This window comes from Myotis myotis, unplaced genomic scaffold (genome assembly GCF_014108235.1).
Source record: "Myotis myotis isolate mMyoMyo1 unplaced genomic scaffold, mMyoMyo1.p scaffold_m19_p_1, whole genome shotgun sequence".
Lineage (NCBI taxonomy): Eukaryota > Metazoa > Chordata > Mammalia > Chiroptera > Vespertilionidae > Myotis > Myotis myotis.
In genome coordinates this window covers 68635596-68751726 of record NW_023416313.1, presented here as the reverse complement: position 1 = coordinate 68751726, position 116131 = coordinate 68635596, and the positions used below count along the sequence as shown (strand labels likewise).

At 41.5% G+C, this 116131-nt stretch overlaps 4 protein-coding genes and 1 non-coding gene across 6 annotated transcripts; 4 read left to right on the top strand and 1 right to left on the bottom strand.

The window, feature by feature from the left end:
• The first annotated feature begins 29869 nt into the window (after positions 1-29869).
• Positions 29870-49213, top strand: LOC118671709 (alcohol dehydrogenase 6-like). The gene is made up of 9 exons (XM_036340399.1): positions 29870-29994; positions 31897-31998; positions 34424-34556; positions 41830-41917; positions 42036-42252; positions 43375-43635; positions 44870-45005; positions 47304-47442; positions 48093-49213. Exons 1-9 carry the CDS (start codon positions 29977-29979, stop codon positions 48115-48117), a joined length of 1119 nt encoding a protein of 372 aa, XP_036196292.1. The 5' UTR covers positions 29870-29976; the 3' UTR covers positions 48118-49213.
• A 2714-nt stretch (positions 49214-51927) lies between these two features.
• Positions 51928-76527, top strand: LOC118671696 (all-trans-retinol dehydrogenase [NAD(+)] ADH4-like). Of its 2 annotated transcripts, XM_036340388.1 has the most exons (9): positions 51928-52052; positions 53842-53943; positions 55022-55163; positions 56594-56681; positions 62979-63210; positions 66727-66987; positions 73000-73135; positions 73612-73750; positions 76087-76526. In XM_036340388.1, the coding sequence occupies exons 1-9, from the start codon at positions 52035-52037 to the stop codon at positions 76109-76111; spliced, it is 1143 nt and encodes a 380-aa protein (XP_036196281.1). In that variant the 5' UTR covers positions 51928-52034; the 3' UTR covers positions 76112-76526. The 2 variants fall into 2 exon arrangements, with proteins under 2 accessions (XP_036196281.1, XP_036196275.1); XM_036340382.1 differs by lacking the exon at positions 51928-52052 and having other exon boundaries at positions 53821-53943; positions 76087-76527.
• A 4205-nt stretch (positions 76528-80732) lies between these two features.
• Positions 80733-85369, bottom strand: LOC118661537 (jun dimerization protein 2-like). The gene is made up of 4 exons (XM_036320028.1): positions 85360-85369; positions 81654-81687; positions 81376-81621; positions 80733-80943 (listed from the first exon to the last, which is right to left on the bottom strand). Exons 1-4 carry the CDS (start codon positions 85367-85369, stop codon positions 80733-80735), a joined length of 501 nt encoding a protein of 166 aa, XP_036175921.1.
• Positions 85370-88570: 3201 nt separating this feature from the next.
• On the top strand, positions 88571-108589 carry LOC118671694 (all-trans-retinol dehydrogenase [NAD(+)] ADH4-like). Its single transcript, XM_036340369.1, has 9 exons — positions 88571-88701; positions 90343-90444; positions 92450-92591; positions 93705-93792; positions 97672-97903; positions 100831-101091; positions 104996-105131; positions 105589-105727; positions 108032-108589. Exons 1-9 carry the CDS (start codon positions 88684-88686, stop codon positions 108054-108056), a joined length of 1143 nt encoding a protein of 380 aa, XP_036196262.1. The 5' UTR covers positions 88571-88683; the 3' UTR covers positions 108057-108589.
• Positions 97126-97232, top strand: LOC118661149. Its single transcript, XR_004969162.1, has one exon. It is a non-coding gene; the product is annotated as a U6 spliceosomal RNA (small nuclear RNA).
• Positions 108590-116131: the final 7542 nt, after the last annotated feature.

Here is a 116131-nt window from a genome sequence, read left to right as displayed (position 1 = left end):
GGGTGACATTGGTTAATAAAATTATATAGGTCTCAAGCATACAATTCTATGATATTGGCACATTGTGTGCCCACCATCCAAAATCAAATCTTCTTCCATCACCATATATTTGACCCCCTGTACCTTTTACAATAACCTATCCCTAAACGCCTACCCTTTGGTAACCACCATACCGTTGTCTTTATCTATGAGTTTTTGCTTGTTTGTTCCTTTGGTGCTTTTAGTTTTGTGTCCCACATATGAGTGAAATCATATGGTTCTTAACTTTTTCTGTCTGACTTAGCATGATATTCTCAAGATCCATCAAACTAAAAAGTTTCTGCACAGCAAAAGAAACCACCAACACAACAGAGAGGCAGCCAACCGAATAGGGGAAGATATTTGCAAGCAACAGTTCTGAAAAGAGGTTAATAATAAAAGAGGTTATATATATTTATATAAGGAACTTATACAACTCAACACCAAACAAACAATGCAATTAAGAATGGGCAAAGGACCAGAACAGACACTTTTTCCAAGAAGACATAAAAATGATCTGACATATTTTAACAGGATCCTTCTGTCTGTTGGTTGAGAATGGAGAGCACATGGGAGTGTAAGAAGTGAATTAGGAAACTTAAAACACATGAGAGTTGGAGACTGTGACAACTCTGATGCCAGTTTTATGGAAACTCAGAGAGGAGAAACAAATGTTAATTGGAATCTTCAAAGAGAAGCAGCTGGAGGGGTTGTGAAGAAACAGGGAGCTCTATCTCTGTAAAAAGGAAAGGGAGGAGAGATGAGAAGCCAGCAGAGAGGAAGGCAGCACAAGTACTACTTCGACATGTTGTGACAATCTCTGCCACACAAGAAGTGTCTGCTTTGTGACAGGCCCTCTGCTCAGCACTTTGCACTCATAATCTTTAATAGCCCACAAGGTATTATTAACATTTCAAAAATGAAGGCATTCAGACTCAGTATGGTTAGCTAGTTATTGGAAAAAATACAAAATAGAAGGACCTATTCAGTTCCCTTATAGCTAGGAAATCATTACAATGCTTTATGGAAAAAAATTAAACCTATGATAAATTAAAATTGCATAATATTTTGCTTATTTCTAGATGCATATTTATTTGAAACAGCAGGAGGCCTCACAGGACATGGTCTTTGCTAGACTCCAAAGGCAGTGCTGAGATGTTTTGCTGTCTTTGCAACTTCTCGGCTTGGTCAGAGTCAAGAAATCGTTGATGAAATTGGGCCATTTACTCTGGACAGGAAGAGACTGGGATGAAAGTGAGGAGATAGCTTACTCTCTGAAGAAGGGCAGGCACATGGAAAAAAGATCAGACCCATTTTCTAGGGGCTCTGCGGCAGGAGTGAGAGAGAGGCAGTTCAGCTGGACTGATGAGCAACTTCCCTAGGCTGGCTGGTGAGCAGTGGAACACGCTTGGGTAGCCTTGGGCTGCAGATTGTATAATTCCAGCAGAAATTAAATCACAGTCAAGAGAGAAGTTCAACACCAGATGGGAGGGGTGGTCCCAGGAGTTGACTTCTACAGCTTTTCCAATTGACATTTAGAACCTTCTGGCTGTTGGTGGAGGCACATAGTTCCCTGACCTTTTCACCGCAAGCAGCAGAGAACAGACCCTTCTGTTCTAAAGCTCAATAATGGAAACACCAGCTGCTGGAAAGGCGGTCTCCCACGGAAAGGAGAAGAAGAAACAGCACTAGGAAGGAAGAGCTCGTGGTTCCTCTCTCTGTTCCTATTTTTGAATCAACCAGCTGTGCATCTTTATTCTCCACACTCCTCACCTATAAAATCAGGAGGTTCAATTTGAAGAAATTTAAGGCCATTTCTAGCTTTCATGACCTATCGTTCTCTCATGTTTTTTTTTTAAAGTAGCTGCCTTCGGCTCACTATATATTATCACTTCAGCTTTCCTTCTCATAAAAACCTGTGCATTCCAGTGTTGCGGGGTTTGGTTTATTGTCTATTGGTTGGGTAATCCCTCAGCCTTTGTATGTAAAAACTGAAGAGCTCCATGTTTTGCATGCAAAAGATGCCACAGAGGAGGCTTGGGATTAGTGGGATGTGATTTGGGGGTATCAGGGGACATAGTAATGAGAGAATAAGAGTGACAGATTTTTTTAAAACATAAATCAAGTTCACAAAGAGACTTTCATGTGCACAGCAATAGTGAGAACTGACTCCGTGCAGACATGCAGTCCTGTCAGGATCGATTTCTGTTTTTCCTCTCACACAGCACCTGGGAAGGCTTTGATTAAGCTCACAGGATGTGCATGAGAACAATTTTACTACTGGCGACTCAACCTGGAGTCAAACCTGGAGTTCAGGACACAATTTTATTCAAGAAGCTATGAAACCACACGCTCTGTAGGTGAAGAGCTAAAGATGAAAGTACCTTCTGTGGCTGGCAGTTAGACAGACATGAACAGAGCAATGACCATAGGCCAGGTGCAGAAGGTCACCAGGGTGAATGCCCTGGGTGCCTAGCAACGAAAATAGGCAAAACTGGGAAAACAAGGACCTTACCCCCAAGGTAGCCTTTTCTCCCCTGGTATCTTGTGGCCCCTGATCTTTCATATCACTGCTCATGAGGTTCGGACCTTCCCCTGACCTTTCCTCCCTTGGAATGTCTCTAGTCATGCGATAGACACCCTTCACGGAGGAACAAGGGGCCAAAGAGTGGCCTCATGAGACTTCTATTTTGGCCCTTTGCCTGACCACTCCCTTAAGCATTAATCCTTAGGGATAACATCGAGGCCTCAGTTGCGTTTCAACTCTAGTCCCAGAAAAGCAGCAAAGCCAGACAAACGATGCAATGGTTGACATCAGGACCAACCAACTGCATTGACCCTCTGCTCAGTGGAGACCATGACTCTGAAAGGACACACCTGGAAATCTGATGGCTATTCTATTGAGATCCTCCCCTGGGACCTCTCCTAAGATCCCTGCCCTTAAAAGCCCTGAGGAGGAAGGACTCAGCATACTCTTCCTTTGGGAGTTATGTTTGTGCATTTTCTCATCCCCCATTCCTTCCCACCCTAGGCCTGTTACCTTTACCATTCTCTCTCCTAAGCTCCAAGGGCCCTTCTTTTGACTCTGTAACTTGTTTTCTGAGCCCATGTGTTTTACCACTCACTTCTCCTACCTCAGTGACTTTCTAAATAAACTTACTTTTATAGTTTGAGTCTTGGCCCTGAATTCTTTCCTATCCAGAACTCAAGTACTGAGGTTGCTGAACCAAGATGCAATCTGACCCCACTGGTCTAACACCTCCGTCCTTCCCTTCTCCTTCTCAGAGCTCCTCATGATGTCTCTGTGGTTCTCTTTAGTCTCTTGGTGGAACCACTGTCTGACTCTGACCATAATGATCCAGAGTCCACTGATGCCTGATTGTCCTCTCTAACTTTATTGTGTCCCACCATCATCCTGGCAGAGAGATGGGACATGGGGTTATGCCCATTTTATAGACAGGACACTTATTGTCACCCTTTAGGAAAATGATCACTTGGACCTTTCCTCTTTTCTTTTTGGACCCTTCAAAGGGTAGGCACAAGTGGGTTTCTACTGTCCTTTCTGACCCATCCATCCCCCCAAATTCTGTGCACAGAAACCTCAGTGTTGCTAATGACAGAAGCTCAAATCTAGGCTGATGGGATTTCAGACAAGACTACACTCCAGACCACACTTATGAAATAACCCCAGGCAAATCCTGAGGACTCTTACTGGCAGGTGAAATGGGAACTGTACTAACCTGCCAGGCCAGCTTCTCATTCTGGTGTTCCCAGGCCTTTTGTCAGGTAGCCTCTAGGACTACAAGTGAGGGGATAATGGGTTACCCCATGGGCCTGGCAGCCAAGAGCAAGGTATTATGAAGACTCCTTGTATAAATGTTTATGATTTGGAAGATTCTAAATCCCTCTACTTCATGACTCCAGGGAGAAACTTGTGGGGGTGGGAGGAGATGACCTGTCATACCTAAAAACCTTTTCCCCTTGCTGTATATTCTCCAGCCATATAGTGTGAGATGTGTGGGATGGGACAAGGAATAACTCACAGATGACTAGGGCAGAGACACTTTGAAATGTTTATTCACCCAAAAAGGTTTCTTTAGGGCTGTGTACTACATGGGTTATATCCCAAGTGTATAAATAAACAAGACAGCCATGTGACCTTTAGGACTTGACCTACCATTACTGTTAGTGCAACTGGACATCTGGTAGGCAGTGAATGGGTAAAATAAGCTGGAGTGATAAATACATTGCACCAGGTTCATGCGCTAAAATGAGGAATCACTCTCATTTAACTCCCTAGAGATTGAAAGCACCATGTTCTCCCACCTTCCCCTGCATCAATTCCCAGGGCTGCATAGGTCAACACTCACTTCATTCACTTGACATTGCAGAAATACTGAGACACTCTCCAGCACACAGCCCCAGTAGGTAGTCGTCCTCTTTCCCCATTGTTACACAAGGACATCAAAGTCAGAGCACCAAAAACTCAAAGGACAATAGAAAGGGTTCTTCTCCTTGACAGGAAGTTGTATGCATATTGCATGCCCATCCCTCTGTTTTCAGAAGGACCTACCCACAATCACACCCAATCACCACCTTATCCCCAAGAAACTCCTTACTTAGCCAAGCCCATGTTCCCAGCTAGGAAAAAGAGATCAGCTCTTTCATTTTACACAAGTCCATACAAAAAAGAAAAACCAAAAGGTCCAATTTAGATTTCTGTCATCCCCTTTTTGCCATGTGGTCGGTGCTGAAGCCAGAAAGGGCCTGAGGCACCTACATCCAGGTACAATGAGCAGGTACTGCTTTCCCACCGTGACCAAGACAAAGGCACCTCTCTGGCTCTCCTGAGACCAGTGCCAAGTCCACTACAGCCACTTTGGGATACTCCTTTCACTACCCCCAAATTCAGCATGACTCCTGTTCTGCACAAGGTTTTCTTAAATTATTGCCCAGCCCACACTCAGCCTCAGGGAAGGCCTTTCTTCCAAAGGATCTCCAGTGGCAGGCTTTGTTCCTCACTTGGGGAATGCTTGTTAAAATTGAACAATGTGTGTCTTCAAGATTTCAACCATATTTCTGAACTTTGAGTTAATGAAAGATGAGCTAATTATACACAGATTGACCACTAATAGTATGAGGCTAGTAATGAAAATACTTATGTTCTTAATTCTCCCTAAAACTGGATTGTTGATGCAAAGTTCAACAGAAAAACCACCCAATAGTAGATCTGAAACAGATTATAAACTCAATATGTCACTTAACATTGAGCCTGTAATAGCTGCAGCACTCTGATAACTGAATGTGGTTTTTACATCTTCCCAGGATCTGAAAAGTGTCTTCCATAAAAGAGTTATCCTGAAGCAGATACTCAAAGTATTGCCATGAACACATAAAATTCCAACCTTTGTTTTTAACGAGCAAGGTTTTTTCATTCTCATCTCTCAGAGAGAAAAATTTGCATGAAACGAGAAGACAGATCCAGCTATCTAACCAATAGTGGGGTGACTTGAGAAGTTGGGTATCCAGATGTTTAGAGACCCATGTATTTTCAGAGATTAGTGGGTCACTATGATAGAGAAAATGGATCTTCTTGTTCCAGGACAAAACACCAATCTCCTTTGAAGCAGTGCATTATTTTATAGATCTGAAAAAATCAATTTATATGTGAATACATAGCACATTCATATAAAAGGAGACCTGGTGGTCACAAGTCAATTATAAGTTTCATATTGGTTTAAACTCTGCTACAGGATACTGGTCTATCAAATTTCAAGACGTGCTCCACTGGTTCTTGATCCTAGAGGTCCTGAAGCTCTGAAAAGTAAGTAACAAAGAAAAAGACAGAGTTGGATAGCAAACAAGAATGAGTCTTTTTCTTGATAAGACTGCAGAGGAGAGTTAAATGGTCAAATTACTTTTTCTTTTGGTTGGGTTATATACAAATTCCATGTGGTAACCACAGAATTTATGCTGCCATCAGAAGCTGGGTGGCAATGTGTGGATTTGATTAATAATAATTTATTTAAAAATATGTTTGGTAGACACATTTCCTCAAAACCTGAAGTTCATGTCAGGGTTGTAATAATGAAAGGGGAATTGGTAAAGATACATAGGTAATACAAAGGAGACTTACGGTCGACCAGTCTTTGGTTAGTGAATACTTTTAAGGACAATTCTGAGTCACTTTTGGATTAGCCTGTTATCTCAAAACTAGAGGCCTGTTGCATGAAAAGATTCATGCAGTAGGCCTTCCCTTCTCCTGGCTGCCTGCACCAGTTTTCCTTCGGCACCAGGGACCCAGGCCTTCACTCCGGCCAGAGCCGCCTTCAAAGCCTTCGCTGCTCTGGCCGGAGCCGCCCTCAGTCTTCACTCTGCCGCTTTGCACCTACATATGCAAATTAACCACCATCTTTGTTGGCGGTTAATTTGCATATCTTGCTGATTAGCCGATGGGAAGCGTAGCGAAGGTATGGTCAATTACCCTGTTTGTCTATTATTAGATAGGATAAAGTTGATCCTGCTTCGTCCATTCATGTATTGATGGAGACTTAGGTTGCTTCCATATCTTGGCTATGGTAAATAATGCTGCGATGAACCTAGTGGGCATATGTCTTGAATGTGTCAGGGGTGAGGAGTGATGACATTTTGCACAAAAGAAAATTCAAATATAACTATACTTGGCTCACAGCATACAGGAATTCACAAAGGTGGAGTGACTCTTAAAGAATGAAGTTTCACCTACTTAAGTAAATTCAAGAAATGTGTGTGTATGTGGACCTGTGTAGTTCAGACTCGTGTTGGGCTATATTTCAAAGGGAACCTTTTGTTTACTAATATTATGGAGAGCCAGGCAAAAGCACTGTGCTAGGTATGGGGAGAATGAGGCATGTCCTGTGCTTGTGATACTCTGCCTGCCCTCAGACCCATTCTCTGCCCTGCTCTTGCCCTCGAGGGCTGATCCCCCAGCAAATACTTGGCCTCCCCAGCTTCTGGATTCTGACTGGGGGGAATCAACGAGTCACCAGCAGAAGGTCAGAGGGCAGCAGGAGAGAGAGGTCAGGGTGTTTCTCCCCGTCTTCCTCATCGCCTGCCCTGACATGGCAGTCACTGTTTCTTCTGCCCGTGGCCATGGCTCCTGTCAGGCAGCCCCTCTGCTATGGCTCCAGCTCCTGATACATTCTGGTAACTCTTTCTTGACCTTGACCTTGAGACCTAGGGACAATCACAGTTTCCCACTGCAGTGAGACCTCAGATATTTTGTCACTGCTGTTGGAGTGACTAACTGCTGACACCGCTAAAAAGCCCTTAATTAAACTTTCCTCAACTAAACTCTCATTTGAAGAAGTCTACTGTTCTCTGTTAGGATCCTGCCTCATGTAGGCCCTGCCCTCATTTTGTTCACCAGGCAAGTCAAGAAGCTGTGAGATGAACTGTGATGAAAATCCTAGGTTCTGGCCTACTGGGTTAGAAGTTCACCAACATAAGGAACAACAGGAAGAATATAAAGTAGAAGTTATAACAACCACCAAAGCAAATACTTACAGGTCACTGAACTAAACCATTCTTTTGGCCTACGTTTATTTATTTAGAACTATTACAGGTAAAGACTGGTGTAGGGGAATTGGAGAATTTAACATGGGAGAATGAGTTCAATTCAGTGGAATTGAAAACTAATAAAAGTAAATTAAGAATTAGCAGGAGTCACTGTAGGGTTGTAAATACTCTCCAATAATCCCTCAGTCCATGAAGTGGGTTGTCAGCTAGAGGCTGATTTACATACTGAGTAACAGAGCATTTCCTCTACATTTTCTCTCCTTCCTAAAGCATTTCTGGGTCGAGCAGGACAAAAGTGGGGGGATGTACCCTGAGTAGAGTGCACAGCTGGCTCCACACTGCAAGGTTAGGTGTCTCCCTCAACCACAAAAATTTCAACGGTGGCTTCATTTTCCTCAACTCTACTGGGAACAGGAAACAAACAAGGCAGCAGGAAAAGTGCCCCAAGGTGCATGCTGCAGGGAGCAGGTATTACTGACTCTCCTGCTGCCTTCACTATGAACTGGCTCATGACGCTTTGGCCTAGCTAGATACTGCCACCTGCCGTCCTTTCTAAGTCCTGAAGAGGAACCCAGTCCTCCTGGATCAAGAGCCTTTCATTTATGCATTTACTTCAGAAACACTATTGGACATCTACTCTTGGTAGCCTCTCTGCCAGCAGCTGGAGATAAAGGACCTGACTCATGAAGGAACAATCACGTATGCAGAATACTACAGTGTAACCTGCCCCACACAATGGCAGCATGATGCCAGGGTACTGAGAGAGGAGAGGGCACTGAGGTCAGATGAGTAGTCTTCTGGGGAATAAGACTAAAGTAAATCCTAATGGATAGGCAGGGATTTGCTAAGACAAGGGGACATGACGGGAGAATATTCTAGGAAGAGGAATAACAAAAGAGAAAGCAAGGAAGAGAATGAGACCCCAGAATGGTGGGTGCAGGGGGAAGGCAAGACAATAGTGTTACCTGGCCAGTGTGCCTTTGAATGGTTTTTCAGTTGAGTGACATGGTCAGTTTTGCCTTCAAGATGCCTCAGCTGCAGGTCTGTGAGGGGGTAAGTTTTAGGGGAATAGAACAAGAGTGGGGGACATGGAATTTCCCAAAATTCTCTTGCAATTTCCTTGGATGAAGTTAATAGGATAACAAAACTTCTCTTTAAGTACTGGAAATTTTCCCCCAAAAAAGAGAAAACAAAGTTAGTCACACAGGCTGTTTTTGGTGAGTAAACTTAAATTTAAAAACTCAGGCCCCTGGTTGATTTTGCTCAGTGGTTAGGGCCTCGGCCTGAAGACCAAAAGGGCACGGGTTTGATTCCTGGCCAAGGGCACATATCCTGGTTTCAGGTGCAATTCCCGGCCCTGGTTAGAGCGTGTGCCAGAAGTAACTAGTTGATGTTTCTTTTCTCTCTCTCTCTCTCTCTCTCTCTCTCTCTCTCTCTCTCTCTCTCTCTTCCACTAAATCAATGGAAAAAAATATCCTTGGGTGAGGATTAAAATTTTTTTTTTTCACTTAGCAAATCTAAATAAGAGGAATGTTATGAGCCTCAAAGTGTTACGAAGCTTATCTCCAATGAATGTTGAAGTACTTAAGTCCATGGTATTTAGATCCTGAATCCTGTCTGGGTTTTTAGGGCAAACAAGGCAGTGAAAGACAAATCCTCTTCTTCTTAAGGGAAATGGGACAATAAGGAAGATTCTTCCTCTGATGGAAAGGAGGAGACCGCAGCAACAAACCTGACCCCTGAGCACAGAGTGCACCTGTGCTTGGCAGGAATCCATCCTTTCAGGGGTGGCCCAGGTCTCTCACTCCCACATGAGCAGGGGCCCAGGCAGAGCTGGTCCACAGTGCACAGGGCATGCCCTGTCCACCCTACACACCCTGTTCATGCTGGCATCGTGAGGTGTCTGGCTCTGAGGCCTGAGGTGAGAGAATGGGATACCAGGAAGTTGGTGCTGCTTTCTACTTTGCTCTCAAAGGGCTTTTCTGCATTTTAAATAACAGAAATAAAGAGCAGTGAATTGGGGCATTCTTGTGGATGGGCTTTGAGGATTTGGGTGAGCCAGTCCAAGACATGCTACAATAGGCAGGGGCATGTACTAGATGCTTTTCGCAGAATTGGGGCAGGAGAAGAGGGAACAGGCCAGGGGAGAACATGCTAGCAGGGAAGAGGGAGAGAATTGATCGATTCATATTTAGAAGGGAAGACCAAGAGGCCTTGATGACTCACTAGATGTGGAGGCTGGTGCAGGGGAAGGAATCCAATGTGATGCTCAGCTTTCCAGTTTGAGTAGATGGTGGGGCCACAAACTAAAATGGAGAACCCAGGAGGCAGACCAGCTCTGGCGGCAATGAAGGGTTCAGTTCGGTCATGTTAGTGTGAGTCACCTATGGAGCCTCCAAGGGTTATATTCCCAGTAGTCGGAGAGTTCACGTGTATGTGTAAGGTCAAAATGCCGAACTATTCTTACGGCAAAGTAGTAGAGCAGAACTTTTGTGGAAATTTTGAAAATGCAAAAATGTGCTTGGTTGAAGATAGACTTCACATTAGCAGTCTCCTGAGAAGGTGAGGAGATATCAGGCAATGATTAGCTGTTTCCCTTTTAGGGACTATTTCTACAAGCATTGCCTGACCTCCTCCATGCATGTCCTCAGTCTGGTAGCCATGGGCTAACTGAGCCTCTGATATAAACCTAGGAAGTTGCCCAGTTTCCCCATTTTACCCTTTCTACAATTAGAGGCAATAATTTGGGTAAAATGAGAGGTTTCCCATGGTTTAATCACTTTAAAAAGCAACTGTAGGAAATAGGTGAGAATATTCTTTTCAGAATATGGAATATTTGACCTTTTTTAAAATCACAGATGTTATAATGGTATGTGTGGGGCTTGGGGTTTTTTTTAGATTTCAGACGGACAACAGTGCAAATTAGATTAGAATTCCACCATATCAAGCATCCTAGAAGCAGCTAAGGCGGAAACAGGGCCTTCTCTTGTGCTAGGGTTGAGGTCCTAAAACCCAGGCCTCTCTCTCTTTCTCTCTTTCTCTCTTTCTCTCTTATTTGGTCCTCAATCAAGCTGACTCATGTGAGAGTTTCTCTTGATTTCAGCCAACCACTTCCTCGGACCTCGGTGGCTTCCTCTTGAGAGTATATTTCTATGATTCTCATTTGCCAGAATGAAAACTCTAGCAAAGGTCTTCAATTTTGCAAAACTAAGCACCTTTTATTCCTAGGGAGACACTCCTCAGATTTCTTTCCCAAAGTAAAGAGAAGCCAAGCTTATGAATATCTTAAGATCCTCCATTCTAATCAGAACCTTTGAAAATTAGAGCTAGCTGGGACCTCAGGAAATAGGTACTGAGAGTTTTAAACAGAAGCTTGCCAAATCAGGGCACCACATCATGCTTTTGACTAAAGTTGTAATCCATAATCAGAACCCAATATTTGCACTTTATGGGGGATTTTTTGTAGAAAACTTTGTTTAACAAAAGGCTTTGTTGAATGAATAGTACTACATTTGGGGCATGCCAAGTAGTTATGTAAGCATATGATTCTTTGCCAAAATTTGCACTGAAATTGATAAAATGCTAGCAAAGTTAGAACACTGTTTTTTTCCACATGTGCAATTGCAAACTCAAGTAAACATTATTTCTCATTAAAATGTTGACTAGAATTTTAAGTGACAGTATTATTCATTCAGAGTAGAAAAAATAAATTAAATCTGAAATTAAATGTTGTACTAGCAAGAAGAGCAGTTTCCAAGAACATGTCATGCTGCATCAGTCAATTCTTTGGCTAACATGATGATGCATCTCATGTGCTGGACACCTAACATAGCCAGGAATATTCAATCCTCTTAATTCAATTATGAAATCATCCAAGAATACATGCATTGTGTCCATTGGGCACACTGGGTTCTACTTGGTACTGTTTTTAAGAGAGAACTTGGAGCAGAGTCCCTATCTTCTGAAACGTCACATGTAGAATGGGTTGAACTCTCTGGGAAGCATCGGTCACTTCTCTGTAGCCTGTGGGGCGACTGACAATGTCAGAGAGAAACAAAAAGAACCATGGAACCTAAGTCTGGTTGCCTGGGGTAATGGGATTTTCACTTTCCTCCCTGAAGGGAATCTAACTCTATGAGGAACAAAATGATGGTTAAGTATATGTGCACTAAGGAGGTAAATTCTATAAACAAGTCTATGAGGCCGCAGTTAGCTAGTTGTTACCGAGGAGTACGCAGAATCCTAGTAAAGAGAAGTGAGAAACAAGAAAGGAAATGCTGGTGGAAGGAACTTCTGCAGACTGGAGTTGAGGTTGCAGGGAAGGAGCCTTCCTGGGAAAGCTCTACAGTGTTTTTCTTCCTCTGGGTGGCAATCATCTCATATCGGTTTTGGTGATAACCAAGCATGTTCTTTTCTGGACGAGTGTCTGAGCAAGCTGACCACTGAGAGAAATAAACATACAAAAATGTCCATAAGAAAGTAGCACTCTTCGGTTTCATGAAACTAAACAATTGTATTAGCATTTTGAGGCAAATATGCTGGCCTTTTTACAATTCCCAGTAGGAGATGGTCAGCTTTTCCAAATTACTGGCCTTTGGGCATGTGGCTCCTTCAACTGGGAGAATCTTGCCCCTCTCTTCACGGGTCTGCTCCAGCTCATCCTTCCGACGTGAGCTTGAATTGACCTCCGTATGGCTTTCCAAGTCACCTTAGAGAAAGATGAAACTTAGGTGGTTCCATGGTGTAATGGTTAGCACTCTGGACTCTGAAAGATGAAACTCCTTCCCTTTCTTCTTTCTTCTCTAACAATATTAGGACCTTGGGCCTTTCCCCATATAACACATCACACATTTAAGTGATATATATTTATTTACTTTCTTATAAATGGCTCTCTTACAACACGATGTGCTGCATTAAGGCAGAGACCATGTCAGTTTGATTCACTGTGAGCTACGTGTTTACCTAACTCAGAGCCTGGTACAAGGTAGAAGCGGGGAGAAAATGTAGAATGAATGAATAACCTTCAAACATCATTTAAGAGATTAAATTCTAGGTTATTTTTCAACAAGGTGAATATTTCGTTTAACATTCCTCTAGCTATTTCTTGCTCATTTATCCTTTGACTTAATATCCAAGAACTCAGTTTGACATTGCTTCATGGCTTCATTGACTAGGAATGAAAAATACACAAAAAGCATCAATTTCTTGATCTTTCCTTAGAATTAGTGCTTGCAGATGATTTGAAAAACTGTTTGTAGGCAGGTTTCCCTGGCAAGATGCTTGAAGTTCTTTCTGTTCAGTATTTGGCCATGACAAGCTCAGAGATGAGAAATGATTCCACAAAGTTTCACAATAAATATTAAATATATAAAATTGTGACATGTGTAACATTTATAAAAACAAGATTTATAGGAAGCTCTAGAAATAAAGTGAAATTCATTTCAAAAACTGTGATCTCAGAATATTAATGATAATTCCTTCTTAGATTTATTTCTTTTCATGTAATTTTATGTAATGCTATCTAATGAAAGGCTAATGTGCAAATTGTCCCCTCAACCGGGAGTTCCACCAGAGGAGTTCAACCAGGGGGCGGGGCCAACTGGCCAACCACCTGCAGCCCCTCCCCTCGGTCGGCTTCACCCCCAATCAGCCACCCCACCCTGATTGTCGGCGGGGCCAGCCTTCCAATCCCCCATGTCCCCTCCCCCAGCCAGCCTGGACCAATTGGCCATGATTGGGGCAGGCCGGCCAGACCCCATCGGTGCACAAATTCATACACCAGGCCTCTAGTATTTATATATAGCTTTAGATATCCTTAATATTTTTTGAAATTTGAGATAAAAAAGTAAACATTAAATTGTCTTTCACATTTTTCCAGTTAAAAATGCTTTGGATGGGAGGATGGGGAAGGCACAGTTTTTTCCTTCATTAATTAGTTCCTAGTCTCCTTCCAATAGACATTGCTAATGAATGAGAGAAATGTCTTGAAATGGTTCTGAGGTAAAGATTGTATATATGTTATATATTTTTATATATACTAGAGGTCTGGTACACGAAATTCATGCAGTGGGGGGGGGGGGGGGTCCCTCAGGTAGGCCTGGGCCCTCTCACAGTCAGGGAGCCCAACGATGGATCGCCCCACAGAGGGAAGCCCTGCCCACCCGCTGCAGCCTGTCATTCGGTGGCCTGAGCCTCCCTCTTTGAGGTGATCCTGGGGCAATGGCCGGGCCCCCAACCAATCACATCGCATCTGCTTTGGCTGGCCTGGCACCATTGGACGACCATGCTTGACCTGTCATTCCACTGTTTGGTCATTCAGTCAGTTTGCACATTATGCTTTTATTATTATAGACTAGAGGCCCGGTGCACAAAAAGTTGTGCACTCGGGGGGTGGGGGGTGTCCCTCAGCCCAGCCTGTGCCCTCTCGCAGTCTGGGACCCCTCGGGAGATAACGACCTGCTGGCTTAGGCCTGCTCCCGGGTGGCAGAGGGCAGGCCCAATCCCTAGGTGCAGCCCCTGGTTGGGCTCAGAGCAGGGCCAATTGGGGAGTTGGGGCGCCGCCCCCTGTCATGCACAGAGCAGGATGGATTGGGAGGTTGCAATGTCACGCTCAGGGTAGGGCCGATTGGGGGGTTGGGGCACTGCCCCCTGTCACACTCAAGGCAGGGTCGATGGGGAGGTTTTGGTGCCACCCCCTGTCACGCACAGAGCAGGGCCAATCAGGGGGTTGGGGCGCTGCCCCCTGTCACACACAGAGCAGGGCCTATCAGGGGGTTGGGGAGCTCCCCCCCCCTGTCACGCACAGAGCAGGGCCCATCATGGGTTTGGGGAGCTCCCCCCTGTCATGCACAGAGCAGGGCCCATCAGGGGGTTGGGGAGCTCCCCCCTGTCGCGCACAGAGTAGGGCCGATAGGGGAGTTGGCACACCGCCCCCTGTCACACACAGAGCAGGGCCGATCAGGGGGTTGGGGCGCCGCCACTCTCACACTCAGGGCAGGGCCGATGGGGAGGTTATGGCTCTACCCCATCACACACAGAGCAGGGCCCGTGGGGGCTGCGGGGGTGGGTTGGGGCACTGCCCTCTATCACCCACAGAGCAGGGCCAATCAGGGGGTTGGGGCGCCTTCCCCTGTCACGAACAGAGCAGGGTGGATAGGGAGGTTGTGGCCCCACCCCCTGTCACACACAGAGCCACAGGGCGATCAGGGGGTTTGGGCGCTGCCCCTGTCACGCTGATATCGGTGCCGGGAGGACTCGTAGCTCCGCTGATCCTGGTGCTGGGAGGCATATTACCCTTTTACTATATAGAATAGAGAGGCCTGGTGCATGGGTGGGGGCTGGCTGGTTTGCCCTAAAGGGTGTCCTGGATCAGGGTGGGGATCCCCACTGGGGTGCCTGGCCAGCCTGGGTGAGGGGCTGAGGGCTGTTTTCAGGCTGGGACTGAAGCTCCCAAGTGCTCCTTTTTTTCTTTTTCTTTTTTATTCTGGGCCAGCTTTAGCTCTGAGGCTCCAGCTCTTAGGCCTCGGCTGCTGAAAGCAGGTATCTGGTTTGTTTAGGTTCTATAATCGAAACTCTGTATCAATTCCAGCTCTGAGATCCCGGCTCGCTGAAAGCAGGTTTCTGGGGTTTTGTTTAGCTTCTATATTTGTTTTTTTTTTTTTCAAATTAAATCTTTATTGTTCAGATTATTACATTTGTTCCTCTTTTTTTCCCCCCATAACTCCCCTCCTCCCAGTTCCCGCCCCACCCTCCGCCCTCAGTCCCCACCCACTGTCCTCTTCCATAGGTGCACGATTTTTGTCCAGTCTCTTTCCGCATCTCCCACACCCCTTTCCCCCCCAGGAATAGTCAGTCCATTCCCTTTCTATGTCCCTGATTCTATTATAATCAACAGTTCATTCTGTTCATCAGATTATTTATTCACTTGATTCTTAGATTCACTTGTTGATAGATGCATATTTGTTGTTCATAATTTGTATCTTTACCTTTTTCTTCCTCTTCCTCTTCTTAAAGGATACCTTTCAGCATTTCATATAATACTAGTTTGGTGGTGATGAACTCCTTTAGCTTTTCCTTATCTGTGAAGCTCTTTATCTGACCTTCAATTCTGAATGATAGCTTTGCTGGATAAAGTAATCTTGGTTGTAGGTTCTTGGTACTCATCACTTTGAATATTTCTTGCCATTCCCTTCTGGCCTGCAAAGTTTCTGTTGAGAAATCAGCTGACAGTCGTATGGGTATTCCCTTGTAGGTAACTGAGTTTCTTTCTCTTGCTGTTTTTAAGATTCTCTCTTTATCTTTTGCTCTTGGCATTTTAATTATGATGTGTCTTGGTGTGGTCCTCTTTGGATTCCTTTTGTTTGGGGTTCTCCGCGCTTCTTGGACCTGTAAGTCCATTTCTTTCACCAGGTGGGGGAAGTTTTCTGTCATTATTTCTTCAAATAGGTTTTCAATATCTTGCTCTCTCTCATCTTCTGGCACCCCTATAATTCTGATGTTGGTACGCTTGAAGCTGTCCCAGAGGCTCCTTACACTATCCTCGCATTTTTGGATTCTTTTTTCATTTTGCTTTTCCGGTTGGGTGTTTTTTGCTTCCTCGCATTTCAAATCATTGACTTGACTCTTGCGCTCCTCTGGTCTGCTGTCGGGAGTCTGTATAATATTCGTTATTTCAGTCCGTGTATGCTTAATTTCTAGTTGGTTCCCCAATATAAGATCGAGGGTCTCATTAGTTTTCTTGTAGATCTCATTAAGTTTATCGGCGGCTTCTAAACAGTTCTTGAGAGACCTTAAAAGTGTGGTTCTGAACTCTATATCTTCCATTGACAATTTTGTCCTGTTTCTTTGTCTCCGCATTTTGTTATGCTTCCTTGGTGCACCCCCTAGTGGTCTTTGTTCGCAGTCTTATAGTTAAATCTTGATTGTTGTAGCTAATTCCAGGGAGGGTTTGACCTCCAGGCCAAGTGGCTATGAGAATCAGCTGTGTCAGCAGTGAGAGAACTTCTGTCCTCTAGGGAGGTGCTAATCTAGCCTTTGCCTGAGGCTATCCGGCAAATGCCTGTGTGCAGGGCTTGGGCGGGGCCGGTCGAACAGGATCAACAGGGTGGGCCGGAGAGAGCAGTTATGGCGGCTCTCAGTCCTGTCCCCAGGGGCTCTGCCTCTCTGAGTCCCAGCACCCGCTGCAAAGCTCGGAGAGAAAGCTGCACTCGCTCTGACCGAAGCCAGACAGTCCCGCTTCTCCCGTTTGAGTCTGGGTCCCTAAAGACTCGCCCGGATCTGGAGCTCAGATTCTGCGACTCCCTCCCGATTGAAAACGCCAACCGCGCCCTCCGCCGCCAGCCCGCTCCGCGCACTCCGCACCTCAGAATTTGACTTCAACACTGCGCCTCCTCTGAGTGTCCATATGCGTTTCTCTTTCCTCCTAGTTGTAGGACTTCCACTCAGCCAGCATTCCTGTGGTTCTGGGTGATGTCCCTTCCGTTTTTTGGTTTCACTTTTGAAGTAGTTGTTCAAAGCAGCAAGCTCCGGCGTTAACCTATGCCGCCATCTTGGTTCTCCCCTAGCTTCTATATTTGTTACAATGTTTTTTAAACTGCAAGCTCAGAGGCCAGCAAGGCAGGCGAGGAACGTTGGTTTCCTCCATCACTGAAGCAAGCAAGCCTCATGTTAGTTTCAAGCTGCCTGGCTACCTGCCGCCATCTTGGCTGGCAGTTAATTTGCATATTGCCCTGATTAGCCAATGGGAAGGGTAGCGGTCGTACGCCAATTACCATGTTTCTCTTTTATTAGTGTAGATAATGCCATACATTTTTATAAACTGTGACTATAAGTGCTTTGAAGGTTACCATAGTTAAACTTAGCTGATGATAAAGTTTTTTCATAAAGGAATTCCATATACTTTTCAAGTATTTCAGCTTCTTTTCTTTCTTTTCTCCTCCCCCAAACCTAGATCAAGCCTAGATCAACAAGCTGATGAAAGGAAAACTTTTACCCCTGGGTTCAAGCCACCTTTCATTGGTAAATATTTATTGTGCAAAATGGCTCACAATTACCTGGATATTTTGCAATCTACCCAGGCAGGACTGCCCATGCTATATTACATCCTTATATTGAAACCCCGTTTCTGCTATGCTTAGCTTGCTTGTTTTTCTTATAAAGTATTTTATTTTTTCAGGTACTTAAATACTTTATCCATAGCCAATAAACGTTCAATAACAAAATGAAATTGACTCTTCAAACAAAAGATATCACCACAAAACATTTTGTAAAATATTCAAACTTCATTAAGAATTTTTAGTATATTATATATAGATAAAGATAGATAGTAATGCTAGTGCCGTTGTAGCAAATTAAAAACATTTTTTTGTTAAAGGAAGTCATTATTAAGTAAACAGGGACTTAAAGACTTACAATTCTACTTTATTGAACTGAACATTAGGATACATATTACAATGTGATTCTAGCTGCAATTTTACATGTATCTTTAAGTAGTATTATTATAAGGCATCTTTTCTGCAGTATTAATATGCTGGGCAATAGCCTCCTGCACCCTGATAGTGTGTTGTTCCAGGTCCACCTAATTACATAATGATGATTCTAAACGTTAATCATTGGAATGGGCCCTTCAAGTTCCCCTCTTTCCTAATCTAATCAGCCTGCACATGCAATTAGCCAATTTTTAAACCGAATTCAAGTTAATTTATAACAAGGATTTTTTAAAAATATTTACAATTGAATCCAAAAAAGAATGCTTACAAATGGTGCTAAAGACCATTCTCAATTCATGTTACTGAATGTATAATATTCAGTAAAGTGAATATTTCTTTTTTTTTTTTAATTAAATCTTTATTGTTCAGATTATTACATTTGTTCCTCTTTTTTTCCCCCCATAACTCCCCTCCTCCCAGCTCCCGCCCCACCCTCCGCCCTCAGTCCCCACCCACTGTCCTCTTCCATAGGTGCACGATTTTTGTCCAGTCTCTTCCCGCATCTCCCACACCCCTTTCCCCCCCAAGAATAGTCAGTCCATTCCCTTTCTATGTCCCTGATTCTATTATGATCACCAGATTATTTATTCACTTGATTCTTAGATTCACTTGTTGATAGATGCATATTTGTTGTTCATAATTTGTATCTTTACCTTTTTTTTTCTTCTTCCTCTTCTCAAAGGATACCTTTCAGCATTTCATATAATACTGGTTTGGTGGTGATGAACTCCTTTAGCTTTTCCTTATCTGTGAAGCTCTTTATCTGACCTTCCGTTCTGAATGATAGCTTTGCTGGATAAAGTAATCTTGGTTGTAGGTTCTTGGTACTCATCACTTTGAATATTTCTTGCCATTCCCTTCTGGCCTGCAAAGTTTCTGTTGAGAAATCAGCTGACAGTCGTATGGGTATTCCCTTGTAGGTAACTGGGTTTCTTTCTCTTGCTGCTTTTAAGATTCTCTCTTTATCTTTTGCTCTTGGCATTTTAATTATGATGTGTCTTGGTGTGGTCCTCTTTGGATTCCTTTTGTTTGGGGTTCTCTGCGCTTCCTGGACCTGTAGGTCTATTTCTTTCACCAGGTGGGGGAAGTTTTCTGTCATTATTTCTTTAAATAGGTTTTCAATATCTTGCTCTCTCTCATCCTCTGGCACCCCTATAATTCTGATGTTGGTGCGCTTGAAGCTGTCCCAGAGGCTCCTCACACTATCTTCATATTTTCGGATTCTTTTTTCATTTTGCTTTTCCAGTTGGGTGTTTTTTGCTTCTTCGCATTTCGAATCTTTGACTTGATTCTTGCGCTCCTCTGGTCTGCTGTTGGGTGTCTGTATAATATTCTTTATTTCAGTCAGTGTATGCTTAATTTCTAGTTGGTTCTTTATCACAACATCGAGGGTCTCATTAGATTTCTTGAGGATCTCACTACATTTATCGGCGGTCTCACCAGTCTTTTCGAGGGCCTTACTAAGTTTATCGGCAGCTTCTAGACAGTTCTTAAGAGACCTTAAAAGTGTGGTTCTGAACTCAATATCCTCCATTGACAGTTTTGTCCTGTTTCTTTGTCTCCGCATTTTTTATGCTTTCTTGGTGCACCCCCTAGTGGTCTTTGTCCGCAGTCTTGTTGCCTTTAAGCCTTGATTGATGTCGGCAATACCGGGGTGATTTGACCTCCAGGCTAACTGGCTATGAGAGTCTGCTGTGTCTGTAGTGGGAGGGCTTCTGTGCTGGATCTCTAGGGCAGTGCTAATCTAGCCTTTGCCTGAGGCTATCCGGCAAATGGCGCTGCGCAGGGCTTGGGCGGGGCGGGTCCCCGGGGATCTACAGGGCGGGCGGAACAAGCAGTTATGGCGACTCTCAGTTCCTTCCCCAGGGGCTCTGCCTCTCAGAGCCCCAGCAATGGCTGCAAATCTCGGAGAGAAAGCTGCCTTCGAGTTCTGACCGAAGCCAGACAGTCCCGTTTCTCCCGTTTGAGTCTCGGTCCCCAGAGACTCGCCCGGATCTGGAGCTCAGAGTCTGAAACTCCCTCCCGATTGAAAACAACAACCGCGCCTTCCGCCGCCAGCCCGCTCCGCGCGCGCACACTCCGCACCTGAGTATTTCACTTCAGCACTGTGCCTCCTCTGAGTCTGGGTATGATATTCTCTTTCCTCCTAGTTGTAGAATTTCCACTCAGCCAGCCTTCCCGTGGTTCTGGGTGATGTCCGTTCTGTCCTTTAGTTATATCTCTGAAGTGGTTGTTTGAGGCAGCGATCTCCGGCGTTAACCTATGCCGCCATCTTGGTTTCTCAGTAAAGTGAATATTTCTTTAGGAAATACACATGGCATCTTTCCATGCTAAATCTGCTCTGAGAGGTAGCAGCTGGTTAAAATTCTTTTTTAAAAATCTCTATTCCAACTTAAAAATACAAGCATGTTTTTTTCAAAATATATCATTACAGCCTTGGAAAATGTAAATTTTAAATGTTAATATTGTTGACCCATCCCCCTGCTAATTCCCATGTGCTCATCAGACGCTTAATATGTATTTCGTAAGGACTGCATGTCTTCACCAAGTCCTCGGCTGCTTATCTGTCTGCAGCAGACCCACGACTCACAGAGGGGAGAGTAGAAGGGAAGCCAGGTTTCCATCACACAGCACAGACTCCCGCCACTTAGAACGTCAGGACAGTTCAGATGCTGAAATGTAACATGATCATCTTTAGTGATTTGTGCCCATACCTTCCAAACAAGAACAGTTTAAGCAATTACCCTTCCTATCTGTTATAGGAAACGTAGGTAAACTCTGTTGTTGGAAATCCTTCCCGGCCTGAGGTCCACACTAGTGAATTTCCTCTGAAATCAACTCTGTGTAGAAAAACCAAGGCCCAGACGATTTTTAAAAATTGGTTAATATAAACAATGATATACTAAGTCTATGAAGAAGAAATCAGTTATATCAATCTTGCTAGGTTAATTACGGTCATGCACTGCAAAAAAATGATGTTTTGGTCAATGAGAGACCACATAGCCACAGTGGTCCCATAAAATTGTAATGGACCTGAATTTTCTGAAGAAATGAAAGAGTGTGGTTCCGGAGGAATTTTTTGCTTCTCTGACAGAAGCAATGTCTGTGGGACTTGGCAATAGGTTCTCTCTCACTCACAGCACCTCAATGTTTTTAAATTTATTGATTTGAGAGAGAGATCAATTTGCTGTTCCACTTATTTATGCACTCATTGGTTGATTCTCATATGTGTGGGGATCGAGCCCACAACCTTGGCATATCAGGATGACACTCTAACCAACTGAGCTACCTGGTGAGGGCACAGTACCTCAATTCTGAGTGCACAAATTAAATCCGAATGAGCCACTGACCTGTTTCAGCACAGAGGAGCCTGCCTCTTTAGCGCTATGTATTCAGATCTCGCCTGATGGTTGTCAGGATACACTGCTGTAGATTCTTTGTTAAGGACCTAAGATCCTGTAGAAGGACACAGATCCATGGAGATACCTTAACAAGAATTAAGTGCCACTTTAGTAAAAGCTTTCTGTGCTAGTGTGGAGCCAACCTGTCCCTGTACTTTGGAAATATTTTCAAGTTGTAATGATGTGAAGCATATGTAAATGTCATTTCTTCTATCAATTCAATGCAGAGAGAGCCCTTTGTGGGGTCAATGGAACCAAAAACAAATTTCCAAAGTCAAAATATTGAGTTCTCAGTTGTATACCCCTTCCATGTTAAACAGCCTCTTTTTTAATGAATGGCACAAAGTTCCTTAATCTGACCACTGCTTCGCCATGCAATAGCCAAAATGACATTGCCATGACTCCCTTGTGTCCCTTTATCTCTCCATGGGAGTTCTAGGGGAATGAATAGATTTGTAGGAGTGGACAGAGGATATCAGGTGGGATGTCATAAGCACAGGAAAATCAAATAGAGGAATGTGGAAGAAGTTTTATTCCACCATTCACCCCCTCCTGACAGGCACTGTTACAGTGACCTACACCTGACCCAGTTTCTCCTGGGTAATTCCTACCACTCCAGCCCACATCCCTGTGCATGGAGCAGCGTTGACAGCTTCCATGTCCTATTGCTCACCCTGTCAGAGAAGCAGGGGGAGGGCAGTAGGGCAGTGTTTGTAAAGCCCCCAGGAGTAGACAGTGATGCCCTGGGCCTTCACAGTCACTCACCATCACTCACTGACTCACCCAGAGCAACTTCCAGTCCTGCAAGTTACATTCATGATGAGGGCCGTAGGCAGGTGAACCATTTAGTATCCTTTATACTATACTTTTACTGCACCTTTTCTAAGTTTAGATACATAACTACTTACCATTGTGTTACCACAGCCTACAGTATTCAGGACAGTGACATGCTGTAGAGGTTGGCTATACCATCCAGGTTTGTGTAAGTGCACTCTATAATGTCCGAACAAGGACACATTGTTAAGTAACACATGACTGTAGTTAGAAATAAAATATGGGGATAATTTGTGACACCAAAAACATGAAAGGGGGAAAGGGAGAGGTCGGAACTGGCAAAGGAAGATCAGACACACTCAAAAGAAAAAAACTACAGTATATAACGCAACTTCATTTTTTATAAACCTATTGGTAACCACACAGGGAAATCCCCAAACCAGGACATATAGCTTTTAAAAAAGAGGAAACAGAGGAAAGGCATGGAATACCACCAAACAAACACAACAGACAGAAACATAAAAGCGAAGAACAAACGGAGGTACAGAGCTACCAGAAAACAAAAGATAAAATGGCTACAGGAAATGCTTATACATCAATAATTACCCTCAATGTAAATGGTCTGAATTCACCAATAAAGAGGCACAGAGTAGCAGAGTGGATCAAAAAACAAGACTCAACTGTATGCTGCCTACAAGACACACATCTAAGCTGCAAAGACAAAGGTAGATATAAAGTAAAAGGGCAGAAAATGATTCTCCGAGCAAATAACATCCACAGAAAAAGAGGTGTAACCATACTTATATCTGACAACATAGATTTCAAGCTAACAAAGATAACAAGAGACAAAGATGGACATTTGATAATGATAAAGGGAACACTACATCAAGAGAACATAACACTTCTTAATATATATGCGCCCAAACAGGGAGTGCCAAAATACATAAAATGACTACTCACAGAACTAAAGGGAGAAACAGATCAAAACACAATCATAGTTGGGGACTTTAATACTCCAGTGGCAGCTCTAGACAGATCAACCAAGCAGAAAATCAATAAAGAACTATCACCTTAAATGAAACACTAGACCAAATAGACATTATTGACATTTACAGAACCTTTCATCCCAGAACATCAGATTATACATTCTCCTCCAGTGCATATGGAATATTCTCAATGATAGGCCATATGTTGGGTCATAACATTAGCATCAATAAATTCAAGAAGATTGAAATTATACCAAGCATATTGTCTAACCACGATGCCTTGAAATTAAAAATCAACTGCAAAAAGGAATTAAAGAAACCTACAACTACGTGGAGAATAAACAACATACTACTAGAAAATGACAATGTCAAAGAAGAAATAAAAGATGAGATCAAAAGATATATAGAGCCTGGCTGGCGTGGCTCAGTGGTTGAGTATTGACCTCTGAACCATGAGGTCACTGTTTGATTCCCGGTCAGGGCACATGCACCGGTTACAGGCTTGATCCCCGGTGTGAGGCGTGCAGGAGGCAGCCGATCAATGATTCTCTCTCATCATTGATGTTTCTATCTCTCTCTCCCTCTCCCTTCCTCTCTGAAATGAATAAAAATATTTTTTAAAAAGATATAGAGAGACAAATGAGAATGACAATACAACATATTAAAACTTCTAGGGTCGCCCTAACCAGTTTGGCTCAGTGGATAGAGCATTGGCCTGCAGACTGAAGGGTCCCAGGTTCGATTCCGGTTAAGGGCATGTACCTTGGTTGCAGGCACATCCCCAATAAGGAGTGTGCAGGAGGCCGCTGATCAATGTTTCTCTCTCATCAATATTTCTAACCCTCTATCCCTCTCCCTTCCCCTCTGTTAAAAAATCAATAAAATATATATATTTTTAAAAACTTCTAGGGTGCAGCAAAAGTGGTAATAAGAGGGAAATTTACCACTGGGGGTCAGTGGTGAGGATGGTAAAACACTTCCTGTACTGCTTGGATCATAATCAGTAGCAAACAGCATTATTATTAACTAGGTTCCCATTGGCAACCAAAGGTTCAGATTTTTAAATATTTAAAATGTAGCCACTTGGGACAAAATGACCTGGAGTCCAGGCTTAAGAAATAAACTGTTTTTGCAGAAATCAACTGTGCAGTCCCAGAACCTCCCCTAAACGCTTGGGGCTAAGACTCCCCTGCCCTGCAGGTGCCTCCAGAAATTCAGGTGGAGCCAAGGGGCACAGTATGATCCACACGTGTGTTTGCCCAGGACCAAGGGGGTCCCAGGACGCAGGAAGTCGGTGCTTAACCCAGGAGAGTCCCAGGCAATGGGGACTGTCACCCTGTGCACACTCGGCACCACCTCGCGTCCCTGAGTGTGTGCGCTCCACGGGGTCCTGTCCGCCTCAGAGTGTCAGCCCTCCTCTCACAGCCCTGACCCTTCACCCTCAGTGACAGCTTCTGTCATGGACCCCGACCAGGACTCTGCTCACCCCAGGCCCAGAGGACAGCAGGGAGGACAGGGTCACTGCACTCAGGAGAACTGGGTGAAATATCTGCTCCAGCCGCGACTGCTAAGTGCCGGGGCAACACACTCAATGCTCTGAGCGTCCGGGGCGAGGAAACCACACCTGCTCCGAGGCTGTGGAGCCTCAGTGCGGCCGTGTGTGTGGAAGTGCTCATCACACCGTCAAACACTCAGGAAATGACAGTAAGGATAACGCTGAGACCGAGCCAGTAAGAAAAGGGCCTTGGCGTGCACAGGGAAAGGACCCTGGTTTATTGCTGAATCATTCTTAATAGCAGAAACAGCTAAGCAACTGTAACACTGAGCAGCACGCAACTGCTAGTCACCTGGGATCACCATGAGCGGGAACAACTTTTGCTCAGCCAACGCCAAACATTCAGGGTGAGGCTTCATCCTGGCCTTTGTTCCTCAGGTTTCCTCTCCAGCAGGCAGCTCAGGCGGTGGCAGGCTGGGGCCCGCTTTGACCCTTGACTCTGCCAAGCCCTGTGAGGGGCCTGGCTGGAAAGAGGGGCGGGTGGGGTTCCCGCAGCTCTGCCCTCACAGGAGAGGATTTGCCCTCACAGGAGAGGATTTGGCTAAATCCTTTCAGGACGCTGTGCCAGCTCGCAGAACTGCTGTGTGGGATGGTGCTGGGCAGGCTCAGAAAACGCTCTTCTGGGGCACCTGCCCGGAAAGATGCACAGATTTCATAACGGGGGGCTCCGCCTCTGCTCCCCCGAACTCCCATCCTCTCAGCTCTCCCACTGAGTGCGGCTGGGGCGCTCCCATCCAAGGAGACCAGGAATCCTGGGCAAATATGAACCCTAGTTGTCAGTTCCCCTCATGACCTCCCTTAAAAAGAAGCCCACGGAGGAATCCGTGTGCCAGGAATCTGGCTGAGAACGAGAGGAAAATGGGTCAGGACACCAGGGCCCGGCCACTCTTCACCACAGGGAGGGGCAGGGGCTGGTCCTGGCAGAGAAGCTCAGCCACAGATGTCCCAGCAGCGGGAGGGCAGCCTGGCAAGAGCTGGAGGCAGAGGCCTGGGAGGCAGGCAGGCTCCGGAGGGCACTGCGTGCGCAGCTAGTTCAGTGATGTGCCCTCTGTTGGCATCCATTTCCAGGGCTCCCGCAGGCTTCTCCGTAAACATGCAGCAGGGCTCCAGAAGTGGCTGCAGACAGTCCCCCGCAGAGTCCCCCGCGGAGCCAGCGGGAACCGGGAGCCCGCAGAGGTCCCAGGGCTGCAGAGCGGGGCTCAGGGCAGGCCTGTGAGGGGCCCACCGCCCCCACACCATCCCAGCTCCCGGGGCCTGGCCGCCACCTGTTCTGTATAAGCCTCTGGGAAGAAGGGCCCCTGTGGGAGGGGGAACTGCCGTGTGTTTCACAGAAGTAGAAACATGAGTGAACTCTTAAGGCTATTTGATCTTAGTCTAAAGAAGAATTTTCCAGTGTTAAATGAGTTAACTTACAAAGTTTTTGAGCTGCTTATCACTAAAAGGGCAGAACCACCCGCAGGTAAGAGTGCAGGGCAAACTCCTGCCTTGCTGGGGAGGGGAGAACAGCCTTAGTATCATCTCAGACGGGAGCATGAGAACTGATCATGGGAAATGTGGGCGCCAGCAGAGACAGCACATGCCTGGGCTTGAGCCTGGGGAGGGCACTGTGAATTCCTTCCTTTGCTCCATGCACTGCTGTGTCTGCTCTAAAATGGGAAGCCAAGCTGGGCCCACATATCTCAGCAGGTAAAGTGCAGAGTCCGTGGGTCTGTCTTCTAAAACAATCATGTAACGTTAACCTTGAAACGTAGGCATGTTTGCAAGGAGAGGTGAGGAAAGTGAAAGAGGGGAAGATGAGAAACAAACTTCACTGTATAAGAACCACCACACTAACTTCCCAGCCGTTTCTTCCACCTTCCTGAGCCGTGAAAGCGTCTCCTGCTGCAATGGGAATGCTGCTGTCACAGTGAGTCAGCTGTTTCTGTGGGTGCTGCCCCACCAGCGCTCAATGGTGTGTTACATTACCTTGAGGTGGGTAGGGAGCAGATCCAGGAGAACGCTGAGTCCCAGCTACATGGGATTCTGAAATATGATGAGGTGTCTTGGGTCTAGAAATGTCTCTGCAGGTTAAAGAACTTAATTTTATGAGTATGCCCAAGTTTGCGTGGATCCTGAAGGCTGAGTCACATGAATCACACTCATGAAAATTTGATAAACTAGATACCAATTTAATAATTTATAATTTATTAATTTTTAATGTCTGGCACTATAACTGAACAGATTCTACACAGGGAACATGATGGACAGATGTAATATTCAAAATATTTACCAGCCTGAAAGGCATGGGCACCAGCTGATGAGATGGACCCACAATCCATTACAACAGATGCCAGCTGGTTCGCTATTTCAGGTCCTGTTAGGAGGATGTTAGCCCTGGAAAGGGGAGTAAGAGTTAATGTTTGAGTAACCCCACTACCTTCCAGAGACTAACATAGTATTCTAAAACTAACTGTAGTGAATGTACAAAAAAAAAAAATTGAATTACCATTCAATTTAAATGGGTGACTTGCACAGTAGGTGAATTATACCACAATAAAGCTGTTTTAAAAAGACAGAGATTGGCAGAGTGTATTTAAGAACCCGACTCAATGTATGTTGTCTTTGAGAAATTCACTGTGTATATAGGCAAGTTAAAAGAAAAGAGATGAAAAATATATCATACAAACATTAGTCAAAAGAAAGCAGGAGTGGCTATGTTAATATCAGAAAAAAAGTGTACTGCAGAGAAAATAAAGTTATCAGAGACAAAGGGGAACATTATACAGGGTGGGGAAATGGTAGGTTTATAGTTGTGAGTATGCAAAACACAGAGCTTATTCTTGTATTATTACTTATTAATTGTATTATTTTCCATATGAACAACTGTAAACCTACTTTTGCACTACCCTGTATAATGTTAAAAGGGCAATCTACCTAAAAGAGATGACAATCGTAAATGTGTATGCACCAGGGCTGCAAACTTCTGGGGAAAAATCTGATGGGACTAAAAGAAAAAAAATAGACAAATGCACAGTTTTAGTTAATGGCTTTAATATCCCTTTTGAAAAATTGAAAGAGGAATTAGAAAGAAAGAAGTTCAAAGAATAGAAGAACTCACAATACTGTCAACCAAAGGGACCTAAGGGATATTTCTGAACACTCCACCCAAAGGCAGCAGAATACACATTCATTTCCAGCGCCCACAATACATATCCCAAGATATCCTGAGCCATGAAACAAATCTCAACATCTGTAAAAGAACCTAAATCATACAGAGTGTCATCTGACCACAATGGAATCGAACTAGAAACCAATAACAGAAATTGAACTAGAAATCAGTAACAAATAAAAGGAAAAGCTCTAAACACTTGGAAAATGAACAACACACAAATCATCTATAGTTCAAAGAAGAAGACTCGAGGAAAAATTTTAAAAATACGTTGAACTGAATGAAAGTGAAAAAAACATCTTGACATTTGTGTGACGCAGCTTAAAGCTGCACTGAAGCCAATATTTGTAGCACTAGATGTTTACATCAGGATAGAGGGAAAGTTGCAAATCAATAAACCATGCTCAAACTGCATGATCTCAGAAATAAGAGTCAAAACAACCAGAAGGAAGAAAAGAAAATAATAGCAGAAATCAAAGGAATTAAAAAGAGAGAAAAAATCAATGAAATAGAACTGGTTCTTTGAAAAGATCAATAAGATTAACAAATCTCTGGCAAAACAAAGAAAAACAGAAAGAAGAGAAAAATCACCACTATCAGGAGTAAAACAGTGAGTAGCACTACTACACTGCAGACATAAAAGAATAATAAGGGAATACTATTAACAACCCTACACACATAAGTGTAACAACAGGGATGAAATGGACTAATTCCTCAAAACTCACAAACTACCACAACTTACCAAATGAGAATTGATCATTTATATAGCCCTATAAATATTAAGATAATAGATTCATATTTTAAAACATCCCCCACCCCCCAAAAAAGAAAACCTGTAGATCCAGATGGTTTTACTGGAGAATTTAAAGAATTAACACCAATTCTGCACCATATCTTCCAGAAAATAGAAGACAAGGGACCAATTTTATGAAATTAGTATAAATGTGACACCAAAATCAAAGACAGTGCAAAGAACGAAAAATAACACCAACAACTCTCAAGAATACAGACACAGAAATCATTAGCTAAACATTAGCCAAATGAATCTGGCAAAATATAAAAGGAACTATACACCAAGTGGGATTTGTTCCAGGTGTGTAAGGCTGGTTCAACATTTGGAAATTAATCAGTATGAACCACCATATCAACACCCTAAGAAGAAAAATCATATGACCCATAAAAAGCAGTTGACCCAGAAAGAGCATTTATTCTTCTCTTTCCTTTTAGCTAAAACCTGCCCACTGGTGTTGCCTTTCATTGGAAATATATTTCCTTGTCCTCATCGTTCACCGGGATCCGGGTCTTGGTCAGGACTCTCTTAGTTCATTCACATAAAGAGATTTTCTCAAATCCCAATCCTGATTGTGAGGCTCCTTAAGCAAACTGGTTTCACTTTATCTGAGTAACCAGCTGGGCATAAGACATGAGGAGCTGATGCTAAACTACTAGATAAAACGGTCTAGTAGCATCCTAATTCCTCAACAATGGGACACACATTTGGAAAATAAAAAGGATTACTCAAGGTTAGAGACACAAATGATCATATCCATGTTTGAGAAATAAGATAAAAATAAGATATACACTCTATTAGAAATTTTAAACTTGTACATTTAAAAGACCAAATTTAAAACTCAACAGAGTACATATTAACACTAATGATTATTAGAAGGTTTAGTCCAAATTTTTTTAAAAATCATTGCTTAAATATATGTTGTATGAAGCCTCTCAAACCCCAACCCAATTATTCTTGTATTATCAGTCTTTGTCTTCAAATTAGTTTTGCAATACTAATTATATATTATTGAAAGAGAAAATACTTTGCACCATTCCACTTTTCACTTTCACTGAGCTAAGCCTGTTTCTGATAAGAACTAGGACAATCTGAGTTTCAGGCATATCAATGACAAGATTATACAAAAAACGCAGGACCCAGCCTCTTGATCAACCAATGACCTGTGTACTCTTGGACTTTCCACAGTGGAAGTTGTAACCAGAATCTCCCTTTCCCAATATACTCATTTGTGGCAAGAAGACCACGAAGAAGGTCAGCATGAGTACTACAGGGAAAGTAAGTACAGCTTTCTTTATGTCATGTCACAGTTGCGTCCATTTGTGTGCTTGTCTATTTAACACCTCATCCCCCAACTAGTCTCTGTACTCCTACAGGTGAGACACTGTCTTAATCTTAGTTCCTCTCCTCCTTTCCCTTTGCTTTTACTCCCTGCATGTGTTTTGCCTTTCCTTGGTGTTTTCAGTCCTTCCATAAGCAATATATCAAGCCCCATATGAACTTTCCAGAGTTGAAGACACATCCCCTCCTTCAAAGATCTCATGGAGAGACAGAGTATTATAAAAGAATAATTATAAGAGTGCACAAGTGTTTTCTACAGCAACACCCTGGAGAACTTGTTGCTGGTGCCTCACCTTCCCCTCCGCCTCCCCCCCCCCCCCCCACCGTCCCCCCCCCCCTCCCGCGCCCCCGCCCCAGAGTAACTCAGTCAGTAAGTTTGGGGGTAGGACCCAATAATTTGCAAATATTGCTGCTGCTGGTCTGGGACTACACCTTCAGTACCACTACTTTACAATAATACCCTGCTTTGTTAAAACAGCAGGGGGAGACAGGTAAAATAATTATCCTCTAAAAATGAACTGCCTTATACTACTAAAAACAAACAGAGTGTGCAAGGGTAGCAAAAGAGAGAGAGGAAGTGCTCCTAAGCTGGCTAGACTTTCCACAGGAGGGGACACTTAGCATCAAGGTGAAACATAGGAGAAAGAAAAATAACCCCTTTGAGAATCTCCAAAATATTTTTTGTGCCAGGAGGGTAACGTCAGAGGCAGGAAGTGACCAGAAATAAGGCTGGAGAGATGGATAGGGAGAAGCTCATGGAGAGTCTGACAGACCATGTCAACAGATCCTGATAAACTATTGGTAGCCATAACATTTTTAGGTAGGGGATTAGCATGGTCAGGATTATAGTTCAAATGGCAATGATATAAAGGGTGGATTTGAGGGTGATGAACCCAAGTCAGGTAAAAGGCAAAGTAAAGACCTGGACCACACAGTATCAGGAGAACTGGAAAAGAGCAGACAGATTCCAGAAAGTTTTAGATTTAGATAAAAATTAAGGCTACTTCCCAGGTTTCTTTCTTGGGTGAGTGAATAGGTTACATGGCCACACATTGGAATAGAGAGTGCAGAGGGAGGAGCAGATTATAGGTAATGTCCACCACTGGCAGCAAGGGGTGGGGACAAGAGAAAGAAATAATGATGTGTTCATATTTTAACATGTTGAGTTTAAGATACCTGAGGACATTCAAATAGCAAATGAATAAATGAGTCTGGAGCTTAAAGATGTCTGTCCATAAATACAAGCTGTCAAAGTCATCTACATAAAGGTGGTGGTAGAATCTACAAAAATAGATGAGACCACATAGGAAGAGAATTTATAGTGAGAACAGTGGTAAGCTGAAATCAGAAAAAGAACTACCTTGCCACCAACAACTTCTCCAACCTCAATTTGCCTGTGACCATCACCATTTGATGAAGTGCCACAACTAGATGTTCTCCATTCCCTGCTCCATAACACACCCCTCCACCCCAAAACTGACTCTCTCCCACACCTAGGATCACAAATAACTCCCATACTGCAATGCCATTCCTACCCTGAGATAGCCACTGGACAGCTTCAAGATCAAAAGTATGGCATCTATCCTCTTGATTGTGCAGCACTATATAAATATAGTTAGTATTGCAAAACTAATTTGAATGAAGAGACCGATAGTACAAGAAAAGTTGAACTGAGGTCCAAGAGGCTACACACAGAATATATTTAAGCAATGACTTTTTTTTTTTTTTTGCTTGACTGTGGAAGACCTAAGTGTATTAAACCTTCTAATAATCATTACTATAGAATCCATCTCCCAAGCCTAAAGCGTTTCCCTTTCTACCCCATGTTCCCTTCCCCAGGTGATCAAGTGCAGAGCAGCCATACTCTGGAAGGCTGGTGCACCATTTTCCATTGAGGAGGTAGAAGTGGCCCCACCAAAGGCAAAGGAAGTTCGCATAAAGGTAAAAAGAAAAAATACACATTTCCACACCAAAAATCAGACCTGTTCACTGCCAGTTATACATTATTTTCACAATGTTAAATTCAGAAAGAAAACTACAAAATCTTCTATTTCTTTTTCATTAAACATTTCCATCTGTCTTTAAGTCCAACCAGAGAAAAGGTTAGGGAGGTATGGCATAGGCTAACTGCCCAAAGGATATTTATTCACAGCTGCAGTACTAAGTACTACTTAAAAGAAGTTTCTACCACTGACCATATTTTAATCTGTACTTTCATATTTGTTTATGACATTCTTCATGATATTTAAGTTATCTTGAAATCTGATATATGAAAAAATGTGTTTGATTATAGATAAATCAAGTCTAAACCCTGGGAGGTCAGATTAGGAATACCTGTTATTTTAAAAATGAAAAGATTTTAATCCACTGAGGTGTAATGACTGGTTACAGAGCTAAGTAGAGTAAAAACACAGATGTCAACAACTTTCCTCAACATTGGTTACACATTTGGAAGCACTTGGGAGCTTTGAAAAATGCTGATAACTGGGTCCCACCCCCGGACATTCAGATTTTGTGATTTAATCAGTTTGGGGTGCAGTCTGGTCATGAGAGTCTTTACATTTCCACCAGGAGCCACCAGACCAGAACATTGTCCACCTGAGTTCATTGTTATTATGTAATTTTAATTTGATGAAGAAGTACTGTTTGTAATGGACTACAAAGAGGCAGTCCTTTTCTTTGTCACCTGTGCAATCCATGCCCCTTCTCAGAGTCTTCTCAGGCCTGCGTCCATGCAGAGTGCACAGGAGGCCACATGGCCCACTCACTCCTACCCACAGGGTCACCACTTACACAGCCAGATTTAGACCCGGACTCAAAGGTATACAACCATTATTTGACAAGCTACAAATATGAATCTCTCACCCATGAATTTGAACAAGATACAGAGACTGAGTAAAGCAGGAGATAGTAGGCACTGAAGAGGCTAGAAGGACTCAGGACTGATTGCCATCTTTTACCATATACATAAGCGTGAGAAATAAGAAATAAGAAAAAGCCCGTCTTCAGAAAGTAGTATGCCCATGTTGAATCAGAGTGTAGATCTGAAGACAAAGTCTGCTTGATGGATTCTAGATCCGTGAGGCCTAACTGCACTTCCACAGTTGGATTGTAAGCAATTTTACGGTATTCTTCCAGTAATCCCCCTTTTACATGAGCAAATTTCAATAGATTTCAATTCTTGATGAGTGTGTGTGTGTGTGTGTGTGTGTGTGTGTGTGTGTGTGTGTGCATGCAACCAACCTCACACCAATTTAGAGGTGAAGAAACTGACACTCATTAAGAATAATTTATCCCAATATGCACCCCTATGTTCATAGCAGCACAATTCACCATAGCTAAGATCTGGAAACAGCCTAAGTGCCCATCAGTAGATGAATGGATTAGAAAACTGTGGTACATCTACACGATGGAATACTATGCTGCTCTAAAAAGGAAGGAACTCTTACCATTTGCAAAGGCATGGATGGAACTGGAGAGCATTATGCTAAGTGAAATAAGCCAGTCAATGAAGGAAAAATACCACATGATCTCACTCATTCTTGGATAATAGAGACCATTATAAACTTTTGAACAATAATAGATACAGAGGCAGAGCTGCCTTAAACAGATTGTCAAACTGCAGCGGGAAGGCCGGGGAGGGTTGGGGGGCAGGAGGTAGGGGGGTAAGAGATCAACCAAGGGACTTGTATGCATGCATATAAGCATAACCAATGGACATAAGACACTGGGGGATAGGGGAGGCTAGGGGACTGTCTAGGGCGGGGGAGAAAAAATGGACACATATGTAATACCCTTTGTACTACTTTAAGCAATATAAAAAAAAAATAAAAAGAATAATTTATCCCAGGTCACACAGCTAAGAAGGGCATAGCCAGGATTTCAGCCTTTCTGGACCACTGCTCCAGAGTGCCTCCGTTTTAAACTGTCTGGCTGATTTAAACCAAAAAAGTGGGATTATGACTTGTACCAATAACACAACTATAATAGAAGATAGTATCTTTTTCCTTCCTGTGTTCCAATTCCTTCATTTTGATCATTGCTCTTTTTCCTCCACACTCGCACCCCAACTCTCCAATGAAGGACAAAGTAAGATATTTGATGTCACACTGTGGTTTTACAACTGTCTCTTACTGAACCCATACTGACCTCCCCAGTAAGTTTTAAAAACATCATTTTGATTCTGAAATTACCTAATAAAAAATATTGCATTGCTTTAAACAAATTAACACAATAAAATTATTAGAAATAAAACTAAGAAATATGCAGCATATCAACCTAGAAAAAAAGATTTAAAACATTAACAAGTCTAAAACACCTTTATCTGAGACAGAAAAAATTATATTACTCTTTGCCTTCCATACAGATCACGGCCACGGGGCTCTGTGGTACAGAGATTAAAATGTTGGAGAATCAAATGAAGTATCCCATCATTTTGGGCCATGAAGGGGCTGGAATCGTTGAGAGTGTGGGAGAAGGAGTGAGCACTGTGAAAACAGGTATGAACTGGCTTGGTACCTGGAGTTAGGAAATAGCAGCAACTTGGAACTTACATCAGGGAAATATGAGATCAAGTGACATAAAAGGAGAAATGTTGACCATCTGCTAGAAAAATAATAATTATGTTATAGAAAAATACTAATTGTATATATCCTTTGCATTTATATTTTGATACTAATAAGGACAAGAACTAAAATGCACTGAAACAGAACCTGAAAGTATAAATTAGACAAAATTGTACAAAAAGAAGTGAAGTGTTAAGTAATTTATTTAAATGAAGCATATGATAAATAGTCAAACAGTGGAACCAAATAGAGAAAGAACTCAGAACTGGATCAAATATATACATAGGAGTAAAATGCGGAATTAGGTCTGGCTTTTAAATTTAAGGAGGAAAACATGATTATTCAATAAATGACATTGAAACAACTTGATAGCCTTCGGGGGAGGCGGAAAATTGCATTGCTATTGCATTTTTATATTAAAAAAATAATGCTATATGAATCCTAGAATTAAATGTGGGAAAAAAACTAAAATAACATTGTATCATTTCAGAGAAGAGAAGGAAAGTTTAATTAGGAAAAAAACCAGATGATGTAAATAATATATAAAGTTGACAACATAAAAAGTTTTTTAAATTCCATTTATAAAAATTACTCTCCCGGCCCTGGCTGGGTGGCTCAGTTGGTTGGAACATCATCCCATACATCAAAAGGTTTCAGGTTCAATTTCTGGTTAGGGCACATACCTAGGTTTCAGGTTCAATCCCTGGTCAAGGTACGTACAGGAAGAAACCAATCAATGTTTTTCTCCCATATCCATGTTTCACTCTCTCTTCCTTCCTCTTTCTCTAAAAATCAATAAAAACATATCCACTGGTAAGGATTAAAAAATAAAAATACCCTCCCCAAATCAGTAAACAAATTTAAAAATGAGCAATTTTCTTTATTATATAAAGAATTCTTTTAGAGCAGGGGTCCTCAAACTTTTTAAACAGGGGGCCAGTTCGCTGTCCCTCAGACCGTTGGAGGGCCGGACTATAGTTTAAAAAAAAACTATGAACAAATTCAGCAACAGGCAGCGGCGGCAAAAACACCTGGCAATGCGGACTGAAAGGTCCCAGGTTCGATTCCGGTCAAGGGCATGTACCTGGGTTGCGGGCACATCCCCAGTAGGAGATGTGCAGGAGGCAGCTGATCGATGTTTCTCTCTCATCGATGTTTCTAACTCTCTATATCTCTCCCTTCCTCTCTGTAAAAAATCAATAAAATATATTTAAAAAAAAAAAAAAAACACCTGGCAGGCCGGATAAATGTTTTCAGCAGGCCGCATGTGGCCCCCGGGCCGTAGTTTGAGGACCCCTGTATTTAGAGGAAGAACCAAGATGGTGGCATAGGTTAACACCTATACTTGCTGCCTCTCACGACCACATCAAAATTATAACTAAAAGGCAGAACAAATACCGCCCAGAACCACAGGAAAGCTGGCTGAGTGAAAGTTCCACAACTAGAGAGGTGAAGAAGGTGCATTGAGACTGGTAGGAGGCGCAGAGGTGCAGAATGTGCTGGCACCTGGATATGCTGCTCTTTTAATTGGGAGGGAGATACAAGCTCCCACTTGCTCTGAACTCCAGTTCTGGATGAGACTCTGGGGGCCCAGACACATACGGGGAGAAACTGGACTGTCTGGCATCGGGACAGGAATGAGAGGGTGGCTTTCTCTCAGAGGAGCTCGCAGCGATCATTGTTCCTGCATGAGGGGCACAGGATGTGGAGACCCAGGGACCTCTCTGGTGCAGGCTGACTGGCGGCCATTGCTGTTTGCTCTGCCCTGGTAAATCCCAGAGACCCTGCCCCACCCAAGCTGAGCACATCAGCTTTTGCACATGAATGGCCTGTCTTTTCTCGGCCTAAAACTGTCAAACTGCAGCTGGATCAGAGAGCCCCAGAGCTTCCAAAAGAAGGCCCAAGATTCAACAGCAGCAGCCTGCCTTGCTTCACAGCTGGGCCTCATCTGGGCACACCCAAAACAAAGAGGAGGAATCTGCAGATGTTCCTGTAGCTTCTGCTGGGCGGCCCCAGACAGTGGCTGACCTTGCACTTCCTTGGAGATCCAAGAGCCAGTGTACCCAGTGGTCAGAGTGAGACCATCCCAGATTACAACTCTTCACATCCGTAAGAGACACACTCAAGTGGCAGACTCAGTGAGCACCAAAGCCCCACTGAAGCAAGTCCTGCTCCATAAGGGAGTCTCCTGCACAACAGATCTTCCAGTGTAGACACAGCTGGTCATCACAGCCAATTGGCCTGGAGGTCAATTCCTCCCAGTGATACCAACAGCAATCAAGGGTTAACTACGGCAAGACTGTGCAAACAACCCACAAAGGAGGGCACCAAGAGCATCCACCTCAGGTGACTGGGGAGGCTGAGCCACTGGGCCCTATAGGACACCAACCATACAAGGCCACTCTAGCAACTCAAGAAGACTTAGCAGCTACCCAGTACATAGAAACAAACACAGGGAAGCAGCCAAAATGCGGAGACAAAGAAATAAATCACAAATGAAAGAAATGTATGAAAGTAAACTACTGGATATAGAGTTCAAAACCATGGTTATAAGGTTACTCAAGAATCTTCTAGAAACCTCCGAGAAATTTAGTGAGACCCTCAAGGATATGAAAAAGGACCAATCAGAAATTAAGCATACACTAACTGAAATAAAGAATAATATACAGAGATCCAACAGCAGACTAGAGAATCCCAAGAATCAAGTCAAAGATTTGAAATACAAAGAAACAAAAAACACCCAACTGGAAAAGCAAAAAGAAAAAAGAATCCAAAAATATGAAGATAGTGTAAGGAGCCTCTTGGACAACTTCAAGCATACCAACATCCGAATTATGGGGGTGCCAGAAGAAGAGAGAGAGCAAGATACTGAAAACCTATCTGAAGAAATAATGACAGAAAACTTCCCCTACCTGGTGAAAGAAATAGACTTATAAGTTCAGGAAGAGCAGAGAACCCCAAACAAAAGGAATCCAAAGAGGACCACACCAAGACACATCATAATTAAAATGCCAAGGGCAAAAGACAAAGAGAGAATCTTAAAAGCAGCAAGAGAAAAACAGTTAGTTACCTACAAGGGAGTACCCATACGACTGTCAGCTGATTTCTCAACAGAAACTACGCAGGCTAGAAGGGAGTGGCAAGAAATATACAAAGTGATGAATAGCAAGAACCTACAACAAGATTACTTTACCCAGCAAAGCTATCATTCAGAATTGAAGGTCAGATAAAAAAGAGCTTTACAAATAAGAAAAAGCTATAGGAGCTTTATAAGAAAAAGCTAAAGGAGTTCATCACCACCAAACCAGTATTATATGAAATGCTGAAGGGTATTCTCTAAGAAGAGGAAGAAGAAGAAAAGGATAAAGATAAAAAATTATGAACAACAAAGTGACAACAAATACATATCTATCAACAAGTGAGCCTAAAAATCAAATGAATAAAAAACCTGATGAACAGAACAGTCTAAGAATGTAATAGAATCAGGGGCATGGAAAGGGAGCAGACTGACAATCCTCGGAGGGAAGGGGTTGTGGGGGGTGCGGGAAGAGATTGGACAAAGAGCTTACACCTATGAACAAGGTCAGTGGCGGGGGGTAGGTGGTGGGGGAGGAAGGCCTGGAGTGGGGTGGGAACGGGGTGGAGGGGAGCTATGGGGGAAAAAAGAGGAACATCTGTAATAATCTGAATAATAAAGATTTTTAAAAATAAAATAAAATGCAAATTAACTTTACTTAACCTGGTGAGCCACTTTATTAATAAGGAGGACATATGAAAAATTTACTCATTTAATCCAATTTTCACATGATATTAAAAAATTTTAAAAAATCCAATTGTAAGTTAGAAAACTCTGATCAGCAGCTACTCCTGGCTAAGTCTTCAAAGACATTTTCTCTTGTGCCTTGTTGGTTTAGTTTATAGATCTCATGGCAGACGTATAGTTAGGAAAGGTATTTCTGGCAGAAACTCAGTGAAGTCTCACAATGATAATAGAAAGCCATCAACATTTTTTAAAAAAAACTAGCAACATGACCAGAGCTACCAACAGCAATAGATGAGAGGGCCTGGAAAGAGAGGAGGTTAGAAACAAGGCCCCTTAGGAGTTCAATACAATTGTCCAGACAAAAAATAGTGACAGCCTCCATAAAGAAATGATGTCCTGCCGTGGTTTCCACCCGACCCACTCAAAGCACCAATCATAAAAGGGAAAGCAGATATTAAACACTAAACAGTCAACATTTATAAAGTTCTTTATCTATCAAACCCTTAGCATTTATTAAGAACCAGATGCTGTTCCAAGCACTTTGCAAATATTAGCTCATTTAGTTCTCATCACAAATATATGAAGTAAGTACTATTAACCTCCCCTATTGTACAGATGGAGGTACAGAGGCAAAGGGAGAAAAAAAATAAAGAATTCTTTTAAAGCAATTAAAAAAAAAAAAACACAGCCCAGCAGTATAATGGGCAAAGGAAATACACGATCTAGTATGGAGGGGAAAATATATACATATTAAATAAATATAATTTTTAATACAATGGTAAAACATTGTTTACCTAATAGATTAGGAAAGATTTAAAAGTTTGATAATATGTAAGGTTGATAAGAGTGTAGGCAACCTCAAACAGATTGTCAAACTGCAGCGGGAAGGCCAGGGAGGGTTGGGGGACAGGAGGTAGGGGGGTAAGAGATCAACCAAAGGTCTTGTATGCATGCATATAAGCATAACCAATGGACATAAGACACTGGGGATAGGGGAGGCTAGGGGACTGTCTAGGGCGAGGGGGGAAAAAAATGGACACATATGTAATACCCCTTGTATTACTTTAAGCAATAAAAAAAAAAAGAGTGTAGGCAACCAACTTCTTTGTAGCTTATTATTTGAAAAGTAATTTTACACAACTTTAAATTTGGCAATATGTAACATCATTTATATCAGTGGTTCTCAACCTGTGGGTCGCGACCCCTTTGGGGGTCAAATGACCCTTTCACAGGGGTCGCCTAAGACCATCGGAAAACACATATATAATTACATATTATTTTTGTGATTAATCACTATGCTTTAATTATGTTCAATTTGTAACAATGAAAATACATCCTGCATATCAGATATTTACATTACGTTTCATAACAGTAGCAAAATTACACTTATGAAGTAGCAACGAAAATAATTTTATGGTTGGGAGTAACCACAACATGAGGAACTGTATTAAAGGGTCGCAGCATTAGGAAGGTTGAGAACCACTGATTTATATGCACCTAATTTGGACCCAATACTTCCAATTCTAGAAAGTTGTTCCATAGATATATACCCATGTCATAGCTTTCTATCGCTGATGTAAAAAAAAAAAATTGCTGCAAAGTTAGCAGCTTAAAACAAAACAAATTTTCCATCTCCGTTTCTGTATGTCAGAAGTCTGGATGGGTTGGACTGAGTTCTCTGCTTAGGTTCTCACAAGGTAGAAATCAAGGTTTTGGCCAGGGGGTTCTTGTCTGGAGACTCTGGAGAATCCAGCTCCTTGAGGTTGTAGGATTGACCGATCACCCTCAGCTTTTGAAGCTGCTCACATTCCTTCCTATGTGGCCCCTTCACCCACTTGCCTCAAAGCAACAATAGCACATTGAATCCTTCCGGTGCTTTGGATTGCTTTGTCTTTCTCTCCTGCTTTCCTCTGGCGTCCTTTCAAGGGCTCATGTGATCACGGGGTCTGCCTAAAGATTCCGGGGTACTCCCCATTTTCCTGTCAATAGATTAGTACCCTTAAATACATCTGCAAAGCTCCTCTTTCTATAAACATATTCACCGTCACAGTAACAACAAGTTCAGTTTCGGGGGATTAGGACAGGATGTCTTTGGAGGACCATTTTAGAAATTCTGCCTACCATCGTCCAGATGTGCACAAAATATTTATTGGATTGCTTTTTATCATGTGGGGAAAACACGAGACAAAACAAAAATTTTAAGACAGGAAATAACCTAAATGTCCAGGAGACCAGCTAAATCAATTATGATATATCTATACAACAAAGTTCCATGTAACTTTTAATCAAAACAATAGAGTGCTATATGTACTAAAATGAGAAATCTCCAAGTTATATTGTTAAGTAAAAGACCAAGACCTAGCCCTGGCTGGTGTTGCTCAGTATTATGGCATCAGCCTGTGCACCAAAAGACTGAGGGTTCGATTCCCGGTCAAGGGCACATACCTGGGTTGCACATTTCCTGGCCCTGATTGGGACTGTGCAGGAGGCAACCAATCAATGGGTCTCTCTCACATCAATGTCTCCCCCCACCCCCCACCCCCCGCCCCCAGCTCGCTTGCTTCCTTCCATTCTCTCTATAAATCAATAGAAAAAATATCCTCAGATGAAAATTAACAAAGAAATACAAAAACCAAGGCCTACCACAGGGTAAATAATATGCTAGCCTTTGCATTTTTAAAGGGGTTATATCGTTAAAAATACCATAGACCCTGAGAAGAGTAATTGTCTCTAGGGTGGAGGAAAGGAAACTGGAGACTGGAGCTAATCTTCACATTTGTGTAGTTTAAGTTCTTACCATATGTATGTCTGTGTTACTTTTTAAAAAATAAAAAATAAAAGAACTACATCCTACAAAGGCTTTTAACTAAAAATATGAAATAACTTACTTTAATTTACAGTGATAGACACTGGAGCAGTCAGAAAGTCCATCTTAGGCAAGTTATTCTGATCTTCTCCTTATATGTTGAATATAACTCGAGAAATCTACTTCCCTTAGTCTCCATGGCCAAGAAGAAAGAACCGATGTAAAATACATAGCACAGCATATAGGCAATCCTTTTTCCTTGATCCAGAAGCTTATATTGTGAACATGTGGTATCCATGTTTACAAACCCAACTCCTGACATCAGAAGTTAGTGTGGAAAATTAAAGATAAGATTTGGCTTAATGGCTACCATTTGAAGCTTCAGAATAAATTACAAAGGAGGCAAATCTGGGTTCAGCTCCTAGTGATTTAGCACTGAGCCCAGGGAGACCCAGATGCCAAAGACATCTCTTCTTTCTGTAAGTATTTCATAGTCTCCACAGTATCAACACAGTTGAATGTGGAAATTGCCCTCAGGAATCATATTTTTCCTGGGTGCCTTGCTGTTTACATTTTGAGAAACAGCTATCTCTTTACTTTAAAAGGTAACATCGTATTAAATGATTTTGTTCTCTTAGGTGATAAAGTTATCACACTCTTTCTACCACAGTGTGGAGAGTGTGCCTCATGCCTTAATTCTGAAGACAACTATTGTATACAACTCAAGTAAGTTTTTACTAAATATTTTCTTTTTGAAAAATTAATTGAATGTCCTTGGAAGGAATACAAGCTTGCTAATTCAAACTTAAAAAAACTTTTTGTTTGTTTTTTTGGTCTACAAAAGACAGTCATATACCAGCCTGATGACTGATGGTACCAGTAGATTTACCTGCAAGGGAAAACCAATATATCACTTTGCCAATACGAGCACCTTCTCTGAATACACAGTGATAAGAGAAATCTCAGTTGCCAAGATCGATGCAGTGGCTCCTCTGGAGAAAGTATGCCTCATTAGCTGTGGTTTTTCCACTGGGTACGGTGCTGCAATCAATACTGCCAAGGTGAGAAGTGTTTATACCCATTGTGATTGGAACTCTTGGTATATGGTGTTGATAGGCCTCATGCATCTAGGCCATATCTGATCATTCAACCTGAGGAAGAATCACAAACCTGCCTTGAAACATCCCTGAGTTCTTTACAATCTAGTCATCCCATACCCTCGTCCACATCTGTCCCATTCCCTTTCAGTCAGTAGTAAATGCCAAATTATGTCTGGATGCCATTCACAAGTGGAGACATGAGGAATTACTGGAGTTAAACATAACACAGTCACAAAATGGCTATGTGCCTTCCATATTCCAGTTCATTCTTTTTTTCATTCAACAAATATTTATGGAGTCATTCACTGTTGCAGGTGTAGGGATTTAGCAGCTATCAAAACTCATCAAGCTTCTATTCTGTTGTATAATGCATCAGGTGGTGATCCATGCTCATGAAAAGAAAAGGAGAGTAGAAAGATCAACTCATGAAAGGGGTGTTGCTATATAAAACAGATTGGTCAGGCAACCCCACTCTGACTGAGTGGGTTACTGTTATACTTCTGTTTTGGAACATCACCCAATCCTGCCCAGCGCCACTATTTAATTGGCTGTTGAATTTTAGTTCTTTTTTCCCCCCCAATTTTCATTAGTCCCAATACCATACAAAGCGATAGGATAGAAGGGATTCAATTTAAATTAGTCTCATTTGGGACCCAATAAGAAATAAGCCTTTGCCTTCGTAAGGCATTGACAATGTAAGTAATGGAAAGATTACAGATATTCCCAAGGAAAGAGAAAGGAAGGGTTGCAGGAATTTGGAGATTGTTTTTAAAGAACTCAAAATATCCTAAATTAAGTAAATACTGAGCCAAATACGGTTCAAAGAAAGGTCATTAAACTGCTCCTACCCATGCTAATTCCTTGGTTGAAATGTTCTATTCGCAGGTAATTTTTTTGCTCCTATGGCAAAAAAAGTATTCCACATTTAGAAATACCTTGAGAAATTACAACTTTAGTTATAATATGTTTTAATTGAAAATATCCTTTGCTTACATCTCAAAAAAGTATATACAGACTTGGTCTTTCCAACTGAGTGAATGTGCGTGTTCTCTTTGCTTCTGTTTTATGCTTTTACGGGATCAGGTGACGCCAGGCTCCACCTGTGCGGTGTTTGGCCTTGGAGGAGTCGGCCTGTCAGTTGTCATGGGCTGTAAAGCGGCTGGAGCAGCCAGGATCATTGGGGTGGACATCAACAAAGACAAATTTGAGAAGGCAAAGCAAGTGGGCGCCACCGAGTGCATCAGCCCACAGGACTTCAAGAAACCCATCCAAGATGTTTTAGTTGAAATGACAGGCGCTGGTGTGGAATTTTGCTTTGAGGTCATTGGAAATCCAGAATTGGTGGTATGTAATCCTCTGGAATGAAAATTGCCAAATTTCTACCAATCATCACTTTAGATTTTACTTGAATAAAAATTCTAAAACTTCTTCCACATTCCTCTATTTGATTTTCCTGTGCTTATGACATCCCACCTGATATCCTCTGTCCACTCCTACAAATCTATTCATGCCCTAGAACTCCCATACTGTGTTTTTCTTCTCTCTCCCCTCAGTGACATAAGGGAATCATGCCAGTCCCTTCAAATAAGCAGACAACATCCAAGAAGCAGGACAGAAAGGCCTTGTTAAGAATTCTCAAGAGATTATTTTGTAACAAGCAGAAGCCCAGTAACTTAATTTCTAAGCCAGAAGATTTAGGCAGGATAAGGACAATATTGGATGAATGAGCCTATAAAGCAATGTGAGCTTTGCACTCACAGCCAAGTCTTTTAGGTTGGATCTGAGAGAAGCTTCCAAGGAAAATATTTATCAATCTTGAGTAATAGACTCATTTCAAAAATAAAGAAGAAAGATGTTGTTTTTCTGGCTAAACGTGGTTGATGTAAGAGAATATGAATGGAGAAGAAATTATTTTGCAGCTTGAGACTTGCTTTCCTGGGAGATTTGTAGAAGCAATGTAAAGACCGGGTTGTACGGCTCCACCAGAAGAATGGAAACCCAAGAACTGCCTCCTCCAGCCGAGGTCCTTTCTTCAGCTTACAAAATCATTTCACTCCTCACTACCCACAAATCTCCTCTTCTGTTAAAAGATACAGGAAAACCTTTCTCACAATCTTTCCCACAGACAGTCAGGGTCTAAGAAATAGCCTTTCAAAATAACTAATGGGAACATTAGTTGATCGCTTTGCTAATACATGATGTAATGCAAATATCCAATTGTACTCTTTTATGTTGAAAAGATGTCAACTCTAACCATCAGTCTCAGTAATGGTTCATATTAAAATTAGTAGTAGCAGTAGTGATAGTAGTATTACTGCCATAGATATTAGTATTTTAATTGTTAAATTTCTATCTGTTTAATCTAAAATGCCAAATACTATACATACTTGGCAGTACACAATATCTTATTCATGTCTCAGCATATCCTTGTAAGAAAAATGTTATTTCAAATGAGGACAGAGAGAGCCATAAACGAAGGTCACAGACCATTCAGCAGTCAAGCTGAGATTTAGACTAAGTCCCTACCTCTGAGGCACATCTTCTAACCCCTGCATTGTCTTGCATTGCTTTCCAACAGGCAGCTGCCCTGGCCTCCTGCCATGAGAGCCATGGAGTCTGCGTGATTGTTGGGCTCTTGGATTATGGTGTCCAGCTCAACATCAATGGCTACTTGTTCTTCTCGGGACGTTCTTTGAAGGGATCTGTTTTTGGAGGTATGGATGAAGCAAGGAAGAGTGGAAATGTGTGGGGGTTTGGAGATGGCATAATAGATAAATATATCATAAATGCTTGAGAAGGCACATAAAACAAGAGCTTTAGACTACAGTTTTTGTTTCAACACAAATATCCAATACAGGGTAATGGGTATTGGATATCTACAGTTGCCTCTTGGTAAACTTTTTCTCGCAAAGAGAGAGAAGAGACTTTAAAAAATTGATTGGGGAAGAAGCCAATGTCCAAAGTTTAATGCAAATTCTAAACTGAAAAGGAAAGGCAATTTTGTGATCAATAACTATACTTCAATTGAGTTATATACCTGCCAACTGGCATTCTTTGAAGGATATACTGAACCATTAGCGGTCATTGTTCAACAATGTAAATCTTATATGAAACAACTGAGTTGTCATTATATCAACTCAAATTATATTAAACATGATAGATTTATGACTAAAAAGAAATACTACTGATAACAAGAAAATGAGACTTACTTTTGGAGAAAAAAATCATAAAGTACTTTGATTTTTACATTATTTTAAAATTTTATATATTTTAGAAGTCTTTTATGAAAAAGAATAAAGAAGCTAAATTAAATAAATCTATTTAGGATCTTGTGCTTATAAATAAGTAATCTAATATTTAAGAAAAAATATATTTAGCCAGAGATTTTTGGGCAATCTGAATTCTTGGGCAAAAGAGATGAGAATTAGGAGCCATCTGCATTATTTGGACTAGTGAGCTAGCTGTGGCCTCCAAATTAGCTATGGTAGGGTTTTCTTACGGGTATTTTACAAAAAGTAGATAAATGACAGAGCCAGGGAAAAAGGCAAAAATCCAGTTTAGACTGTACTTCCAGCTCCTCCATTTGGGATCATTGGACAAACACACTGTTGTTTCCCTCTATTGTGTTTACAGATAATAACTGCTGATTACAAATGCATATACTCAGCTAACTCTTGTAAAATAAGGTCACCAATATTTTAAATAATCCTCATATAGAAATATGTCACTGGCCACTTAAACATTCACATAATGATCGTGAAGTTAATTCCTTTCTCTGGTTCAATAGTTTTCAATTAAAGGTAGCATTAAATGGGTGTTGAACAGGCCTGCTAAACTTCCTGCAATATACACTAGGAAGACTTTTCCCACCCAAAATGCCGTTAATGCTATTGTTAAGAAACACTGCCTGGCCTAGTCTATGTTCCTGGGGCCTTCCTTTTTGGATTGTTTGGTTGAAAGAAGAAACAAACAAACAAAAAAAAACAAGTGAAAGTGTTCCTTATATAGATGTGAAAATGCTTTATCATATCACCAAGCAAAACATAAAATCAAAGACAGCAGATCTTAAAAACTGTCATCACAAGAAAAAAATTGTAACTGTGTGTGGTGGTGAGTGTTAACTAAACTTAGTTTAATAGTAATCATTTCACAATATATACATACATCAAATCATTATAGTGTACGCTGAAAACTAATACAATGTTATATGTCAGTGACATCTCAATTTTTGAAAATAAAGATTAAGACAAATAGAAAAATACACTAGCCCTTCATGCCATGACATATAGCACATTAGAATTCTTGATTTTATATATATCAGAGACCAACTTACATGCAAAATACATTCCTTGGAATAGTTTTAGGTAATTTTGGGAATAGGTGGGAAGACTGAAGAACGTGGCCCAGGCTGGAACCAAGAAAAGCACGTAACCGCCAAGATCCCGTCAAAGGATGAGCTGCTTAGGACACTTGCCTCCTTGCACAATTACACCACACTCACCCCTTCCGGAAACAAGCAGACCACCACTTCTGTGTGGTGACTTGCTGGCATGTCGCTTAGCACAGTCCTAAATGTAAAAATGGTATTTCTTGAAAATTATGAAAACAGAGAAAATACAACGCCAAGTTTCTGTTCCCTTGGCTGACCCTACCTTTCCCTGTGCAATTCTTGCTTCCAGAAAAAACATTTTATTCTTATCTTGCTGTATACACATTCTTTTTTCCAAAAACTGTCACTGAGATCACTGCCATGCGGAAATTCTTCTCTTCCCTTAAGATATTTGGCTCTTTCATGAAACTGCAGACCAAAACAACACACGAGATGTCCTGTTCCTGACCTTTGAATTGCTTTCTTTCATAGTTCCCAAGACTTTGGCCTTGTTTTTTGTTTTTGTTAATGGGAAATCCTTAGATTTCCTCAGTCAAAGCCAACACCTCCAGCAGTTCACCTGGCCCTTCGTGTAGAGTGAGTCTCATGAATAAAATCTCTTGTTCATCTGTTGTATTTCCAGGCTGGAAAAGCAGAGAGAGTGTCTCTAGACTGGTTTCAGATTATATGGCAAAGAAGTTTAATCTAGATCCACTGATTACCCATACTATGAAGCTTGATAAAATCAATGAAGCCGTTGAATTCATGAAAACCGGAAAATGGCAAGTTCTTCCACTAACCTTTATGTCTGAGTGTTTGGGGCAAGGGAAAGGGGTGTGGGAGTCGGAGGCAGGGAAGGGAAGTCGTGGCTGGTGAACCACATGCAGACAAGTGAAGGAGGTTTCAGGAGTCTGTAAAGCATCTCCTCTCTCTCTTTAATTCATTCCCAGTCTATCAATGTAATCCTTAAAATATTTAAGTGCTCATCTACCCTTACCATTCGTATTTTATTTCCAAGTTGGCATTTTTTATATGACACATTAATCAATGAGTTTAGCTCACAAAATTTTAGCTCAAGTTTGAGTTCATAGTTTATGAAGAGATCATGGTTGTTCTATTTCCAAGGGGGGAATTATCCCTAGAATTCTAAATTCTGACACCTATCTTTGGCCCACAAACAGAACTCCAGCCATCAACTGGACACTGGCCTTCCCCACAGGGTACAGACCTGCTTACATGTTCCACACCCTTGGAGCTGGGTGTCATTTTGAAAAAAAATCTCACACTGATTTAATCTCTCCATTTTTCACATAACATGAACAGAAGGAATCTAACTTACTTACTGGTCTACAAAGTGAAAATATGAAATCCCAAACACAAATGTTGCTTTGGAAATGTTTCAACTTATTTTTTTCTTTCTTTTCTTTTTCAGTATTCGCTGTGTCCTATTACTTTAAGTACAATGTAATGAATGCAAGACCTGAGGCATATTTCACCAACTAAATTGCATCCTGTAAAACTTCCATGACTTAGAAGAATTATCCACACAGTGCTGTTTCTATGTTCTTGCCTCTGATTCATTCAGCAGTGGGCTCATATCTGACTTCTGCTCTCAACACATCAAAATTGGTCTTATGTCACCCAGTCCCACCCAGGAACGTCTCCCTGTTAGAGCTAGTTTAGGGTTGATTTGAATCACCCAATTCCAAACCCTTCAAACCAACAGTCACCCCAAGATACTCCCATTTTCATAGTTGCCCCTACCTCTGGGCCCCTGTTTCTTTGCACACTATGTCTCTCATCCCCATGAAACTTCACTCATTTCACACCAAAGAAACAAAACTCACCACTCATGAGTTTATTGAACATTCAGGTTAAAGCAAGCTGATGGGGGGAAGGGGACTTTATTACATCAACTTAAATAAATCCTAGTTAAACACTAAGTACTTCATTCTCAGTAGTACTCACACCAGAGAAACTCCTACTGGTGTTTCATCTTATATAACCCAGCCTCAAACCATCACTTACAATACTTCTATGGCACTCACCTCTTCTCTCGTGGATTGCCAAAGTTCTTCTTTAATTGGCCAGGACAATTTAGCTCGCAGCAGTTTGTGTCACGTGGCTTCATAGCCAAGCCATCTAAAATTCATCAGGAAGAAAAAGGGGCTTGAAAGAAAAGGGGCGTCATTAATTACCAGGATCCATGCGCCCTAGGAGGCCGCTGTGGTATTAAACAATAAAACTGGCTGTTATTCCACTCTCCAAGGGAAGAGGGGATAGTGTGTAGTTACTACTAATGTGCATCACAGTTTCTTTCCTTCAAGAAGTAGATGAGATAAAGACAAGATCCAGCAGTGATTTGTGGCACCCAATCCCTCTCTACCCCTGCCCCCCCTTCTCTGCCCTACTCCTTCGTAATGCTCCTAGAACCTGGATTAAGATTGAGCCTTCGTGGGATATGACTTCTTCCCTATTCCCTAGATAGAGAGTCTCTTTCAAGCCCTCTTCTCCAGCACACACACCAGAGCTCCCTTCCTAGTTAAGGTCACTTCTGCTGCAGTTTGGGCTCCCCTAGATCTGAAGCCACTAGATCAGACGGGGGCCCCATGGGTCAGCAGACCTCAACAGACCTCGGGAAACCAGGAGATGAGATGTCATGCCTTACCTAGTCCAGTCGCTTCCTGATTTAAGATCAGCCAGAAAGGTGAGCTACATCCCTAGCCTATCTCTGCAGTCACGGCTACCACAGGTGTCAAAAGGCTCTCATGAGACTCTGATTCCCACACTGAGAAGAAGCATCATGAGGTGGGCACCCTGCCTTTCCTTCAGGGTACCTGCCTCCTACAAATAGAGGGCATAGGTGCTATCCAACCTATTCTTTCTCTTCCAAACTATGTCACCAGTGGGAGCAGGGGCTCTCCCTTTAGCAGGCTCAACCCTTAGCCTCCAGCAGAACCCTTCGAGTCCTAATGAGAGAACGGACAACTAAGCAAGGAAAAATTATTAACGTCAATGCTAACTAGTAATTTGTTTTTGCATCTGATGTGCTGTTTATTCTCAACGCTTTGTGCAAGCACAGTTGTGTCTAGGGCCTTTGCCCCTCCCACCTAGGAATACAAAATGGCTTGTATGTTAGTTTTATTCAACCTGCTGTCTGCATTAGAACCAGAGAAGGGCCTGGGTCCCAGTGGACTGCCACTGCTGGCTGCCCCCTCTCTGATCATCATAAGGAGTATTTTAACAAAGACAGAGGGTTCAGAATAGGGCATGCCCTACCAGGGATGCCTCTGCCGACAAGGACGTGGCACCCTCCTTCTCCATCTCACCAAGTCTGACAGGACGCCCAACTCTGCTCTGCTCTGTGCCTCTATTCCCTGAGGGCAGCTCAGCATGCCCCTGCCCTGCTGTGGGAATTAACATTACTAACACTGAGAACTTGGAGAAGTCTTCAGGTCTTGCTGGGGTCTGAGTCTGCCCAAAAGTGTTTTGCTGTCAACAGCACCTATATTCTACCCAATAAAGCCCACTTCTTTAAGCTGCTTCGAATGTCTCTTTAAGTTGTAGCGCATTGCAAAACTCTGTATCCAGTCACAAATGCAGACTTTTTCTCCTTTCCGTTGATACATGGCCAGAAATATTACATGAGTTCAGGTGACGACCCACATCGTATACCCATCCACTGTCGCTGTTGGCCACAGGGGGAAAGAATTCATGAAAATATTAAAAAGGCTAGAAAAAGTAAACGTTACAGAGAAATTTTTTTTAAATTATTTGTTACAAATGAAACCACTAACAACTTGCAAAAAAACAGTTTTAATTAAAAGATAGAAAATGAAAAAAGAAGTTAAGAAGTGAAATGCGGGAGAAAGTAGAAGCAAAGAGTAAGCTTCAAAGTATGTAAAGCAAAGAGTAGGAAAAGGCTCTGGCTGGTGTGGCTCCGTGGTTAGAGCTTCGACCAGCACACAAAAGGGTCATGAGTTTGATTCACAGCCAAGGGCACAGACCTAGGTTGCAGGTTTGAACCCCGGACTCAGACGGAGTGAATTAAGGAGGCAACCAATCGATGTGTCTCTCTCACATTGATGTCCCTCCCTTCCTTCTTCCACTCTTTCTAAAAATCAATGGAAAAAATAGCTTCAGTGACTGTAAGAAATGAACAAGTTTATAATAATTATTTTTAAATATCTCTCGTAGTTAATAGAACAAGCAGACCAAAAATCAATATGAGCTGGCTCCAGTACACCACCGGTGCTTATTCTCATTAATGATCACAGAACTACAAATTACAAACAATTACTTATCAATCCACTCCCACAGATTATCAAAAATTATAAAGTCCAGCAATTCCAAGCATAGGCAAGGTTGTGGCCCAGTGAAAACTCTGATACATCCTTGCTGGTAAGGAAAGCCACATTGTAAAAACACTTCGGCCTTCTCTATCAAAGTTGAAGACGCAGTAATTCCACATCTACTCAAAATACTTCACAACCACTATGGGACACTCCATTTCCCACAAACAGCCAAGCAAGTGTGATTCCAGGGGAGCTCTGGCCCACTGCATCGGTGGTCAGAGGTCCCTAAGGTCAGATGGGGCACCAGGTACTTGCCTACAGGCATCCAGGGACTACTCTGTACTGAGCACAGCCAGAGTCCCAGAGACCCAAAACCATCAGGTTGGCATCACCATAATAGTGTGTACTGTTTGCATATTAGTCCTGAATTTTCCTTAAGGAAACTTTTTTATGCAATCATTAATTCATCATAAGAAAGAAAAGGGAAAGGAAAATAAATGATAATGAAAATAAACAGCTACAAGCAATGTGGGGGACTTCTCAAAAACATGGAATTGAGAGAAGACATGAAAGAATACAAACACTAAGATTTCATTCATATAAAGTTTTTCATAAGTAAAACTAAACAATACTTACAGAGAAGCATAAATCAAAAAGAAATGCAAGGAAATAATTATTAGGGTGGTGAAGGAAAAGGGTGAGTACAGGAAGGATTCTGGAGCAATGGAAATGCCCTTTATAATTTGTGTTAACTCATCTGTACATGTAATAAACTTTTATCTATTATTTTATATTTTGCAATAAAAGGGAAAAAAAAACAAATAAACAAAATCTCCTCCAAATAATGACTGGGAGCAAAGGCTGTTTGCAGCTGAAATACGATAGCACAAATGACGTGATAAAATATGGGCTGAGATGTGGATCACAGCAACAAAAAGGGCAAGTGATTGGAGAATAAAAAAGCAGGGATGGTATTTATTCAGTGGCAGTTCAATCCAGGTTACAGAGAAAGCATCCTGGACAGAAGTGGAATTTCTTAAATCAGAGAGAAGCTTCCAAGGCGAGTTTCCCAAAGAAAAATGGGCACCAAGGGCAAAGTAAGCAAATGTACTGTTTCTTTGTTCAATTCTTCTTTTTTGTATACTAGTACTTTTGCTAAAAAGCTTCCATTTAAGTTAACCTCAGAATGCATTCATTTAAAGTTGATCAAAAGCACCCCGTCATGCTAGAAAATTACGCTAATAAAATTACTGTAGACTGGCCATAATGCTTACAACAGGCTGTCAAATTAAATATTTTTATTTTTCAAAAGAAGAGAGAGATTTGGGTAACTATAACCATAAAATAGAATTTGCATTTGTTAAAAGTAGTGTTAGAGAAGAATATGGAAAACATTCATAGTATATTAATAAGTAGAAAAAGTAGATTAAAAATATCACATACAATAAGATCCCATTTGGGGATAATTCAAAGGATTTACCTCACAAAATTACAGGTGGATTTTATTCCTTTTCTTCTTGTTTGTATTTTGAAACTTTCCATAATTAACATTTATTGCACCTGTAAATAACATTAATGATATTTTAAAAAATAATTCAAAATTACATACTGTAAAAAATATGTATTCATGTTGTCAAAGACTAGGAAAATCACATCAAAAACAAAAAACTGTAGTAGTATTAGAATGGAGAATTATAGGTTTGTTTCTTTCTACTTTCTTTCAATGTTACTTATATTTAAAACTAAAAATACAATATTAAGAGGCAAGCCCAGCTGGTGTGGCTCACTGGTTGAGTGTTGACCTACGAACCAAGAGGTCACAGTTCCATTCCTGGTCAGGTCACATGCCCAGTAGCAGGCTCAATCCCCAGTAGGAGGAGTGCAGGAGGCATCCAATCAATTACTCTCTCTCATCATAGATGTTTCTATGTCTCTCTCTCCCTCTCCTAGCCTCTCTGAAATCAACAAAAATATTTTTAAGAGGCTAAATAAAGTTTTAATTATAGAATCCTGCTTAATTTATAAAATAAGTTTATATAATACTATTTAATTTCTTTTATACATTTTTACCCAAAATTCTTTCAGTGACCAAATTTTTATTTAATTTTTATTTATTCTACTGATAAATTTACTAATTATTTAAGCCTCACTTCTCAAACTTTTATGTGCATATGAATCACCTGGATCTTGATGAAATGCAGATTTTGATTTAGGGGATTTGGGACAGGTCTTGTTGCTCTAACAAGTTCCCTGGTGTTGTCAATAACTTCTGGTCCAAGGGGGGATCATACAATGAGTAGCAAACATGTAAAATCACATCTATGTCCTAGCAATGAGGACTCAGGTAATTCAGAGCTGATAACAAATTGTTCAGTCAACAAATACTTACTGGCCAAACCCTATGAATTTATCCCCTCTGCTACTGAAGGGGGGGAAGATCGAGGCACTATATTACGGTAAACTTTAGTGCACCTGTTTTTCTCAAAAATTGAAAGGGCACCCAGGCCAGTGTGGCTCAGGGGCTTGAGCATTATCCCTTGCTCCAAAGGGTTGCCTGTTCCATTCCTGAAGAAAGGCCTGTGGAAGGCAGCTGATCACTCTCAGATCGATGGTTCCCTCCCTTCCTCTCTCTAAATAATCAATAAACTAGTCTTTTAAAAGGAATACAAGTGCAATGACTATAATGTAGATCATGATTTCTTATTTTCAATAATCTACTTTTCTACAAAACAACATAATTATATAAAACATCCAGCCACAAGTTATGGTGTATTATGCTTTTTATTTTTTCCCCCATAATATTCTCTATTACCTTCTCCCTCCCAATCCCCAACCCCAACTTCTCCCTCTCTTCCCTCCCTCCCTATGTCCCTCTCTCTCTCCCAGGTTATTAAATGCAAAGCAGCCATCGCCTGGGAAGCAAACAAGCCCCTTTGCATAGAAGAGGTTGAGGTAGCTCCCCCCAAGGCACATGAAGTTCGAATTCAGGTGAGTGGGGACTCGCCCTGGGCAGGACACTCTAGGCACTAACTAGGGGCAGACTTGGCTCTGTCAGGTCATGTCTATGTGATGTGACTGGGAAGCCCGGCAGTTCTCAGTGTGGGCGATTGTATCTTTAGGTTCAGATACAAACAGGCCTTATCTCCAGGAGGGGTAAATCATTAATTATTTATCAGTAGTCATTGATAATGGGCCTTAGTTAAAATTTAACTAAAGCACCTTAACAGTAATCATTAACCTTAAGAATCATATTAAGGAATTCGCATTGGATTACAATTAGTTCTATCTTCTTTTAGTTTTCCACTTGACAATTATTAAAAGGGAGATAGAGAATTTGGTTCAAAACAAGGAAAAAACAACAACAAGGGAGAGGAAAACCTGAAGAGCTGCCCTAGGCAGCACAGGGTCTTGGGTGCAGATGAAGGGACGGCAGTGGGTGAGCAGGGAGAAGAGCCCACGCTCAGTGGACAGATCATCAAGGGCAAGTTGGGGTCATGTCTCCATTTCCCCAGAGCTGGCTGCCCAGGCTGTTTTCCCTCCAACCACCACAGGAAGGGCTTATACATGAGGATGAATGGGATACCCTCATGAGCAGAATCTTGAAAAAGAATATAGAGATACAGCAGTAATTAATTTAGACAATCTTTTACTTGATCTCTCACTTTTAACTATAAAATTTTTATTACCTCTATTTCACGTCAATTCAACAAAATTTGAACAAGGCCTAGAAACCTGTGTTCTCTCCATTCCTCTGTCTGTTAGACTTTGTTTAAATTTTCCCTATAGCCTTTGATTTCCCCTCTCCTGGAGACAGTAACTGCCAATTTTATCTCTTTTTATGATTTTCCAATGACAGTAAAAGGCAGAAAAGTAAGGTATAAAAGGAAAAGAATATATGCTAATATATCTTAATTTGTGTGTGTGTGTTTTTAAGTATTATGTTTTTATTGAGCTCTAAGAGTGTTGTAAAGTCTCAGGGTGAAAATGAAATTATCCTAAAATTACCCACTTAACAACCCCAATAATGTAATTACAGAAATAACTCCAGTATGCGGTTGCTTTGTAGATAATCGCCACTGCCTTGTGCCATTCCGATGCCCATATTCTCCATCCTAAATTTACGAAGGCTCTGTTCCCAGTGATCCTTGGCCATGAGGGGGCAGGTATTGTGGAAAGTGTTGGGCCAGGAGTGACCAACTGCAAACCAGGTATTTTATTTTCTCATTCCAATAAGTGGGAATGTCAGGATATTTCAGGGGTAACCCTGATAGATTCCTGACTTTGCATGCTATATTGATCTCTGTTTACATAAGGGACCATCTTTTCCAAAGCAAAAGTGAGAAACACAATCTATCACAGTCTAACAATGAGACAGAATACTTGAATCAGAATTGTCTGGTAAAATCTGGGGGAGATGGTCACTTTATTTACCTACTAGTAGAGCACTGAGAAACTGTGCTATGAAGCTAAGCTACAAAGTTATATTAAACTGAAGCTTCCATGGACACATAAATGACAACTTATAACAACCTCCTCTAAATAAACCAAAAAACTAATTTAATATTATAAAGAATTTAAAGAATGAGGTACCTCATTCTGTAAGTAGCTTAAGTGAGAAATATTACACATATGCCAATGTTAGCCTAAGTTAGTCTTTCTGGAAGTTTGAAAAAATAAAAATGACATGCAAATGAAACATGCCAATGACTGAAATTATTTACTGCATATTTCATAACAGATATTCCACCAAATACTGGAATAAGGGCTCTGTAATCCTCACTTGTCAGACAGGATGACCATTTCACTCCTCCTTCCTTTAATAAGGATGCTACAAACCTTGAGGTATATGTATTAGTATCTTTCCATTCCAAACAAGATCATAAAAACCAACTGCTCCTCAAAGTTTTGCATCCATGGAGTCTGATCAATGTAGTCCCAGCTCTGCCACCTACTGGCTCTGTGACCTTAGCCAGTTAAGTCACTTTTCTGTGACTCAGATTTCTGCTTCTAAAGTGGGGACAATAATACTACCCTTCTCAAAGGGTGGTTCTGAGAATTAGCTGAGACAATACAAGTGATCAGTTAGAATGGTGTCCGGCACCTACTAAATGTTAGTTATTATTGGACCTTGGTCATCAGAGGATAGAAGCCATTTTTAAATCAAAATTGAATAAAAAGTAGAAGGTGTGGAACTTGACAGTAAAACAAATGGTGAAACACAGTGGTGATGGTTTAACGTATATTCTCCATATCTAGTCTGTCACTGTCCACCTCTCCTGTTATATGAGGATGTCCTATTCCACATGGGGGTTTAGAAATATAATAAATAATAGTTATGATGTAGAGAGCTTCAAGGACAGCAGAGTCTCAGGTAGGACTCTTCACCTGATGGTATCAATACAGATTTGTTGCTTGAGTGCCCAGCAAGGGGGGAGGAAGGGAGAATATAGGTAATACGTGGGGAAGTCAGCAATCTTTTAGAGTAACACAATGTTTTGCCACCTATACTCTGCTGAACATAAAATGTATGCCATAAGGAATGATGTTTTCCACTGATTCATCTGGTAGAAATTTTTTATAGGTAACATTTACAAGTAACGTTTATAGGCACCAACCAACATATGACCTTTCTTTCTAGGTGACAAAGTGATTCCTCTCTACATGCCTCAATGTAAAAAATGCAAGTTCTGTTTGAGTCCACTCACAAATTTCTGTGCAAAGCTCAGGTAAGCTCTACACACTGTTAGTGAGAATATACATTGGTACCAATATTTTGGGCAGAACATTGGCAAAACATAAATGGAGTTGAAGGTGTGCATATTTCTACCCACCAATTCTACTCAGGTGAGTGCAAGGAACTGTTGCAAAATCACCTAGGGAGAAATGTGCTAGAAAGTTCACTGCAACATTGTATATTACAGCAAACTATTCAAAAGAGCACAAATGTCCTTCGATAAGAGAATAAGTTAACACAGCGATTTTCAACCTTTTTCATCTCATGGCAATAATCAAAAAACTCCCAGCAAGCAAAAGCCCTGGCCCAGATGACCTCACAGGAAAATTTTACCAAATATTCAAGGAAGAACTAATGCCTATCCTCCTCAAATTATCAAAGAGGAATAAACACTTTCAAGCTCTCTTTACAAGACCAGCATTATCCTAATTTCAAAAACAGATACAAAGAAAGAGAATTATAGGCCAATATCTCTGATGAACATAGATGCTAAAATCCTCAACAAAATAATAGCAAATAGGATCCAGCAATATATTAAAAAGATATACATCATGACCAATTGAGATTTTTTCAAACATGCAAAGCTGGTAAAATATTCACAAATCAATAAATGTGATGCATCACATATACAAATTAAAAGACAAAAAAAAATCACATGATTATATCAATCGTTGCAGAAAAAGCAGTCAACAAAATCTAACATCCACTTTTTATAAAAATTCTCAGCAAAAGGAAATAGAGGGATCATATCTCAACATAATAGAGGCCATATGTAACAAACATACAGCCAACATCATACTCAATGTACAAAAAGTAAAAGCATTTTTCCCAAAACAGGAACAAGACAGAAACATTCTTATTCAACACAGTACTGGAAGTCCAAGAAGGAAAAATAAAAGGCATCTAAATAAAAAGAAGTAAAACTATCATTATTTGCAGACTAGAGGCCCGGTGCACGAAATTTGTACACTGGAGGTGGGGGGAAGGGAGTGGGGGGTTCCCTCAGCCTGGCCTGCACGCAACCTCTCGCAATCCGGGAGCCCTCAGGGGATGTCCAACTGAAGGCTTAGGCCTGCTCCCCCGTGAGTAGGCCTAAACCGTCAGTCAGATATCCTTAGTACTACCGCTGAGGCAGGAGAGACTCCCACCACCACAGCTGCGCTTGCCAGCTGTGAGCCTGGCTTTTAGCTGAGCGCACTGACCACGTTGGGGGGGGCGGGAAGGAGGGGCAGCAGCTCCTGCATTGAGCTCTGCCCCCTAGTGGTCAGTGCCATTTGGTTGATTTGCATATTAGCCTTTTATCATATAGGATGACATGAGGTTGTACATAGACAACCCTAAAGACTCCACTATGAAATTACTAGATTTAATAAATGAATTCAGCAATGTAGCAGGATACAAAATTAACACCCAGAAATCAATGGTATTATTATACACAAATAATGAACTCTCAGGAAAAGAAACTAAAAAAAAAAATCCCATTTACTTTTGCAACAAAAAAATTAAGATCCTTAGGTGTAAACTTAGCCAAGGAGGTAAAAGATTTGTACTCAAAAAACTACAGGATGTTCAAGGAAGATATAAACAAGTTGAAGTACATACCATGTTCATCAATTGGTAGAACTGACATCATTAAAATGCCCATAGTACCCAAAGTAACCTATAAATTCAATGCAATCCTTATTAAAATACCATTGGCATATTTCACAGATCTAGAAAAAAATAATTCAAAAATTTATATGGAACCAAAAAGGATCCCGAATAGCCACAGCAATCTCGAGAAAGAAAAACAAAGTTGGAGGGATCACAATACCAGCTATCAAGTTATACTACAAAGCCACCGTAATAAAAACAACCTGGTTCTGGCACAAGAACATACAGATCAATGGAACAGAATGGAAAACCCAGAAATTGACCCAAGCTATCATGTTCAATTAATATTTGACAAAGGAGGCAAGAGCATACAATGCAGTAAAAACAGTCTCTTTAATAAATGGTGTTAGGAAAACTGGACAGGTACATGCAAAGAAATGAAACTAGACCACCAACTTACACCACACACAAAAATAAACTCAAAATGGATAAAGGACTTAAATGTAAGACAGGAAGCCATAAAAATCTTAGAAGAAAACATAGGCAGCAAAATCTCAGACATCACATGGAGCAGGATTTTCACCGGTACATTGCCAAGGGCCAGAGAAACAAAGGAAAAAATAAACAAATGGGACTATATCAAACTAAAAAGCTTCTGCACAGCAGAAGAAACGAGATTCAAAATGCAAAGGGAACCCACTGTATGGGAGAACATGTTTGCCAATGACACATCGCATAGGGGTTGCTTCCCAAAATATATAATGTGCTCCTATAACACAAACAAAACACAAACAGTCCAATTAAAAAATGGGCAGAGGATCCAAACAGACACTTCTCCAAACAGGGCATACAAATGGCCAAAAGACATCTGAAAAAAATGCTCAGCATCACTAATCTTAGAGAGATGCAAATTAAAACGACAATGAGGTAGAACCTCACACCTGCCAGAATGGCTAACATCAACAGATCAACAAATAAGTGATGTCGAGGATGCGGAGAAAAGGAAACCCTCGTGCACTGCTGGTGGGAATGCAGACTGGTGCAGCCACTGTGGAGAACAGTGTGGAGTTTCCTCAAAAAATTAAAAATAGAACTGCCATTTGACCCAGGGATCCCACTTCTAGGAATATATCCTAAGAAACTAGAAACACCAATCAGAAAGGATATAGGCACCCCTATATTCATAGCAGCATTATTTACAGTAGCTAAGTTCTGGAAATAGCCCAAGTGCCCATCAGTAGATGAGTGGATAAAAAAGCTGTGGTACATTTACAAAATGAAATACTATGCAGCAGAGAGAAAAAAAAGGATCTCTTACCCTTTGAGACAGCATCCAGGAACCTGGAGAGTATTATGCTAAGTGAAAGAAGCCAGACAGAGAAAAACAAGTATCACAGCATCTCACTTACATGTGGAATCTAATGAACACAATAAACTGGTGAATAAAATAGAACCAGAGGCATGGAAACAGAACAGATTGATGAATCTCAGAGGGAATGGGGTTGGGGGGAGATAAGAAATTAATCAAAGAATTTATATGCATATATGCATTGTCCATGAACCCAGATAATAGTGTGGTAAAAGCCTGGAGGTGGGGTGGGAACCCAGTGGTAGGGGGCAAAGGGGATAAAATGGCGGACATTTGTAATACTCTCAACAATAAAGATTAAAAAATAAATAAAATTTTTATTTTAAATATATTTTATTGATTTTTCACAGAGAGGAAGGGAGAGAGATAGTCAGAAACATCGATGAGAGAGAAACATCGATCAGCCACCTCCTGCACATCTCCCAGTGGGGATGTGCCCGCAACCCAGGTACATGCCCTTGACCGGAATCGAACCTGGGACCTTTCAGTCCACAGGCCGACGCTCTATCCACTGAGCCAAACCAGTTTCGGCAAAAAATAAATAAATTTTTATATGTATATATTTTATTGATTTTTTACAGAGAGGAAGGGAGAGAGATAGAGAGCCAGAAACATCAATGGGAGACAAACATCGATCAGCCGCCTCCTGCACATCTCCTACTGGGGATGTGCCCGCAACCCAGGCACATGCCCTTGACCGGAATCAAACCTGGAACCTTTCAGTCCGCAGGCCGACGCTCTATCCACTGAGCCAAACTGGCTTCGGCTAAAATTTTTAAGTTTATTGTTATCATTACTATCTTTAGATGACCCCTGACTATTATATCATATTATATTATGTATTATAATATACATATTATTTATATTATATTTGATATATTATTTACACTCAGTGGCTAGATTATTATTACCACCTGACGTTTGTAGGCAAATTAGCTATAATTTCCCGCTGAAGTTGCTAGAGGGCCAGATCATTATAAATGTCTGAATAGCACAACATACCTAAGTATCGTTGCTGATCAACTTCATCCTGTCATGTTGATGGCGTATCCCAATAGAGATGGCTTCTTCCAACAAGACAATGTGCATGCCACAGTGCTCGTATTGTGCAGGAGTGGTTTCAAGAACATGAGGTGCTGGGGTCCAACCCCAGCAGGTCCAGGGGTTCCCAAAGGTGTAGACGGAGTCGGCGAAGAAGGAATGACACAGAGACAGCATTCAGTTGATCAGCAGCCTAGCCAGGATCTCTAGCCAAGTTCTGGTCAGGATCTCCAGCGAAGTTCTGGTTAGGATCTCCAGGCAGGTTCTGTGTCCATGTTCTCTTGCTAGGTTCTCCAGCCATGTTCTGTAGCCATATTCCCTCGCTAGGTTCTCCAGCCAGGTTCTGTCCAGGTTCTCCAGCCAGGTTCAGTCACCAGGTTCTAGTCAGGTTCTCTTGCCATGTTCTAGCCAGGTTCTGTAGCCAGGTTCTGTCTCTAGGATCTTCAGCCAGGTTCTCTCGCTAGGTTCTGTCTCCAGGTTCTGTGTCTAGGTTCTGTCCAGGATCTTTTGCCATGTTCTCTCCAGTGAAGTTCTTCTGTCTCTAGGTTCTGTGTAGGTTCTGTGTCTAGGTTCTGTGTCTAGGTTCTGTCTCTAGGTTCTGTGTGTAGGTTCTGTCTCTCTTGGTTCTGTTCTCTAAGTTCTGTGTCCTGTTGTCTTGTTACATCTGTATTTATACCAGTTGATTCAATCCTATCAATCTCTATTCCAAAGGTTAGGGCGTTTCTTATCTCCATTCCAGGGAGTAAAGATTATGTAGCTTAAGCATGATTGTTCGTAGTTAAAGTGATTAACTACCCGCCTGGCACTTAGTTAAGGAGTTTTATCCCCTCCCTAACTTCAGGGGAAAATCCTTACCTGGGGAAACAACCTTTCTCGGAGAGGTGACCTTGGTTAAAATACATAGCACCAAGAAGGTGAGCAAACATATTAAGAACAGTATGCCATATATGCCAGGTCTCTTGAAACAGCAAGGATGGACCGGCTCCCGGCAATGAGGGAGACTTTACCTTGATTAGGTGGCCCCCACAATCACCAGATCTCAATCCAATTGAGCATTTGTGGGACAAAGTTAAAAGAGCCATCATGCCCTAGCCGGTTTGGCTCACTGGATAGAGCGTCAGCCTGCGGACTGAAGGGTCCCAGGTTCGATTCTGGTCAAGGGCATGTACCTTGGTTGTGGGCACATCCCCAGTAGGGGGTGTGCAGGAGGCAGCTGGTCGATGTTTCTCTCTCATTGATGTTTCTAAGTCTCCATCCCTCTCCTTTCCTCTCTGTAAAAAATCAACAAAATAAATATTTAAAAAAATAAAAATAAAAGAGCCATCAGGCAGCTGGTTCTACAACCATCAGATCTCACAGAACTGGAGAGTGCTATTCATCAGGCATGGTGTCAGATTCCTCACATCACCTTTCAACATCTCGTGGAGTCAATGCCAAGAAAAATGGCCGCAGTATTGAAGGCAAAAGGTGGCCCAACGAAGTACTGATGGGGTGGTCATAATAATCTGGCCACTCAGTGTATATTATATATTTACTGTATATCATCATATATTATATACAATAAATAAATTATGTTTTTAAATGATATATAATGACAAAACTTATTACATATATTCAATATAGACTACATATTGAATATACAGGGTATCCCCAAAAAATGTATACACACTTTGAATGGTGATAAAGTCAGTGTTTATTAATGTACAGTTCATTTTCAAAATTTAAAAGAATCTACAGAGATGAATAATTTTTTGTCAATGCCTGTTTTCAAACTGATGACCATACTGGTCCAGATACTGCTGATAATGCAAAGCAATTGGATCGCAAACATCCAGAATCATTTTGTCTGTATTTGTATGCCCTCAATTCATTTACTGTTGCTGGTTTTGTACCCTAAACTTTATCTTTTATATATCCCCATTAAAAAAGTCTAGTGGCACTTTAGAATAAGTTTTCTTTGCTCAAAGCTTAGTCTGGCTTCATCCATTATTTCAAATTAGTTAAACCTGAAAAGGAGTGAAAAATTAAGCAAGTTATCAATTGTTAAAGTGTGTATATATTTTTGGAGATTATATATATATACACACATATATATATGTGTGTATATATATACATATATGTGTGTGTGTATGTGTATGTATATGCAAAAAGTCCCAAGTGATTTTGTCAATTTTTTCATATCTTAAAATTGTCATAACTAATACATAATGCCTAACATTTTTTTTAGGAAAGTAATCAGTGATCCATTTACTTTATCTTTTTTGTATCTTTTTTAAAATTCTCTAGTCAATTCAAAGATCCTATTATTCAGCAAGAAGTAATGGAAGACAAAACCAGCAGGTTTACCTGCAAAGGAAAACCAGTTTACCATTTCTTAGGGACCAGTACCTTCTCTCAGTACACTGTCGTATCAGATACTAATCTGGCCAAAATAGATGATGATGCAAATTTAGAGAGAGTCTGTCTGCTTGGATGTGGGTTTTCAACTGGCTATGGAGCTGCAATCAACACTGCCAAGGTAAAATGGTTAATCACCACGTTCTATAAAACAGAAGTTATTAGGAGTCAGCATGATAAAGCAGCTAGGATTATCTTCAATCCCTGGTTCTGTATTTATCATCTCTGTGATTTTAGGCAAGTTATCTAACCTCTTCTACTTCTGTATAATAATATCTATTACAAATTACTGTGGGAAAACTAAATCATATTGCATATGTAAGACATCTGGCCCGGTGGGTGACATATAGTTGGCACCCAATTCATGTCAATTTCTTCTCCTTTACCAGTACGTTATATTATAGGTAAGCCCTAATTTAAATAACAGCCTGCTCAAATATGTCCTCTAAATATGAATCCTCATCCTGAGACAGCAGACCCAGTCAGGAGAGGATACAAACTGCAGAGACCCCACCCACCTCCACATGGCCACGCCTACTTTCTCCCTGAAGGTACAGATTCCTCCCTAAACTGTAGTAATTCATCTCTGCTTCTCTCCCTATCCTTTTGTGGCTCCAGTGCAGGGTCTCAGATGGCAGCCCTAATGGTGGAAAGGTATGTCCCTGAGTCCCATGTTAGAATTTATAAGCTTTTCAAAGCTGTTTAACTCAGAGACTAGAGAGATGTCTGTATCCCTCAATCTCCTTATTTAAATCTCCTTAACATCAGTCTTCATCCCTTGACTCCAAATTGCAACTAAAATTGGCCTTTCTAACCAACACATATGACTATTTCACCCCCTTCCATTATTCCTCTTTTCCTTAAGGATGCTGCGGTGGTTCTCCCTACTTTTCCCTGTCCAGCCTTGCCTCCAGTCACTATGGCCTCTGGGCTTTGCACACCTTGCTCCCATCAACATTGCCTGGAGAGCTCCCCAACTGCTTCTGGCTGGCTTTTTGTATTTTCCACTTCCTGTTGGAAAACTGCTCCAGTCCTTTGGGCATGAATTAGGTGCCCCTCGTAGTTTTCCCCAAAGTACCCATGTTTATTCTTGTCTACCTTATCACACTATGGAGGAATTTCCCATTTCTCCTTCCTATGAAACTATTTGCTACTTGAAGGCAAGAACTCTCTCTTATTCATTGCGGTGTTTCTGGAGCCTAACCCTGTGCCTGTCACATAGTAGGGATGTGACAATCTTTCAGTGAATGAATGAACAAAACTAGGTTCATATGCAACCCTTAAAACATCTTGGTGAAGTTCCACCCTAAGTTTTGGAACAAAAATTTCTTTTTATCAGATTGCCTAGAGTTATTGGGTTTCAAGGAAGCAAAGTCATCCTAATGAAAACAAGAAGCTGATTTAGTAACCGGAATATCAAGGTCTAACTTTTCATTGAGAATTATATTGGCCAAGCACACAGGGATGCGAATCTTGGCCATCAGCATATTACCCCCCTCTAAAATATCATTTGTTCATTCATTCATTCACTTATTCACTCATTAATAAAAATTAAAAGCTGTGTGGGAAGGGTCCTGGAGGAAGTGTGTTAGTTGGGTAATGTTAGCAGCTTATGTGACCTTGGCAGTCAAAGCACATTCTCCTGTAGATGGCACTGGCCTCTCAGGGAGGAATTATTGCTCTTGGGGTTACACACGTCCCCTTTTCTGGACTCCATGCAGATGCTCACTTTCTACTACTGTAATCTTTTTTCAGGAATATTAACACTAGAGATTCAGCTACAGTTTACTTTTAAATCTAGCCAAAGCTTATCTAAATTCCCATGTTATTCCCATTGTTGAGGAACAATAAACCACCTCAGGAGATGCTCAAAGAAGAAAAATAAATCTGATATAGGACCAAGTAAAGGAAAGGGAAGTATCAGTAATCCTATATAATAAAAGGCTAATATGCAAATTGATCAAACAGCAGAATGACCAGTCACTATGATGCACACTGACCACTAAGGGGCAGACACTCAACACAGGAGCTGCCCCCTGGTGGTCAGTGTGCACCCACAGGAGGAGCACCACTCTGCCAGAAGCCAGGCTCACAGCTGGCGAGTGCAGCAGCAGTGGTGGGAGCTTCTCTTTCCTCTGCGGCAGCTCTAGGGATGTCTGACTGACGGCTTAGGCCCGCTCCCCGTCAGTCAGACATCCACCAAGGGCTCCCGTACTGCAAGAGGATACAGGTCGGGCTGAGAGGCCACCCCCCCCCCCGAGTGCACAAATTTTGTACACTGGATCTCTAGTCTATATATATATATAAAAGGCTAAGTGTCATCCTTCCCTCTGATCGGTAGTTATGACACGCACTGACCACCAGGAGACAGACACTCGATGCAGGAGCAGCCATGATGTGCACTGGCCATTTAAAAATAAACAGCACCATGGACCTGGCGCCAACAAACCAATACGCGGCTTCCCCCAAATAGAACACAAGCCCTGCCACAACCCCAGAGCGACACCCCACCAAATCACAACCAATGATGCCACTTCTCCTATAATTTTGTTCCCAATATGTCTCATGGACAGATTTTCTTCTTTCCCTTTTGTTTATGCTTTAATTTTAAAACTTTCCCATCATCATGAGAAAATAGTAATAGTAAGCATCTCTCTATGCAGTGTTGTTGTTTTTGCCACTACCTCACTCTCCAGAGTAACATATTCCAGTTAGTACTACTTTCTAATTGAATTATAAAGAAAAGATTTGTGGGAAGGGTGTTACCTTAGGCCAAAAACATAGGTTACTACTTTCATTATAGAAAATAAGGTGAAAAGTACAGCAGGCTGAAGGAACAGCATGAACTAAGACATGAGGAAAAGAAAGTGAGACAGTTTGTTGAGGCCGCAGTACTGATAATATCATGGAGATAAAAATGAAAGGAAATAGGGGTCAGATAATAAAAATCCTCCAATGCCATGCAAGGAAATTTGGATCTATTCAAATTAAATAAATTGACCATTGAGATCACTGAGTTATTTCACCTTTAGAGAAATATTAGAGGTCATCAAAACTATAACATTATGCCAAACCAGCATGGCTCAGTGGCTTAGCCTCAACCTATAAACTAGGAGGTCATGGTTTGATTCTTGATTAGGGCACTGGCCAGGGTGAGGGCTCAATCCCCAGTGTGGGGCATGCAGGAGGCAGCCAATCAGTGATTCTCTCTCATCATTGATGTTTCCATCTCTCTTCATCTCAATAAAAATATACTTTTTTAAAAAATATAACATTAACACAACCAAATAAGGCCTATTAGAAATATAGACATCAAATTACTTGTGATCCACTTAAAAGGGCAAACTATAAACCCTTTACAGTGTGTGAGCTTTCAGATTTTGTTCTGATACCGCTAATTGGGAAATGAAAACAAGGAAATGGTTTCCTTATAAATTGACGATCCTAACGGCCCTCAAATGATTCTCCAAGTTTAGTCAGTGATTCATTCATTTTTACATTGGTAAATTTCCCACAAATGGCTAAATCCCTTAGTCTTATGACAGGCAGTCCTTTATATGTTCCTGCCCCCACCTCACTCTGTACCTTTAAAAAAGGGGGGACCAGCTAATTTAACTTATGATTTTCCTGCCTGCAGGTTACCCCAGGTTCTACTTGTGCCATCTTTGGCCTGGGAGGTGTCGGCCTTTCTGCTTTAATCGGTTGTAAAGTAGCAGGAGCTTCCAGAATCATAGCTGTTGATATCAACAGTGAGAAGTTTGCAAAGGCCAAAGCCCTTGGAGCCACTGACTGCCTCAATCCTAGAGATCTACAGAAACCCGTCCAGGAGGTCATCATTGATATGACCGGTGGGGGTGTGGATTTTGCACTTGACTGTGCAGGTGGATCTGAAGCCATGGTATGTATGTTTTTTATAATAGTACATAGTAAGTAATATTTATTAACATTAATAAACATTGACAATATGTATATGTTAATATATTTATTCACTTCATAGTCAATATTAACGTATTTGTATATACATAAATTATGTTTATATAATAAGCAATGTTTATTAATAATGTATTGGATATTATATAGTATGTTATAATTGATATTTATATATTAATAAATATTACAGATGACTACTTAATATTAATGTTATTATATATTTATTCTTCCACATGAAATTCAGAGAAAATTTAGAAGTGAAAAATTTTAAGGAATTGTGCCTGCAAGAAATGAGCAAAACAATGAGAACAGAAAAGGCAGACTTAAAGAAGGAGGAAGAGAATGTGGCTGGTGTCACCTTAACAGCCCTAGGTACCCACTCCCATCAAAAAGCAAAGCAGGGAAAGGCCAGCAACCTACACACAATCCATTCTGCCTGCCAGACCTCATAATGGGCTGCAAAATTAGGTCCAAAGTACATATTGAAATTTTTAATATATTAAATACACACATGCTGCAAAATTAAAAGTAAATATTTTCTTCGCAAACAGTACCATTTTGTATCATTCAGGTTTCCTCTCCTCTCAGGTCGGCTCCCGGACTTGCAGGGCTTGAGAAGCTACCTCTGTCTAGTCTATTCTTTTTAGAGTGGGCAGAGCCACCCCCTCAGGCAACAGATGGACCAGTTGACTTGCCAGAGAGCCCAGCATCTTGTTACACCTTCACTCAGCCTGGCCCCTAACACCCTCTTCTAGGGAAGGTTTCATAATAAAAGTCTATGCCTCCACCAGGAGCTGGCTTTGCAGGTTCTTCCCCCTGGTGCTCACCTGGCTGGTGAGTGCCCCAGAAGAGAGTGAAGACCAGCAAGAGCTGCTGAGAGGAGCAGGCTGCCCCTCCCAGAATAGTTCCATTGTAGTAACAACTGTTTGAAAGAGGATCTGGGAGGTAAATGTTAGCTCTTCCTGAAAACTCATTCATCAGCAGCTCCTTGTCCTGCAGTGCTTCTGTGTCAGGCCCTGCTTTTCACATTGTCCTTCTCACCTGCAGTTTGCAATGTGCCGCACCCATTCATTCCTACTCTTTCCACAGCTCAAACTTTTTACAAACATTGAAATTCCGCCTCTTTACCTTATTTCCAGAGTACAGATATTCTCAACACTCGCTACCTTATAAGTGCCTGGGGTATTGTTGTTTGTTAATACCAGTTGGGGACTCATGTACCAATATTTTTTACAAGTTTCTCAAGCTGAGAAACACTGACCTGAAACTTGCAGGTTCTTTTATTAACTGATTTATTATACCAAGACATGTATTTAAATTATGGAATAGAATTACACTAAAGAACCTAAATTTTAAAAGATGCCATTTTTTTTTTTAATCACAAAAAGATGAGCTAGCTACCTACCCTTTCACCAAAAGTTTCCATAAGTAGGGAAAGTTAATTTCCTAGGCTGTAAAGGAGATTCCACTAATGGCTATGAAACTGATTTCAATGATTTCTCATGCTCTAGGGCAGCCTAAAGAACTGAACAGAACAATTAGAAAGTTACAATAATTGACAATTATATAAGACTAGAGGCCCGGTGCACAAAAATTTGTGCTCTGGGGGGGGGGGTCCCCTCAGCCCGGCCTGTGCCCTCTCGCAGTCTGAGACCCCTCGGGAGATAACGACCTGCTGGCTTAGGTCTGCTCCCGGGTGGCAGAGGGCAGGCCCAATCCCTAGGTGCAGCCCCTGGTCGGGCTCAGAACAGGGCCGATTGGGGAGTTGGGGCGCCGCCCCCTGTCATGCACAGAGTAGGGCAATCAGGAGGTTGTGATGCCACCGTCAGCCTCGCTCAGGGTAGGGCCGATTGGGGGATTGGGGCACCACCCCCGTTACACTCAAGGCAGGGTCAATGGGGAGGTTGTGGCACCACCCCCTGTCACGCACAGAGCAGGGCTAATCAGGGGGTTGGGGCGCTGCTCCCTGTCATGCACAGAGCAGGGTCAATCAGAGGGTTGGGGAGCTCCCCCCCTGTCATGCACAGAGCAGGGCCCATAAGGGAGTTGGGGAGCTCCCCCATGTCATGCACAGAGCAGGGCCCATCAGGGGGTTGGGGAGCTCCCCCCTGTCACGCACAGAGCAGGGCCAATAGGGGAGTTGGGGCACCGCCCCCTGTCACACACAGAGCAGGGCGGATCAGGGGGTTGGGGCGCCACCCTCTATCACCCACAGGGCAGGGCTGATCAGAGGGTTGAGGCACCACCACTGTCACACTCAGGGCAGGACTGGTGGGGTGGTTATGGCTCTACCCCATCACACACAGAGCAGGGCCCGTAGGGAGCGGGGGGGGTTGGGGCGCTGCCCTCTATCACCCACAGAGCAGGGCCAATCAGGGGGCTGGGGAGCTCCCCCCTATCAGGCACAGAGCAGGGCTGATCAGGGGGTTGGGGCGCCTTCCCCTGTCAGGAACAGAGCAGGGCAGATAGGGAGGTTGTGGCCCCGCCCCCTGTCACACACAGAGCCGCAGGGTGATCAGGGGGTTTGGGCACTGCCCCCTGTCACGCTGATTCCGGTGCCGGGAGGCCTCGCGGCTCCTCTGATCCCAGTGCTGGGAGGCATATTACCCTTTTACTATATAGGATAGAGGCCTGGTGCATGGGTGGGGGCCAGCTGGTTTGCCCTGAAGGGTGTCCTGGATCAGGGTGGGTGTCCCCACTGGGGTGCCTGGCCAGCCTGGGTGAGGGGATGATGGCTGTTTGCAGCTGGTCACACCCCCTTCAGGGTGGGGGTCCCCACTGGGGTGCCTGGCCAGTCTGGGTGAGGGGCTGAGGGCTGTTTTCAGGCTGGGACTGAAGCTCCCAACTGCTACTTTTTTTCTTTTTCTTTTTTATTCTGGGCCAGCTTTAGCTCTGAGGCTCCAGCTCTTAGGCCTCGGCTGCTGAAAGCAGGTATCTGGTTTGTTTAGGTTCTATAATCGAAACTCTGTATCAATTCCAGCTCTGAGATCCCGGCTCGCTGAAAGCAAGTTTCTGGGGTTTTGTTTAGCTTCTATATTTGTTACAATGTTTTTTAAACTGCAAGCTCAGAGGCCAGCAAGGCAGGTGGGGAACGTTGGTTTCCTCCATCACTGAAGCAAGCAAGCCTCATGTTAGTTTCAAGCTGCCTGGCTGCCGGCTGTCATCTTGGCTGGCAGTTAATTTGCATATTGCCCTGATTAGCCAATGGGAAGGGTAGCGGCCGTACGCCAATTACCATGTTTCTCTTTTATTAGATAGGATATTGAGAATTCAAAATAATTCTAATCAAAAGTTATCAAAAGATACTAAATAAAACCCTGAACTTGCACATAATACCCATTGAACTAAGTCATTATTATGGAGGTTAAATCCTTGCTTGGAGCAAAGCTCAGAAATGTAGAAAAAGCAATAGGAAAAACATAAAAATAAAAAACAGAAATCATTGTAAGCAGTTACCTCAAGGTGACCAGTAGTACCTGTGCTCTTTTCCCCTCAACATGGATCTATGTTGTAGATAAAAACAATAATAATTCTGCCATATAAAAATTGCAAAAAGCAGAAGTTTCTATTTAGAAATGTTACAAATTCTCAAAACAATAAGTAAGCATATAGTCAAATAAAAATTTGAAAACATATTCCTAAAGTTCTAGGTCATTGTGTCTTCTGTCACTAGTAAGACACAGATATAGAGAGAGAGAAGATGGAGAGAATTTACTGCACTTCAAATTCCTTTTTTCATATAATGATCAGGGATGAAAAGGAACTGTACCTCCTATTGGAACTTCTGTAAAAGTAAAAACTGCCCCAACAGGTCAAAATCAAGTTGCCCCCTGACTATGGCAAGGGATATGGCAAAAAGTTTACATTTCTCTTCTACTAGAGGCCTGGTGCACGAAATTCATGCACTCAGGGTGGAGGGGGCCCTCAGCCTGGATTGTGAGAGGGCGCAGGCCAGGCCAAGGGACCCCACCAGGATCAGGGCCAGGGTGGGACTGCAGGAGGGCTTCAGGGCATGTCCAGTCCATCTTGCTCAGTCCTGATCGGCCGGACCCCATCAGCAAGCTAACCTACTGGTCGGAGCATCTATCCACTGGTGGTCAGTGTACACCAAGCGACTGGTCAACCGTTTGACTGTCTGCCCCCTGATGGTCAGGGCACATCATAGCAAGTGCTTGAGAAGCCTTAGCATGTCATTAGCATATTACTCTTTCATTGGCCAACCAGACGACTGGACACTTAGCATATTAGGCTTTTATTATATAGAATAATACTTGTCTCAAAACATTTTAGCTGTTTATCTATTTACCATTGGGCTTCTAAGTGGAATGGCCATCCACAGTTTATATCTTTCTTAAACTTAGTTACATTATTAATCCTTGGGAATTTTATCTTCATCCCAAACTTGCAGTAGGCTAAAATAACAATATTCTCTCTTTCTCTCATGCAAACATCAATGCAACTCCCCTCCACCCCCGCTGCCACTGTTTCCTATGTTGTGAGTCACCCATCAAGGAAGTTCAAATTTGTGGCTTCACAATCTCAACATGAGGTCCTTTTGGTTGTTACAGCGGAGAAGAGACAGCTGGCAGGCTGCACACTGGCTTTTCTGTTTAGGCCAAGAAAGGACACATCACTTCTGCCCAAAAGCCCACTGGCCAGAACTGGTCACATAAGTCCTGCAGAGAGCTTTAAAAAATGTAGGGAAGCAAATGAAATGTTTCATGAGCAGCAGCCAGCATCATTTTAACTGTTTTGCCCTCTATTTTAAATGGCTTTTCTTTTCATTTATCCTACATAGAGATCTACTAACTTTACAGTATATGCCTCATCCCAGGCTCTAGTGAATAATCACCCTCATCTCGTGACTTTAAAGATTTTTATTCTATGCCCCCAAAATTGCAAAATTTTTACAATACACACCTGGTAAATAGTCAAAAACTTGTTGATTTGAGTTTACAATATCTTCTATAGATCTTTCCTAACTTTATGTGTGTGTATTTTTTATGTACAATGATATACATTCTAGGTTCGGCATAATTATGATATTAAACAAGATGAAATAATATATTCTGTTTCTTTCTAATACCTTTTTTTATGAAGCTCAACATTTTATTGAATGTTCTATCTGAAACATATCCTCCAGCGTTGGTCTACAACACAATGACTTCATATGCTTGACTCCCTTTATTTCATATAGAGGCCCGGTGCACGAAATTCCTGCACTCGGGGTAGGGGGTCCCTCAGCCCAGCCTGCACCCTCTCGCAGTCCAGGAGCCCTCAGGGATGTCCGACTGATGGCTTAGGCCTGCTCCCCCCTAAGCCGTCAGTCGGACATCCTTAGTGCTGCCGCAAAAGTGAGAGAGGCTACTGCCACCGCCACTACACTCACCAGCTGTGAGCCCGGCTTCTGGCTAAGCGGCACTCCCCCTATGGAAGTGCACTGACCACCAGGAGACAGCTCCTGCATTGAGTGTCTGCCCCCTTGTGGTCAATGTGCATCATAGCAACAGGCTGTTCCACCGTCTGGCCAAAAGCGGCTCTCCGACATCTCCCAAGGGGTCCAGGATTGCGAGAGGGCACAGGCCAGGCTGAGGGACCCCACTGGTGCACAATCGGGGATGGGGAGGGACACAGGAGGTTGGCCAGCTGTGAAGGGGCCACGGAGGGCTCCAGGCCATGTTTGGTCCATCTCACTCAGTCCCGATCGGCCGGATCCCAGCAGCAAGCTAACCTACCGGTCGGAGCATCTGCCCCCAGGTGATCAGTACACGACATAGTGAGCAGTTGAGTGGCCTTAGCATTTCATTAGCATATTATGCATTGATTGGTTGAATGGCCAACTGGACACTTAGCATATTAGGCTTTTATTATATAAGATGCAGAATGTATAAATTTTCCCTGAAATCCAGTACAGAGGCACACTGAAGACATGGTCTACCTTTCTACCTACTCGACTGATCTTTTTTATTTAACCTTCCAGAAAGCAGCCCTGGACTGCACAACAGTAGGTTGGGGATCATGTACGCTCATTGGAGTAGCCATTGGTGACAAAGGATTGACTGTTTCTCCAATAGAGATACTAATGGGCCGTACTATCAATGGAACATTATTTGGTGGTCAGTGTTGTCATTTTTTTCTGCTAATTTTCTCCATATTAGTACTCAAATTGTTACAGTGAAAATTATTAAAAGGGAAGGAAAATAACTTGTTTAAATATTGAGTGCCTAGAATACATCTAAAGACTACATAAAAGCTATTCTATTAATTACTTCAAAGTAAACAGTTTGTATAGTAAGAATACTACAACTTGCAAATAGAAGTTCAATTTGCATTAAAATAAACCAACAAAAACAAAAGTCAAACTTGGACCAAACAAAGATCATTTCTTAAACAGAAATAAAAATAATCTTGAATTTCTCCTATGAAGAAAAATTTAAGGTAAATAAAAGTATAGAAAAATTAAATATGGGGTTTAATCTACTTGGAGGAAGCCAATCTGACAAAATAATTTCATTCACTCAATGGACAATGATGAAACTACTTCTTCATGTCAAGTACCACATCTTTATTAGGACTTCTGGCCAAATTACAGGTTGCAAAGGTAGAGATTCAATCCCAAAGCTGGTTACTGATTACAAGAATAAGAAATTCAACCTGGATGCACTGGTGACCCATACCCTGCCTTTTGACAAAATCAATGAGGCATTTGACCTAATGCACCAAGGAAAAAGGTAAATTACCGAACAGATGGGTACGTGGTTTGAAAAACCTTTATGATGACTCTATTTTTATTTGATGTTTAAATCTAATCAGTTTCTTTCCTGACATTTTTCACATCATCAGACACACTAGGGGTGCTTAAAAGATGAAATAGTGGCCATTTGGGGGGAAACCCCAACATCACCTACCTTCCTATCTGTTTCCATAATGTACACTGCCATACGCTGTTCCAACATAGAGGGTGGCATAAATTGACATCCTTTCTTTCACAGACAATCATTAACTGAGTTGGGGCTGCTCCCTACGAGAGAGGTTTCTATCCTGTAACATCAGGTCCCTCTGGTACAACATAGCCCGGCTCTGGAATCACTATGTTTGACAGAGTGCACCCTGCAGGCCCTTCCTTATCAGAATCAGGTGAAAACCACAGAGATGTGAGCAGGGAGTGGCAGGTGTCAGATACTTAAAGGATGTCCCAACTCCCTCATCCTCTTGCTTTGTCAGAGGTCTCCTGAAAAGAGACATCCGACCTACCATTTTAGCTGTAGTGTGCTCCCTTCCCATCAACCCTGAGAGCCGATTTATAGAATTGTCTCATCTGGGGGATCCCTAGCATTGGGGAGTGGATAAGACTGGGATCAGTGATTTTTGTTAAAATGATCAAGCATAGCCCTAATCAATAGCAACAAAGGAACAATGTTGCACAGAGAAGAAGCAGGACAAAAAAAGCAAAGAAAAGAGAACACATTACAAAAGGGGGGGGGAGGGGACATAGAGTTAGTTGGCAGGGGTTTGACACAGAGAAGCAATGTCACAAAAGAAGAAAATAGGTCCATGGTGTGAGGACACAGGATACTTCACAGGATAGAAACCTGAGAAAATGTGCCTACTGCTTGACATGAACTCTCTAATTTGAAACATGTTAGCTACAACATATAAAAAGGAGTTCAACAAAAATCAAAGAAATAGCCCTTGCCAGTTTGGCTCAGTGGATAGAGCATCAGCCTGAGGACTGAAGGGTCCCGGGTTCAATTCTGATCAAGGGCATATGCCTGGGTTGAGGGCTCGATCCCCAGTAGGGGGCATGCAGGAGGCAGCCTATCAATGATTCTCTCTCATCATTGATGTTTCTATCTCTCTCTCCCTCCTTTTAAATATAAAAATATATTTTTTAAAAAATAAATAAATAAAAGAAATAAACACAATTTTTTAAACTATGCTAAATAACTTAGTGTAAAAGCCCTGAAATATCTTGCACAGTGTCTAAATCTCTGTACTCCTCAAATGAGGAATTGGTTGGGTTTGGGGCCTTAGAACCTGGTGCTCATAACTCCTCCACCACTACCCCTTTGTCCCTGGGTTCTCAGTCATAGAATATACCCAAACAGCAATGCTAACTGGCAGCCAAATGCAAAATGTTGCATTGCTTTAGTAATAACTGGTCAAGTCTCCCATATTCTACAAACAGGCCTGGTAATCACTGGTAGAATGGAGGCCTACGGGAAACACCTACATGAGGCCTCCTACTCCCTCTTGTCCACTGAGAAGACCACCTGACTGCCCACACAGATGGAAAGGTGGCAACAGAGCAGGCAGGGGATGGGCCCTCCCACGTGTGCTTACCACATGGGTACAGGAAACACAATGGAGGACAGGCCCTCTTGGCATGCCAACTGCATAGAAGCAAGGAAGTGGGGGAGAGGAGATGGGACACACCAATTGGCCTGTTAAGGTGCAGTGACCCCGACTCATGGTGAGGAGAGGACACAGAGCCTCTCCCCCCACAGGGAGGTGGCTCTTCCAGGCCCCGAGTGAAGAAAGCATTTATGCATGGCAGCCCGCAGCTCCAGCAGTAAGATCCAAGATAAGGAATTCTCTGTCCTTAAGGCTTACCCCCCATCTTGCTAGTACATGTTGAAGGACGGACTAATTCAGAAGTTAGAATATTTCAGTTCTCAGAAAGTAGCATCCCAACACACCAACCACCTCCTTTTGATGCCCAATTTGCCCTCGGCTGCAGGAGAGCCAAGAGCAGGGGCTATTCCAAGATGAAAACATCATTACAGCATGTCATGCTCTACTTCTCACAGCACCACGAGGCAGCCACGTCCTCACCCAGGGCAAGTGAGGTCCCCAATTCTCTCCCAGCTTATTGGCATCATATATAAAGTTTTATTAGTGCCAGGAGTAAAGGAGGATAACAAGATAAAAGAAATTAGGCTTACCAAATTGTGTGTCTATAAAGGAAGATTAAATCAAATCCCAAAAGGATAAAACAAAAATTGTGAGTTTTTGTTAAATTTATCATAAAAGTTGTACTGATTTTTTTTAATATAATTATTAACAGCATTCGAACAGTCTTGACCTTCTGAAGAAGCCAGGAACAATTTGGAAGACTATCTGCCTGAATCTGAACCTGTCTGGTTAATTTATAACCTGATATGATGAACCAAAGATCACCATGAATTTAAACAAATATTTACAGTTAATATCTCAACATCAAATAGCTATAAAGATTACAGCATTTCTACTAAAACACATTAATATTTCCTGTGTTAAATAACTATGATAACTAAGGTGTTTATGAATAAAATCATACAATGTTTGGGAATTATTTAAAACTAAATAATTTTAGAGAAGTGGGAATGAGGAATAAAGGGGTAATAAAAAAACTAAATTGGTTATATGTCCACAATATTTTAGTTTGGGTAATAGATATATGGGGTTTAAATACACTGCTCTACTTTTGTATATGCTTAAAATTTTCCATAATAAAAAATTTTACTAGGGCCCTAGCTGGTTTGGCTCAGTGGATAGAGTGTCCAGCCTGTGGACAAAAGGGTCCCGGGTTCAATTCTGGTCAAGGGCACATGCCCAGGTTGCAGGCTTGATCCCCAGTGGGGGGCATTCAGCAGATAGGCAACCAATGATTCTCTTTCCCCATCGATGTTTCTATCTCCTTCTCCCTTCCTCTTTATTTTACTAGAAATAAAGCGCATACATATGTACAAAAGATAAATATATCTTTAAAATATACATATGTAGTGCTATTATGTAATTTCTGAGTTCCAATAAACTACAAGCTACACTTCTTTAATAAGCTGCTAAATAACTTCCTTTTTAGCCTCTGTTCATTTCTTTTCATTTAGCCCCACTTAACCTCTGTGAACTATAATCGCAAGTAGTAGGATATCAGAAGCTATATAAGTAAATAATGTGATATTGAAGATAAAATAAAAACACACCTATACTCTCAAATTTCCATCTTTATTAGATAATAGCCCTTTTCATCTTTGATAATTATTACAACTTATAATGTTTAGATTACAAAGTTGAATGATCTATAATTTGCACTAAGCAATCTATTCTCTGTAGTCAACTAAAAGTGAAAAAAAGCAATGTACTTACAATAAAGTAATGTAACCAAATTTTTTATAGCTACAAGATTTAACAGACACTAAGACTCATATGAAAAACAAAATGAGAGCTTTCAAACTATGACACTCAGAGATGAGGCATGAACAGTTTAAGACAGATAATAATTTGGATCAGAGTAACAAAGACTAGTACTTAACATAATTTCTGAAACCCATCACTTTAAAAAAAAAAAATGTTTACCACATATTGACCCCTGAGAGAATATAAACTTCCCTGAAGCTTTGGCTGAGGAGGGAGGTGATACTCCAGGCAGCTAGAAGAACATGAGCAGAATAGAATAGGCCAGGTATCTGTCACCAGGGCAGATAGCCCCAGTTGCCTAGCAATGGGTAAAACTGGGCTGGGACCTCCCCCCATGTTGACCTTTCCTCTCCTAGCACATCCTTGGTCTTGTGGCTAGATCCCCTGACCTTTCATATCACTGGACATTCGGTTCAGATCCTCCCCTGACCTTTCCTCTCCTGACTTTTCCTCTCCTTACCTTTCATATCACTGGTCATGTGGTTCAGATCCTCCCCTGATCTTTCCTCCCCTGACATACCACTAGTCATGTAGTAGACTCCCTTAGAAGAACAGGGGAGCCCTGGCCAGTTTGGCTCAGTGGATAAAGCGTCGCCCTGTGGACTCAAGGGTCCCAGGTTCGATTCCGGTCAAGGGCATGTACCTTGGTTGCGGGCACATCCCCAGTGGGGAGTGTGCAGGAGGCGGCTGATCGATGTTTCTCTCTCATCAATGTTTCTAACTCTCTATCCCTCTCCCTTCCTCTCTGTAAAAAATCAATAAAATATATTTTTAAAAAAAGAACAGGGGAGAGAATAGCCTCATAGGACTTCCATACAAGCCCTTACACAACCACTGCCTTAAGCATTAAGCCCTAAGGCCAGTCAGGTTCTGGCCCACATCAAATCACCTTAGAAACAAAGCCTCCAGCCTGTTGGTCCAACTAGAGATAATATCTAGGCCTCAGCTGTGTTTCAGCTCTAGGCCCAGAAAAGCAGCAAGGCCAGGCAGAGCTAAGCATTGACTAATGACCTCCTGCCCTGACACCACCAATCAGTGGAGAACTGGACCTGAGAGGAACACCTGGAAAGCTGATGAATATTCTAATGAATCCTCCCCTGAAGCCTCCAGAAAAAAGCCCTTCAGAGGAAGGGCCTGCATGGTTCTCTCACTCTGGAGCACACCCATGCCTTTCTGACTCCCTTCTTTGACAGTTTTCTCTCTCTCTCTCTCTCTCTCTCTCTCTCTCTCTCTCTCTCTCTCTCTCTCTCTGTCATTATTCTTAGATGGCATGATATTATACCTAGACAACCTTAAAAATTCCACCAAAAAATTACTAGAGTTATTAAATTAATTCAGCAAAATAGCAGCATACAAATTTGATATCCAGAAATCAATGACATTTTTACACACCAATAATGATCTGAGAGAGAAACTAAAAACAATCCCATTTACCATTGTAACAAAAAAATTTAAGATACTTATGAATAAACTTAACCAAAGAGGTAAAAGACCTGTACTCAGAAAACTAGGGGACATTGGACAAATGTAGTGCTATTATGTAATTTCTGAGTTCCAATAAACTCAAACAAAAAAATGGACGACACAAACAAATGGAAGCATAGTCCATGTTTATGGATTGGAAGAATTAATATTATTAAAATGTCTATAGTAGCCAAAGCAATCTACAGATTAAATGCAATCTGTATTGAAATACCATTGGTATATTTCACCGATCTAGAAAAAATAATCCAAAAATGTATATGGAGCCAAAAAGACCCCGAATAGCCACAGCAATCTTGAGAAAGAAGAACAAAGTTGGAGGCATCACAATACCAGCTGTCAAGTTATACTACAAAGCCACTATATGCAAAACAGCCTGGTACTGGCACAAGAACAGGTATAGGTAGATCAGTGGAACTGAACAGAGAACCCAGAAATCAACCCAATCCATGATGTTCAATTAATATTTGACAGAGACAAGAGCATGCTATGGAATCAAGACAGTCTCTTCAATCAATGGTGTTGGGAAAATTGGACAGGTACACGGAAAAAGAAAATGAAATTATACCACCAACTTACACCGTACATAAGAATAAACTCAAAATGGATAAAACACTTAATTGTAAATCATGAAACCATAAAAGTCTTAGAAGAAAACATAGGCAGCAAAATCTTAGATATCTCTCATAGTAGAATTTTCACAGATACATTGACTAGAACAAGAGAAACAAAGGAAAAAATAAACAAATGGAACCACATCAAACTAAAAAGCTTCTGCACAGCAAAAGAAACCAGATTTAAAAAGCAAATGAAACCAGCTGCATCAGGTAAGAGGTTAGTTCCCAAAATGTATAAAGAACTCATACAACTTAACAAAAGGAAGACAAGTAACCTTATTTAAAAATGGGCAAAGAACTTAAATAGACACTTCTCCAAAGAGGACATACAGATGGCCAAAAGACATGGAAAAGTGCTCAAAGTCACTAATCATCAGAGATTCAAATTAAAACAACAATGAAGTACCTCCTCACACCTGTCAGAATGGCTACCATCAATAAAACAAACAAGTGCTGGCAAGGATGTGGGAAAAAGGGAACCCTAGTACACCGCTGGTAGGAATGCAGACTGGTACAGCCACTATGAAAAACAGTATGGAATTTCCTCAAAAAAATTAAAAATCGAACTGCTGTTTGACCTCAATGACCCCACTTCTAGGAATATATTCTAAGAATCCCGAAACACCAACCAGAAAGAATATCTGCACCCCTATGTTCATAGCAGTGTTATTTACAATCGCTAAGCTCTGGAAACAGCCCAAGTGCCCATCAGTAGGTTAAGGGATAAAAAAAGAACTGTGGTACATTACACAATGAAATACTATGCAATTGTAAAAAAGGAGGATCTCTTACCCTTTGAGACAGCATAAAGGGCCTGGAGAGTATTAGGCCAAGCGAAATAAGCCAGTCAAATATCTCATGAGCTCCCTTATATGTAGAATCTAATGAACAAACAAAATAGGCCCAGAGGCATGGAAGCACGGCACAGACTGAATAACATCAGAGGGACGGGTAGAAGGGGGAGGGTAGGCAGAGAATAACCAAAAAGCTTACATGCATACTAGAGGCCCAGTGCACTCAGGGGGGTCTCTCAGCTGCACACCTGCCACAGCATTGCCGGTCAGTGGCCTGGGCCTCCCTCTTTCTTTCTTTCTTTTTTTTTTTTTAAGTAAGAGTAATGTTTACTGAGCAATACAGAACTGAGTACTATGAAGGGTTTACCAGGATGGAAATGCACTGCACCCGCCCCTGCCACCCCCAACACCCAGAGACTACAGTACTTAGGAGTTACACGCAACAGCCATAACTGCTGAATATTTGTTTGTAACAAATAAACCATAGCATATTTATACTGTATCACATGGAGTAATTATAGAAATCCCCTTATATATTGCTTGTATAAAATCTTTTTTGTGTGTGTAAAAAATGTTTTTTAAAAAAGTATAAAAAACATGTGCAGTTGAAAGCCCTGCCAGGACAGCCAGTCTGTAGACATTCAGTGAGTATGTGCTTTGGAAGGGCGCCCGCGCCTCGTGCCCACAGCAACTCCAGCAGGACCAGCGAGGGTGCACCCTGGCTGGCACTCCAGGCAGGACTGAGTTGGACCATGGTGGGTGGGTACAGCAGGGCCTGGCACTGTGCCCTTCTCCAGCCTTGCACCAGGATCAGGATCAGGATCAGGATCAGGGTCAGGGTCAGGGTCAGGGCTGGGGGCAGGCAGATTGCAGTTTCACTCTGAGTCCCAAACTCAGCCTAATTCTGGTTGAAACTCATGGCTTTTCCTGGCTGCTCGGAGGTCCTTTGGATGGGTGCCTGGCGGAGAGGCCAGGGAAGCGCCCACAGCTGCCTGGTTGGGTGTCTCTCCCGCCCAGAGCCTCTGTCCTGCCTCCCGCAAGCCTGGCCCCAGGCAGAACAGGCCCCTCGGGACTACTTTGGTCTCAGCTCTTGGTCCTGGGTTTCTTCCCCTGGTGTGGCTGATCTGAGTTTCACAAAATAGCCTGGCCGATGCTGGCTGTGCTGAGCCTCATTGAAGAGTTTTTCATGCAGCAAGAAAGAGCCCTCTGGGACCCTCCTCCTCCTCCCTCTCCTCATCTCCTCCTCCTCATCATCTCCTCCTCCTCCTCCTCCCAGCCCATGACCACTTCTTCTCCAGCTGCTCCAGCAGTGGGTTGCCTTCTAAGTCAGGGGTCTTAACGCTGTCGGTCCTGACGATGCAGGTGGGGTGATGCCGGCTGAGCATCAGGATGAGCTGCTGCTGCTGCCACTCCTGCTTCAGCTCCTCCATCTGGGTTTTCAGCTCTGCATTCATGTGCTCCAGCCACTCAGATTCCCGCTGCAGAAGCTCCTTCCGCTCCTTCTTCTTGTTTTGGCACGGGGCTGCCGCTCCTTCTTCTTGTTTTGGCACGGGGCTGCCGCCACTTTGTTCTTTTCCCGGCCCCTTTTCCGCCGCACTATTTGTAAAATGCCAATCACATAAAATTTTCATGATGATTCAATGTTATAGCAAATATATATCCAGGGATTTAAGTCTTTATATTTAGTGCCCATCCACTCCTTCTCAGCTCATTATAATATGATTTTAATTCTCTATTCATTAAAGAAAACTATAATTACCATTCAATATATGCAAAGCTTTTTTAAAATTGATTTTTAGATAGCGGAAAGAAGAAAGAAAGTGAAACATTGATTTGCTGTTCCACTTATTTATGCATTCATTGGTTCCCCGGAGCCTGCAGGCTGGGGGAAAGGACCCAGAGGCCAGTCTGATTGCAACATGGCTCCAGTTCCCCAGAGTCTGCAGGCCGGGGGGAGGGACCCAGAGGCCTGTGGGCCAGGAGGAGGAACTCAGAGACCAGTCCGACCGTGGCATGGCTCCGGTTCCCCAGAGCCTGCAGGGCGGGGGGAGGGGGGGGGAACGAGAGGTGCTCCATGCATCTCATGGTGACCAGTCATTTGGTCATTTTGGTTGTGACACCTCTGGCCTTTTATTATTATGATATGCTTAATCCCGGGACACAGGTAATAGAAGGCCTAGGGTCGGGTGGGAATTGGGTAGAGGGTGCAAAGGAGGGGAATGAGTGACATATGTAATAACCTCAACAATAAATATAAATATTTTTTTAAAGTTATATGAAAGAAAAGTACCACAAGGGTCCCTAACCCCATCTAAGAGACTTAGAGAGGGCTACCTTGAATCAGAGATGTCTACACTAAAATCTAAAAATTAAGAGTTATATATGCCTAGTGTCCCAATGTTAAAATAATTATACATTATTATGAATTATCTTAAACACTCATGTAAAGATGAAAAATTCTTTTTTCTATCTAACACTTAGAGTAGCAATTCCATGTAGTACCTATTACCTTTACATCAATAAAAAGAAAATTAACAGTATCCTAGAAGTCAAATTCAGTTTACATGTAATGGTAAGAGAAGGGAAGCTACAAAGCCCAAATTTTATCAAACAACCTAAAATGTTTCAGACCAGCAGCTGAACTGGAAAAAACATGAATTTATAATCAAACAAACTTCCAATTAAATCCCTGCTCCCCTAACTAAGAATTGAATAACATCAAATAAGGCAGCTCTATACCTTATCTGTTAATAGGAAACATGATATCTACCTCACTGGTTGTAGTGAAGACTGAATCAATAAGTGTACAAAGTCTCTGATATTCACTAGGCACTCCATATGGGTTAGTTTCTTCCTACTGAATGGGGAAACCAGTTTTATCTTAATCCTATAAAACAAAGAGCTAATATGCAAATGGTCATCATGCCCTCATTCCCTTGTGCCAGGGCCGGGGGACTGAGGCTGCTCCCCCTGCCCTGGCGCCAAGCCAGGGGGCCTGAGGCTGTGCCCCCCGCATGGTGTATGATCTTTCTAATGTAATGGTGGATCCAATTTGCTAGAATTTTGTTAGGATTTTAGCATCTATGCTCATCAGGGATATTGGCCTGTAATTCTCTTTCATTGTGTTGTCTTTATCTGGCTTTGGAATTAGGGTAATGCTGGCTTCATAGAAAGAGCTTGGAAGTGTGCCTTCCTCTGGAATTTTTTGGAATAGTCTGAGAAGGATAGGTTTATTTCTTCTTTTGAATGTTTGGTAAAACTCCCCTATGAAGCCGTCTGGCCCCGGGCTTTTGTTTACTGGAAGTTTTTTGATGACTGCTTCAATTTCCTCCTTAGTTATTGGCTTGTTGAGATTTTTTTTATTCTTCTTGGTTGAGTTTTGGAAGGTCATATTTTTCTAGGAATATGTCCATTTCCTCTAGTTTGTTGTCTAATTTGTTGCAGTAGAGTTGTTCATAGTATTTTTTAACAATCCTTTGTATTTCTGTGGGGTCTGTTGTTATTTCACCTCCTTCATTTCTGATTTTGTTTATTTGGGTCCTCTCTCTTTGCTTCTTGGTAAGCCTGGCAAGAGGTTCATCAATCTTGTTTATCCCTTCAAAGAACCAGCTCTTGGTTTCATTGATCTTTTGTATTGTTTTTTGTGGTTGGTTTTTTTTGTTTGTTTGGGTGTTTTTGTTTGTTTGTTTGGTCTCTATGTCATTTATTTCTGCCCTGATCTTTATTATCTCCTTCCTTCTGCTCACTCTGGGCTTTTCTAGCAATTCTCTCTTTCTAATTCTTTAAGTTCTAGAGTTAGATAATTTATTACTATTTTTCTTGTTTTTTGAGGTGGCCTGTAGAGCAATCAACTTTCCTTTCAGGACGGTTTTCACTGTGTCCCATAGGTTTTGGATTGTTGTGTTTTCATTGTCATTCAGTTCCAGGATGTTTTTAATTTCTTCTTTGATCTCTTTGGTAACCCAATCATTGTTTAATAACATGCTACTGAGCCTCCAAGTGTTTGAATGTTTTTGATTGTTTTATTGTAGTTTATTTCTAATATTAAGCCATTGTGGTTTGAGAAGATGCTTGATATGATTTGAATCTTCTTGAATTTGGAGAGACTTTGCCTGTGCTCCAATATGTGGTCTATCTTTGAAAATGTCCCATGTGCACTTCAGAAGAATGTATATTCTGTAGATTTGGGGTGAAATGTTCTGAAGGTATCGATTAAGTCTGTCTGATCTAGTGAGTCATTTAGGATTTCTGTTTCTTTGCTGATTTTTTTGTCTAGAGGATTTATCCAGTGGTGTCAGTGGGGTATTAAAGTCCCCTACTATGGTTATATTGCTGTCGATCTCTCCCTTTATTTCTTCTAGAAGTTTTTTTATGGATTTTCGTGCTCCTGAATTGGGTGCATAAATATTTACAAGAGTTACATCCTCTTGTTGTATCGATCCCTTTAGTATTATGAAGTGGCCTTCCTTATCTCTTGTTATGGCCTTCACTTATATTTTATCAGATATAAGTATTGCTACCCCAGCTTTTTTTTTTTTTTATTTCTATCTGCCTGAAAGATATTTTTCCAGCCCTTCATTTTCAGTCTGTGTGAGTCTCTTGTTCTGAGGTGGGTCTCTTGCATATATAGGATCATGTTTTCTTATCCATTCAGTCACTCAATGTCTTTTGTTTGGAGCATTTAGTCCATTTACATTTAAAGTTATTATTGATAGGTAATTGTTTGTAGCCATTTTTATTTTTTGTGCCTGTTTTCCTTCTTCCCCCTTTTGTTTTCCTTCTTTTTACAACAGCCCCTTTAGAATTTCTTGCATTTCTGGCTTGGTATTGATAAATTCCCTTAGCCGTTTTTTGTCTGTGAAGTTCCTGATTTCCCCTTCAATTTTGAATGATAGCCTTGCTGGATAGAGTATTCTTGGATTCAGTTCCTTGCTTTGCATTATTTTGTATATTTCATTCCATTCCCTTCTGACCTGAAGTGTTTCTGTTGAGAAATCATTTGATAATCTAATGGGAGATCCTTTGTAGGTAACTCTCTGTCTCTCTCTTGCAGCCCTTAAGATTCTTTGCCATAAACGTTTGCCATTGTAATTATGACATATCTTGGGGTGGGTCTTTTGGGATTCAACTTATTTGGGACTCTCTGTGCTTGTGTCACTTTTTTCTTCCCCATATCAGGGAAGTTTTCTGTCATTACTTCTTCAAATAGGTTCTCTAATCCTTGCTGCTCTTCTTGTCCTTTTGGCACCCCAATTATAAGTATGTTACTTTGTTTCATGTTGTCCCAAAGCTCCCTTGGGCTCTCCTCCTCCTTTCTAATTTTTTTCTCCATTTGCTGTTCAGATTCGGCTTGTTTCTCTACCCTATCTTCTAGCTCACTAATTCAGTCCTTTGCTTCTCTTACTCTACTGTTGAAACCTTCTATCATGTGTTTTATTGTAGCTGTATCACTTTTGATTTCCTGATTCTTACATAGGTTGTTGATTTTCTTGTCCATCTAGTTTATGAACTGTATGACAATTATTCTGAATTCTTTTTCTGACATATTGCATGCCTCTGTTTCATTTATTTCCTTTGGGAGGGGGATTCCTCCTTTTCTTTCCTTTGGGGGTTGCTTTTTGTCTCCCCATTTTTGCTGCCCCTGAAGGGTCCAGTGGTTAAGTTGCATGACACCTGAGCTGTGGGGAAGGCTTGGTGGGAGTGTAGCGCACCCTGACAGTCAAGGGCAGGCTCAGGGTATTGGGAGACCTGGCGGCACAGGTCAGCAGAAACCCCGTGAGCACCGCGAGTCAGGGGCCAGCTCAGGTGTCCAGGAGACATGGCCACTGATAGTTAGGGGCCAGCTGGGGTGTCTGTGACATGTGGCCAGTGGGAGCCATGGATGCCAATAGTCTGGGCCAGCTCAGGTGCGTGGGAGGTGCAGCCAGCGAGAGCCATGGACAGGCATATGCGCAGACACTCAGTGCTGGCTCCGGTGTCCGAGAGGTGCGGCTGATGGTACAAAGAAAATTTTTATTGATTTTTAGAGAGAGAAAGGGAGGGAGGAAAGCATTGATGTGAGAAAGAAACATCAACTGATTGCCTCACACACATGGCCAGAATAGGGATAAAACCTACAACCTGGATATGTGTCTTGACTGGGAATTGAACCCACCAACTTTTGGTGTACTGGATGACACTCCAACCAACTGAGCCACATGGGCCAGGGCTACAAAGGAATTTCAAAGGGTCATTTTTCTTAACACATTGTATGCGGGAAATGTATTTATACATTTTACTTATACGTTTTTACGTTGACTGGTAGTAGAGCACTGGACACGTATTAATACGTTTTTTATAGACTAGCAGTAGGATGCAGGTAACGTATAAATAAGTAAACTAAAGTTATCATAATTTTACTGAACGTTGCCATTTGCGCAAAAAATTAGCAAAAATGGCCCGCGCCACCTGTTAGCGCGCAATAAAAACTACCTGCAAACAATGTGTTAAATGAGGCCACTAACAACTTTCAAGAAAACAGTTTTAATTAAAAGATAGAGTTGAAAATGAGTAAGAATGTGAGAGTGAGAAAGTGGAAGCAGAGTATAACTATACTTCCAAAAAGTATAATAAAACAACTTAATTATTCTACAATGAAATATTCCTTAAAGTCTGGAAGATATAGTAGAATACTATAGGGCCATTAAAAGAAATGATAAAAAGAAAACATGCTGACAGAAAAAGATGCCAAATACATTTTTAAGCGTTTTTTTAAAAACATACAACAAAGAACACTTGCATGCACTAATATCAAGCCTCAAAGTATGTAAAGCAAAAAGTAAGAAAAGAACTATAAGAAATGAATAAATTTATAATAATGATTAAGCATATCTTCCAGACTTTCACTAATATTTTATTGTAAAATATTTAATAAACTTCCTGGGACACTCCATTTCCCACAAACAGCCAAGCAAGTGTGATTCCAGAGGACCTCTGGCCCACAGCACCAGTGGTCACAGCCACATAAGGTCATATGGGGCACCAGGTACTTGCCTACCATCATCCAGGGACTACTCTACTGAGCACAGCCAGAGACCCAGAGACTCAGAGACCCAGAACCATTGGGAGGTGGATGATGAGCTCACACATCCAGAGAGTCATAAGAGTAGCTCCTCAACAGTGATGAAAAGGGCTCCCCAGGCTGCAACACAGTTGAAAGGGACTAGCTTTTTACCAAAAGGAATAAAAGTATTTCTATTTTAACTGTTGGCATCACCTGAATAGTGGGTACTGGTTGCATATTAGTCCTGAATTTTCCTTAAGGAAACTTTTCAATGCAACAATTGATTCATCACAAGGGGAAAAAAAAGAAAGGAAAATAAATGATAGTGAAAATAAACAGCTACAAGAAATGTGAGTGAGAAAAACATATAGTTGAGAGAAAAGTCATGAAAGAATACATACACTAAGATTTCATTCATATAAAGTTTTTAAGTAAAACTATACAATACTTATAGAGGAGCATAAGTCATAAAAATGCAAAGAAATAATTATTAGGGTTGTGAAGGAAAAGGATGGGCACAGGAAGGATTCTGAAGCAGTGGGAATGTCCTTTATAATTTTGTGTTAACTCATATGTAAATGTAATAAACTTTTACCTATCAAATTATATCCTATAAATTAAAATCCTAATATGCTAAGTGCCCAGTCATCCAGTTGGCCGTTCATCCAATCAAAGCATAATATGCTAAGGCCACTCAACTACTCGCTATGACGTGCACTGACCACCAGGGGGCAGATGCTCCCACTGGTAGGTCAGCTTGCTGCTGGGGTCCGGCTGATCCGGACTGAGCAAGATGGGCCAGACACACCCTAGAGCCTTCCTGCGGTCCCTTCCTGGCTGGACAATCTCCCGTGTCCTTTTTCTGCCCTGATTGTGCACCGGTGTGGTACCTCAGCCTGGCCTACATCTTCTTGCAATCCTGGACCCTTCGGGGGATGTCAGAGAGCTGGTTTTGGCCCGACAGTGGAACGATGGGTCGCTATGATGCACACTACCACCAGGGGGCAGACGCTCAATGCAGGAGCTCCACAGGAGAGCACCACTCAGCCAGAAGCCGGGCTCATGGCTGGCGAGTGCAGCGGCGGTGGCGAGAGCCTCTCCCACCCCCATGGCAGTGCTAAGGATGTCCAACTGACAGCTTAGGCCCATTCCCCACAGGCCTAAGCCGTTAGTCGGACATCCCCCTATGCCTCCTGGACTGCGAGAGGGTGCAGGCCAGGCTGAGAGGACCCCGCTGCCCCAAATGCAGGAATTTCATGCACCAGGCCTCTAGTTTTCCAGTAAAAGGAAAAAAGTAAACAAAAATCTCCTCCAAATAATGGCTGGGAGCAAAGGCTGTTTGCAGCTGAAATACGATAGCACAAATGACATGATGAAATACCACAGAGATGCATACCAACAAAAAAGGAAAGTGATTGGAGAATAAAAGAGCAGGGATAGTATTTATTCAATGGCAGTTCAATCCAAGATACAGAGAAAGCATCCTGGACAGAAGTGAAAGAACTTCTTAAATCAGAGACAAGCTTCCAAGGCGAGTTTCCTAAAGAAAAATGGGCAGCAAGGGCAAAGTAAGCTAATGTACTGTTTCTTTGTTCAATTCTTCTTTATTTGTATATTTTTGCTAAAAAGCTTCCATTTAAGCTAATCTCAGAAAGGAATCCATTTAAAGTTAATCAAAAGCACCCTCTTCATGCTAGAAATTTACTCTAAGAAAATGATTGTGGATTTGCCATAATGCTTACTACAAGGGTGTTAAATTAAATATGATTTATAATGGCTAAAAAAGAGAGAGAGATTTGGTTAACTATGCTCTAACCATAAAATAGCATTTGTACTTGTTAAAAGTAGTGTTAGAGGACAATATGCAAAATATTCATAGAATATTAATAAGTAGATTAAAAATATCACATACAATAAGGTCCCATTTGGGGTTCACTCAATGGATTTAACTCATAAAATTACAAGTGGATTTTATTTCTTTTTTTTTTTTTTTTTTTTTTACAGAGAGGAAGGGAGAGAGATAGAGAGTTAGAAACATCGATGAGAGAGAAACATCGACCAGCCGCCTCCTGCACATCCCCCACTTGGGACATGCCTGCAACCCAGGTACATGCCCTTGACCAGAACCGAACCCGGGACCCTTCAGTCCGCAGGCCAATGCTCTATCCACTGAGCCAAACCGGTCTTGGCTTTATTTCTTTTCTTATTTGTATTTTGAAACTTCCCATAGTTACTATATATTGCATCTGTAAATAAGATTAATGATATTTTAAAATATAATTCAAAATTACATAATAATAGTAAAAAATATATGTATTCATGTTGTCAGAGACTGGGAAAATCACATCAAAAGCAGAAATTAAAATGCTACTTAATTTCTTTTTATACATTTTTACCCAAATTCTTGCAGAAAGACCAATTTTTTATTTAATTTATATTCTACTGATAATTTTACTAATTATTTAAACCTCTCTTCTCAAACTTTTATGTGCATATGAGTCACCTAGATCTTGTTCAAATGATGATTCTTAATTAGGGGATTTGGGACAGGGCTTGTAGGTCTAACAAGTTCCCTGGTGATATCAGTAACTTCTGGTCTAAGGGAGAATCATACTATGAGTAGCAAACATGTAAAACCACATTTATGTTGTAGCAATGAGGACTCAGGTAATTCAGAGCTGATAACAAATCATTCAGTCAGTAAATACTTATTGGCCAAACCCTATGAATTTATCCTCTCTTTTACTGAAGGGGGAAAAGATCAAAGCACTATATTAAAGTAAGCTTTAATGCTAAAGATTCTTTTCAAAAATTAAAAGGGCACCCAGGCCAGTGTGGCTCAAGTGGTTGGGAGTCGCCCGTGCACAAAGGGTTGCCTGTTCGATTCCTGAAGAGGGGCCTGCGGAAGGCAGCCAGTCACTCTCAGATCATGATTCTCTCCCTTCCTCTCTCTAAAAATCAATAAACTACTCTTTTTTTAAAAAAGTGCAATGACTATAATGTAAATCATGATTTCTTATTTTCAATGAACATTCCTTTTCTTTAATTTAATGTAGTTATATGAAACATCCAACCACAAGTTATGGTATCAACATGCTTTTTAATTTTTTCCCATAATATTCTCTTTCTGTCTCCCTTCCTCCCATCCTCCACCCCAACCTCTCCCTTCTCTCTCCACTTCTCTCACTCTGTCCCTCTCTCTCTCCCAGGTTATTAAATGCAAAGCAGCCATCGCCTGGGAAGCAAACAAGCCCCTTTGCATAGAAGAGGTTGAGGTAGCTCCCCCCAAGGCACATGAAGTTCGAATTCAGGTGAGTGGGGACTCTCCCTGGCCAGGACACAGGCCATGGGTGGGCAACCTTTTTGTGAGTGCATGCCAAAACCAGCAAAATCTCTGACTCAAAATTCTTCTGCTGTGCCAACCCTAATTTTTTGAGAACATGTTACACCTACTTGATAACTCTTAAGGTGTACATATGTGAAGAACCTTGAAGAAATAATAAAATTCATTCGAGCGACAAAAACACAGTATATGATGATGAAAAATACATTTATTTTTTAATGTATACATGTACACTGATAGTCCGACAGAAAACTTTAGGACTCCGTTTGGTATTATCAGTGGGACTTTTGCTGCTGCATCACTGATGACAGAGATTTTACATCAGGTTGATATTTCATGACCTTCAGAGATATGCACGAGCTACTACTTTCATCCGTCAGGCTACTCCTATTATGAGACTTAACAAAATTCATCACTGAGAACAAAGATTCACAAGCGTATGTGGATGAAACCAAAACACTGGTCGGATCTAGGAAGGCAGGGAGAGTTAAGGCAGAGGCATAGAAATTGCTCTTCCCCTCTCTCGTCAATCCATGTCTATGGTCTTTAAGATAACTTGTTATGTAAAATTATTTATTTATCTAAGATGCACCTACACTGAATTTATCTGAAAAATTAAAAAATCGATATTAAGAAAAAAATTGTAAATGGAAGATTATAAGAGAGGGATTCTCGTGCCAGCAAAAGTTACTGGCGTGCCATGTTTGGCACGCGTGCCAGGGGTTGCCCACCCCTGCACTAGGCACTAACTAGGGGCAGACTTGGCTCTGTCAGGTCATGTCTATGTGATGTGACTGGGAAGCCCTGCAGTTCTCAGTGTGGGCGATTGTATCTTTAGATTCAGATACAAACAGGCCTTATCTCAAGAGGGGTAAATCATTAGTTATTCATCAGTAGTCATTGATAATGGGCCTTAGTTAAAATTTAACTAAAGCACCTTAACATTAATCATTAACCTTAAAAAATCAGCTTAAGGAATTTCCATTGGATTACAATTAGTTATGTTTTCTTTTTGTTTTCCTCTTGCCAATTATTGGAAAGTGTTATTAAAAGGAAGACAGAGAATTTGGTTCAAAATAATGGAAAAGAAAACCTGAAGAGCTGCCCTAGGCAGCACAGGGTCTTGGGTGCAGATGAAGGGACGGCAGTGGGTGAGCAGGGAGAAGAGCCCACGCTCAGTGGACAGATCATCAACGGCAAGTTGGGGTCATGTCTCCATTTCCCCAGAGCTGGCTGCCCAGGCTGTTTTCCCTCCAACCACCACAGGAAGGGCTTATACATGAGGATGAATGGGATACCCTCATGAGCAGAATCTTGAAGAATATAGAGATACAGCAGTAATTAATTTAGACCATTTTTTATTTGATTTTTAACTATAAAATTTTTATTACCTCTGTTTCATTTCATCTCATTTCAACAAAATTTGAACAAGGCCTAGAAACCTGTGTTCTCTCCATTCCTCTGCCTGTTAGACTTTGTTTAAATTTTCCCTATTGTCTTTGATTTCCCCTCTCCTGGAGACAGTAACTGCCAATTTTATCTCTTTTTATAATTTTCTAGTAACAGTAAAAGGCAGAAAAGTGAGGTATAAAAGGAAAAGAATACATCCTAATATATATTATTGATTTCAGAGAGAGGGAGAGAGCTAGAAACATCAATGATGAGAATCATGGATTGGCTACCTCCTGCACTCCCCCAATTGGGGAACTCCAGCCTGCAACCAGGGCACGCGCCCTGACTGGGAGTTGAACCTGACCTCCTGGTTTGCAGATTGCCACTCAACCACTGAGCCACAGTGGACGGGCTACCCTAATGTTTTTGTTTGATTTTTTTTTCCAAAGTGTTATTTCTTTTTTGAGCTCTAAGAGTGTTGTAAAGTCTCCTGGTGACATTGAAATTAGCCTAAAATTATCCACTTTACAACCCCAATGATATAATTACAGAAATAACTCCAGTATGCGGTTGCTTTGTAGATAATTGCCACTGCCTTGTGCCATACCGAAGCCCATATTCTCCATCCTAAATTTACGGAGGCTTTTTTCCCAGTGATCCTTGGCCATGAGGGGGCAGGTATTGTGGAAAGTGTTGGGCCAGGAGTGACCAACTGCAAACCAGGTATTTTATTTTCTCATTCCAATAAGTGGGAATGTCAGGATATTTCAGGAATAATCCTGATAGATTCCTGGCTTTGCATGCTATATTGATCTCTGTTTACATAAGGGACCATCTTTTCCAAAGCAAAAGTGAGACACACAATCTATCACAGTCTAACAATGAGACAGAATACTTGAATCAGAATTGTCTGGTAAAATCTGGGGGAGATGGTCACTTTATTTACATACTAGAAGCCCAATGCACGAAATTCGTGCAAGAGTACGCCTTCCTTCCCCCAGCTGCCAGCACCGGCTTCCCTCTGGCACCCAGGACCTGAGCTTCCTTCCAGCTGCCGGCAGGTACTCGGGCTTCCCTTGCAGCCCCGGCTTCATCCATAAGGTAGTCCGGAAGGACCTCTGGTCTAATTAGCATATTATGCTTTTATTATTAAAGATTATTATAGACTAGAGGCCCAGTGCACAAAATTTGTGCATGGGGGGTGGGGGGTCCCCTCAGCCCAGCCTGCAACCTCTCCAATCTGGGACCCCTCAGGGAATGTCCGACTGCCTCTCGCAATCCAGGACCTATTCCTCATATAAAATGTAATAAATAATAGTCATGTTGTAGAGAGCTACAAGGAGCAGTCTTAGGTAGGACTCTTCACCTGATGGTATCAGTACAGACTTGGTGCTTGACTGCCCAGCAGGGAAAAATGAAAAAGTATAGGTAATACAAGGGGAAGTCAGCACTCTTATAGAGTAATAAAATGTTTTGCCACCTATACTCTGCTGAACATAAAATGTATACCCTAAGGCAGTGGTCGGCAAACTCATTAGTCAACAGAGCCAAATATCAACAGTACGACGATTGAAATTTCTTTTGAGAGCCAAATTTTTTAAACTTAAACTATATAGGTAGGTACATTGTTATTAACTTAATTAGGATACCCCTAAGGCTTAGGAAGAGCCACACTCAAGGGGCCAAAGAGCCACATGTGGCTCGCGAGCCGCAGTTTGCCGACCACGGCCCTAAGGTATGGTGTTTTCCACTGATTCATCTGGTAGAAATTATTTATAGGTAACATTTACAAGTAACGTTTACAGGCACCAACCAACATATGGCCTTTCTTTCTAGGTGACAAAGTGATTCCTCTCTACATGCCTCAATGTAAAAAATGCAAGTTCTGTTTGAGTCCACTCACAAATTTCTGTGCAAAGCTCAGGTAAGCTCTACACACTGTTAGTGAGAGTATACATTGGTACCAATATTTTGGGCAGAACATTGGCAAAGCATAAAAGGAGTTGAAGGTGTGCGTATTTCTACCCACCAATTCTACTCAGGTGAGTGCAAGGAACTGTTGCAAAATCACCCAGGGAGACGTGTGCTAGAATGTTCACTGCAACATTGTTTATTACAGCAAACTACTCAAAAGAGCACAAATGTCCTTCGATAAGAGAATACGTTAACACAGCGATTTTCAACCTTTTCCATCTCATGGCACACATAAACTAATAACTTAAATTCTGCAGCACACCAAAAATATATATTTGTGCCAACCTGACAAAAAAATATATAGGTATACTTTTCAGCGCAGGGGGGGAACATATGTAATACTTTCAATAATAAAGAATTGTTATATTATAAATACATATAATTTTGATTCAGTCGCACCAGTCAGCTATTGTTGTACTGGCTGTTGCCATTTATTTATTCAACAATCTAAGGGAAAAAAGGTCAGTGCCCCTGACTAAATAGTCAGGTGTTGCAGGTTTTAAAAACTTTTGCAGCACACCAATGTACCTCAGCATAATGGTTTAAAATCACTGGATTAACAAATTGCTATGTAATAACACACTAGAATACTATTCAACTATACAAACGGCTAAACTTGATCTATATGTATCAGCATAGAATACAGTATTCCCCCTTACCTATGGTTTCACTTCCCAAGGTTTCCGTTTCCCATGGTAAACTGTGATCTGAAAATATTAAATGGAAGAATCCCGAAATAAACAATTCATAGTTTTAAAGTGCATGCCATTCCCAGCAGGGGGATTTCATCCCACCCCATCCCATCCCTAAAGTGAATCATCTCTTTGTCCACCTTATATGCCCCCAGCCCATTAGTCACTTAGTAATCATTTTGGTTATTAGGTCCACCACCATATCTCTGTGCCTCTGTTCAGGTAACCCTTATTTTACTTAATAATGGCCCCAAAGTGTAACAGTAGTAATGCTGGTGATTCATATATGCCAAAGGGATTTGGCAAAGTACTTCCTTTAACTGAAAAGGTATGTACATTTGGGGGTGAAACTATATATATAGGGTTCAGTACTATCCAGGGTTTCAGGCATCCACTGGAGGTCTTGGAACATATTCCACAGGGATAAGGGGGGACCAACTGTGATCTCACACAAATAATGTTGAGAGAAAGAAGCAAGTCGCTGACAGATATATTTAGTATGGCATCACACACAAAAACAATATCATATATTGTTTATGGTTACATGTGTATTAGTAAAGGTATAAATACATCACTGGAATGATAAATGCCAGATTCAGCATAGCAGCTACCACTACGGAAGAGGACAGAGGAATGCAATGAGGCACAGTAAAGCAATTTATTCCAAGGCCACATAGGTATGTCTTAGGACTAAATTTTGAATCTAGGCCATTAGCTGCAGAGTCCAAAAATGTTAATCACTTTATTCTTTACTGTCCTGAGACTATAGAAAGGTTCATTTGTCCTTCATGCTAACTGACACTAGCTATGGTACTACTCTTACATCTATTACTGTGCCTCAATTTCCTCATCTATGAGATGGGGATAGTACTGCTGCCTATTTCACAGGGTTGTTGCAGATGTTCAAAGAATCAATAGATGCTTTTGCAAACCTTTAATGAAATAACAAATTCAGACAATGACCATCAATTCTTTCTGACATCACAAAAAGACAGATAAAGTATGTGCCTCTAGATAAAAACATACACCACCTATGAAGTACTCTTACAAAAATTTAAAACCCAAATCAGACCAAGAATTTAGATAAAAGAAGCTAGAGGAAATTTAGGGATGGAGAAACACGTTAAACCAGATTACAGCAATGTAATCAGAAAAAATCCAGAATGAGGAAAATTAAACTGCAAGGAAAAAAACAAGGGGGGAGGTGAGAATCTGTCAATTAAAAGGGATACAAGAAACATATCCAACTAGACGCCATGCGTGGAGTTAGAACAATCTTTATCTTTTAGAGATACATGCTGAAATATTTACAATGAAATAGTGATGTCTGGGATTTCTTCAAGATAGTCCGCAATAGGGAGAGAGTAGGTGGTGGTGTTGAAGGATGTAAGTGAATTATAGATGACACTAGATCAACCATGACTTGCTAATTGCTGAAGCTGGGAGATGCTTACATGGAGGTTCATTCTGCTATTCTTTCTACGTTTGTATTTGTTTGGGTTTTTCATAATAATTTTTTTTTAAAGAATCAATACATGGTTTGGAAACAGCCTAAGTGCCCATCAGCAGATGAGTGGATTAAAAAAACTGTGGTACATCTACACAATGGAATACTATGCCGCTATAAAAAGGAGGAACTTTTACCATTTGCAGCAGCATGGATGGAACTGGAGAGCATTATGCTAAGCGAAATAAGCCAGTCAGAGAAAGATAAATATCACATAATCTCACTCATAGTGGGATATAATGATCAACATAATTTGATGAACTGTTGGGGTCCAGTCCCAGCAGGTCCAGGGGTTCCCAAAGGTGTGGACGGAGTCGGTGAAGGAGGAATGACATGGAGGCAGCATTCAGTTGACCAACATGGTTGGGTTCTCTCGCCTGGTTCTATCCAGGATCTCCAGCCAGGTTCTGTGTTTATTGTCTTATTACATCTGTATTTATACCAGTTGATTTTAATCCTATAAATTCTATTCCAAAGGTTAGGGCATTTCTTATCTCCATTCCACAGTTACTCTATTGTTCTATTAAGCTACAAGGAAGTAACTGAAGGAGATTATCCTAAGTAAAGATTATGTAGCTTAAGCGTGATTGTTCATAGTTAAAGTGATTAATTACCTGCCTGGCACTTAGTTAAGGGGTTTCATTCCCTCCCTAACTCCAGGGAAAAATCCCCACCTGGGGAAACAACCTTTCTCGGAGAGGTGACCTTGGTTAAAACACATAGCGCTAAGAAGGGGAGCAAACATATTAAGAACACTATGCTATATATGCCAGGTCCCTTGAAACATATGCTGTGCAGATGATTCTTCCCTGCAGTGACTGTGTCAAGCAGCAAGGATGGACCGGCTTCCGGCAATGAATAAGAATAGATCCAGAGACAAATGGCGGGGGGGGGGGGGGGGGGTGTAGAGAGCAACCAAAGGACTTGTACACATGCATATTAACATAATCAATGGACACAGACCCTGGGGCGGTGGGGGCTTGCCCAGGGTGAGAATGGCTGGGGGGAGAGGGTCAATTGGGAAAAAAAGAGACTTATGTAAAACTTTAGCCAATAAAAAAATTTTAAAAAGAATCAATATATGGTGCTCGCTTCAGCAGCACATATGCTAAAATTGGAACAATACAGAGAAGATTAGCATGGCCCCTGCACAAGGATGACACACAAATTCATGAAGCGTTCCATATTTAAAATTTTTTAAAAAATAAATAAAAAAGAATCAATACATGTAAAGCTCTTAAAAGAGTTTCTGGCACATGAAAAAGTATTCAATAAAGAGTTTACTGTTACATCGTTATTATCTTTAGATGACTCCTATTATGTCTATTTTATTATATCCTATATTATAGATGTTATTTATGTAATAGTTTATATATTATTTATATTATATATTTACTATGTATTATGGTATATTATGTATAATAAGTATATAAAAATTATGTGTTACTTACATGATATATAAATACAAAATTTATTTTATATTTAAGCAAAATGTCCAAGTCATTTGCTCAATTTCTTCATATCATAAAAGTATGTCATAACTAATACACAATGTCTAACTTTAATTTCAGAAGAGTAATCAGAGATACATTTATTTTCTCTTTTTCGTATCTTTTTTAAAATTCTCTAGTCCATCCAAAAGTCCTCTTGTTCAGCAAGAACTAATGGAAGACAGAACCAGCAGGTTTACCTGCAAAGGAAAACCAGTTTACCATTTCATGGGGATCAGTACCTTCTCTCAGTACACTGTCGTATCAGATACTAATCTGGCCAAAATAGATAATGATGCAAATTTAGAGAGAGTCTGTCTGCTTGGATGTGGGTTTTCAACTGGCTATGGAGCTGCAATCAACACTGCCAAGGTAAAATGGTTAATCACCACGTTCTATAAAACAGAAGTTATTAGGAGTCAGTGTGATAAAGCAGCTAGGATTATCTTCAAACCCTGGTTCTGTATTTATCATCTCTGTAATTTTAGGCAAGGTATCTAAACTCTTTACTTCTACTTCTGTATAATAATATCTATTACAAATTACTATGGGAAAACTAAATTGTATTGCATATGTAAGGCATCTGGCCCAGTGGGTGACATATTGTTGGCACCAAATTCATGTCCATTTCTTTTCCTATACTAGTACGTTTTATTATAGGTCAGCCCTAATTAAATAACAGCCTGCTCAAATATGTCCTCTAAATATGAATCCTCATCCTGAGACAGCAGATCCAGTCAAGAGATGAAACAAACTGCAGAGACCCCACCCACCTCCACATGGCCACGCCTACTTTCTCCCTGATGCACACAGGGATGCTACTCTTGGCCTCCCTCTGAAACATCACTTTTTCATTCATTCACTCACTCATTAAAAAAAATTGAAAGTTGTATGGGAAGCCAAACTATAATATGCAAGCTCCTGGAGGAGAAAGGTGATAGTTGGGTGGAGTTAACAGCCCAGGTGACCTTGGCAGTCAAGGCATATTCTCCTGTAGATGGCATTGGATTCTCAGGAGGAATTATTGCTCTTTGGGCTACACACATCCCCTTTTCTGGACACCATGCAGACTCTCACCTTCTACTGCTGTAATCTTTCTTCAGGAATATTAACACTAGAGATTCAGCTACAGTTTACTTTTTTATATATTTATATATTTCTTTATTGACTTCAGAGAGGAAGGAAGAGGGAGAGGAGATAGAAACATCAATGATAAGAGAGAAGTATTGATCAGCTGCCTCCTGCATGCCCCCTACTGGGGATTGAGCCCGCAACCCAGGTACAGTGGGGCCTTGACTTACGAGTTTAATTCGTTCCGTGATGGAGCTCGTAACTCAAATTACTTGTATGTCAAATCAAAAAGTGAATGAGTGAGACACGTGATGCTGGGCTGATGTTGTGGCATTCACTGTGACATTCGCTGTGCCAACTAGCGGTGGGGTATCTGAAGCTGGCTCGTAACCCGAATTTTAGCTCGCAACTCAAAGCAAAAAATTGGCCGAGAGATGGCTCGTATCTCGAAAAACTCGTTAGTCGGGACACTCGTAAGTCAAGGCCCCACTGTATGTGCTATTGGCCGGAATTGAACCCGAGACCCTTCAGTCCACAGGCCAACACTCTATCCACTGAGCCAAGCAGGCCAGGGCTATAGTTTACTTTTAAGTGTAGTCAAAGTTGATCTAAATTCCCATGACATGTTCTTCCTGCTGTTGAGGAACAGCTAAATGACCTCAGGAGGTGCTCAAAGAAGGAAAATAACTCATAGGACCACATAAAGGGATGTGAAATGTCAGTATTTCTAGATAAAAAGCAAGACCCTTACTAAGGCTTAATTTACTTCTGGGGGAAAAAGTGATGCAACTGCTCTGTGTAATTATTGGGGATCTTCCACAGCATGACCAGACCCTGATTTGTTTTAATGTGCTTGTATCATTTACAGCCAAATTAATTAAATTTCATGGATGTCTTTGGAAGTATGAAAGTGCCCTGTAACAGTGTTGCCTGGAGATAGAAAATCAAAAGGGGAGAGGGTATTTTATAGTGACCGCCCCAGTACTGCAATCAAAAGCACTTTTACTCTCAGGGGTCTGGTTCTATAACACAATCAGTGCAGTGTATTCAATTTATGCACTATTGTGAGCTGGCCTGAGAATCCAACTACTTAGCACAACATTGTGCAATGGGAAAAATGCTTTTCTACTCTCCATGAGACTTACAGGTGAGCTTTTTAACACAGTCTCTGGAGAAATATACTTGGAAATAAACTAAACATATGCCACAATATTACAGTAAATAGTACAGAATGTATATAAAACATTATTCTGAATATTTACCAATATATTTTTATTTCCCCTGAAAAGCAAAGGCTATTCTATACAGACCCAATGTCATGCATGAAGTGAGAGATGCCACTTCTCTTAGTAATTTTGTTCCCAATACGTCTCATAGGCAGGTTTTCTTCTTTCCCTTTTGCTTATGCTTTAATTTGAAAAGTTTCCCGTCATCATGAGAAAATAGTAATAGTAAGCATCTCTCTGTGCAGGTTCTTTGGGGGATTTTTTGCCACTATCTCACTCCACAGAGTAACATACTCCAGTTGGCATTACCTTCTGATTAAAGAATCAAAAAATATTTTGTGGGGAGAGTGTTATTTAAGTCAGGCCAAAAATATAAGGTGAAATAAGGTGAAAAGTACAGCAGGCTGAAGGAACAGCATGAACTAAGACATGAGGAAAAGAAAGTGAGACAGTGTGTTGTGGCCATAGTACTGAGAATATCATGGAGATGAAATCAGAAGGCAACAGGTGTCAGATAATAAAAATCCTCCAATGCCATGTAAGGAAATTTGGATCTCATTCCATTTAAATAATTTAATAATTGGGATGACTGAGTTAACTCACATTTAGAGCAATATCAGTGGTCATCAAAACTGTAACGTTAACACAACCAAATAAGGCCTATTAGAAATATAGACATCAAAGTACTTGTGATACACTTAAAAAGGCAAACAATAAACCCTTTACAGTGTGTGAGCTTTCAGATTTTGTTCTGATACCACTAGTTGGGAAATGAAACCAAGGAAATGATTTCCTTATAAATTGATGAGCCTAAGGGCACTCAAATGATTCTCCAAGTTTAGTCAGTGATTCATTCATTTTTACATTGGTAAATTTCCCACAAGTGGCTAAATCCCTTAGTCTTATGACAGGCAGTCCTTTATATGTTCCTGCCCCCACCTCACTCTGTACCTTTAAAAAAGGGGGACCAGCTAATTTAACTTATGATTTTCCTGCCTGCAGGTTACCCCAGGTTCTACTTGCGCCATCTTTGGCCTGGGAGGTGTCGGCCTTTCTGCTTTAATTGGTTGTAAAGTAGCAGGAGCTTCCAGAATCATAGCTGTTGATATCAACAGTGAGAAGTTTGCTAAGGCCAAAGCACTTGGAGCCACTGACTGCCTCAATCCTAGAGACCTACAGAAACCCGTCCAGGAGGTCATCATTGAAATGACCGGTGGGGGTGTGGATTTTGCACTTGACTGTGCAGGTGGATCTGAAGCCATGGTATGTATGTTTTTTATATTGGTACATAGTAAGTAATATTTATTAACATTAATAAACATTGACAGTATGTATCCTATCTAATAAAGTGGGAATATGCTAATTGACCCTCACACCATCGCAAAGATGGTGGTGCCCACAGCCAATAAGGAGGGAATATGCTAATTGACTGCCCCACCCTCAAAGATGGCAGTGCCCACAGCCAATAAGGAGGGAACATGCTAATTGAATGTCATGCCCTCAAAGATGGTGGTACCCACAGCCACAAGATTGCGGCGACCAGTCCCCTCAGCCCCGCCATGCACCTGCCTCCACAGTCCCCCAGTCCCCTCAGCACCCCCGCCACCCAGGGCCAGCCTGAGGAGCAGGTAACCAGGACCAGCCGAGGCTTGCGCTGCCGGCAGGGCAGCAGCAGAGGGATGATGGGGGCGTCACCTTCCCCTGATTGCCAGGTCACCTCCCACCCCTGAGAGCTCCCAGACTGTGAGAGGGGGCAGGCTGGGCTCTCAGCATGAATTTTCATGCACCGGGCCTCTAGTATATTAATATATTTATTCACTTTATAGTCAATATTAACATATTTGTATATACATAAATTATGTTTATATAATAATCAATGTTTATTAATAATATATTGGATATTATGTAGTGTGTTATAATTGATATTTAATCTATTAATAAATATTACAGATTACTACTTAATATTAATGTTATTATTACTTGTTTATTCTTCCACATGAAATTCAGAGAAAATTTAGAAGTGAAAATTTTTAAGGAATTGTGCCTGCAAGGAGTAAGCAAAACAATGAGAGCAGGAAAGGCAGACTTAAAGGAGGAGCAAGAGAATGTGGCTGGTGTCACCTTAACAGCCTGAGGTACACACTCCCATCAAAAAGCACAGCAGGGAGAGGCCAGCAACCTACACACAATCCATTCTGCCTGCCAGACCTCATAAAGGGGCTGCAAAATTAGGTCCAAAGTACATATTGACATTTTTAATATATTAAATACACACATGCTGCAAAATTAAAAGTAAATATTTTCTTCGCAAACACTACCATTTTGTATCATTCACGTTTCCTCTCCTCTCAGGTCGGCTCCCGGACTTGCAGGGCCTGAGAAGCTACCTCTGTCTAGTCTATTCTTTTTAGAGTGGGCAGAGCCACCCCCTCAGGCAACAGATGGACCAGTTGACTTGCCAGAGTGCCTAGAATCTTGTTACACCTTCACTCAGCCTGGCCCCTAACACCCTCCTTTAGGGAAGGTTTCATAATAAAAGTCTATGCCTCCACCAGGAGCTGGCTTTGCAGGTTCTTCCCCCTGGTGCTCACCTGACTGGTGAGGGCCCCAGAAGAGAGTGAAGACCAGCAAGAGCTGCTGAGAGGAGCAGGTTGCCCCTCCCAGAATAGGTCCATTGTAGTAACAACTGTTTGAAAGAGGATCTGGGAGGTAAATGTTAGCTCTTCCTGAAAACTCATTCATCAGCAGCTCCTTGTCCTGCAGTGCTTCTGTGTCAGGCCCTGCTTTTCACATTGTCCTTCTCACCTGCAGTTTGCAATGTGCCGCACCCATTCATTCCTACTCTTTCCACAGCTCAAGTTTTTTACAAATTCCGCCTCTTTACCTTATTTCCAGAGTACAGATATTCTCAACACTCGCTACCTTATAAGTGCCTGGGGCGTTGTTGTTTGTTAGTACCAGTGAAATGACCACACCTTAGACATTCTCATGAGTTGGGGGCCCAAGTACCAATGTATTTTACAAGTTTCTCAAACTGAGAACCACTGTCGTGAGACTTGGCAGGTTCTTTTATTAACTGATTATACCAAGAAATTCATTTTAAATTATGGAATAAAATTACACTAGAGAGCCCAAATTTTAAAAGATATCATTTATCTAATCGCAAAAAGATGAGCTAGCTACCTATCCTTTCACCAAAAGTTTCTGTAACTGGGGCAAGTTAAATTTCTGAGTTGTAGAGGAGATTTCAGTAATGGCTATGAACTAGATTTCAATGACCTCCCATGTTCTTAAGCAGCCAACAGAACTGAACAGAACAATTAGAAAGCTGCAATAATTGACAATTTATAAAATTTTTAGAATTCAAAATAATTCTGATCAAAAGTTATCAGAGGATACTAAATAAAACCCTGAACTTGCATATAATGCCCATTGAACTAAGTCTTCATTCTAGAGGTTAATTCTTTGCTTGGAGCAAACTTCAGAAATGTAGGAAAAGCAATAGGAAAAAAATTTTTTAAAAAACAAATCCATGTAAGCAGCTACCTTAAGGTGACCAGGAGTACCTAGTATTCTTTTCCCCTCAACATGAATCTATGTCATATATATAAACAAAAATGGTTTTACCATATAAAAATTGTAAAAAGGAGAAAAGTTTATATTCAGAAATGTTACAAATTCTCAAAACAATAAATAAGCACATAATCAAATGAAAATTTCAAAACATATTCTTAAGGTTATAGATGGTTGTAACTTCTGTCACTAGTAAGACACACAGAGAGAGAAGATGGAAAGAATTTACTGCTCTTCAAATTCCTTCTTTCATATAATAATCAGGGATGAAAAAGAACTGTACTTCCTGTTGGAACTGCCCCAACAGGTCAGAATCAAGTTGCCCCCTGACTATGGCAATGGGATATGACACAAAGTTTACATTTCTCTTCTACAATACTAGTCTCCAAACATTTTAAATGTTTCTCTAGTTACCATTGGGCATCTAAGCGGAATGGCCAGCCACAGTTTATGTCTTTCTTAAACGTTCTTAAACTTTTCATTTTCAATCCTTGGGAGTTTTATCCTCATCCCAAACTTGCAGTAGGCTAAGGTAGCAATGTTCTCTCTTTCTCTCATGCAAACATCAATGCAACTCCTCCAAGCCACTGTTTTCCATGTTGTGAGTCACCCATCAAGGAAGTTCAAATCTGTGGCTTCACAATCTCAACATGAGGTCCTCTTGGTTGTTACAGCGGAGAAGGGACACCTGGCAGGTTGCACACTGGCTTTTCTGTTTAGGCCAAGAAAGGACACATCACTTCTGCCCAAAGCCCACTGGCCAGAACTGGTCACATAAGTCCTGCAGAGAGCTTTAAAAAATGTAGGGAAGCAAATGAAATGTTTCATGAGCAGCAGCCAGCATCATTGTAACTGTTTTGCCCTCTATTTTAAATGGCTTTTCTTTTCATTTATCCTACATAGAGATCCACTAACTTTACAGTATATGCCTCATCCCAGGCTCTAGTGAATAATCACCCTCATCTCATGACTTTAAAGATTTTTATTCTATGCCCCCGAAATTGCAAACTTTTTACAATACACCCTTGGTAAATAGTCAAAAGTATGTTCATTTGAGTTTAGAATATCTTCTATAGACCATTCTTAATTTCATGGGGGTGAATTTTTCTTAGTATACAATGATATATGTCATAGATTCAGTATAATTATGATGTGGAACAAGATGAAATAATATATTCTGTTTCTTTCTAATATCCTTTTTTATTTTTAAATGTATTTGTATTGATTTCAGAGAGGAAGGGAGCAGGAGAGAGAGATAAAAACATCAATGATGAGAGAGAGAATCATTGATCAGCTGCCTCCTACAACCTGGGCATGTGCCCTGACTGGAAATCGAACCCTGACCTCCTGGTTCATAAGTCGATGCTCAACCACTGAGCCACGCAAGCTGGGTCTAATATCCCTTTTGGAAAAGCTCAAAATTTTATTGAATGTTCTATCCGAAGCAAAGCCTCAAGCGTTGGTCTACAACACTATGACCTCAGGTGCTTGACTCCCTTTATTTCATATGCAGAGTGTATAAATTGTCCCTGAAACACAGTACATAGTCACACTTTCTACTTACTCAGCTGGTCTTTTTTGTTTGACCTTCCAGAGAGCAGCCCTGGACTGCACAACAATAGGTTGGGGATCGTGTACTCTCATTGGAGTAGCCATTGGTGACAAAGGATTGACTATTTCTCCAGTAGAGATAATAATGGGCCGTACTATCAATGGAACATCATTTGGTGGTCAGTTATGCTTTTTCTGTTCATTTTCTCCATAATAGTACTCAAATTGAAATGAAAATAATTTGTTTAAATACTGAGTACCTAAAATACATCTAAAAACTATAGGAAAGCTATTCTAATAATTACTTGAAAGTAAACAGTTTGTATAGTAGAAATACTACAACTTGGAAACAGAAGTTCAATTTGCATTAAAATAAACCAACGGAGAGAAACAAAAGTCAAACTTGGACTAAACACAGATAATTTCTTATGCAGAAATATAAATAATCTTGAACTTTTCCTATGAATAAAAAATTTAAGAGAGATAAAAATAAAGAAAAAATAAATATGAGAGGGAGTTTGATCTATTTGGAGGAAACCAAATCTGACCAAATAATTTCATTCATTCAACAATGATTAATCTACTTGCTCATCTTTCAACAATGATTCTTTATTTGGACTTTTGACCAAATTACAGGTTTCAAGGGTAGAGATTCAATCCCAAAGCTGGTTACTGATTACAAGAATAAGAAATTCAACCTGGATGCACTGGTGACCCATACCCTGCCTTTTGACAAAATCAATGAGGCATTTGACCTAATGCACCAAGGAAAAAGGTAAATTACCGAACAGATGGGTACGTGGTTTGAAAAACCTTTATGATGACTCTATTTTTATTTGATGTTTAAATCTAATCAGTTTCTTTCCTGACATTTTTCACATCATCAGACACACTAGGGGTGCTTAAAAGATGAAATAGTGGCCATTTGGGGGGGAAACCCCAACATCACCTACCTTCCTATCTGTTTCCATAATGTACACTGCCATACGCTGTTCCAACATAGAGGGTGGCATAAATTGACATCCTTTCTTTCACAGACAATCATTAACTGAGTTGGGGCTGCTCCCTAGGAGAGAGGTTTCTATCCTGTAACATCAGGTCCCTCTGGTACAACATAGCCCGGCTCTGGAATCACTATGTTTGACAGAGTGCACCCTGCAGGCCCTTCCTTATCAGAATCAGGTGAAAACCACAGACATGTGAGCAGGGAGTGGCAGGTGTCAGATACTTAAAGGATGTCCCAACTCTCTCATCCTCTTGCTTTGTCAGAGGTCTCCTGTAAGAGACATCCGACCTACCATTTTAGCTGTAGTGTGCTCCCTTCCCATCAACCCTGAGAGCCGATTTATAGAACTGTCCCAACTGGGGGATCCCTAGCATTGGGGAGTGGATAAGACTGGGATCAGTGATTTTGTTAAAATGATCAAGCATAGCCCTGATCAATAGCAACAAAGGGCAGGACACCAGGAACAATGTTGCACAGAGGAGACGCAGGACAAGAGAGCAAAGAAAAGAGAAGACATTACAAAAGGGGGGTGGAGGACCTAGAGTTAGTTGGCAGGGGTTTGATGCAGAGAAGCAATGTCACAAAAGAAGAAAATAGGTCCATGGTGTGAGGACAGGATACTTCACAGGAAAAAAAACCTAAGAAAATGTCCCTAGTGACTGACATGAACTCCCTAATTTGAAACATGTTAGCTACAACATTCAATAAAAATAAAAGAGATAAACATGCCCTGGCTGGTTTGGCTCAGTGGATAGAGTGTCGACCTGCGGACTGAAGGGTTGCGGGCTCAATCCCCAGCGTGGGGCCTGCAGGAGGCAACCAATCAATGGTTCTCTCTCATCATTGATGTTTCTATCTTTCTCTCCCTCTCCCTTCCTCTCTGAAGTCAATAAAAATATATTTTTTTTAAAAAAAGAGAGAAATAAACATTATTTTTAAGCTATGCTAAGTAACTTAGTGTATAAGCCCTCCCAATATCTTGCACAGTGTCTAAATCTCTGTACTCCTCAAATGAGGAATTGGTTGGGTTTGGGGTCTTGGAACCTGGTGCTCATAACTCCTCCACCACTACCCCTTTGTCCCTGGGTTCTCAGTCATAGAATATACCCAAACAGCAATGCTAACTGGCAGCCAAATGCAAAATGTTGCATTGCTTTAGTAATAACTGGTCAAGTCTCCCATATTCTACAAACAGGCTTGGTAATCACTGGTAGAATGGAGGGCTACGGGAAACACCTACATGAGGCCTCCTACTCCCTCTTGTCCACTGAGAAGACCACCTGACTGCCCACACAGATGGAAAGGTGGCAACAGAGCAGGCAGGGGATGGGCCCTCCCAGGTGTGCTTACCACATGGGTACAGGAAACACAATGAAGGACAGGCCCTCTTGGCATGCCAACTGCATAGAAGCAAGGAAGTGGGGGAGAGGAGATGGGACACACCAATTGGCCTGTTAAGGTGCAGTGACCCCGACTCATGGTGAGGAGAGGACACAGAGCCTCTCCCCCCACAGGGAGGTGGCTCTTCCAGGCCCCGAGTGAAGAAAGCATTTATATATGGCAGCCCACAGCTCCAGCAGTAAGATCCAAGATAAGGAATTCTCTGTCCTTAAGGCTTACCCCCCATCTTGCTAGTACATATGGAAGGACTTATTCAAGAATTGGAATATTTTGATTCTCAGAAAGTAGCATCCCAACACACCAACCACCTCCTTTTGATGCCCAATTTGCCCTCGGCTGCAGGAGAGCCAAGAGCAGGGGCTATTCCAAGATGAAAACATCACTACAGCATGTTATGCTCTACTTCTCACAGCACCACGAGGCAGCCACGTCCTCACCCAGGGCAAGTGAGGTCCCCAAATCTCTCCCAGGTTATTGGCATCATATATAAAGTTTTATTAGTGCCAGGAGTAAAGGAGGATAACAAGATAAAAGAAATTAGGCTTACCAAATTGTGTGTCTATAAAGGAAGATTAAATCAAATCCCAAAAGGATAAAACAAATATTACTTGTGAGTTTTTGTTAAATTTATCATAAAAGTTGTACTGATTTTTTAAATATAATTATTAACAGCATTCGAACAGTCCTGACCTTCTGAAGAAGCCAGGAACAATTTGGAAGACTATCTGCCTGAATCTGAACCTGATAATCTGGTTAATTTATAATCTGATATGATGAACCAAAGATCACCATGAATTTAAATAAATATTTACAGTTAACATCTCAACATCAAATAGCTATAAAGATTATAGCATTTGTAGTAAAATACAGTAATAGTTCCTGTGCTAAATAACTATGATAACTGATGTGTTTATTAATAAAATTGTTTAAAACTAGTTCTGGAGAAATGGTAATAAAGAATAAAGAGGTAATAAGAAAACTAGATTAGCTACACATTCACAATATTTTAGGTTGGGTGATACATATACGGGGTCTCAGTACACTGCTCTACTTTTGAATATGTTGCACATTTTCCATAATAAAAAATTTTACTAGAAAAAAAATCATATATATATATATATATATACACACAAAAGGTACATATATCTTTAAAGTATATATCACATATATGTAATGCTGTTATGTAATTTCAGAGTTCCAATAAACTATGAGCTACTCTTCTTTAATAAACTGCTAAATAATTTCCTTTTTAACATCTGTTCATTTATTTTTATTAGCCCCACTTTACCTCTGTGAATTATAATCACAAGTAGTAGGATATTAGAAGCTATACAAATAAAAAACATGATGTTGAAGATTTTTTAAAAGTAAAAACACATCTAACTCTCAAATTTCCATCTTTACTAGATAATTGCTTTTTTCATCTTTGATAATTATTATAACACTAGAGGCCCATCTGTGCACCAATGGGGTCCCTCAGCCTGGGCTGCAGGGATCGGGCTGAAACCAGCTCTCCAACATCTGCCGAGGAATCCCGTATTGCAAGAGGGCACAGGCCAGGCCAAGGAACCCCTCTGGTGCACAAATCTGTGCACTGGGCCTCTAGTATGCATATAAGATCTTTGATTAATCTTTTCCCACCCTCCCCCCTCCCCCCTGCCCTCTGAGATTCATCAGTCTGTTCCATATTTCCATGCCTGTGGTTTCTGCTCCTGCGTTGAGTATCTGCCCCCTGGTGGTCAGTGTGTCATAGCGACTGGCTGGTTGGCCAGTCGGCCGGTCACTTAGCCTTTTATATATCTACTAGAGGCCCGATGCATGAAATTTGTGCATGGGTAGGGTCCCTAGGCCTGGCCGGCAATCAGGGTCGATCTGTGAGGTGACCAGCACGGCGATCGGGGTCCCCACTGGCACCCACCTTGGCTGGCCTGGGGCCTGTGGGCTGGGGGCAGCTCCTGTGCTGAGCGTCTGCCCCCTGGTGGCCAGTGTGCATCATAGTGACTGGTTGTTCCACCAGTTGTTCCACTGGTCATTACCCCTTTCAGTCAGTTTGCCTATTAGGCTTTTATTATATAGGATATATATGAAAGGCTAATATGCTAAGTGTCCCTCCTATTGTCCAACTGGTCACTATGATGTACACTGACCACCAGGGACAGATGCTCAATGCTGGAGCTGCCAAGCTGCAGTGACTTGGCAACAGCTGTTCTCAGGTGATGCACCCTGAAACCAGAGAGGAGGGAGCCCGATTCCTCAAGGGGCTGCATGATTCCACCTTTGGCCATGGGTTATATTGTTGCTGGGGCACTGATGGCCCCAAATCTGGTTTACTGCACCTGTGCATTTGTGTTCCACATCCTGTATGACAGCCACTTTGCAGAGTGCCCTCTTGCACTCCAGGACCCCTTGGGGGATGTAGGAGAGACGTTTTGGCCTGATCCCCGCAGGCCAGGCCAAGGGACCCCATCTGCTGGAAGGACCCCACTCACTCCACAGACGCTGGGGAGGGACCGCGGGAGGTTGGCTCCAGGGTGTGTCTGGCCCGTCTCGCCCAGCCCCATCCCTCCAGCCACCTTCTAATTAATTTCCTTTCAATGTACACAAATCCATGCACCAGGTCACTAGTATAGATATAATGTTTAGAGCTTTACGAAGTTTAATGATCTGTAATTTGCACTAAGTAATCTATTTTCTGTAGTCAACTAAAAGTGAAAAAAAGCAATGTACTTACAATAAGCTAATTAAGCAGAATATTTATAGCTACAAGATTTATCAGATAGTAAGATTTATATGAAAAACAAAATGAGAGTTTTCAAATGATTACATTCATTGATGCCACATAAACAGTTTAAGGATAAGACATAATAATTTGAATCAAGTAACAAAGACTAGTCCTCAGCTTAGCATAATTTATGAAACCTGCCAGTTTTTTTTAAAAATATGTACGACTTATTAACTTCAGAGAGAAGATAAACTTCCCTGAAGCTTTGCTGGGGAGGGTGGTAATATACTAGGCAGTTAGACAAACAGGAGCAGAGTAGAAACAACAGGCCAGGTACAAAGGGTCATCAGGGTGGAAAGTCCTGGGTGCCTAGCAACAGGCAAAACTGGGCTGGGACCTCCCCCGCCCCACCCCCAACCCCCACTTGACCTTTCCTCCCCTAGCACATCCCTGGTCTTGTGGCTTAGATCCCCTGACCTTTCATATCACTGGACATTTGGTTCAGATCCTCCCCTGACCTTTCATTTGCTGGTCATGTGGTTCAGATCCTCCCCTGATCTTTCCTCCCCGGGCACGTCACTAGCCATGTAGTAGACTCCCTTAGAAGAACAGGGGAGAGGATAGCCTCATAGGACTTCCATACAAGCCCTTACACAACCACTGCCTTAAGCATTAAGCCCTAAGGCCAGTCAGGTTCTGGCCCACATCAAACAACCTTAGAAACAAAGCCTCCAGCCTGTTGGTCCAACTAGAGATAAAATCTAGGCCTCAGCTGTGTTTCAGCTCTAGGCCCAGAAAAGCAGCAAGGCCAGGCAGGGCTAAGAATTGACTAATGACCTCCTGCCCTGACACCACCAATCAGTGGAGAACGGGACCTGAGGGGAACACCCTGAAAGCTGATGAATATTCTAATGAATCCTCCCCTGAAGCCTCCAGAAAAAAGCCCTTCAGAGGAAGGACCCAGCATGACTCCCTCTCTCTGGAGCATGCCCATCCTTTCCCCCTCTTCTTTCCCAGTGTTTCTCTCTCTCTCTCTCACACTCTCTCTCTCTCTCTCTCTCTCTCTCTCTCTCTCTCTCTCTCTCTCTCTCTCTTTCTCTCAAGAACACCCATGCCTCCTTTCCTCCCCCATTTTTTCCTCAAGAAATGTATACCTTTGCTTTCTTTCTTCTAAACTCAAAGTGCCCTTCTTTTGCCTCTGTCACAACTCACTTCTTCTACCTCTTTAAATTTCTAAATAAACTTTTGTTTGTATTTGAGTCTTGGCTCTAAATTCTTTTTTAGAGGTCTAACATCTGGTACTGTTTAATGTTAACAGGTAGTAATATCTTATAGTAGAAATTCACATTCCTGCTCATTTAAGATCCTCTTTCATTAGGAATGGAAGCAGTTAATCCATTTGTAAATGCTTCCTTTGTTAACGTTATGGTGAATGGAACCCATCCCAAAGATGGCTGGCCTTTCTCATGCTATTCCCTAAATCAGTTATGTTCTTCCCCCTCATCCCTTTGCCTTCCCCCCACCCCTTCCCACCCCCACCCCACCCCACCCCCGCCCCCCACCCCGGCTTCCTCCATCCTCCCCAGGTCTACCTTAAGACCCACCTCCTTTTCAGATCCTGGCAGCTACAAAGCTGTTTTCCCTCCCTGATCTCCTTTGGCTCTGAGTATCTTTAAGGCTCTTTTAACACATGGTGTGTTCACAGAACTGGAATGAGACTTGACCCCTCCCAAGGGGGAAAAAAATAAGTTACTTTAAAGGGTTGGTTTCTCTAACAAAATATGTAGGTCTTTCTTTTTTTTATTCTTTATTTGGTCTGACATCATTACACATCTTTAAGAATGTCAGTTACTAGGGTGGACAATACTTGACTTTAGAAGACAATACAATCACAATATATTCTTCTAAGAAGAAAACATATGCAGCTATAAGATATATTAACTGTCTCTTCAAACATCTTAGACCAAGCATATCAAACTTGGGGCCCACGGGCTGCATGTGGCCCACAATGAATAATTTTGTGACCTAGCCAATATAATGGTATGTAAGAAACATTTTAACAAAAATTTTGTCACTTAATTTTTACAATATCCTGTTATATATAATTATTAATAACAAACTATAACGTTCGCTAATGACTGATTACTATAATCATGTTGCATTCATTTCCCTTACATGCCTTATGCGCAGGTGCACCATTTCTCTCCACTAATACCAGCCGCGAATATTTTAGCAGCCGATTGCCACGTCTTTAGTCTTGTACTGACTTGTTTGGTACTTGTTTGCGCAACAGGAAATATTTCGCTTTTGGAGAACAATGAAAATAGGTTTATTTATGTTACGCTTATTAATCTGTGCAGTTATTCAGTGTCTGGTAAGTTAATGTTCAAGAAAAAATATTAATTTTTATTAAAATGTTCTATTATTTTATGTTAATGATTACTCATTTATTTCAGCCCTTTGTATTCAGCATGTCTCTATTGAAATAAACCTATGTTTCTATGAAAATTGAAGCTTTTGTTTTTTTGCAGCCCACATAAACTCAAACCTTGTTTATTTGGCCTGTGTTAGCCTTTAAGTTTGACAGACTTACACTGTCATTGTTTTCTAAATGCTACTATAGCGCCCTCTGGTGATATTTTTATTTAACATTTTTCCATCTCTTAGATCATATTTTCTTTGAAAAAAGGAATGCAGGGAGAAAGTAACAACTTTTATTAACATCCATAGGCCTGGTGCACGACATTCGTGCCCTCTCGCAGCCCAGAAGCCCTCGGGGGATGTCTGACTGATGGCTTAGGATCACTCCCCATGGCAGGGAGAGGCTCCTGCCATGCCCACTGTGCTCACCAGCAATGAGCCTGGCTCAGGTCTTCTGGCTGAGAGGCGCTCCCTCTGTGGGAGCGCACTGACCACCAGGGCAGCTCCTGCATTGAGCATCTGCCCCCTGGTGGTTAGTGCACATCATAGCGACCAGTCATTCTGGCGTTTAGTCTATTTGCATATTAGCCCTTTATTATATAGGATAGTTGACATTTTAAAAAGTACTTTATGTGCATTATTTTGTCTGATTTTCCAAATTTTTCACTTGGCCTCACTTCTTGAGGAAAAGGCCATTTTTTATATTCTTTGGGTCCCCTGAAGACAGCAGGCCTCCCAACAATGAGCCTATGAGGAAGGCAGGGCCAAATTCATTAATCTCAGTGAATGAATCCTGTGTTACAGGAAAAACAGACATTTTTATGATATTTTTCATAAGCAAGTCAGAAAAATCTTGAAGATTTCATAGAATGTAATATTATCTTAATGATGTATAGTAACAGTTAGGAAATGTCCCTGTTCTTAGGAGATACTTGCTGAAGAAATTAAGGATGAATTTTATGAAATTTTAAACTTCCTTTCATATAGCTCATCAAAAGTGTGTGTGTGTGTGTGTGTGTGTGTGTGTGTGTGTGTGTGAGAGAGAGAGAGAGAGAGAGAGAGACAGAGAGACAGAGAGAGACAGAGAGAGACAGAGAGAAAGTAAATGTGACAAAAAATTTTAATTGATACATTTGGTGAAGAGAGGTAGGTGTTCATTGTCCTGATTTTTCAAAGTTTGAAATTTGAAACTTTTTAAAATAAAATGTTGTGTTAACAAAGATGGATGGTTTCCAATCCCAAATTCAATAAATAAATCACTTTTAAAATAGGACAGGTAATCGGTCAACCATGGGTTAAACACCTTCATAGGTCAATTTTTCCTTATGGCTAAAGTTAAAGGGTTCCCCCCTCATCTGCTCTCTGGAACATCACAGAGTGAGCACAATCCCTCTGATTGGTGAGGACAGCTGGCAGGTCCCCTTCTCCCCACCACCTGTCTTGTTTATTCCTAATATTTCTAAGTACACTTAAACTCAATATCCCATATGCAGTCTGAGAAATACACCTATTCAGAATTATAGCCCAGAGAATTTAGGCTATATTTATATATTCTTTAGTCAGCCAACTTCATTGTTGACAAATATTGAGATGTATAAGATGCCTAAATATTTCCTGTCTGGTATGCCATTAATCCAGAATGTTCCTATTCTACCACTTTAAACCAAGGATAAACCATTGGTCTTCTCTGAAATTTCAAGATCTTTTGAGATGGAAATTATAAGAAAACTAGAGGTTCAGTGCACGAAATTCATGAAAAGGGTTCAGCCTTGCAGCTGTTGTGGCTTGCCTTGGCCCTCACAGCCCTGGCTTCATCCAGAAGGTAGTCCGGAAGGACTTCCGGAAAGTCATTGGGCTGTCTGGTCTAATTAGCATATTATGCTTTTATTATTATAGATAAGGCATTTAATAATATGAAAGAAAAATTATATCCTCCTTACTTTATTGCTATTAAACAACACTTTTATCCCTTTCTCCATTTCTGCCAATAAAATTTTGTTCTAGAGGCCTGCTTATATTACAGCTAATGAACTGTGGAACCTGACCTTAAAAATGAAAGTCTTAATAATTAACTGAAAGAGTCTGAGACAGAGATAAAGACATGTACCTTCTTGCAGCTATAAAAAGAGAAATAAAATTCTATATCATAAGCTACTTTTAAAAACCTGACTTGATTAGGTACTAAATTAAGAATGTTCCCACCAAGCCAGCATAGCTCAGTGGTTGAGTGTCAACCTATGAACCAGGAGGTCACAGTTCAATTCCCAGTCAGGGCACATGTCCGGGTTGTGGGTTCAATCCTCAGTAAGGGGCGTGCAGGAGGGAGCCAATCAATAATTCTCTCTCATCATTGGTGTTTCCATCTCCCTCTCCCTTCCTCTCTGAAATCAATAAAAATATTTTTTAAAAAAAGAATGTTCCCAAGAATATCATTTGTTCTCCTTAGCATTATGGAGACATGTGCTAGTTACTAGAATGTCTTCTATTTATTGCAGGAACCCACCCATTGTCTTCACTAGCAGAGAAGTGCCAAAAAGGATCCTGGAACACTGGTGAACCTTGAACCCATGGCAAGGGCCAGAGTTATGCACTGATTGCCTAGTCCAGACAATGGGGGCTCAAGCTATTTCCTGATCAGATAGTCTCAGAGTAAATCCTTCTAATATTTACTGACCTTTAAGATAGTCTGTCTGTTACTGCAATTGCCTGCCTAAAAGCTAGATGTGTATCTAAAATTGAATAAAAGGTTGGCGAGGCCTGGGCACCAGTGGGAGTCCTTTCTCTTGCATTGGGCTTGCCCACCTGGCCCCCAATATTTCCAAATTACTATTTCTTGTCTCCTCTCTTTCATTTGCGTGTGACCCCTCTTCCAGATCCTGAACCCTGAACCATGCGGGATGTGGGGGAACATTCACAATTTATTATTCAAAAGAAATCCATTCTCTGTTAATATGTTTTTTTTAATGTATCTTTATTGTTGAAAGTATTACAGATGTCTCCCTTTTCCCCCTCCTATTAACCCTCACCACCCCCACTTCCCCCAGGCCTTGACCACACTGTTGTTTGTGTCCATGGATTATGCTTATCCTATACAATAAAAGGCTAATATGCAAATAGACTGAACGACGGAACAACCAAACAACCAAACAACCAGTCACTGTGACGTGCGCTGACCACCAGGGGACGTGTGCAGGACATGGTGGGCGTCGGCCAGGCAGAGTGGTGGGGCAGGTGAGCAGGGCACCGGTTGCTGTCATCAGAATGAGCCTCTGGTGGTTACCAAAAATTCTTCGCTCCCACGTACCGTGGTCCTAGCCAGCGCTCACACCTGCTACCAGCACTGGCCCTGCTCACACCTGCTGCCAGAGCCGCCACTCACACCCACTGCCAGCACCGGCCCCGCTCGCACCCTGTAGCCGGCGCCAAAGCCGCCACTTGCACCCGCTGCCGGTGCCTAGAGCCGATCCCAATCACTCGGCACCAGCAGCGGGTGCAAGCGGCAGCTGCCGGCCCTGATCACCCCTGAGGTCTTCTCCACCTCCCCCTGCTCCTGAGGGACAATAGGGGCAGCAGCGACCGCTTCAACCTGCTGACAGCGCTGGCCCTGTTCACACCTGCTGCTGGTGCCA

Excerpts from the sequence above, each read along its gene's own strand:
- LOC118661537 (XM_036320028.1), bottom strand. Across the intron at positions 81,622-81,653 it reads GGCCGGGAAAAGAACAAAGT|AGCGGCAGCCCCGTGCCAAA; the intron begins GGCGGCAGCCCC and ends ACAAGAAGAAGG. Across the intron at positions 80,944-81,375 it reads GAGCAGCTGGAGAAGAAGTG|CCCTGACCCTGACCCTGACC; the intron begins GTCATGGGCTGG and ends GCCTGCCCCCAG.
- LOC118671694 (XM_036340369.1), top strand. Across the intron at positions 90,445-92,449 it reads CACATGAAGTTCGAATTCAG|ATAATTGCCACTGCCTTGTG; the intron begins GTGAGTGGGGAC and ends GTTGCTTTGTAG. Across the intron at positions 101,092-104,995 it reads CAGGTGGATCTGAAGCCATG|AGAGCAGCCCTGGACTGCAC; the intron begins GTATGTATGTTT and ends TTGACCTTCCAG.
- LOC118671696 (XM_036340382.1), top strand. The coding sequence starts at position 53,821 with ATGTCCCTCTCTCTCTCCCAGGTTATTAAATGCAAAGCAGCCATCGCC. Across the intron at positions 56,682-62,978 it reads AATTTCTGTGCAAAGCTCAG|TCAATTCAAAGATCCTATTA; the intron begins GTAAGCTCTACA and ends AAAATTCTCTAG. Across the intron at positions 66,988-72,999 it reads CAGGTGGATCTGAAGCCATG|AAAGCAGCCCTGGACTGCAC; the intron begins GTATGTATGTTT and ends TTAACCTTCCAG.
- LOC118671709 (XM_036340399.1), top strand. Across the intron at positions 41,918-42,035 it reads AACTATTGTATACAACTCAA|ACAGTCATATACCAGCCTGA; the intron begins GTAAGTTTTTAC and ends GGTCTACAAAAG. Across the intron at positions 42,253-43,374 it reads CTGCAATCAATACTGCCAAG|GTGACGCCAGGCTCCACCTG; the intron begins GTGAGAAGTGTT and ends TTACGGGATCAG.